We start from the raw sequence: 142,814 nt of genomic DNA, 5'->3' as shown, positions 1-142,814 counted from the left end.
TGGAGTCTGAAGATTATGTTTGCTCATTTTTAGAACCCTGGAGATTCCATGCTCCCTCTAGAAATCATGACTTTGATTGACATGACCTTTTTGTTCAAGATTGAAGTCGACAACAGAGCTAACTCCCGGTTCGAACCTTCATATCGTGTGAAGAAAATTTGTGTTGATCCTGAAATTATTTCCAATTTCCCCCTTCGAAGGTATGTCCTTACCTACTACTAACTACACCTACTTCGAATGAGAAGGCTGCAGCATCTTCTTCTGATTTGGTCTATGTTTTGAAGAAGCATGATCGGAACTCCAACTTTCAATATTAGTATGTGGTTTGGAATTCTCGAGCATTGAACATCGTTTAAAAACTCAGAGGTGAACCATTCTGCGTCAACCTCAGAATGTTCATCCTATCTACATGGGGTATATCATAACTCCAATACTCTCTCTCAACACTAGGAAGCTGTAGCCAAATCAGAAGAAGATGATGCAACATTTTCATTCGAAATAGGGGTAGTTAGTAGTAGGTAAGGACCTGCCGCCGCAGGGGGGTTGGCAGCAAGCAAATTGGAAATAATTTCATGATCAACACAAATTTTCTTCATACGATATGAAGGTTGGAACCGGGAGTTAGCTCTATTGTCGACTTCAATCTTGAACAAAAAGGTCCAGTCAATCAAAGTCATGATTTCTGGAGGGAGCATGGAATCTCCAGGGTTCTAAAACTGAGCAAACATAATCTTCAAACTCCATTCACATAGTCACAAAATAAAGTTTCCATGTATAAGAAATATGTAAATTATAAATGACCTTGCTTGAAGCATCAACTAAATCAGCACATGATGTATTGAGCACAGCAGAAGCTTCCTGATCAAAGATTACAAAGGTCGTTGTGTTCTTCTCATCCATAACATGGGCTTGCAGTTTGAACCTAGGAGTAGTGGATAACACATGGCGGTTACATGACTCGCAAAAATACATCCCATCAGCAGGGTAAACCTTCTTAGTACATTTGCAGGCAGGGTACCACCGTTCATAACCTTCTGTAAAAATCTTTATTGTGGTTAACACGATGCAAATTGTTTTCTATAAAAAAATAGTTCAAAGGGCATTATGATCACTGCATGTGTAGGACTCGCAAGGTAGGAATTAAAAACATGTAGGAGATAAATACCTCAGACAGATCCTTAATTTGCTCAATTGTCTGCCGCCAATTCCTTTTCAAGAAATCATCAAAAACTGATACCTTTCGAGAATTTGGAAGCTGCCTCAGGACCTGAGCAGCACGGTCATGAACCTCAAAAAACAAATAATTCATCTATGTTATAATTCAGATTTGTTTATTAAACTAATTGCATATAGTGAAAACATAAAAGAAAAAGAACCCACTTTTGTCGGAGCAAGTTGGCGCCCTCAACATCGTTTGTTGATCCATACGCGTTTTGTAAACTTATTTTCCCTAATCATAATAATTGCAGTAAAAAAATCAGACTTTAATCAACAGACAACAATAGAAAAGGAAACTTAAAAAGAAGGAAAATTTACCTTTGAATGACTTAATATTTGCGAACTGAATGACAACAACAACATTGGTCTTGTCTCAAACAGTTAAATGGCCCAACACCTCTGTGGCATAGTTGCCGAAAAAAACGCATTCCATTTTAACCCTGAACAATAATCATTAAACCAGAAACATTAAATCAATTGGGAATCTAGGTAAAAATTTTAAAACATACAGTGTCATACCCATCTTATTCAATCTCAATGGTCATCTTTTTTTTTACCATCCTTTTCAAATTCTAGTTCTTTGGTTTATCCAGTTAAAATACCAATCACATCTAGAATAAAAACAATTTTTAATTAAAATAAGTCAATAGTGGATTGCAAAACACGAATAACATAGATTAAAAAAAAAAAGTGACTACACATACCTATTAAATATGATGAATCATGGTTGTTGAATGCCACATCAGATAAAGGCATAAAAGAGTAAGGGCTCATGTTGATTGACAAGTTTATAACCAACCGCAAAGAAGTATCACACTGAAACGCGCTCCTTGTTAAGTAAAGGTTGGAACTTGTAAATTAGAGACTGTCTTACAAAAGCGTGGATCTTACAGCCTTGTTATTAATTTAACAAAATATTAAGATTTGAATGCTCAATGAAGGTAAAATAAAATAAACAGAAATCAAGAACTTATTGATACCTTAGCATCCATAAGCATAATTTCATGGAGTAGGGCAATTTCTTCCAAGAGAAGCTGGGGACTACCCACAACCGGATGGGCGTAGCAACAACTGACCATGTATCTTTGGAAGCGTTGATTTCTGAGATATCATCTTATTTGAAACTTAGTGCAAGAGAATTGGCCATCGCAAGTTTCAGGTTAAGGAACAACGTCAAAAAGCTAAAAGTGCAATTTGACAAAAGGAGAAGAGATGATTTAGGATGAGGGTTTGACAGGTATATATAGAGAAGATGACTGATGCAGTATTAGTAAAGAGTAATCTAGGTAAATCTTAGATTAATATAATAAATCTTTTAAAATTTTATTTAAAAGTTTCTCAGATTTAAAATTTTTAAGTTAGCAAAGATAGATTTGTTTTGGAAATAAATTTAAGGTGCAATACAATAATTCAACAAAAGCAAATTCAGTTACCTTATAAATTCCACCAGCACAAATTTGCCAAATCCCACCTTTATGCTCAAACAGCTAATCTACATTCATCATCAGAACAATAGACCCAGCCACCGGTTCTTCTTTCTGACGACAAAACTGGTCCTCAATATCTTAAAAAGCCAGAATCTGTTTATTTGGCTATGGTGTTTTCATGTCAAATTCAAAGTAACCAAAAATAGCTTCAGCCATAAATAATTTTAAAAAGCTAACCTCTCTAGGAGCTTGCAATCCAGAGTCCTCTAATTTATACGTTTCTCAAGAAGCAAGTGCAAGAAGAATAAGTTAGGACCTGAAAGTACCTTTGAGTCCGTTACTGAATAATAAGTCCTCCAAATCAATGTCCAAGCAAAACAGGAGGTGATCTAACTTGTTAATAATATATATTGATAGTGATGATAATATAGTATAGAATATGATATAGTTTCAAAAAAAAGAAAAAAGAAAGAATAGGATATGCAATCAATTTTTCAAAAAAGTATATCAATATATCATATAATAATATTATATATATATATCATGATTTCATATTTGTGATTCATTCCTCTTTTAATTTTTAAAGTGCGTAAAAGAAAAAAGAAAATAAAGAAAAATCGGAAAAAAATGTGGAATTTTCAATTACAACAACGTGACAACTTGTATGACTACCAGTCAAAGAGAAAGAGAATAGAGGTAGTAAATACAGCGCTGACCAAGTCAAATCACAACCTTTTCAACCCACACTCGCTAACCTCACGCACCTGTCATTCACCACCCCACATCCTTCTCCTCTCACCCGCGCGTCACTTTACCATTCCCTCATCACCGCCCCTTCTTCCTTTTCTTCCTTCTCACTCGTTAACTCTCTCTCTCTCTCTCTCTGTGATGAACCCTAAGTTATAGAACCGTTACCCAGCCATGTCGCTGAGGAACGTTTTCCGTTCTCGCAAATTCTCCAGATCCTTCCCGGAAGTCCGATCAATCGACACCGCCGACGAGGACCTCCACGGCGGCGGCGCCGCCGAGGAGGCCAATGCGTGGTCCACCATGTTGCCGGAGCTTCTCGGGGAAATCATTCGCCGCGTCGACGCCGCCGAGGACCACTGGCCGCACCGCCAAAACGTCGTCGCTTGCGCCTGCGTTTGCAAGCGCTGGAGAGACATGACTCGCGAGATCGTTCGGTCTCCTTCTCACAACGGCAAAATCACTTTCCCTTCTTGCCTTAAACAGGTGCTGCTTCTCAAAATCGATTTAGGCATTTTTTATTTCAGAATCGCGTTTTTGATTGATTATGTTTTGTTTTGATGGTAGTTGTGGTAATCTATCAATTTTGTTACTTCGAAATATTTGTGGGATTAAGATTTTGTTTGTTTAAGATGTGATTAGAAGATTGAATAAGTTTAGGTAGTAATTGGGTTTATTGGTGAGGGGTGAATTGCGTTTTGTTGTGAGGACCAGCAGTGATAGATTTGGGATCTTTGCATAAGCCGTCACCGCGATTTGATTATTTCTTAAATTCAGATTAGCGCGTTATTGGTTCGAAGTTGTTCCCCGGAAATTGATTTTTGTAGTGTAGAAACGTTGATTAAGACTTTTAGGTAAGGTATTATTGGTTTATTGAAGTTTTAATTGTGTGTGAAATAGAGAAGATGTGAGAATTGGTAATACTGATCCATTGTGGGTGTGCATGTGGGGGGTATCCGATTGGTAATTATGGTTGTTCGCAGTGCACAAACAATTGGATGGTTCATCAAGTGCATATTTGGATGTTTTGCGTACACACTTCAAAGCTCGTTAGTGTAGTAGCTTATCAGTTGACGTGATTTTGTGGTTTTATGTAGATTCCAAACGTGCAACCAAACATGGACTAATTTTTAGCATCAGAAGTTTACTTTTACGCACAGCTTATCTTAGCTCTACTAACATTGTCCAAGTCTTCCGCCATTAAATAAATAATTTTGTCTTTGTTATGTTTTAATCAATAACGGATATTGTCATGGGTTTTTTCTTCTCTTGTAATGGTTTCATTGTCATTGTTATTTTAACGAACATTTTGTTCCTTCGATTGCTATTAATTGACTAATTCGTGTTGAGCAAGGCATATTAAATTAGGACCAACATTTTGTTCCACTTATGGCTATTAATTGTCTAAAGTTTAGTGAATAAGGCAATATTGAATTTACCAGAATTGGGGTTTGACAATCTTTTCCGTCATGATTTAGTTTTTGATCGAGTTCAATGGCGTAGTGTGATCTATATAGCTGACCTCACTTAGTGGGATAAGGCTTCTGTCATTGTTGTTGTTCCTGTTGTTGTTGGGGTTTGACAATCTTTATGTTTTGATGACTTTCAGCCAGGGCCAAGTGATCCCCACCAATGTCTTATAAAGCGGAACAAGAAGACCTCAACGTTTTATCTCTATCTTGCTCTTACATCATGTACGTAAGTATTATTTTGGTAAAATGCTTGTTTTTACTGTTTTAGAGAGGATGAAAATGAATTATGGTCAGAGTTGAACAATCTCATGTATAGACTAGAGGCTAGAGCTCGGCTCCATCTTATTTGTCAAGTGCGTAACTCAAGCTTTACTTTTGCGTATCAAAAGCGCTAAGTTTGAAGGAGTTTGTAGTTTGACAACATGTGAAGTGACTGATATATATTTCTGAATGTAAAGTAAATATATTTGTCAATCAACATAATTCTTGCCACTTGGTTGACCGGAGAAAGTCCAATGTCAAACTTCTAAAACCTTCTTTGTTGACTCTACTCATCTCAACTAGTTTGATTTTCTATAATAGGAAAAGAGAAGCAAAATGATTTGAAATCTTTCAATAATATGTATGTTTATGAACACAAATCAAAGGATTGTTTTATGGATAGAAGTGGAAGGGCATATGACTTGTCGTATGCTTGTGGAAGTGGAATGTGGGAGATATGCATTCATTTCATTCTTTTTAATCTATTGAAAGAACAATTTCATTAACATGTTAGAGGGAGATCATGGGCGGCTAAGGACTCATCTTTGTCTTCCTTGGTGGAGTTTCATTTCTTTAAAAGGGACTTACAGTTATAGAAGAATAGGAGTTATTCAAAGCTGCTTGAATCCTGGCTTGTGAATAGCGCGCTGAAGCAGCGCTTTCATGGATGTGCAGGGAGGAATGGTGCTTCCCCGCGACGACGACTGCCATAGCGACGTAGATGGCCATGGCGGTGGTCGCGGGAGTGAATGGAGCCAGAATCACAGCCATGGCGGCGCTATATCTATGTTACACGAATTAGGGTTATTTGTTGGTTGTACTTGGGCGCTGCTATGCTCCCCTCTCTGGGATTGACAAGCCTGCTTGAATCCAGATTCTTGTGTTGGGAGTTATATTGATTATTTTGCGCAAAAGCATGGGCTCTGTAGTTGATTAGTTCTAGAACCCTGGTCTTTTATGAAGGTGTGAAAAACGACTAGAAGGGGGGGGTTGAATAGCGTTTTCAATATAAAAACTTTCCCCTTAAGATTTAAAGTAAATCTTTTCGGTTTCTCTAAGATAGATGGTGCAGCGGATAAAGATAGAGAGAAGAGAGAAGCACACAAGTATTTTATCCTGGTTCACTTGATAAATCCCTCAAGCTAATCCAGTCCACCCGTTAAGGTGATTTCTTCCTTCTTAGAATGAAGGCAATCCACTAATCAGATAATAGTTACAACTGCACTTGAAACCTACAAGTGACTAACAATACACTGACTTAGCTCAACTAAGATTCACTCTCTTAGTCTTCTCTAGGATCCGATCAACCTTGATCTTCTAAAGGAATCACCACTAAGATTCACTCTCTTAGTCTTCTTAAGGATACTGACCTACCCGGTCCCTTAAGGAAAATTAAACAACTGTTTGAGGTTGGTGTTTACAATGGTTTGCTTGTAAATAAGCTGAGTGTAAACTAAATAAGAACAGATGAAGAAAGTAGAGGCTTGAATCTTTTCTTGTATTGCAGCTCTTTGTTTTCTCTCACTTTTGCTTTCTTCTTTTCTTCAGCCTTTTATAGTCCAAGGTGCAAAGGATATTTCTGTTGAGAGAATATGACCGTTGGAGGGCATTTCTGGAACTTCCAGAACCTGCTGTGGCTGAACCTTGGTAGGTAGGCATTTCAGAATAGTACACTGCTCTTGTACTTCTTGATAGAGACATTTGCCTTTAACCAATGACTTCTGATCAGAGTTATGCTTCGTGTTGGAACTTGTGAAGCTTGGTGATCAGAGTTAGAGGGATGCTTGGATCCTCTGACCTTCGTAACTTCTGCTTCTGGACCTTCAGAGCTTCTGAACCTTCAGAGCCTCTGGTCCCTCAGAGCTTCTGGTCTTCAGATCTTCTGATCCTCAGATCTTCTGATCCTCTGATCTTCTGATCCTCTGATCCTCTGATCCTCAGATCCTCTGATCTTCAGATCCTCTGATCTTCAGATCCTCTGATCCTCAGATCTTCTGATCTTCAGAACTTCTGACGAATATATCTTCTGGTGTCAGAATCAGAACCTGTTTGTCAAAACACTCAAGACAAACATTAGAGTATCATAGTTGTTCATCCACAAATAAATACTTGTTATCATCAAAACATAGAGTTGTACCACATGACCAAATCTTGATCTTACAATCTCCCCCTTTTTGATGATGACAAAACCATGTATTTTGATGAACAACTCTAAACAAATAAACTGAATACACTCAGAGTATAAGGTATCAGAGCTAAAACTTATCCTGATGTGTATAGTTTTTCTTGCTCCTTCTGAATCCAAGACTCGTGCTTGATTCTAAGCTAAGCTCCCCCTGAATCTAGTACTTAATATCAACGTTAGTAATATCTAGATTCTGAGCTAAATAATATAGGAGTTGTCAAGATACTATAAGTTCTCCCCCTTTTTGTCATAAGCAAAAAGAATGAAGGTGGAAAATAAATAGTAAGAGCATAAGACGAAATACTCCCCCTCAGAAGGAATACCAAGGGATACTTGGCTTCTGATTAGTGTATCTTCTGATGAGAGCAGAAGTGTGGTTCTGGTGACATCTCCATTCTGGACAAAATTTCATCTTCAGATACTTCAGAATGAGAAGCTAGGAACCTACTCTTCTTCTGATGACGCAAGTCAGAAGTTGTAGTAGCATCTTCTGATGTTGTTGCTTCTGGTTTGACAAGTTCTGAGTCTTTGTTTCTATCTGAAACAGTCATGCTCATCTCTACAAGCTTTTTCAGCTAGCTTTGACTTGACCAAATCTTACTCTACTGATGCCTCCAAGATTAACTTCACCTTCAGGTTCAAGTTTTGGATCTTGGGACATATGCCTTTCTCCCGTCATGTGTTGCTTGCATCCACTGTCCAGGTTCCATGGTTGGAGTTTCGATGGACCTATTGAAGATACCTGCAACATATATAATCTTATCCCTAGGTACCCACTTTCTGGGTCCTTTCTTGTTAGTTAGCCCAGAAGTTCTGACAACTTTGGGTCTTTCAACAGGATAATATAAAGGAATTTGAGCATGATATTTTGACATAGAGAAAATTCCTTTCTTAAGAGATAATGGAGCAACTTCAGAAGGTTTAGAATAACCAATGCCATATATTCCATTTCTGCTTACGCCATAGATCATTGAAGCCATTAAGCTTCTGTCTACGCTTTTAGCCAGGAATCTTTGAAAAGACTTTTCATACTTAGATTCATTTCTACAATCAGAGGCATCACAAGCAACAATTTCTTCTAACTTAGCAATCTGGTTCTTAAGCACAGAGTTAGAATTGATCAAAGCATGATTATCATTTTTCAAATCAGAAATAATTTTCTCATGTTCGGAAGGAGTTTTGGAAACAGCAGATAAGTTCTTTTTCAGCTTCTTATGCTTAGACAATAAGGAGTTATACTTATCCATGATATCAGACAATGCATGTTTCAGTTCAGAGGTTGAGAAAGAAGCGAATACCTCATTTTCATCGTCTGAGTTAGGATCTCCTTCTGATGCTGAGTCATCAAAAGTCACCATCAGACTCTTCTTGATCTTGAAATGCTTCTTTGACTTTTTGTCCTTTGATGAGCCTTTGAATTTGCTCCTCCTGTGCTTCCAGATGCAGTTGAGCTTTCTGGATATCAGAGTCAGCTCATCTTCATCAGAATCTTCAGAGGCTTCTTCAGATTCTTCTGCTTCTGCTTGGAGAGCCTTAACCTTTTCAGATTTGGATTTCAAGGCTATAGACTTCTTCTTCTGATCCTGATGTTCAGCACGCTTTAGTTCATGACACTTCAGTATGCTTATGAGTTCTTCCAAACTCATCTGCTCAACATCTCTAGTTAGCTCCAAGGAAGTTATCAAAGGCATCCAGCTTTCAGGAAGACCTCTAAGGATCCTCATGACATGATCCGCAGTGGTGTAGCTATTGCTGAGGGGTCTTATTCCAGCAATAATCAACTGGAATCTGGAAAACATATCCTCAATGGATTCGTCAGGTTCCATTTGGAAGGATTCATATTTCTGGATCAAAGACAGTGCCTTTGATTCTTTCACTTTCTTGTTTCCTTCATGAGACATCTTCAAGGATTCAAAGATGCCCTTGGCGGAATCACGATCAGTAATTTTCTCATATTCTTCATATGAAATGGCACTTTGCATAATAGCTCTTGATCGGTGATGATCTCTGAACTCCTTCTTTTGATCTTCACTCATCTTCTCCCTTGGGATCTTTACACCATGTTCATCGACAGGAGGGGTGTAGCCATCAACAACAAAATCCCAAAGATCAGGATCAAAGCCAAGAAAGAAGCTTTTGATTCTGTCTTTCCAGAAATCAAATCTCTGACCATCAAAGATAGGTGGTCTTGCACTATATTGATATTTGCTTGTAGTAGTGGTGGAATCCATGAGTTTTTCACACTGGCCCGGATCTACTGAACACTGTTAAGTGTGGTAATCAGAACTTGCGCTCTGATACCAATTGAAGGTGTGAAAAACGACTAGAAGGGGGGGGTTGAATAGCGTTTTCAATATAAAAACTTTCCCCTTAAGATTTAAAGTAAATCTTTTCGGTTTCTCTAAGATAGATGGTGCAGCGGATAAAGATAGAGAGAAGAGAGAAGCACACAAGTATTTTATCCTGGTTCACTTGATAAATCCCTCAAGCTAATCCAGTCCACCCGTTAAGGTGATTTCTTCCTTCTTAGAATGAAGGCAATCCACTAATCAGATAATAGTTACAACTGCACTTGAAACCTACAAGTGACTAACAATACACTGACTTAGCTCACACTAAGATTCACTTTCTTAGTCTTCTCTAGGATCCGATCAACCTTGATCTCCTAAAGGAATCACCACTAAGATTCACTCTCTTAGTCTTCTTAAGGATACTGACCTACCCGATCCCTTAAGGAAAATCAAACAACTGTTTGAGGTTGGTGTTTACAAAGGTTTGCTTCTAAATAAGCTGAGTGTAAACTAAATAAGAACAGATGAAGAAAGTAGAGGCTTGAATCTTTTCTTGTATTGCAGCTCTTTGTTTTCTCTCACTTTTGCTTTCTTCTTTTCTTCAGCCTTTTATAGTCCAAGGTGCAAAGGATATTTCTGTTAAGAGAATATGACCGTTGGAGGGCATTTCTGGAACTTCCAGAACCTGCTGTGGCTGAACCTTGGTAGGTAGGCATTTCAGAATAGTACACTGCTCTTGTACTTCTTGATAGAGACATTTGCCTTTAACCAATGACTTCTGATCAGAGTTATGCTTCGTGTTGGAACTTGTGAAGCTTGGTGATCAGAGTTAGAGGGATGCTTGGATCCTCTGACCTTCGTAACTTCTGCTTCTGGACCTTCAGAGCTTCTGAACCTTCAGAGCCTCTGGTCCCTCAGAGCTTCTGGTCTTCAGATCTTCTGATCCTCTGATCTTCAGATCTTCAGATCCTCTGATCTTCAGATCCTCTGATCTTCAGATCCTCTGATCCTCAGATCTTCTGATCTTCAGAACTTCTGACGAATATATCTTCTGGTGTTAGAATCAGAACCTGTTTGTCAAAACACTCAAGACAAACATTAGAGTATCATAGTTGTTCATCCACAAATAAATACTTGTTATCATCAAAACATAGAGTTGTACCACATGACCAAATCTTGATCTTACATTTTACCATCTTAAATTTCATAGAACTTGTGTTCGAGTGTTTGTTTTTCTCCTAAGAAAGAACATCAAATGGTTCTTACTAGGTTAATCTGGTAAATAACTCATTTGGTATTATCTGTTTGACTTATGCGCGACATATCATTTTGTTTGACATATATGTAACATTGCATGAATGGTACGAAGGTATCTAGGATCTGGTTGATCGAGATACAGGTTAGCAATTGGTTTGTTCATTTGCCATTTCACTTTGCCTGTAGTACAATGGATACCCCTTCATAGGAGCAGTCATGTGGTTGTCACATGAGAAATCAAATAGAGCCATATAACTCTAATTCTTTACCAAAATATTGATTACAATGTTATTTATTGTAAATGTATGTTTGGTAGAGGCAAAATTTAATCTTCCTCTGGTTGAAAAGCAGCGAGACTTTTAAGATATTTAAATCAGAATATTTGGGGTTTTGTTATAAATCAATGTAATTATTATGGTAGTTAAATCAATTGAATGATGGTTGTTTGAGGTTTACTTTTCTCAATATTTCAAGTAATATGATCTTGATTGTGCACAACTTATGATTCTCGTTTACATTTTCTTTGATATGCTGATAATTTATGCCTCTTTTTCCGCTCTTTCCCCCACCAATTACCAGCATTGACAGATAAAGGGAAATTTCTGTTAGCAGCTAGAAGATATAGGTGTGGTACCCATACTGAGTATATAATATCACTTGATGCTGATGATTTATCCCAAGGAAGCAATGCTTATGTTGGAAAGTTAAGGTAAATTTTTATTACCACATAAAGTAAAATTATATCCTTTTAGAAAAGAAAGATAAATTCTTGTGTTTCTTCTTCCTTTTTTTTTTCTTTTCTTTTTGTTGAGTTGTGAGATCTTCTACTTTTGTTAGATATGTCTACTCTTCATCTTCATTGGAGATGGTTTGTGTTTTTGAAATACTTAAGCTTAGTGCTAGTACATTTGCTCGTTTGACTTAACCCTATTACTTTCTCTTTTTTTGGCTGCACTGTTGGGAAATTGAACGTTGCTTCCGCCCTATCACAAAACTGTCTGATGAGTTACAGTTTATTTATTTTGCATCAAAAATCCCTTCTTCAATAAAAAGGAAATAAAAAAAACTGAACCACCACAGTAAATCACACCTTTGCTTGTGGCAGTAAAGGAAAATAGTTCCTTTTGCTTGTGCTTCAAAGTCATTCAGTACTATTCATCATAGAAATAGGGTGCAGATAGGTTGCCTGATCTTGGTCTTCTTTTTTAAGATCAAAGCTGCACCAGAAAAGATATAGAAGTAGGTTGATTGATTTGAAAAAATCAGAAGTCAACCATAGCAGATGATCTTAATTTGCAGTTTGTTTGTTGGTCTTACATAAAACCACTGTGAATTGTGTGCCCTCTTCAGTACATCAAAAGCTGAATAATATTGTTGAAATCCTCATAATTTAAACTATGTAAGTCTTATCTATACTATACGAAACTCTTTGATGTCAATTTCTGTCAATTACTTTGTTGCTTGTATTAACACCCATGCTGAAATCTGTCATTGCTCAGTTCGTTTATCTCATGTATTCATGAATGAGGAACACCTATCTTATTGTATGTATAGTCAATCGTCTGCCTCTTCTCTCAAGTATTGACAACTCAGTCTATAAAATTTCGCTGCAGCTCGGATTTTCTTGGTACCAACTTCACAATTTTTGACAGCCAACCACCCCATAGTGGTGCCAAACCATCAAGTGGTAGGGCTAGCCGTCGTTTTGCCAGCAAACAGATAAGTCCTCAAGTTCCTGCAGGTAACTTTGAGGTGGGGCAGGTCTCCTACAAGTTCAACCTTTTGAAATCAAGAGGTCCAAGGAGGATGGTTTGCTCACTGAAGTGTCCTGTCTCCTCCGCGGGTGAGAGTCCAGATAGCATGTCTCCGGATGGCAATAAGATGCACAGTAAAGAACATGGCTACACAATCTTGAAGAATAAAGCTCCGAGGTGGCATGAGCATTTGCAGTGCTGGTGCTTGAATTTCCATGGTCGTGTGACAGTTGCATCAGTGAAGAACTTTCAGCTGGTTGCTACTGTGGACCAAAGCCAACCTGGAGGGAAAGGAGACGAGGAAACGGTTCTCCTTCAGTTTGGTAAAGTAGGGGATGATATTTTTACCATGGATTATAGGCAGCCCTTATCTGCCTTCCAGGCGTTTGCCATTTGCTTAACTAGCTTTGGCACTAAACTGGCTTGTGAGTAATATAATTTTGGTGTCACTATGCTTATTTATTCTGTGGATGTTGAAAGTGAATAGTTATTTTTTGTTTATTTTTTTTTTAAGTCTACAATTTGATCGCCGGAAGCTTGTTGTAAATGTTATTTTATTTATAGGACATTAAATCTTACATAATCAAATCTGTTGGTCTCTGGTGCAGCCTGTTAATATTTGTTCACATTCTTCTTAAGCCTGGTTTGTTTTGACTTGCTCTAGTTCACCCTTTTAGTTTGTGATTCAAGTTTTTTCATTAAACATTCCCCGATGTGCCCTATTTCGTTGGTTCGGGTCCCTTCTTTAATGTGGAGGTTGAAGTGTGTTTTGTTGACCAAAGACGAAAAAGTGTTTATATCATGTGGTTGGCTTGTTACCATAAAGAAATATTCAAATTTCTACTAGCTTGTGTAGGTTAAACTAATAATCAGTAAATTTTTCATTTTGAATAAAATTTTGTCCCCGTTATTATACATCTGTCATTGGATAAGTTTATACAAAGATTGCTAGTGAAGTCATTGGATAAGTTTATACAAAGATTGCTAGTGAAGTGAAGGTGAAGCTGCACCATATGCTCTGGATGAAAAATGAAAATTGATAGAGGTTATTTGTATTATGAATGAAGTGTTAATCGTTGATAGAGGTTATTTGTGCTATGAATGAAGTGTTAATCGTCCATATCCCGTATATTCTTTTCTGATAACCTTTTCTTTGAATTGGAGCCATTCACTTGAGGGTAAAGGGATTGAAAGATCAGGTCCCACCATTTTAATTTGATGGTGGTTCCATTGATGAAGCTAAGCCATTTAACAAAATATCTCATAAACGAGGGGGATCGAATGACATCCACAAGCACGGATTCCGCGGGGGTTCAATTTCTTAGCACTCAGAGATTTGTTGATTTTTTGTGAGTTTATATATAGCGTGAGAATAAGTCACACTGATATCGTAGAGGTATATAACCTACATCACATTAGACTCTTATCAGAGCATGTCAAACTAAGTTAATAAATAAAAGATTTAACTATGTTTGAAGTCCTTGACATAAATATGTTTGAAGTCTCCGGAAAAAGTATTGTCACCGACTCACCGCATGACCGCCGGTACACATAAGTGCCATATACTGAAGTTCAAAAAAAAAAAAAGTGCCATATACTTAACATTATCCTTAACCGAAGCTAATGAATATTTAGCCCACACGAAGTTGCATCAGCTTGACCGAATCAAAGTTCAAACGAGTTTTTTTATCTATTTGGGTCAGCTTTGCGTCGGTTAAACGAGGCAAATTAGTTGAATTTAGCATTGGTATCGTGGCTGACACTTTTTTTCGAAGCTAAATCGGCACATTCTTGTAGTGACTTTTTCACTTAATTAGGCACAATTGTACTTGATCGCGTAGACCTTCCTCTTTACAAAGAGGTGGCGGTCCGACCTAAAAGGGAGAAAGTAGCTTGGGCAGAAAGATAGAGAGCACACCAGTAGATTTGTGACATCTGAATATAATTCAAAATTTGTTCAAAATTTGTCTCTGCTCTATTTTTCTCCTAATTTCTTAAATAAAAACAATTTTATCTGCTCAAAAACTAAATTTAAAACTGACACCTCTTGATAAATTCCAAAATTTCCTAGGGTTCAAGATAATCTCTGAATTACATTTTCAAACATATGTTTTTGGAATTTTTAAATTATTTTAACAAAAACAGTTTTATCCTATTTTTTCTCTATATAAAATGAGAACAAACCTATTTAATTGAATCACTAAAATCCAAAATAATTCAAATAATTATTTTTCTCTTCATAATCTCGAAAATAACACTAATTAGAATTATTTTCATTTTATCAAACTACATTCATCTACTCATATTATGCTCATGAATTATTATTTCAAAATCAAAATAACACTCAGGTAAACCACCACAAGTCAAAGTTAACTAAACAAGTCAACAGAACACAAAAGTCAACAATCAAGGTCAACCCCTTGTAAAAAGTACCTTTCAAACATTTAATGAGAATATTCCTTTTGTGATATTTTTAGCACTCTGCTAGGGTTTACTTTCTGTCAGTTTCCGACGTCAGAACTCCCTAGTACGGAACATTGGCGCCGTCTGTGGGGAACGGCGACACAATTATCAGAAGAACGAAGTAAATGATAAAGGTAGGCGACGAAGCAACGTATAAAGACATTTCGACTCAACTTACTTAAGCCTCATGTCTTGGGGGCATGTGGACTGGGCGGGATATAAGTATCCCTTATTCCCGCCCAAATCAAGCATTTAGATGAACGAAAGCAGCCATGGCGGGATTATGGAACAACGTCGAAGCCCGCCCGTCTTCTGGATGGGTCCACGCGCCAGCTGGAAGATTCCTTTAGTTTTGTCTTATATGTATAGAGGCTTGGGCCCCGGTTGTCAGGCCCAAGTACAGTGACAGTCCATGTTATGATCATTCCCTCTATAAAAGGAAAGGTCAACCCCTTGTAAAAAGTACCTTTCAAACATTTAATGAGAATATTCCTTTTGTGATATTTTTAGCACTCTGCTAGGGTTTACTTTCTGTCAGTTTCCGACGTCAGAACTCCCTAGTACGGAACATTGTGGACTGGGCGGGATATAAGTATCTCTTATTCCCGCCCAAATCAAGCATTTAGATGAACGAAAGCAGCCATGGCGGGATTATGGAACAACGTCGAAGCCCGCTCGTCTTCTGGATGGGTCCACGCGCCAGCTGGAAGATTCCTTTAGTTTTGTCTTATATGTATAGAGGCTTGGGCCCCGGTTGTCAGGCCCAAGTACAGTGACAGTCCATGTTATGATCATTCCCTCTATAAAAGGAGAGGTCAACCCCTTGTAAAAAGTACCTTTCAAACATTTAATGAGAATATTCCTTTTGTGATATTTTTAGCACTCTGCTAGGGTTTACTTTCTGTCAGTTTCCGACGTCAGAACTCCCTAGTACGGAACATTGGCGCCGTCTGTGGGTCTTACTTCGATCTACTACTTGACATAGAGGGTGCGTTTTAAGATCCATGGAAACTCGTTCGTGTGGTGTGGGCCGCCGCGATCATCGCCGGAGGGGTGGTCGTCACGGCGGCCGCGGCGGTGGACGGTACAATAACCGCGAAGTACCTCAAGAGCCGGAGCAGGAGGCTTCTTCGGCGGGGGTTCACTCGGTGGCGCAGTCACCGGTCTCGTTGGTGAATGCATCTCCAGGAAGACCTTCAGATCTAATAGCTAGATCAGATCCAGGAGTCAGGCGACGATCAGCGCCGCCTGAGTATGTAAATCTGGATGACCTCAAAACCAGCGTTCCGAGAAAAGCGCCAGAGGTGGTGACGGGAATCACTCCGGCGGCCTTGCAACAAATGTTGGACACTTTGCAAAAAGTACAAAGCCAGAACGAGCAGTTGCAAGCCCAGGTGCAGTACTTAACTCAGCGACAAGACTATAAGCAAGAACAACGGCTCGAGGCCGAAGACGTTGTTGAATTCCAGCCTTTTGTTCCCGCCATCACACGGGTGGGCATACCAAAGCATCTGCAAACGATGGCGTTGGACGCCTTTTCAGGCGACTCAGACCCCATGGAACACTTGCGTTATTTTAACACGAAAATGGTTATTGGAGGAGCAACAGATGAGGTGAAGTGTAGGTTGTTACCATCAACATTCAAGGGGATGGCGATGCAATGGTTCATCCGTCAACCGCCCTTCTCCATTGACAATTTTACTGATTTGTTCACAAAGTTCTTAACTCAATTCTCCGCCAATAAAACTACCAAGGCAACCATGTTTGATCTTATCAGCATACATCAACAGCCAGGGGAGAAGCTCAAGAACTACATGGCGCGATTTAGTAAAATGGCGGTTCAACTGGAGGAGGGCAATCCGGATGTTTGCCTTGCGTCTTTCAAAAATGGTCTTCGGACGGGTGACTTGAATCGGGACTTGACGAGGCGACCAGCAAAAGACATGATGGACCTTCGTGCTCGTGTTCAGGAATTCATATTAATTGAGCAGGATGATCAGAAAAAACAAGAAAGAGAGGAAGGACGCAAGCAAGCCCATTCCGGCGGGGTTTCGCAGGATAAACCTAAGGCAGGGAAGGAAACCAGGGTAGCACAAACCCCCCGTGTACCAAGACCGGGACCATATCAAAACTCCAAACCAGGATTTCAAAATACATGGCACCGTAATTCTCAAGGTCCCGCTGCAGCCACAACTGGTCAGCATGGTACTGCGCCAGCTCCAGTTCCACTTACAAAGTTAAATGCGCCCTTAAGCACCATTTTAAGGACCGTTGGGCAAACGAATGTTGTGCAGTACCCGCCACCCCCGCGGCGACCGCCAGCTAATGTAGATACCAATAGGTGGTGCGAGTACCACAAAGCGTTGGGGCATACGACGGATAATTGTTGGAATTTGAGGCGGGAAATTGATCGATTGATTAAGGCTGGTCATCTGGCAAACTTCGTTAAAGACACAACAACGCCAGAAGTCGCTAGGATCACCCAAGGAAATAAAGGCAAAGGCAAGGAGATAATGGAAGAGTTGGGCGATCCTGTTGGGGAATGTTCATCTATTGCAGGAGGATTTGGCGGGGGTGCAATTTCAAGTAAGGCTAGAAAGCGCTATGTGGCGGCAGTACACTCAGTACATGAGGCAAGCGAAAGCGAGTGTTGGGTGAATCACTCCCCTATCATATTCACTCCTCAGGATTTTGCGCACGTGATTCCCGATGACAACGACCCAATTGTGGTAACAATCAGGGTTAACAATTATGTCACGAAGAAAGTATTTTTAGACTAGGGGTCTTCGGCGGATATCATTTATGGAGATGCCTTTGATCGCCTGGGGCTAAAAGAGTCAGACTTGAGGCCGTATAAAGGAACCTTGGTAGGGTTTACAGGGGACCGTGTCACTGTTCGAGGATATGTGGAAATACCAACTGCTTTTGGCGAAGGAGAGTTTGTAAAGAAATTTCAAGTGAAGTACATAGTCCTGGCGTGCAGAGCCAACTACAATGTACTCTTGGGACGAGACACCCTCAACAAGCTATGTGCGGTCGTTTCAACAGCTCATTTGACTGTTAAATATCCAGCCTGCAATGGAAAGGTTGGGGTATTACATGTGGACCAAAATGCAGCAAGAGAATGTTATCTAAGAAGTGTGGCGCTTTATGGGCGTAAGGCCGCCAAAGAAAGTCACAGAATCACAGAAATCTTTCCGCAAGAGGGATTCAGTTTGGATCCAAGAGACGATGCTGATGATTTCCGCCCACAACCTCTGGAAGAAACCAAGCAAGTGCAAATTAAGGATAAAATTTTAAAGATTGGCAGCAGTTTGACAAAGGAACAAGAGGAAAGGTTGATCACGCTGCTGGGTGATAATTTGGATCTCTTTACATGGACCATCAATGATGTACCAGGGATTGACCCCAATGTGATCACTCACAGATTGGCTATTCGACCAGGGGCGACCCCAGTCATCCAGCCAAGGCGGAGAATGAGTGATAAAAAGAATAAGGCAGTACAATTAGAGACTGAGAAACTAATCAAGGCTCGCTTCATCCGTGAGGTGCAGTACCCGACATGGCTCGCCAATGTTGTGATGGTAAAAAAATCCAATGGGAAGTGGCGAATGTGCACGGACTACACAAGCTTGAACAAAGTGTGTCCTAAAGATTCATATCCACTTCCCAATGTCGATAAGCTTGTGGATGGAGCGTCGGGGAATGAACTTTTAAGTCTCATGGATGCTTATTCGGGCTACAATCAAATCATGATGCATCCATCGGATGAAGAAAGTACAGCATTTATGACCAATCAGGCGAATTACTGTTACAAGACAATGCCTTTTGGATTGAAGAATGCAGGAGCTACGTACCAACGGCTCATGGATAAAATCTTTTCAAAACAAGTGGGCAGGAATATGAAGGTATATGTGGACGACATGATCGTAAAGTCCGCCAGGGCTAGTGATCATGGCGGCGATCTTAAGGAAGCGTTTACTCAATTAAGAACATATCAAATGAAGTTGAATCCTGAGAAGTGTTCTTTTGGGATCCAGGGAGGAAAGTTCTTGGGATTCATGTTGACATCGAGAGGAATAGAAGTGAATCCTGATAAGGGAAGGGCGATCTTAGAGATGAAAAGCCCAACAAGTGTCAAAGAAGTTCAGCGTTTGACAGGACGAATGGCCGCCTTGTCACGTTTCTTGCCAATGGCGGGTGACAAAGCGGCCCCATTCTTCACATGCTTAAAAAAGAATTCAAAGTTTCAGTGGACTGAGGAATGCGAACAAGCTTTTACCAAATTAAAGGAATCATTGGCCACATTGCCAGTACTTTCCAAACCAACACCAGGCTTTCCATTAGTGCTCTATCTAGCAGTTACTGACAAGGCGGTGAGTACAGTGTTGCTTCAGGAAGAGGGAAAAAAGCAGAAAGTTATATATTTCGTGAGCCATACTTTACAGGGGGCATAGTTGCGGTACCAAAAAATTGAAAAGGCTGCATTGGCGATTTTGAAAACTGCGAGGCGCCTTAGGCCTTATTTCCAAAGTTTCCAAGTTAAAGTTAAAACTGATGTCCCCTTAAGACAAGTACTTCAGAAGCCCGATTTGTCAGGGCGATTGGTTAGCTGGTCAGTAGAATTGTCAGAATATGATATACAATATGAGCCAAGGGGCCAAGTCACAGTTCAAAGTTTGATCGACTTCGTGGCGGAATTAACACCCACGGAAGGCGAGAAGACTCGAGGAGAATGGGTTCTATCTGTGGATGGATCCTCTAATAAGACTGGAAGTGGGGCTGGGATAACAATTGAAAGTCCAGACAAAATGATCATTGAACAGTCTCTAAAGTTCAAGTTCAAGGCGAGCAACAATCAATCTGAGTATGAGGCTTTGATTGCCGGCTTAATGCTAGCCATTGAGCTAGGGGTCCAAAAGTTATTTATCAAGGGAGATTCGCAGTTAGTGGTTAAACAGGTGAAAGGCGAGTACCAAGTAAAGGATCCGCAACTTTCCAAATACTTGGAAGTGGTACACAGATTGATGATGGAGGTCAAAGAAATTAAGATAGAACATGTCCCGAGGGGCCAAAATGAGAGGGCAGATGTGTTAGCAAAATTGGCGAGCACAGGGAGATTGGGCAATTACCAAACAGTCATTCAGGAAACCCTGCCTCGCCCGAGCATTGATTTGGTAGAAATAAAGTTGAAAGCAGTCAAGTCAGTAATTGAAGGCGAGCCTTCTTGGATGGAGTCAATCAAAATCTTCCTAGAAAACCCTCCAAAGGATGACGATGTGAACACAAGAGCGAAACGAAGGGAAGCCAGTTTTTACACAGTGGTGGATGGTGAGTTGTATCGGCGGGGAATTATGTCCCCTATGCTCAAATGCGTTGACACCAAGAACGCCCATGGAATAATGGCGGAAGTCCATGAAGGTGTTTGTTCAAGCCATATAGGCGGGAAATCCTTGGCGGTGAAAATCGTGAGAGCTGGATTTTATTGGCCGACAATGAAGAAGGACTGTCTTGAGTATGTTAAGAAATGTGAAAAATGCCAAGTCTTCTCTGACTTGCACAAGGCTCCGCCAGAAGAGTTAACAACCATGATGGCGCCTTGGCCATTTGCTATGTGGGGGGTAGACATTTTGGGACCATTCCCAGTAGCGAAGGCACAAATGAAGTATATCATCGTGGCGGTTGATTACTTCACTAAATGGATAGAAGCCGAGGCGGTGGCAACTATCACGGCTGCCAAGGTCAGGAGCTTCTTGTGGCGAAGGATTGTTTGTAGATTTGGGGTCCCCAGGGCGTTAGTAATGGATAATGGAACACAATTCACAAGTAATGTTACCCGGGAATTTTGTACAGAAATGGGAATCGAGATGCGATTCGCCTCTGTAGAACATCCACAAACCAATGGGCAGGCTGAATCGGCTAACAAGGTTATCCTGAAAGGTTTAAAGAAGAAACTGGATGAAGCAAAAGGGCTTTGGGCGGAGGAACTACCAGGCGTTCTTTGGGCATACAACACCACTGAACAGTCAAGCACAAAGGAAACCCCGTATCGTTTAACTTATGGGACTGACGCCATGCTCCCAGTTGAAATTGAAAATCAAAATTGGCGAGTGGTTCGGTTTAATGAGAATGACAACGGGGAAAATTTAATAGCAAATCTAATCATGCTGCCCGAGGAACAACGTGAGGCTCACATAAGGAATGAGGCGGGAAAAGTGAAGGTTGCAAGAAAATTCTCAACGAAAGTAGTGCCTAGAAAAATTAGGGTAGGAGACTTAGTGCTCCGAAGAAATACAATACCCGATAAACACAACAAACTTTCACCCAACTGGGGTGGGCCTTATAGGATTATAGGTGATGTTGGAGGAGGAGCTTATAAGTTGGAACAACTAAATGGTCAAAAGGTTCCACGAACATGGAACGCCTCTCATCTCAAGCAGTATTTTAGTTAATAGAAACAACCAAGGGTGAATGAAGTCGCACTCTTTTTTCCTTTCTTTGGAGAGGTTTTTAATGAGGCGGCATGTAAAAAGAATGGGACAATTGTTCTCATGTGAAAGAAAATTAATGAAAAGGTTATTTCAACAAAATCGCCTGTATTTTTTAATTCAATATAATTTATATTACGAGTTCATGCAATGCAAATCGTATCAAAGTAGGCAATACTGCGAGTAAATCTTTCGGAATAAGAAAGTGTCGCCATCAAATGTTAAAAGCCTTGGCAATTCTAGTGGCCACTAGAAACCAAGCCTCGTCGAAAAATCGACTAAGGTATGCAAACCAAAGTAACAACAAAAGTTAGTAACAACTCAAGGTAACAACGAATGAACTTAAATTGGTATTCATTAAAAGTAAGGCAAAGGGGGCGACGCCCGTACATGATTTGGAATGATGATAAAAGACAGGGCAATGCCCAAAGCAAAATTTTAACTTCATGAAATAAAAGAAGAAATTCAAGCCAGGTTCTCATTGTTGGCGTTGTTGCCCTGGCTTGTCCCAGCTTGAGGGTCTTCCTTCTCGTGATCCTCGTTCTTGTGCTGCTCATTCCCATCCTCGCCATCTTCTTCAGGCTCACTTTCATCATCGAATTGGGGAAGGAGGTCGAGGCTAATGTCATCATCACCAACTACTTGACCATCCTTGATCTCCTTCAGCCACCCAATACGGGAAAGATCAAAGCCCGGCTCAACCACACTAATATGCTCTTTGGCCGCTAGAAAGCCTTGAGCAAACTGGAGAGAAGCACGCCCCAAGATGGAAGCATTTAGACGTTCGTACTTCTTTTCCAGTTTTTGGCACTTGGCCTGAACAGCAGTGTGTTTGTCGTTGATAGTTTCTTTCAGAGATTTGGTTTTTTGGAGAAGCAAGTCAGAAGCCGCCAAGTCATCAGTTAACTTAGCACACCACTCCTCAGCAGCCTTCAGGTTTTTGTTGGCGGTCTCAGCATCGGCTTTTGCCAGATCATAGGCAGTCTTATAGTCAGCCGCCTTCTTTTCATAATGGTTCTTGGTTGCTATCAACTCCTTCACGAACTGAGCCATTCCCGCCACAGTACTGGCGGAAGAGAGCGCATGATGGATCGCCACAAAAGCAATGTTGGGAGGGCCTTGACCGGAAACATCCTTGTGAATCCGGTTGTCAAAGGTACGATTCATAAAATCCAATCCGTTGAAGCGAGGATCAGATAGGTTCAGCAAAGGGGGAAGAGCCTCGCCACCAATAGCTGAGCTAGGGCCAGCTTGGACGAATGGAGTTGAAGGGCGGTTGATCAGTGCGCCTGAATCCGGTTGATGTGGCGGGACATTGTCATGCCCCTTCTTTTTCTCAGTCGGACGACCTTTTGGATCAAGAGTTGATTGGTGAAGAGGTTTAACACCAGCAGCGCTCGAAGTTTTTTGGCGCTTTGAGTCCCTGACGTTATCAGAGCCCGAAGTACCTTCATTCTTTTTCTTTTGCTCAGTCTCGGTGGCCCTTTTCTTCGCCGCCGCAGCAGACTGGGCGAGGTATTCCTTCATCTTGAGGGGGTTGGCATCAACCTTGCTTTTTCCCATCGTGGCTGCATGGAAAACATCAATTAGGCGAGGTACATAAACAAAAAGAAAAACAAGTTGTGCAAAAATTATAAACTTACTAAAAAATTGATTTAAAGTGCCGGATTTCGACGCTTCAATCAAGTCATGACCAGAGATCACTGGTAATGTGCGGAGGTAATCGGCGATGGCTTGCTCGGATTCATCCAAGGCGTCGTATGAAACGGATATTTTTCGGCGAGGGTTTTTTGTCCAGTAAAAGGGGAAGAGAGGGTGGTTATTGGAATCTCGAAACAAGTTATTCATTTCAGGCGACTCCATGACTTTGAAATATTTTTTCTGCCACACTTTGTAATGGCTTTTAAGGGCGGTAAATCGGCTCATGTTCTTGCGAGCCAAAAGGGGAACCCACTTGACAGATGTAGGTTTTGTGGTGACAGTCTTATAAAAAAGGAAAAACAAGGGATAGGTGGGAGTGCAACTCAAATGTTCACAGAGAATTTCAAAGCAGCGTATGAAACCCCAGGCGTTGGGCTGGAGTTGACAAGGCGCCACGTTCAAAAAGGTACGAACGTGGCATATGAAGGGCGAGAAAGGGAGTTTGATATTCAAATCCAAGAAAAAATAACCATAAACAAAAAAGAAATCGGGCGATTCATCAGTGGGTTCCTTGCGAAAAAGAACGCAATCGTCCTCGCCACATGGAAGAACATTTAACAGGTGATCTTCGTTATTTGAGGTGGCGGGATTTATCTTTGTAAACCCTTGAGAAGATATTCGAAGCGAACTGATGCTCCCAAGGCTACCCCAGATGGAGCGCCAAAGACACTTATCTTCAACTAAATGCGCATTGGAACACCATTCGGGCGAAGACAAATCTCCATTAGAGGAGAGAATAGAATCAACGGAGCCGGCGGGACCGGAATCCTCGTGAGTGGAGGGCGAGGATTGTATTTCGATAACGGTGGGGGCAGAAACTTCCCCCTCCGTAGAAGGGGAAGTGAGCTCTAAGGAGGAAATGCTAAAATTTTGTGTCGACATGCTGGGTAATTTCATAAAAATAAAAAAGAAGATGAACAGGTCCAAACACAAAGAAAGAAGAAGACACAGTGTCAAGAAAAGAGAAAGGGGAAGGACTCACCGGAGGAAGAAGCGGAGGATTGAGTAAAGAGAACGTCGGCGATGGGGGAGCACCGCGCAATGACGACGGCCGGAGTGAGCAAGGTTCACCGGAGAACAAAGAAGAGAAGGAAAGCTGCGATGAAAAAGTTTTCAGAGCAAAGGTTTTCAGAAAAGTGAAAAGTGAAAGGTAAAAAGGGTATTTATAGAAGAAAAAGGAAGAGAGAGAATGAGTGGGAAAGACTGCGAAGGATCGTGGGATCGTGGGTTTGAAATTTGAAAAGGTATGAAACGAAAAGACGTAACTCCTCGAGACGCACAACTGCATTTATGGCAAATGATAGCAAAATCCCGAAAAAGAAGGATACGTGCGTCAGTTGAAAAGACGTGTTTGACAGGTGTGATAACGGCGAGATATCGACAAAGATAAAAAATGGCGACATATAAAGGAGCATGAAAATGGCGAGAATTCATAAGCAAGAATGTGACGACAGACCCATGACTACAAAGAATGGCGATATACTGTAAAGACGTCTCGACTCAAGGAACCTAAGTCTCATGTCTTGGGGGGCATGTGGACTGGGCGGGACACCTACACAAGTGAAAGAACGGCGACACAATTATCAGAAGAACGAAGTAAATGATAAAGGTAGGCGACGAAGCAACGTATAAAGACATTTCGACTCAACTTACTTAAGCCTCATGTCTTGGGGGCATGTGGACTGGGCGGGATATAAGTATCTCTTATTCCCGCCCAAATCAAGCATTTAGATGAACGAAAGCAGCCATGGCGGGATTATGGAACAACGTCGAAGCCCGCTCGTCTTCTGGATGGGTCCACGCGCCAGCTGGAAGATTCCTTTAGTTTTGTCTTATATGTATAGAGGCTTGGGCCCCGGTTGTCAGGCCCAAGTACAGTGACAGTCCATGTTATGATCATTCCCTCTATAAAAGGAGAGGTCAACCCCTTGTAAAAAGTACCTTTCAAACATTTAATGAGAATATTCCTTTTGTGATATTTTTAGCACTCTGCTAGGGTTTACTTTCTGTCAGTTTCCGACGTCAGAACTCCCTAGTACGGAACAACCGCCTATTATTATTATAATAATAACAACTTTACATAATAATTAACTACTAAAATATAGGGTTTTATGATAGTAAAGATTTAGATAAGTTATTTATTAGTTGTAACAATTTGTACGAATTCGGATCCTCTCAAACAGATGCATGTACAACAATGTTTTGATTTGGTCCCCAATAAATCATTTAAGTTATCTCTCAATTTCATTTAATCTAAGCCTTTGAATATAAAAATCAATGGCTAAAATGTGGTTGTAGGGGCTGGAGGGAAATAAGTGTCGGAGAGGATCCAAATTCCAAGTTGTACCATGATTTAAGGAAAATAATTTTGAATTTCATTAGTGTAAATAATATCTAAAAAATCAAAATTAATTATGAGGATCGATTTATGAAACTGTGATTTAATTAAGTACAGGGAGTCTTTCTTTATTCACTCTTGAAAGAGGTTTTGTTGCCGTCTTTTCTATGCTTCCAGTTAGCCTAGGTGTAGATGGTAAGTGTCTCTTAAGTAACCCTCCTTTCTTTAAGCCTATTTGTCTGATCACGTTAGTAATGTCAGTTTCTCACTTTAATGCATTTAAATATGACAACTAATAATAACTTAGAGCATCTCAAATGCTAGGTTCTTAATTTTTAGTTTTTAACATTATTCATGTGAACTCATATTGTTACATGTGTTTAAGCAACTCTTTGCAGATTTTGCTCCAACATAAATTCTTAGTTTTTAACACTATTCATCCGGTCCTACAATATCATTATATTAGTAATATTTTTTATTTTCATATAATTTTAATTGAAATTTAAATGCTAATTCAATACTTAATTAAATCATTTGATGCATAAAAGAACAAAAAATAATTTTTAAGCTAAGAACTCAAAAAGTAAAACTCCTTATATAAGAACTATTTCTTATTTTTAAGAACTAAAAACTTCACGTCAGCCCCCTCCGATGGTTAAGAACCCAGTTCTTAGTTCTTAACTCAGAAATAAGAATTAAGAACCTTGCATTGGAGATGCTCTTAGCAGTGAGTTAAATTCTAAAAGGTTCTCCCTTCGTTCCAGAAAGTTTGTAGTTTTGGGTATGATTTCAATATTCCAAATAGTTTGTTGTTTTAGGATGCCAATGCATTTTTCTCCATTTTTTTCCATCTATATCCTTATATATTAAATTACTCTATCCACTATTTTTATTGCAATTCTTGATATAGTTTTTTTTTTTAACGAGAAAGTATGATGTAAATAAATCAAAACCCAATGGTACTTCTCATATAATGATTTTACCACTATCCTTGGAAATATAACATCATAAATAAGGGCAATCTAGTCAAATTGCACTATCAATAATTGATTTCTTACTCTTTGTGCCACAACCTTAAACTACAAATTTTCTAGAACGGAGAGAGTAGAACTAGTAATCAATGGGTTTAGTAAGTGGATTGAAATCGGGGAGCGGATTTAACTACATTAGTAATCTTGAATCTAAATAACTACTACTCTCTCCATTCCTAATTATAAGACTCATTACAAAAAATTGCGATTATTAAGATAGCACTAAATGTGTCTAATTAGTGTGTTGGTTTTAAAAAAATGCATCCATTTTTTCATATTTACTCTTTGTAATTTTCTCTCACTAGTAATCATTGCATTAATGGTAGGTAGTAATTAAAATTTTGGAAATGAAAATACACAATTGATGTAAATGGTATATATGAAAGAGTAAAATACTTTTTGCTTGATTATTGTAGAATGTCTTATATTTAGGAACATGAAAAATGTAAAACTAGGTCTTATAAGTAGCAACAGAGAGAGTTTAACTGTTCACTTTGAAGAAAAAAACTTGTTCATATATACTCCTTAATATGTGTGTTTCAAGAAAGCATTAAATGATTTTTTCCAAAAAATTCCCTTACAAAAGCAATAAATGAGAAAAGAAAAATGCATTATAAATGGTGAAATAGAAAAATAAATAATAAATTCATGAAAATTAACAAAATTAATTACACTCCTTAATATGTGTTTATTTTCTCTCTCTAGACCGTAGACATCCCTAACCGTATACATCGGAACAAATGTAGTATATTTCTTCTTTTATTTATGACCCTTGATTTTGCAACGATTTTCTCTATCATTTAACTTTTGGTCCAGTTTCCTAAAGATAGTATTGCTCATTCTGGTCCATTCAAATTTGACAATTAGAACTTTTTTTTGAACGTGATAATTAGAACTTTTGTTCTATTACTTGAGTAATGGAGTGCACTTACTCCAAGTATGGATACTTTTAACACAACAATCACGCAAGGAAAAATGAATTACAATATCGTCAAGAATCTTATTTGAAAAGTCTTTAGGTTGCTAAGTATTCGAATCATATTTTCAGATTTATTTATATGAGTTTAATGGATATGCACTGACAGTGTAAAATAGTTTTACACAGTCATCCAATCAAAACATGCCACATAGGAGAGATAATTACATTTGACTTTAATTTTAATTAAAAGAATAAGATATTTTCTGATTTGGCGGAATTTAATTGGATGTCTGTGTAAAACTATTTTACACTGTCAGTGCATATCCATTAAACTCTATTTATATTGCCTAAGAATTATATATGACCCAACTCTAATTTTGAAATGCTAAATAAGTCGTCAGCCCAAACCCAAAGTACCTACTTAAGGACACTATCTAACCGCAACTATCAAAATAGACGTGATTGCTTGAATATAGATTAAGGTAGTGTTTGGCCTAACTTATTTACAGCTTAAAAATTTCTTAAAAGTAAAAGTTGGGCCAAACAAAGTTTTAAAGAAGCTCTTAAAATAAAAGTTACTTATTTTTAATGAAGGAAATTTTAATAAAAGCTTTAAAATTAAAAGTTAGTCTGAGTAACTTTTATCTTAAAAGTTATTTTTTTTTAGGCATCCTCTGTTCCTCTTCAACCCCCCTCCACCAGTTCTCCAAAAAGCCATCTTCCATCTTCGCATGATTCATTCTAATCAGGCCGGCCCTGGGCCTGTGCAAGCAGGCCCACAGCCCAGGGCCTCCAAAAAGGGAGGGGCCTCAAAAAAAAATTCGAATACTTTTTACAGCGTTTTTACTTAAAAAAGCGCTGTAAATAGTCAACCTTTTACAACGTTTCGTACCGCTGTATACTATTTAACAGCGGCGAGAGGTCCGAAGCGCTGTAAAAGGCATTTTTTTAGCTTAGTATTCTTATTAAACTTTCTCCAAAAAAAATTTAAGGATCCATTTTTATTATTAACTCAGAGCCTCCAAAATGTCGGGACCGGCCCTGATTCTAATTTATTGTCTTTCTTCATAAAACCTTTGCTCTAATTTGTTTTCTTATTTTCTACCTGTGATTTGTCGAACGTTTACTTCTATTGTGGGGATACAATGAATCGGGTCTGAGTACATTAATTGAGGATTTATTCTCCATTGATCCACTTCCTGCATCCTTGACACCAATCATTGATATGGGCGCGGCGTGAGTTTTTTTTTTTTGATAAGCCAAATAATGCATTAAAAGGGAGTACAAGGGGTACTCCAACGCTTAATACAAAAAAAATAAGACAGACCAAAGTAAATAAAAACATCTAAAACAGAATCTAAAAAGCAAAACCCCACCCAGCAGAAGAAAGGAAACTAAGACAGTATCTAAAATGATACCCCACCCAAATCAAAACAACGTAACCCTTCCCTACAACAACAAGTTAAACTTCAATCTTGAAGCCATTGCAAAACACGCAATCCACCAGCACCATGTGAAAAATACCAGCACTAAGACAAACTCCAAAGTAGACAAAGGCCTTTTCCAAAACGAAACAATCGTGCCAATCCTACAACAAATATGCCTGCAAGTAATTACAAGCCTTGCAAACACAACAGAGGGTGTGAAATCCATTCAAAAAGCGAATAACTGAACCCGCGCTCCTTAGATTTAAGCCACTGCCATGATCGCCATTGAATTAAATCCATAACAGTTGACAAATCAGCTTCACCATTTCGAAAAACCATAGAGTTTCTAGCCATCCAAATGGACCATACTGCTGCAAGCCAGATTGTGAGTGCGCCCTTCTGCTGATTCTTATTCCATCCAAAATGAAACTGCAAAAAATGCCCCCGGGTATCCTTTGGCAGAACCGTTTGAACACCAATCCACCTGTAGCAAGCGAGCCAAATCCCAACTGAAACCGGACAGGAGAAATCAAGATGTGCACTAGTTTCAAGTTGCACATTACACAACTTACAGGTCAGCTCCTGGGATTGTAACACCTTGCGCTTGAAAAGATTCTCCTTACTTGGTATTCTGTCCAACACAAGCCTCCAAGCAAATGCCTTGACATTTGAAGGAGCCACTGATGACCAGATCCGACTAAAGATTGGATCCGGATGTATCATCTCAGGTACCTGCAAAAAAGAGTAGAAGGAGTTAACTGAAAAAACACCATCCGGACTCAGTATCCAGCTCCATTTATCTGGCTCCCCCTCCACTAAATTAATTCTGCCAATATCCTCCACCAAGGATGTAAACCACATTTGCTCCCTTCCAACGAGAGGCCTCCTCCACTCAAACTTCCACCGCCACACTCCTAGGCTCCAATCACCACAATCCCTCACACAAGCATACTTCATTTTAGACAGATTGTAGAGTCTATGATATTTAAGAGACAAGATTTCGGTACCAACCCAGTTATCATGCCAGAACTTGGTCTCATTTCCTTCCCGCAATGACTTTTGTAAGCCTAACTGAAACCAATCCCCATCCTCATCACAGCACGACCGTTGGATATCCCTCCACCATGGCGATGCCTTCATAGGAGAACTACCCATGTACTTAGCCTTAATGATCCGACTCCAAAGATTATTTGGTTCAGTCATCAACCTCCACCTCCACTTACCAAGCAACGACTTATTAAATAATGACAAGTCTTTAATGCCAAGTCCGCCCACCTCCTTTGGTTTACAAACAGACTTCCAACTCACCCAAGCAATCTTTCTTGATTCTTGGTCTCCCCCCACAAGAAATCTCTCATGATGCTAGTGCAAGTCTTTTCCACACTACTCGGTAATCTGAGAAAAGATAAATAAAACAATGCCAACGCCGACAGGACACTTTGGACAAGGCAAATACGACCACCAAAAGAAATCGTTTTCAGTTTCCAAGAAGACAGCTTTGACTTAAACTTTTGAACAACTGGCTCCCAAGTTTTCTGCAAATCTGGCCTCCCTCCAATCGGTAGGCCCAAATAGATAAATGGGATACTCATCCTCTTACAATGCAGAAGCGAAGAAAAACTTTGAGACTCCCTCTCGCAAGTTGCAATCGCGGCGTGAGTATTAGTTGGGTTGCGGTGGAGATTGCTAATCAGGAATTTGATTAGGGTTTTTACTTGATATACTTCCTGCGTTCCTATTTATAAGAATCAAATGAAGGATGTAGCTTGGTCCTTTTTATAGGAACAAATTCAAATTTCAAGATGCATTAATTATTTTTTGGCAACAATACCCTCATTTAATAGAGATTTCTTTTTCTTTCTACTATGCAACTCATTAATGATAAATAGAAATTAAAAAAAAATAAGTTGGGGTAGTTTTTGAAAATTGAGATAAATTTGAACAAATTTAATACCACCAACCACTTTCTTAAAGAACATGAAATATTAATTTGGTTCTTATAAATAGGAAGAGATGAAGTATATAAATACAAGAAAGATTCGAGTTCCAATATCAATCGGCATATCACCCATTTTAAATTCAAATGGAAATAGGATGTTAAGTTGCAGACTTGCAATAGATCTACAAATATGTTGAGCAGCATATTTGCAGACGAACAAGTGAACAACGAAATGGGAGAAAGGAAATGAGAGTGGAGTCACGTGGGAGTTTACTGGGCATTAATCAGAGCCCTTGTTTCGGAATGAAATAATGAGTTAAAGATTTGGAGTTATTTTTGAAATTACCCACCGGAGTCAAAGGATCCCTCTTCATAACAAATTTGTCAAAGAAATTATGAATTTTTAAAAAAATTGTCAAACAGCTTTTTACTTTTTATTTTAGCTCTTATTTTCAACTTTTTCTTGTAAATAGCTTTTAAGTAAAAAAGAAGTTGGGTCGAACACTAAAACATAAAAACTATATACCTAGAAGAAATTTCACAATTCACAATATTTAAGCTAATTGAAAATATACTATTTTCGATTGGTTAACTCATATAGGTCCCGTCAAATTGGGATTAAAGCTCATATAATATTTTGGACCCTAAATCAATTTTGACCAATCAAATATATTAGAAAGAAAGTGTAGCTAGCCTTTCTCATTCTTAAATTTTAATGTTCTTTAAATTTTCACATAACATCCAAAAATTATTTTAAATTTTCTAATTTAAAATTATAAAATAACATAGTACTCATTAGATCATTTACAATGGTTGTTGAATGTTAATTTGTTGAAAATTTGTGTTGAGGATTGTTTAGACCTTGTAGTGTTTGTTGAAGAATGTTGAGGGTGATGTGGAGGAGAGAGGGAGGGGAGAAATGTTGAGAAAGCTCAACAATGTTGAGAGACCTGCCGGACGCCGCGTGGCGCGCTCGGGTTGGTCACCGACAGGCGCGTGGCCTGCACGCGGGGACAAGGCGCGTGACGCGCCTGGGATAAGGAGAGAGAATCTGACGGATTTCCTTGGACTGCCACGTGTTAGGATCTGATTGGGTCGCCGGATTTCTTTTACCCTTATCTTTTGAACTCAATTATTTCATTAAAAAAGAAATTTATGAAAAAAAAATGTATACCAAAATTCATGATTTTTTTTTCTCTATAAATAGAGACTTGGTTCGTTTGATTTGGACACAGAAAAAAAAATATATTAGTGTCTATATTAAAAAAAATTAAATTGTTAAGTGTTTATTTTTTTGGTTACAGTAGGAAAATTAAACACGCAAACGAAACTAGCGACTAGCGTCTAAATACAAGGACGCAGATAAATCAGGAGGTGGTTGACCCCAGATCCGGTGAGGCGATCCCTCTCTACAAGCCTTCTTAGCAAGGAAGTCAGCGGAGTTGTTCTTCTCCCGAGGCACATAATCCAGTCCTTAGTCATCCATTCCCTTACTTCCACAATCTTTTCCCTCTCCCAGAAGCTTGCAACATCAACTGGCGTTCCAATCACCCGAATGACCTCTAAGCAATCTGAAACACAGTCAAGTGATCGGATACCCGAGTCCCAAGCATAAGCAAGGCCCATCTCCAAAGCCCAGAGCTCCGATTTGAAAGCAGAACCGTGAGACCTGCTCTCTGACACAGCTGCGTGCCACCCTCCATCCGATGCAAGAAGAATCGCCGCTCCACCCATCCGCTGAGTAATGGGATCCCAACTTCCATCGATCGCTAATTTGTAACGGTTGGTCCGCACGGTATTGCTGCTTGGTCCATGAACTAGCTGTTGCTGCCCCAAGAATACCTCGCCACTGTGCCAAGCGTTAACATCTAGGAGAACCTTACGAAGAACAAGAGCCAGGTGCCACTCTTCCCCCTCAAAGACAGTGTTATTGCGCCACTTCCAGTTCCACCAAAGAACTGCTACCGCTAGCATTCCTTCCCGCGCAGACAGGAGACTAACGAACCAAGCATTGAAAGAGGTGTTCGCATCTATGCTGGGCAGAATTCCTACAAATTGGTTCCAAATGCTACGACCTTGTGGACATCTCCGGAACAAGTGGTCCAAATTCTCTATTTCCGCTTCACATCTCGGGCATCTCGCGGTGGAGCTCAGATGATTCCGCAAGCGTTTCTCATTTGTGGGCAAGGCATTTTTATGTATCAACCAAAGAAAGAAACGAATTTTCTCTGGGACAGGCATCCTCCAAATCCTCTTCCAGTCACCATTATTATGAGCATCAACTGCAGTAAGAGCTGAATATGTTGATTCTGTAGTGTACCAGCCATCATTAGTGAGGCTCCATCTAATACTATCCCCTCCATTAGGCACGTCAGGGATATGCACGGCAAGGATTTCCGCTCGGATATCATCAGGCAGAATAGTATTTAACTTGTCAAAATTCCATCTACCTGCAGTCCATACATCGGCTATGCTGAAGAGAGTATCTGAGATGTTGACAAAGGGGATTCTATTGCAAAGTTTTCCAGAACCGAGCCAATTATGGTACCAGAATGATGTTGAGCCGCCACCAATTTTTGGGAGAAACCAACACTTAACATGATCCTTTGCTTTGATGATGCCTCGCCAGATATAAGAATTTCCTTGTCTATATTCTCCATCTAACACAATATCATTCCCTAAATACTTCTGTGTTAGGGCCAGTACCCACGGCTTCCCTCTATCCTGTAAAAGATTTTCCACAAGTTTGCCTAGCATAGCAATGTTGTTAAGGCGTGTGCTACGTAGACCAAGGCCACCATTCTCCTTTGGACGAGTGATATCCCCCCACGGTACTAAGTTCCAACTTCGATTACCTTCCCCCTTGGCCCAAATGCAGTTTCGAATTCTCCTATCAATAGTCTCACATACTGATTCTGGGAGCCAAAGTGCCTGCATAGAATACACCGGTAGTGCGGTCAGCACAGATTTGGCTAAGCACATGCGCCCCGCTTTATTCAGAAGCTTGTTCTTCCATGATGCCAATCTAGAATTCACTTTATCAATGATTGGGGCAAAATCACGTTTTGTAACTCGGCCTTTCAGAAGGGGTAGTCCAAGATATTTTCCAAGATTTGCAGCTTGTCGGATTCCCAGAATTTCAGAAAATCTTTGTTGGTCTCGTCGAGCAATGTTGGTGGAGCAAAACATGCGAGACTTCTCCAAGTTGACCTTCATCCCGGAAGCTTCACAGAAACCTTTAAGGGTGTCAGCCACTATCTGCATCTGTGTCTGTGAAGCCTGGCAGAATAGTAGTACATCATCAGCAAAGAACAAATGTGAAATTCCAATACCTTCTTTTGTGATTCTGATTGGTTTCCATGCGCCTTCAGTCACGGACTTCTGAATCTGAATCGCCAGACGCTCCATGCAAAGGACAAAAAGGTAAGGAGAGAGTGGATCACCCTGGCGAAGACCACGTTGCGGGGTAAAATGGGGTAGCCTGGAGCCGTTCCAAAGAATGGAAATAGATGCTGATTGCACCCCCCACATGATCAAATCAACAATAGACGGGGGAAACCCAAAATCATAAAGAGTTGCTCGAAGGAAGTCCCAATTGACTCTATCGTAAGCCTTCTCCAAGTCTATCTTCAAAGCAACAAGACCACCCCCTCTCTTATGAGTATGGAGAGTATGCATGACCTCCTGTGCTAAAATAATATTATCCTTTGTGCCCCTCCCTGGAATAAAGCTTCCCTGCAAGGGTCCAACCAAATCAGCTAGAAGTGGACGGAATCTATTCACTAAGACCTTGGTGATTATCTTGTAAGCAACATTACAGAGACTGATAGGCCTTAGATCTTTGAAGCGCAACGGCTCGTCCACCTTTGGGATGAGAACAATCAGTGTCTCTAGAAGGTTGTCATCCAATCTTCCATTGGTGAAAGCTTGCTGCACCATATGATGGACATCAGCACCTAGGAAATGCCAGTATTGCTTGTAGAAAAAAGCTTGAAATCCATCAGTACCAGGCGCTTTAAAGGGGCTCATAGCCATGACCGCAAGACGAACCTCCTCCAACGAAACTGGCTCTACAAGATCTGTTCGGTTTTCCAAGGAAAGAGTAGGAGTTTGGTTCTCCATGATAAAGTTTCTCTGTACCTGCGAATCATTAGCAAACAAATTAGTAAAAAATTGTTGTGCTTCGCCCTGTAGCCTTTCCGCATCAGTGCACCACTCATTCTCCCCCACAAACATGCCATGGATTTTGTTGCGCTTCCTTCTTATGATTGTTTGTGTATGGAAGAATTTAGTGTTTCGATCACCAAACTTGACCCACTTCTCTCTTGACTTTTGGAACCATATCAATTCTTCCTGGAGAAGGATTTGTTCATACTCCTTGCGGAGCTCTTTCTCAAGACGCAGGGTTGATTCCATTTGCCGCACATCAAGTTCTGCTTGGAGTCCTTGTAAGCGCCTCTCCACCTTGTTCTTTCTCAGAGAAACGCTGCCAAAAGTTTCTTTATTGAAGGTTAGAGATGCCTCCCTCACCTTATGGAGTTTTCCCAGCAAGGAACTTGGTGGTTGCTCCCACACATCACGTACCAGAGGTTCATATAGAGGATGGGTTGCCCACGCTGCCTGGAAGCGGAATGGATGCGTTCCTCTATCACCGATAGTAGGCGAGCATCGTAACAGTACAGGATTATGATCCGAATATACACGCGATAAGTGTTCAATGTATGCTTCAGGGAACTGGTGCCTCCAAGATATATCACCTATCGCACGGTCCAAACGCTTGGCCATTGTTCGTCGACCATCCACTGTCCTTTGCCACGTGAATTTGGGTCCTGTGTAGCCTAAATCAATAAACTCGCAGTCCTCCATCATCCCCAGCATTCGCATAGCTCGAGCCTCTGAGAAATCGCCCCCTACAACTTCAGCGGGAGAGCAGATTTCATTGAAGTCCCCCATGGCAACCCATGGTTCCAAGAAACGGAGGCGGAGTGTACGTAGATGAGCCCAGAGGGAGTCTCTCCTAGTTGGAATGGGGCTGGCGTATACCATGGAGCATAGCCACCTTCCCCGACCTCTATGGATCGCCACCGTAACCACCTGGGGATTGATATCAACCACCTCGATAACCTGGGTTCCTGACACCGGGGTAAGTATCCAAATACCCCCACTGTGTCCCACTGCCTCAGAGGCACCAAGGAGACCATAACCAGCATCCCTCCAAAAGGATGCAACTCTATCAAACTGACAGTGTGTTTCAAACACTGCAAAAATAGAAGGACGAAAGGTTCGAATTAAATCCTTCACCCGTCGCTTCCCACGAGCCCCAACTGCTCCACGTATGTTCCAAGAAATTATGCTTAGGTTGTCACTATCCATAGAACAGTTGTTGCTGTGGTTTATCAGGCTCAAAGCCTCACGTTCTTTGTTGCCCTGGAGGCACTCCACTGTATTGCCCTTGAACAATAGTAGATTGTTGCCCTTGCTTCTCACTATCCAAGAGCCTGTAACGACTACCTCCCTGATGTTGTAAGGGTAGAATCGAGCGAGTACCATCTGCAAGGACGGTGATGGTATTCGTTCCATGCTTCTGTGTCACGGAGCTAGATCCTGGCAGTGGCGTGGAAATAGTTGACGTGGCTGATGTCACTTTCCCTGGAGGAATTCCTTTGACTCGTCCAGATTCTCCACTGGTTGATGGGTCCCTTCGCACTCTCTTTTTTCCATTTTTAATCATTGCTGCTTTATTGCCTTGTCCCGTATTAACGCCAGCATTGAAGACCAAAGAATTTGTCTCCACCAGTTTTGGAATAACGGCGTCTTTCATGGTTTCCTTGCTGTTACTAGACTTTCCACGCATTGAGGGCTCTTTATTCTGTTTTTTTGAATTTTTCCTTCTCTTATCCACTACCAGCCAATCACCATGCGCCGTTGGTGGACATGGTAACGGCTTAATTGAAGGCTGATGATTAGCTCCCGCATTCATTACCGTGTCCCCCGGTGCAATTATTCCACCCTGCGTTACTGGTTCTGCACTCGCCTGAGACTCTCCCTGTCCTTGCTCCGCCGCCGCTGAGGTCTCCTTCTCAGGCGTGGTGATCGGTGCTGGCATGTTGATTGGTGCCGGAGGTGCCCTCTGTTGTGGATTAGTACAGTTCCTTGCAAGGTGACCGTAGCACCCACAGTGGGAACACAGCAAGTGGAGCCCTTCATACTCCACGTTATACCAGGTGCCTCTCAGTCCCACCATGCCAATAACGGGCTGATCCAGGTCGATCTCGACACAAACTCTGGCGAATTTGCCCCGCTGCATATCCACTGTATTTGTATCAACTCTAATTGGCTCACCAACTCCGGAGGCTAGTGTCATTAGGATACTCTCATCATAGAATTGGAAACCTAGTCCTGGGATCCGAATCCACAGCATTGTTGTGTTGATCTTCGAGTTTGCTGCAACGAACTCTGGATTCCAAGGCTTGACGGACAAGTAATGATCAAATATCATCCATGGCGCTCTTGCCATTGCCTTCATCCTGTCATCATCTAAGTCAAATTTTACCAGGAAATATCCATGGTGTATATCCCTGACCACGAAGCCACCTGCCGGCTTCCACATCGCCTTCAGTTTCTCACATAGAATTCCATATCCAATACGCTTTCCCAGTAGCTTCACCACCAAGCAGTGCTCCCACGGCTTGCAGATCTGCTGGTAAATTGACTCATCAGCGGAATCAAAGTTTGGAAACAGCCGACTGCCACCATACTGCTCCCGTTTCATGACACCATCTTTAACAAGGTTACGAATCTCCTTGGGCCCCTTAGGCGGCGCTCCAAGTACTTTCTCCTTGAAAGTGGCTTTCCTTGGTGTCTCCTCCGGCGGCTTCTCAATCGGACGTGTGCCAGCCACTGTATTTTCCATGCCCTCACTGTCAACTTCCATGCCCTAGCAGAGCCTTTGTCTAATAATATAATAAATTGTATGATATAAATTGTTAAGTGTTTATTGCTTTAATTTAATTTAAAATAATAATTGTAATTTTATGTAAATAATAAAAAAAAATTAAATAAAAATATGAAATAAAAAAGTGGTGGGGTAGGGTGAGTGGTGGGGTAGTGTGTTGAATGAAAACCATTGGAGTGAGTAATTGTTGAGAGTTTGTTGAATTGTAGAGAGAAGATGATGTAGAGTGTTGAGAAGAGAAAAAGTGGTGTTGAGAGGGGTAAACTAAACAAACCATTGTAGATGGTCTTAGTGGACCGGTGTCATGCCCAACAGCAACACGCACATTGGTATTTGGTAATAAGTAACACATTTGACTTGACTCACTTGAGCATCAACGATGTTGTTTAAAAACCTCAATATTAGATACTGTACGTAAGAAAATACTTTTGGTGATTTTGGTGATAATGGATAACGATCGAGATCATAATATCATATAGTTAGAAGCTTTGCCGGATTGATAATTAACTTGTATGCATGTTACTTACCAACTGTCTCAATTTCTGTAAGCGGTTCAAATGCAAGGTCATCAGTGGCGCTGGCCGCTTGCAATATACATGCATTCACAGACCATCTGCATATATATTCCATGACGCGTGTGAACATTACTTCCAATGTGTCAAACTCACACACCTATTCTCCCTTTATGGGAATCTTTTCTCATTTTAATGTGAAAAAATCAATTTTTTGTAATTTAAAAAGTTTGAAAAGACAAAAAAGAAAAAAACTACCAGCCAAATCATATTTTAAATATTTGTTAAGTAACACAAAAAGTAATCAGTGTCTCAAACTTGAGTCTTGATTCTATAAAAAAAATTAAAATAGGAGTACATTTTTAGATTGTTGACTTGTTGTAATAGCCAGTTTTGTTAATGAATAAACAATTTTCAAAACAAAATTCTGATCGCATGAATATGTATAACTTTTTAAAAATATTTTGACACAGTTAATATATACTCCCTCCGGTCCTATTTATAAGCATGAAAGAGAAGAAAAATCTTGGTCCTTTTTATAAGAACCAAATGAAAGTTTGAGCTATATTAATTATTTTTTTTCAATGATGCCCTTATTAATTCTAACTTGTAAAATGTGTCTCATTAATTATTCTCTCTCTTTCTCACTTTCCAACATTAATAACAAAGGGTAATTTTGGAAGTTTATTTTGATTCAAGACATATTTAATGTATTTTACCTAGTTTAACTACATTTCTTAAACTATGTGAATTTTTTTTTTTTCTTATAAATAGGACCGGAGGGAGTACTAATACTAATTAATCAAAACCCTTTTCGGTGAGTTGTAGATATAACCATTTAACTCCATCGTTTACACTTCATAAGTGGTTAATGCTGAAGAAAAAGAAAGGAGAATAATCTGAATTAGCACAAGCACACAAGTCATAGCACAATGAGCCAGGAGCAACCACGAAGAGGTGAGCGTGAAGCGATCAAGTATGGTGACGTGTTTAACGTGTCTGGAGAGTTAGCATCAAAACCAGTAATGCCAAGAGACGCTGCCATGATGCAATCCGCGGAGGACCAAGTACTGGGTCAGATTCAAAAAGGTGGTCCTGCCGCAGTGATGGAATCCGCCGCTGCAAAAAACGAGAGAGCTGGTCATGTGAACCACCAGGCCGCAACAAAATTCGCAAGAAACCAAGGCGTTTATGTGTCGCAGACAGACAATGGGGTCACTGAGACCCTAGGTGGACAGGTGATTGATTGGTTTTTTTTATAGGCAAATGTTCATTGTTATGAGCGATCCAAATGATTAATTGGTAACTTTAAACATGCACTGCTTTGGCCTTTTGCTAGCTCGAGATTTAATTTCATGCTGCAATTAATCTCTACTTTATCATAATAATAATGATAAAAAAAGTATAGTTTCAAAACAAAAGGATAAAAAACTACAAATTAACCAAATCATAGCAGACATTTTCTGTTTGAGAAAATAGTTGATCCTTTAGAATTACAAGGAAGAACTAGTTGATCAAATTAGCTATTTTGAATAATTTATTTAGAAAAAAAATCACACAACTATTTCCTGATTCATTAGATATTAAATTAATTATAAATTTTAAATTGAGATATGAGCATATATTTACTGTGTCTCCTTATTTATTTAATTTTCTTATTGCTGAATTGCTATTTTGAATAATTTGATTTTAATTATTTTAAATAATAATTAATTAAAAATCTGAAACAAACATTTGAGGATATATATATATATATATTTATATATATATATATAAAATGTATCCAACAATTATGTATAATTAAAGTTGTTTTCGGTGTTGAATTCAACTCATCATATTCATTCATTTTGTTTTTCTACATTTTTTTTTACATGGAGGGCTACGCCCCTTTCTACATCTTTTAAATATGACAAATTGACACTTGGTAAAAAAAATTCACCCAATAACTCTAATACTAAAATTATTTTAATTTTTTCTAAATTTGTTAATAACTTTATACTAAAGTACCACTAAATTGTCCTAAAATGACAGCTCAAGTGGTAAGAGTTGATGAAAATATGAGTTAGGAGACGAGTGTCCAGGGATCAACCCTTGAAAATTGTACTCCCTCCGTTCCAAAATGATTGTTGTTTAAGGTAATGCACATAGTTTAAGAGCTCATTAATTGATATAATATTTGACTGAAACAACCCTATTTAAAGTTGAGTTATATAAAGAGAGAGAATCGTAATTATTGGTTAAGTGATTGGTGGGCATTGTGTTTGGTGAGAATTGAAGGTGGTAAATGAGAGATACAATATTAAATGAGGGTGTATATGGAAGAATATGTGACAAATAGTCTTGGATTTCTAAAACAACCACCATTTTGAAATATATGTGAAAAGTTAAAATAACAACCATTTTGAACGGAAGGAGTAGTTTATAATTCTGATGTTAAAAAATAGTACCACTAAATTAATAAAGAACATTTACTAGTTCATTTCTTGTTCTTAATCCAATAAATGTTCCTTTAGTAATTGTGAAACTTCCTTTCAGCAATATCTTTCTATTTTAATTCAAGATGTTTCTAGTCAATATTATCTTTCTATTTTAACATGTATAGGATTCTTTTTCTGTTTTGCTTGCACAGGTTCTAGGGCAGTTTGTGAAAGATGAAGACGTGGTCAAGGGGACCATGGGTGGCGAGGTCGTTGGATCTGGAGTGAATGAATTAGGTGCTGATTACTTTGCCTCTGTGCAAGCTCCTAAAGTTAGAGCAATCGAAGACTATGATTTCATAAGTAACCAACAGGATACTGCTCTAAACCCTCGGTTTTCCGACAATCAAGATAAGAACATCGACTTTAATGTTTCAAAGGTATGTAGTGTATTGATATTTATTGCTTCAATTTGTTAACTCGTACATGGGCTTATTAAGGATTTTATCGTTGTGGGCCAAAATAAAATATGAAAAAAATGATTGTAGCCTCTACCAGACCCTTTAATACCCCTTTGAGCTCATTCAACATATTATATAAATATGTATATATTGAACTTTTTTTATGACGAGTATATATTGAACTTGATATTGATGAGATTGACATTCGAATTTTTTGGAATAATGTTTCAATTTATGCAGGATGAAAACCCTAAAATTATAAATAGCGTACCTGGAGGCATGGGAGCATCCATGGCGACCGTAGATCAATTTAAGAAAAATAAATGAGTTCAAATCCTTTTGTTTTTTTGTATGTTTTTAATTTCACAGCAGTATCTTAGTAATACTTTTTTTATGCAAAAATATATGTGGTTAATAAAGTCTTCCTTTCTTTTTCTACGCACTTGGTGATGTAGTTTTACAAAAGCATAATGGAATAAGTCTTATTTTATGTTTCTTTATGTCATATGGTGATAACATAATGTGATTAGGTTTATGCTTACTTTCTTTAAAGAAAGAACTAATCTTATTCATGTATCATCCATGAACTGGGCGAGAATAGACTAATGCGTAAGGAGAATGAATTGGAATAGGCCAAGTAAGGTGTTTTTTTTTTATAAGATACACTTTACCTCGATACTCAAGGTAAGGTGTCTTGTGACCATATGAACTAAAATGGAGCGACCTAGATGGAAAAATTCTTGTTGGGTTTCAAAGTTGATGAGTGGAACCTGGATTATCAGTGTTGTCCCTCATCGTTGATAAATGGACCGAAGGATTTGGGCATGACGTGTACGAAGCGATGTGACCTTTGTGAGGCCTGTGGGCGATTTTACGTTTTAGGGCCTCTAGGAGACCTCAAGTGGGCGATTTTACGTTTTAGGGCCTCTGGGAGACCTCAAGTCTTTGGAGACTTCTAGTATTCACTGGTCAATGTATATTGGACATTTTGAATCTTGTAAATTGTTGGCATTTAGAATTTTTGCTAGTAATGTTGTTACCAAACGTCCCCTGAAGCTCGTCACATCTTAGCTTGGGGGCGATCGGATTAAGGTAAAGGTAACTCATCTTTATATATCGTTGAAGGCATTTTTTTAAGGGGCGATCGGTTTAAGGTAAAGATAACTCGTCTTTATATACCGTTGAAGGCCTTTTTTTAATTTCTCATGTTTATGATTAAATAGAATATCGACAAGGTTTTGAATTACGTTTGTTTTCTTAGCTGGGCCATTCGAGTTCATTGCTCGAGCATTAATGCTCACCGTAGGAAACTGGTAAAACTCTTCCCAGGTCCCAAGGACAACAATTCTACAACAAGACTACATATGCAAATACAATCCGTGTAGAAAAAATAATGCCAACAACAACAATATTACCCCTGGGTATTCAACACGAGATCTTGAACACGTTGGAAGGGATTCAATGACACGATGAGTCATTTCAAGCAGAAGGTACTACTCTCAACCAGAAGAAAGATAAGAGAAGCGAGCAACAAAGGTGGTGGTTGGTTTTCAACCATTCTTTGAAGAAGCGGCCAATGTGGCTGCACCAAAAAATTTGAAGACCTCAGCCGTTGATGCAATAATGAGTGATGAGTTGAAGCATATTGATTGAGATATTGTTTGATATTAAAGCATGTTGATTGAGATAGTGATTGATATTGAAGCGCATGTTCTTTGAGATGCTGGATGATGTTAAGGTATGATTGAATGAATAGTATGCATGTATGAAGTACTACCATAATTGTCTATTATGCTTTGAGAATTGACTGTATACGGACTATGAACACAGTGTTTATGAGTGTTAACAAGTAGGTTTTCGATGAGAGGTCTGAACCATTGTGGGTTGTCGTAGGATCGAGATTTTTCTTGAGAAGATTATCATTAGGGAAAGGGAAACTTTAGAAAGTTGATAATTTTTTGAGAAAAAGAAGAAAAGACTACGTTTTGAGAAAAAATCATCATAATTAAAGTAATCCAAGTGGTAACACTTTTACAATCTAAAGAAAATCACATCGAGAAGGAAAACTTAGAACTTTTCCTTGTTGAAATTACCCTTGGAAAAGGAGGGAGAACTTGAAGATTTGAGAATAACCTGTCATAATGAAAATAACTTAAGTGATAACACTTTCATAACTTAAGAGACTTGTTTTAACAAGAGAAATCCTTAGAGGATTGGAAAGGGTTGAAAAGGGGAAAAACGATGAGCCAAGTGTTGACAAGAAAGATGGAGTGGGAATTCCGGTCATCAAGAGGATGAACCGTCATGGTGTGAGAAGCCACTACGGTGCAGAAGACATTCCTTGTTGTGAAGAAGCTTGTTTGGGAAACCGACATTTACCTACGAGTAACTTAGAGAAGAGAACCATGAGCTAGAAATGTGAATCCTCGAGAGGATGTTCCATTGTTTGGCTAACCATAATATATTATGAGGTTGGGACAATCGGAAGATCAGACCTTTATGGGGTTGAGCTGGTCAAAGGACCGACCTTCAATTGGAGTGTACCAAGAGGGTATATCTCTCGGCATGTGCAAGTGAAACGATCGAACAAAGAGTGTGGACTGGCTTGGCGATGCTATGTTGTAAGTGATATCCCGATTCAGAGGTGATCTACACTAGGCATGTGTCAGATCGACGAGGAGGTGCCCTGCCTACCAAGTGGCGTTTATTAATGGCGTACTGACGTTGATTGTCTCGCCTTACGTACGAGGTTTGACGTATATCCTGATCATTTGAGAACATTAATTGCACTAGCATAAACATGCAACTAGCTATGAGACATTGATTATGTAAGTTCGATGACTATGTTGGAGTGATAACATGTTGGTTGGGTTATGAGAATATGAGATTATATCTTGTGTTGCCTGAGATTAGGGATATCTTATATTGTTGATTATGTTGTTTGTATAGTTGTACTTTTATACACTATATGTTTGAAGTTGACCCTCACATGCCATTGTTTGTGTGCTTGTATTTGGGCGGCCGACAACCACCAGACGATGACGGGTGATAGTGTGAGCCGATGCTACACTACTGGGAGAATTTCGTCGTGCTGACCAATGAGGAGAGTGCCTCAAGAGATTAGAACAATCATAAGAATTTAATGGAGGATCAGTGGAAGCCTCGTGAAAGTAGAGTTGGGGTGTAAGGCTAGACCCTCTTGGGTAGAGAGCTTACCGTTGTTGGTTGAAGCATGCAGGATGACTTTATGAGTCCGTATTTGAGAATCAGGGTAGGTTTTGGTGCATTACTTTCTTGCAGTTCACCTATGTGGGGATCGTAGTGTGTATATCAGATTTATGGAGTCATTGCATACTGAATTCATTTGTCGAATATAATTCCATTTTGTTATGTTGTATATGTTATAATTGTTACCGGGTACTTGCCTTGGTCGAGGTTGGATGTATATTTATTTATGGTTGGGAGTATGCATAACACACACACACACACACACACACACACACATATTTGCGAACTTATGATAGTTGTTATATTGAGAAATGTTACTATTCTGACCTCCGAAAGTTTAGGCGTTACATACCTCGTGTGGTGCAGTATTGGAGGATTTAAGCCATTTGTTCGTGATTACTAGAACGTGAAATACAATTGATACTCTAGCTCGTGATGCAACGATGACTAGGTCTTCTACCCGAATTTGGAGACTCTCACCTTCTAATGCGATAGCGTTGCTATGTCAAAATGTGTTAGGCTTTATTTCTTTTGTCTATTTTTCCACTTGTATAAAAAAAGACTATTAAAATAAACGAAGTTAATATTAATAACTAACATAATATCAACCATTTTTGTTTTCCGATGGAGAAAAAAAAAATCAACCAATTTCTTTTTGTCCTTGGCAGGTGTTATACAAGTTGGGATATGATGACAGTCCCTCCCAACAAATGACTATACCGAGACTTAAGTACATAACAAACATAAGCTTTTATGATGATATCTAGTAATTATTTTGCTTTTTTTTTAACGATGTATGGAATTAAACCCAAAGAGTTACCAAACGACACTTACAACATGCGAGAATAAATCTCTAAGAATGCTATAACAACGCACACATACATAAGAAAAAGATGAACAATCACACACTCAAACTGACAAAATCAGTAAATAGATATGATGTAAAACCCTGAAAACTGAAAAGTCATACTAAAATCTCTAAAACCCCAAAAACCCAGAGAAGCTAATTGGCTTCTGAGCGAATGGAACAAAAACAAATGGGTTTGCTCAAGTGGTAATAGGTATATGACATAAGGGTTGGGGAAAAAAAGCGTGAATGATCCAGAGTTCAAACTCTGAGGAGTAACTAATTTACTAACATTATTAACAACTAACATTGACCTATAGAAAAAAAAACTTTTAAAAGGAAAAAAATCATCATTTTGCTTTAAAAAAATACATAACAAACATAATTATCCCATTAAAAAATATGGTAAATTTAATTCCGACCAACAAAATTGGGGCCTTGTGCCGAAATGGAAAAGCCCACTAGCCCAAACATAAGAACCCAAGTTAAAAAACCACTCTGCAATGCATAGACAGTCCTAGCACTGAAGGCTTCAACGTCTCAAAACCCTAACACTCCATTTTAAACCCTTACCTTCTGTGGGGATGAAGCCAACCGAGACAGAGGTAATGTTGCTTCTCAATTCAGGTAAATTGTTGCAGTTTTTACCATTTCCAGAACCTGATTTGGTGTTGTTTTTACTTTTAAGGACAATGCTAATGGTGAAAAAGTTGTTTCCCTTAAAACCGATGATGACCCAGTTGTAACTGCAGATCATGCTGAAAGCTATCATCAGAATGTTAGTGAGGTTAGTCATTGTTGCATATGGGTTCATATATTTTTGCATGGCTCTAATCTTAACCCATTTTGCATTTTAGCTGCAGAGTTCTATGAAGGAAGGTGATACTCCAGATGAGAAAGTGTTGGTCCTGAGTTCAGAAAATGGAGGAGAAATAGTTGAGGTGAGATAATATCTGTCTATCTGCAATACAAGCAAGAAAGAAACTTCTGGGTCAAATATTTTTTTGCATGGCTATAATGTTAACACACTTTTGATTATTGTGGTCCTGAGTTCAGAAAATGGAGGAAAATTAGTTGAGGTGAGGCGATTGCGGTCTATCTGTATTTGTGAGCTGAAGAGACACATATGCTTTTAGTTTTTTTTTGTTCCTGTTATGAATTCCTGTTATGTTTATTTATTTAGGGAAATATTGCTGTCTTGCTATCTTTGCAACTGGTATGATTTTGGTAAAATGAAAGGTCATTCATCTTGTAGTTAGTTCTAAAACCAATATGTTTCATATACTAGTAGAGAAATAGTTACCTGATGTACGATTGGATTGGTATGCTACCGGTGTATTTAAAATCTATGAGATTTATGTCACAACTTGATCATATCATTACAACATTACTAGATTAAATACTGAGTTCTGTCATTTTTACTAAGTTCTATTCTTTTATTGGAATAACATAGGAATACTAGTATTTTGTGATACCGAATTGCAATTCCCTTTGATGTTAACTTTATGATAAAATTTAAATGTAGGTATCTCATGAATCCCCGGTTTCTGATGCTAAATGGGTTTGCAAAAGCCCCAGTGGTTGTGTCTCGTCTACAGATTCAGGATGGCCTTCCTTCGTAACTAAATCCTCTTCTCAGCCTTATTCTCTTTCAGAAGAAGAGCAAGCAAAGGTTGCGGCTCTGAATTTGCAGCATAAAGCATTAGAAGCTTGCCAAAAGTTTCTAGGCGGATGGGCTTGTTCTGACAGTGAAGATGATGGCAATGAGGATGAGGATGAGGATTTTGATTCGGAAGAATGTGAGGAGTATAAGTTCTTTGAAAGAGTGTTTGCGGAAGATGTTGAGTTAAGGAAATATTACGAGAACCATCATAAAGATGGGGATTTTTATTGTTTGGTTTGTGGTGGTGTTGGGAAGAAGGTGTGGAAGAGGTTTAAGGATTCTGCTGCGCTAATTCAACATTCCACTGCTGTACTAAGAACAAAAAGGATGCGTGCTCACAGGGCTTATGCACATGTCATCTGTAAAGTTGTTGGTTGGGACATTGATCAGGTGCCAGCTATTGTGTTGAAGGACTTGGATTCCTCCTTGGCTGCTTCAAGGAAGCTATTGGTAAAAAATCATAATTGTTATATCTGTTTTCCTCTTTTAAGTTTATAAATACCTCATTAATGCTTAATAGGGTTGGTTGATTTTTACAGGCTGAACCCCAGAAACCTGCTGTGAGTGGTATTGATGACAAATGTGTAAGTATCATTTTTGAGATATTTGGATTCCTTATTTACGTTCAGGTTATAGCTACTTTATGGATAAAACTTAGATACTGTACTCTAGGTATTGTTTGTGTTATTGCCCAGTGGCACGTTTAGCCATCTACTTAATGTTTTATTAATTTTATTAATGTGATAACTTTGTCCATTTTCACTTTTCTAACCCATGTGTCATTGAATTGAACAGTAAAAACTGTATGTTCAGAACTTCACTTTCCTCACCTTAAGGGTCTGTCATTATAACTATAGTTCTACCTTTATCATTGCTACATTTTGTACCAGATGTGGGTGTGAATTGGAAAAACATAAGAATACAAGTATTGGGTGCTGGTAATTTGCTATTCTCTCCGTTGTTAACTTTTCATTACTGATGAATGTAGGCATCTCGTGAATCTCCGGTTTCTGATGCTGAATGGGTTTGCCAAAGCCCCAGTGGTTGTTCAGGGTGGCCTGTCACTAAATCCTCTTCTCAGCCTTATTCTCTTTCAGCAGAAGAGCAAGCGAAGGTTGCAGCTCTGAATTTGCAGCATAGAGCATTAGAAGCTTGCCAAAAGTTCCTCGGCGGGTATGCTGGTTCTGACAGTGATGAAGATGACAATGAGGATGAGGATGAGGATGAGGATAAGGATTATGATTCTGAAGAATGTGAGGAGTATAAGTTCTTTGAAAGAGTGTTTGCGGAAGATGTTGAGTTAAGGAAATATTACGAGAACCATCATAAAGATGGGGATTTTTATTGTTTGGTTTGTGGTGGTGTTGGGAAGAAGGTGTGGAAGAGGTTTAAGGATTCTGCTGCGCTAATTCAACATTCCACTGCTGTACTAAGAACAAAAAGGATGCGTGCTCACAGGGCTTATGCACATGTCATCTGTAAAGTTGTTGGTTGGGACATTGATCAGTTGCCAGCTATTGTGTTGAAGGACTTGGATTCCTCCTTGGCAGCTTCAAAGAAGCTATTGGTAAAAATTCATAATTGTTATATCTGTTTTCCTCTTTTAAGTTTATAAATACCTCATTAATGCTGAATCGGTTTTGTTGATTTTTACAGGCTGAACCCCAGAAACCTGCTGTGAGTGTTATTGATGATTCATGTGTAAGTATCATTTCTGAGATATATTTGCATGTCTTATTTGGTTTCAGATTCTAGTTATTTTAAATATATGTTGACTAGATTAAGTTGTTTTGACAGGGTGTACCTGATGAAAATCCTGCTGATCATTAGGATGTTCTTCACAATATTGGGGAGCTTTGTTAATGATGACTTGAGAGTAGTCTGTCTTTGTCTCATGAACTTCCCTTGCACTAAGGAAAAATTTTGTAAATCCGAATTCTCAAAATCCATGCACAAAAAAACCCCTGAACTTGGAAGTAGTTATTATCATTTCCTTGTGTTCCTTAGACCAATGTGTATGTTTGGTAAAAGTTTCAATAGTACATCGAAACTAACTAATCATATGTAAATAAATTTTTGTTGTTTATTGTCACCTTGTCACCTAAACAAGTTTATGAAGTTATATAAGTCTTTATTTTGGATTAGCTCGTGTTTGCATAGCGGGTACTTAATAGAACTTTCAGCATAAATGAATGTTGGTTAAAAGTTCAAAATTAAGTGGAATCATTATTCGAGATGCACATCAACTCATTCCATTTTTTGTTCTATGTTCCTTTTCACATATCTGTTATGGATTTTTTGCTTATTAATTGATTGATAAAATGAGTGAATCTGTGAATGGACTTAACTTTATATAGGACTAGTTCACCTACCAGGGGACAAGTAATTCACCTTCTATAGGCAACTGGAGTCAGTATGTCGGTTAGAAATGATAAGTTCAGGATATTTTTTAAATAAAAATACATATAATTTTCTTGGGGCCGTGTCCTGGCTACCCCTTATACACTACCAGCATTTGACATTTCTTGCCTTATATATTATCTACTGATATGAAGGTTCCTCATCCCAGGCAAGGACTTGAATGTACCATATTGGACGTTGGACAACTTGACTTGTTGCTAGAATTATGGAAACAGGTCGTTAAAGCCTATTTGGAAAGTGCTACGGTTGGTTTACACGTTTCTATGTAAAGTCAAGTGTAGGAAAGATGCTGGAAACCTGAAGGAAACAGCAACAAAGCACCACCTTCAGATCAATCCAATCTAGTGGATATTATTAGGTATTGGGGACATTGGTTATATTGGTGATGAATTGGAATTTCTTGGGTGATAGTGCCAGTGAAGTGTGACAAATCATAAACCAACATATATAAATAAAAATTCCATGGTAAAGGAACTAGCTAGTGATTTCCTCAAGACACATGAACGGACAACTGTGTGATGCTGGAGAAAAGATACGTACGTATAGTGTAGTTTAGGATAATGGATCTGTCTCAGGCAGGGGTTAGTGGGCATTAGAATTCTTCACTTTCACTAAGTTTTTAATTAATTAATGATTACAAGGCTAGCTAGCTTAATATTTATATATTGTGAAAAATGCTTTTAGGGTCAACTATGTAATTGAAAATATTATTTTGGTATGTCCATATCTTCCATATATCCTGCAAGAGTCAAAATCAAATAATTTGATGTCGTGGCATTGATAAGACATTTTGAACTATATATAGGGCATTTTATTCCAACATGAACAAAAAAATCGCCTCAAATGTCACAAAGCATGAAATTTTAAAAGAGTTACAATTTCCAACATGAACAAAAAATCGCGTCTCAAGTGTCACAAAGCATGAAATTTTAAAAGAGAGTTACAAATAATTTTAGATATTTCGGTTATGGGTATTTTACAATTAATTTATGGTTTATTATTGAACTTTTTAGAATGTGATCAACCATTAACTATATTTTTACTTATTATAAAATGGTTAATTTATTTACCTAAAACCAATAAAAATGTGCTTCACTATTTTTTTTTTTGTCTGAATTGCCACATAAACTATAAGGTACCTTTTTTTGCCCATAAGTACCGACTACCGATTCACACTTTACTCTAATTGTGCTATCTTATTGCACTTTTAATGAGTCTCACAATACCTCATATCATCGGTCTATTGGCATTTTTTAGATGAAATTGTCTGTTAAATAGGTTTTTAAGTAGGCTTGTAGGCAAAAAAGTTTGGTCAGACCTTAAAATTCGGCTTGTTGACAAGCCATAGGCCAAGCTTAGGCCACGAAAACATAATGCAGATCAAGCTTGGGCCACACAAAGCCTAGCTTGGTTTGGCCTATTTCCATCCATATTCATAGCTGGTAGCGGTGTCTAATTCTTTCCGTGCAAGTGCTCGCACATAGTGTTAAACAAATGTTTGAGAAATGTGCTTCATTCTAATAGGGGTGAATCGAACCTCCAACCCATTCTTTCGAAATCTAAGCTTTGATTCTTTTGATCTTCTACGATGGTGAATGACCCTAATGGATATTTCAGCACAATGGTGAAGTGTTGGCACAGGAGGGGAAGGTTGCAAGTGCACTCCAATGCTCAAGCAAAGATGAGATCATTTGGAGAGAAATACAAAATCATAGAACAACAATAGTTAGTGAAACGAATAATCTTATGTAAATAAACTAACAAACATATATTTATAGGCGTAGTAAGAGTTATATTCAAAGCTTTGAACCTTAATGAAGTATTTATATTAGGCTTCCAAGATGATGATTGCCAATAGCAAACCTTGATATTGATTTTGAACATGACGACTTAAGTTTTCTTAGATATTAGTTGGACGAGATCAAACTCACTTATGGTCATTTTTTTTGGGTCAAATAGAGCGATTTGTCTACATAGAGTGTGTGTATTTAGTTGTGCATCATTAAGACGACCTTAGACGGTATTGGACCCAATAATCTTTTGAACCAACCAAAACACGATCTCACGATTAAGAGACACTATGAGCAACCACACTATGCAACAACTCATTAATTGTTATTCTTTTAGATAAAGCAGAATTAAAGAATTAATTAATTTTCAAATATACTCTAGTTGAATATATAAGAATAAATTAACCAATATAGCTTAGCACGCAAACACTTACAAAAAATCAATTCCTTGACCACAATGTTTTTTTTTTAACGTGACCACAATGTTAAATATTGGAATAATATTTATGCCAATTATATTTAACACTATAAGAAATATGTTTGGTTTTTTTTGAAACTACCTTAATCGGTTAAAAAATTAATTTGATGAAGAAGACATAAGATAACCGCCACTTAACTTCAACAAAAAATTAAAACATTATAAATATTGTGATTATACCACATTATTAAGGTCGGTTTGGTACACAAATGGGAAGAGAACAAAATATGACATATAAAATTCGTTATGCGTATGTTATGTTTTTAAGATGGAACAGAACAAAAGTTTCAACGAGATACTATAATTTCATGGAAAATTGTGCAATGGAGGGGAATGAAAAATAACACTCTCTTAAAAACTTTACACGGTAAAAAAACATCTAATTTATATTTAAAATATTTTATATCTAAACGGTTTTAAATCACTTATTAAGTGAAAACACTTACTATATCTGTATATAAACATAAAAGAAATTCTTCTTTTACAAAAAATTACATTTTGAAAAATAAAATTACTTTTTTAAAAAGTGACAAATGAGCCAATTAGAGTGCGTTTGTTTCATGTTATTTTAAGCGAAAAATCATTTCTATGTTTATTTTTAAAAATTTATTATTAAAAAAAACATCCGAAAACATATTATTTAGAAAAACTACTTTAGCTTATGAGGAAAATCTATGATAATAGATGAAAGAAGATAAAAAAAAAAGTGATTTTAATTAGTGTAGCTAAACACAACTCAACTTTTATTTTTCTCAAAATCTCTAAAAATTAATCTCTTTCTCTTAAAGAGGTAAGAATCACTATTTTTTAATTTGAAATGAACGCATTCTATGTATAATATTTAATTGAATTCAATTCTTTAATGTAATCAAATGTTATTATTGATTAAGTGTACATTGAAAGTTGTGATAGGTGGAAATTGAAGTGATAATTAAGTAATATAATATTAAATGATGGTATATAAAGAAAAAAGAGAAAAAAAAACTTTGAGTTTGCAAATAACTTATATTTTAAAACATAGTCCAAATACTAAAATAACTTATATTTTAAAATGGAGATTAAATGATGGTACATATTCAAGATTGTGTCTCACACACCTGTGTGTGCGGGGTTTTTCTTATTAAGAAACTTTGGGCAATTATGCAATTCATAACCATTTTTTACTTTATGTGAAAATTGAAATTCAGTTTTCCCCTCACAAATCTATAGGTTAGAGAAAAATTTAAGTTTTGCTCTTATTTAGAAACTCCCAACAAATGAAAAAAGAATAGAAGTCCTTTCTTCAATGCTTTGTCTTGAGTATAATTTTAGATCCATTTTGCCCTTCTCAATCATGTAGTTACTAACAAAATAGTTTTAGTTTGTTGTAACTGAAATTCGATCGACCAGAAATAAAGTAATATCCATCGTTGAGCTACCACTCTTGAATCATCGATCAGCTCCATTAATTAATTTTCCTTTTGTCAGTAAAATACACAAGGTAATTAATCTGATTTGAAAAAGTTATGTGGCTCGTGACTCTGTGAAAGAGATGTGATACCATACTATGTGAATGTTATAGAATAGGTTACGGAAGCAATTAATCACCAAAGTTTGCCATTGAGTGGCAAACAAGCCCCTAAGCATGTATAGATTGTCATTAAATAGTGACAAAGGCATTAACCGTAGTGCTAGATGTCACCCTATTTTACCCAATAATAATTGCTTTGATGATGAAAGCACAATAATTAATAAAAAAAATATTGGGAAAAAATAAAGTATGATTAATACTAATAGTACCATTAAAGCTAGAAATAATGTAGCCAAGGAAGAAAAAGAAGGGTAAAGCACTTTCATTGGTCCCATACCATGTCCCCTCAGTAGCCCATTGATGTGATCCCCCCAAATTTTTTAATTTTTATAAAATTAATTTCTTCCACTTCTATTCTATTGTCTTCTCTTCTCCCTCACCAAAAAAACATTCTCTTTCATAAAAATGAATTTTCAGTAGTAGATATGTCCACCAAAGGGAAAGACATGGCAGAAGGATCATCTAGATCCTCTGCTTCCGGTGCGGGTGCTGATGCTGATGCTCGTGTTCGTGCTGTTGATGATGATCAACAACAACAAAAACAGTTGCCACTAAGCAGATATGAGTCTCAGAAGAAGAGAGACTGGAACACTTTTGGACAGTACTTGAGGAATCAAAGGCCACCTGTGGCACTTTCACAGTGCAATTCAAATCATGTGCTTGAATTTCTAAGGTACTTGGATCAGTTTGGGAAAACCAAAGTGCACTCACAAGGGTGTCTCTTCTTTGGACAAACGGAGCCACCTGGACCCTGCACCTGCCCTCTCAAACAAGCGTGGGGAAGCCTCGACGCGCTCATCGGAAGGTTACGAGCTGCCTACGAAGAAAACGGAGGTTTGCCGGAGACTAATCCCTTCGCCAGCGGTTCCATTAGAGTCCATCTACATGAGGTGAGGGACTTCCAAGCCAAAGCTAGAGGAATCCCTTATAAGAAGAAAAAGAAGAAGAGGAATGTTATCAATCACAATGGAGACTCCTCATCAAACTTACCTATGCCGCCGTGACATTAGTTTACTGGTAAATTTTTCTTACTGTTATCAATATTTCTGCAGCTTATTATAAAGGACATAATTAATTGTTGTAAGTTTTCTGGAAACTATTCATACTCGATCTCTCAGTACGTAGTTGAATTTTCTACTCGTACAAGTAAAAGTTCATCAATCCTCTCAGCCTATAGTTCATTTTAAACCATATCAGACATTTCAGATCAAACCCTAATCCACGGGACTTCAATACTAACCCTATATTAATAATATGTGCTTGTCTAAATGACCAAATAATGAGTTAAACCACTTTAGTTTTAGGTGAACTAATGATATTTAAGATAATGAAATGTCTTGCTATTTATCTTAAATATTAAATATTGTTGATCCATCTAGAGTTAGGATAATTTAACCCAAATTTTAATGGTTAATTTGTATAGAGAAGTCCTAATCATCGTGTGTTATAAAATTACATTTAGTTAAAGATGCATGGGTATGGATTAAAAAAACATTGAGTAGTAGCTACTTGTTAGAAATTCTGCGGTTAAAGTAAATAATTTATTACCTAAGTAGATAATTGAAATTACATTAAATGAATTACATACAGTAATGGACCGTCTCATCTTTGTCGCTCTCACATGCAAGATGACAATGTAATCATGTTTCTACATCTCGAAACTATTCCTTTTCTGATGATTTTATTTGCTCATATATATATTTGCGTTTCCGCAAGATCTTACTTGTTTCGGTATTCACACTATCTATTGTGCCTTCCACAAACGATATAACTACTTCAATTTATATAAAATATAGAAGTTTTCAGATTTATTCATAAATAGATTTTTCTTGTTTGGAAAAATTATATATCTGATATGTTGGATACTTGGATTCATAAGGATTCAAGACATGTGAAATTTAAATGCTCATCTCTTTCAAGTTTCTTGTCTGTTGGTGTCGTGTTACAGAACCTAAATATCTCTTGTTTTCTCAAAGTTGTCTTACTTTAACATTTTTTTTATATCCCATTTCCAGTTGTTCTTTTTTCTTGAGTTTTTTTTCACTTTCATTTCATTTACATCTACACTTTTTATTTATCTCTCTGTTATCCCTTAATCGTATGGATAACTTATCTAGTTGAGTTAAGGATAATTGTTGTTGAAGGGTCAGTGTTCGAATCTCGAGGATCGATTATGTTGACTAATTTACTAACAACTAACATTTACCTATAAAAAAATCATTATCTCTTATTTTCTCTCTCTTTAGTTCCTAGTGAAATGTAAATGAAACATAATTATTTTTCCTTGATCTTATATGTATATCTGGCATCCGTGTATGAATTACAGACTTTCCACTACGTACGACACGAAAGGAAATTGCTTAATCTAACAGTGGGATGGCAACAATATACATATGTAGTGTTATCGCTTATAAAATAAATGTAGTGTTATCAACTTAATTATCTGCTATATATGCATTAATTTTAAATTTGGGCTCCTAGCTATTTCTGATTCATTTCAGATCCCGAAGTCCTAAGTTGCTAGGCCATTGGATTCAGCTGCAGTTCTGGAATTCTGAGTTATATCTAGTTTATCCTTGGGTCCATTTTGATCCTCCATTGTTTTTATGACTCAAAGGAGAGTATTTTGCTATTTGAATGAGTTAGAAGGAAGTTGCCGAAGGATGTGATTTAACATATTGGGTTAAGTCCTTGTACTGTATTCAGTCACCTTTATGAATTGAAGTGATTGAACTCATAAATAATATGGTTGAAATAACATTCATAAATATTCTCCTATGTAGGAGTATGTATTATATTGCATGGTATTCTTTGACCTTCACGAAAAGGAAATCAAAGTGATAGCAAGTAGAAACTAGGCTAAAAAACACTTTTGGCCCCTGATGTTTTAAGTTTGTGCAAATTCTGCCCCTACTCTATTTTTGTCGATGTTTCTACCCCTCATGTTTTCAAACAGTGCACCGTCTACCCCTCATGTTTTCAAACAGTGCACCGTCTACCCCTCCGTTTGAAAACATAAGGGGTAGAAACATCGACAAAAATAGATAGGGGCAGAATTTGCACAAACTTGAAACATCAGGGGCCAAAAATGCTTTTTAGCCTAGAAACTAAGATATCCAGTGTGTAAATTTGTATCTTTGTCAGCACATTTTTTAAGGCAGTTCTAATTAATCTGTATTTTGCCAATTCATATTTATTGTATGATTATAATGAATGTGTTTTGCTCAAATAGAACATAAATATACAGATCGTTTAAATGTAAATAAAAAAGCACTTATTGAAAATTATTTAGTACTTTTTTAAGGACAAAGTTAATATGTGAAGTTGATCAGAGTAGCACAAGAAATAGGGGTTTGAATTATGTCATTCAAAACTTGGTTTTCCAAACGGTTGAAAGATATATCATCTTTGTTGAAATTGTTTGATGCAGCGGAAATGTATAGCAGAGAAGTAGACGATGTACACCAACAATTTTACCTGGTTCACCCCAGAACGATAGGGCTACATCCAGTCTTTGGCATCGCTAAGATTTCACTAAGCTCAAGCATTAAGAACTTCTCCATTCAAGTATTATTTGGACCCTACATCTTCAGACAAACCAAGTATTCTTTGTCTCTGCCTCTTCAAGCAGACTAAGTATTCTTTGTCTCAGCTTCTTCATGCAGTTGAGTATTCTTTGGCCACTGCCTCTCCATGCATTGTTGAGTATTCTTTGGACCCTGCCTCTTCAGGCAAACCAAGTATTCTTTGTCTCTGCCTTTTTAGGCAAACTAAGTAATCTTTGTCCCCGCCTCTTCAGGCAGTTGAGTATTTTGTGGCCATTGCCTCTCCAAGCATTGTTGAGTATTCTTAATTTGGACCCCGCCTCTCCAAGCAAAATGAGTATTCGTAGGACCCATCCTTACTACGTATTATTAGGACTCCTCCTTTACAACAAGTTTAAAAGACTTCTCCTCAAACGTTCTTCCTCAAGATCATTTCATCTATAAATAGTCTCTTCTAATAAGAGTGATGGTAGATACATTTAAGTTCATGAATCATAAAGTATTTTAGATGAGGTTTGACTCTGAGTGTATATTTTATGTTCTGTTCCATGAGAGAGTTGCAAAGGATTTGACTCTTAAGAAAATCTACTCTCCATATTGAAGCAGACGATGTTGATGTTCATCTCTGAGTGATGAGCATTGAGGCTTCTTTTCACGCTTAATTGATTTGAGCATGAAAGCTCAATCTTTGTGAGCATAAGTGCTTGTTCTTCAAGTCTCCACTACTTCCATTTATACTTCTGAGTCTTTTGTGAGAAGGATTAGAGACGTTAGAGCTTGGTCTTCATGAAGATTCTAGTCGTTGGATCAAACGATACAAAATGTACTTGCGTCAGAGCGTGATACTGTTTGATAGAGACCATTTATGTATTCTATTAGCCAGCAGGTAGCATAGGTCTGAACTCCTATCCCTTGGTGTACAAATATGACAATTTGATAGTGACATCACGGTTCTATCATTGCATTGTGTCAGGTCTTGAGATTTCATCTTAAATCTTCTACAGAAAGCTTTCTTGGCAAACTTTATGGCATAAAGTAAATAACCTACAACATTATGACTATATTAAAAATTTAAAATATAATATTATAACGTTCTCATTTATTCATTCTAAAAAGGCTTAAATGTTCTTTTGGTCCTTGAAATTGTAAATGAAATCAAATATGGTCCCTGTAAAATTTTCGCATCAAATTGAGTCCCTAAATTTGTATTTTTAATCTAATTAAGTCATTTTTCTCGATTTTGACCAGTCAACGGTCCAGTGGCAGACTTAGTCAGTTAAGGACGATCACGTGGACTTTTTCACATCAATTTTAGTCCCTTGAAAAATATTTTAGTCAATTGTAATCTTCGTTCTTCCACCTTCCTCTTCCACCTTCTTTCTCTTTGTCCATGACTCAAATCCTTAAACCTAAAAATTCAAAACCCTAAAAAAAATATGTGTTCACTGTTCATCATATTCACCTTGTTCTTCCTTTTGAATTTATGAGATTTGAGTTATGGAGGAAGAGGAAGAAGATGGAGGAAGAAGATGAAGGTGGAAGAACAATGACTAAAATTGATTAAAATATTTTTCAAGAGACTAAAATTGAAGTGAAAAAGTCTACGTGGCCGTCCTTAGCTGACTAGGCTTGCCACTGGACCGTTGACCGGTCAAAATTGAGCAAAATGACTTAATTATATTAAAAAACAATTGTAGGGACCCAATTTGATGTGAAAATTTTACAGGGACTAGATTTGATTTCATTTACAATTTCAAGGACTAAAAGGTTATTTAATCCTTCTAAAAATATTATGTTTAGTTTCAATGATTTTACTTGTTAAATATTTAGGTGATCTTTTGTGTTTTTATCTATATTTTTTATTTCATAAATCTTGTTGAATTTTTTTTCTCTTTATTGAAATTAAAATGAAAATAGTGAAAGCTATATTTTGGTGGATTAAATTGCATGTAATATGCACATATACGACATATAAATATCTAGAGGATACATGAGTGACATTTATGTTACTACCTAGAGGTGTACAAGGCCCGACCCTATCCATTGACCCGGCTTGGCCCATGTCCCTTAGACCTGCATCTCGTCGGGTTTTTTCGAGTCTAAGGATGAGTTTCAGTTTAAAAATTGGACCTTATCAATATTTAGGGTCGGGTAAAAGTCTAGTCAAATTCGCCCCAATCTGTCTCACGAACACCTCTCTAATCTATCCACATAAGTATGCGAACGGATACGAGTAATTTTCTAAAAGGAGGGTATAAATATCGGCACGTACCCAAAGTCTATTCTAAGGACAGATGGCATTGTGTCACTTACGATTCTTCTCATTGCCATCACTAAGCACAGATGGCATTGTGTCACTTACGAGTCTCCCCTAACACTACTCTCCTCACAAACTTCACTCCCAAACCCAAACTCCACCATAACCGCTTAGCCTCATTCTCCCTTCCACACTCTTCCTCTTCAACCACCACAACTGCAATGGCTTCCACCGCTCAAAAGGTCCTGGTTCCGATCGCCGATGGGACCGAGCCCATGGAAGCTGTCATCACCATCGACGTCCTCCGCCGTTCCGGAGCTGACGTCACCGTCGCTTCCGCCTCCAACCGCCTCTCCGTTCAAGCCCTCCACGGCGTCAAGATCCTCGCCGACGCTTCCGTTTCTGACATTGCCGCCACCGCCTTCGACCTCGTCGCTCTCCCTGTATATCTCTCTTTCACTATATGCTCGTTGTGTCGTACTCGATCTCTTGTATATAATGCTATCATCAAATTATTATACTTGTTTTCAATTTTATGATTTTATTCATCGCTCTTTGATTTAGTGGATAAGAGCCTTTGAGAATTTTTTCCTGTTTGTTTTTACCCTAAGCGCTTATTCATGAGCTATTTTAAAAAAATTGTTGAAATAAATTTAAAATAAGCTATATAAGCATAAACTTTTTTTCATAACTTATCCTGTGTAGTTTATGAAAATAAGCAACTTATGGTAGACTATAAGCTGTTTGCTTAAGCTCTCCCAAACACTTGCACAAGTGCTTATGCTATCAGATAAGCTCAAATAAGTTCTCCCAAACGGGCCAAAATTGATTATAGTGATTTCACAGTTATAAATATTGATTACAGTGATTTCACAATTTTTCTTTATTTCTTTTCTGGGGGGTTTAGGGAGGGGTTCCGGGTGTTGACAATCTTAGAGACTGCGGAGATTTGGAAGGGTTGGTGAAGAAGCATGTTGAGGATGGACGGCTCTATGCTGCAGTTTGTGCTGCTCCTGCAGTCGTGCTTGGGCCGTGGGGTTTGCTGAATGGATTGAAGGTAAAGTTAGCCTCTGATCTTTATTTTGTTTTAATTTTCTCTCGTTTTACAATCCACTTTTTGTGTTTGTGTTGCTGGTGGTGATAGTTGGGTGACTCTGTGATTATTGGCAGGCAACTTGTTATCCGTCGTTTATGGAACAATTGGCTTCTTACACCACTTCTGTTGAGTCAAGGGTACAGCTTGATGGCAGAGTTGTGACCAGTCGAGCACCCGGCACCACAATGGAGTTCGGTGTTGCGCTAGTTGAGCAATTGTATGGAAAGGAGAAAGCTGATGAAGTTGCGGGTCCACTGGTGATGATCTCTTTTGTGATAATTCTTTTTGTTTTTTGAAGAGCAAAGAAATCCAAAATATAAATACAATGGTGGTTGAACTAAAATGTTATGGAGAAGTAGTTTTTTTGTTTACCTGCTTTTTGAGAGATCTTTTGAAAACAAGTAAAGCAATTATTTTTCCTTAATTATAATCCCATCCTAACATGCACTCTAATATACTGTAAGAGTGCATAGGCAATTGAGCATGAAAGAAGCTAATCTTGACCATACAATCATAGGACAATAAGATTAGAGTCAAATAAAATCAATTTTCACCATCCATGTAACATTGTACTAATTCTTCCAATACTCTCCCTATATTTATCATTCACGATGTTGCCTACATGTAACTTGAAATATGCTTTCTGGCTTTCTGCATCTGGGATTAATCTGGGATATGGTTGGTGATTGGTAATATGGTTTCTTGAGCAATTGGTCAAGTATTGTCAATATTTACATCTCTACAGCTAGCCCTCTCTGACATGTTACGTGATATCCGGAAATTGCAAGTGGTTATGTTCTAGGCTTTGGGACTTGATAATGATTCCAGGATGGGATTTCCTTAAGAACATCCTCAGATTTTATCAGTATCTCGAAATGAATTTGTTGCTGAAAAGAGGCTGAGAAAAGTATGCTCTTATCAGGAGGCTGTTCTGGTTAAAGACTGATACGACACTTCTTTTTTATTATTTGTATTAATTGTGAAAAGTGGATAACTGTGATACTGGATGTCTACACTCAAACAAAACTTGATGTGTGCTAGACTGATAGGCAATAATGAAAAAGTTTCAAGGTTTTTCCAAGAAATGCTCATTCTTCTTAGTTCAAGTCTAATAGTTAAGGTGTTACTTGTTTTGAAAGAGGTTTTGGTATTTTACCTCTGTTTTAGACCCTTACAGCTGTTTTCCTTCCTCCCTGTCTCTCCTCTTTGGAACCAAATAAGTAAAGCAAATTTTATTTTAATTCATACTTAGAATTGAGTGGATAAGCTTATTGGTATTGTATGAGTGCACTGCTGCACATGCATGTAGTGAGCTTTCTGTTCTGAGTTTTGTCATACAACGCAAATGCTATTAAGATATTTGTGTTCTCAATGATGTCAGATACCCTCTATGATGCTTATTACTTTCCTTTTTCTCATTTGATTCTCATGAAATTCAACAATTAGGTCATGCGTTCCAATCATGGTGATGAATATACTTTTTTGGAGCTAAACCCAGTGCAATGGACATTTGACAGTCCACCAAAGGTAAGGTTTGGGCCTGGCTATTGTCTTAGTAAATTTTCTCTGTTCTGACAAATGACACGAATATCCGGGAAACAAAGGACATCTTTATTTAAATTTCTTTGATAGGCATGTCTATAAAAAGATAAAATTCGTTGCTTTGACTTGTATTGAGAATTTGAGATCTCCACTTGCTCTCTTTTCAGATTCTTGTACCAATTGCTGATGGCACTGAGGAAATGGAAGCTGTGATTATAATTGATATTCTGCGAAGAGCAAAGGCAAATGTTGTGGTTGCGTCTGTTGAGGACAAACTGGAGATTGTGGCATCACGTAAAGTTAAACTGGAGGCAGACATTCTCCTTGACGAAGCAGCTAAACTTTCATATGACCTTATTGTGTTGCCAGTATGGGGGCTTTTTGATCATTAATCAGTGTATTATGAATAATATTTGGTGTGTAAATTAATACATTTCAATTGTTCTCAGGGTGGACTAGGTGGTGCCCAAGCTTTTGCAAAGTCAGAAACCTTGGTGAGTTTGCTGAAAAATCAAAGAGAATCAAACAGATATTATGGAGCAATTTGTGCATCCCCAGCTTTAGTCTTGGAGCCCCATGGCTTGTTAAAGGTATCTGTTTTCTGGATCCATCTATCATAGGTGTAAAGATAACTTTTGATGAAATGGTGTTCATGTAAATTCATTTCCCTCAGTTGCATAACCTGATTTAAGCTTATGTGGTTAAGGCCCAGTTTGGAAGAGCTTATTTGAGCTTATCTGACAACATAAGCTCTTATGCCAGTGTTTGGGAGAGCTTATTCAAACAGCTTATGACCTGCCATAAGCTATTTTCAGCTTATTTTCATAAGCTACTCAGGACAGCTTATGAAAAACAGCTTATGCTTATATACAGCTTATTTTTAATTTATTTCAATAAATTTTTAAAAATAGCTTATGAATAAGCGCTTATGACATAAGCGCTTATGACCATAAGCGCTTAATTAAGCTGTTTATCCAAACGGGGCCTAAGTCAGTGTTTTAGTTTTATTAATACTGACTTGCCAATATAGCTTGTAATTCAGATTTCAGCAGAATTCTGAAAATCAGGCATGCAATCTGTACAGTAGTGTTCAAGCTCATTATTACTGAAGACGCTTCCTGATGTTGCTGAATCTCCAGTCCACTATTCATCCTAATTATTTTATGTTCTTATAAAGTGCTTCCTGGGCCTAAATATTTTCATGCACCTGATTTCCAAGCTGTGCTTCATTATTTATGACTTTATTTTGCTTCATGATAGTTTGAGACATGATTGTATATTTTCTTCAATGCAGGGTAAAAAGGCCACTGCTTTTCCTGCCATGTGCAATAAATTATCAGATCAGAGTGAAGTTGAAAACCGAGTTGTAGTTGATGGCAACCTTATTACCAGCAGAGGTCCAGGAACTTCCATCGAGTTTGCTTTAGTTATTGTGGAGAAGCTCTTTGGACGCAAGTTAGCACTAGAACTTGCAAAGACAATAGTGTTCACAAGTCCATAAATTGAGGATGTTGAACCTTGAATGAGTTGTATATTTAAATGACTAGTTCTTTATTATGCGAATGTATTAGAGGTCTGTGTATGAATAATTGCGGATATTGAACCTTGAATGAGTTGTATAGAACAAAGAGAAGTGGTTGTTGATCTCACATTGATCTAGTTGCTTCTCATATGCCGTGGAGAACATGGTGGATAACTTAGGGGCCATTTGTTTCCACCTAGAAAAATAATGGATTTTAAATTTGAACAAAAATTGGGATTTTAAAACAAATGTAAAACAACTTATGTTTTTCTTAAAAATCTCCAAAACAACCACAAAATTCAGGTGGACAACTTAAATCTAACTAGGATTGCCCCGTGGCCAGGGACTAAGTAAAAAGTTTGCCACATAAGCATTATAACACATTTTCTTATTTAAAACAACAAAAATTGTTAGAGACTAAAACCTAAAAAAAAATATTCAAGGATAAAATACCTGACCAATTTTTATAAGAATTTAATTTGTATGTATCGAATTTTCAAAAAAAAAAATTGTATGTATCGATAGTGTAAAATTTCTTCATATGAACATTAAATGAGTCGTCATATCAGAAAATAAACATTTAATTTAATTAAAATAAGAATAAATGTTCATGCATCATTTGTGCAAACAAAGTCATCTAATTGAACTTCGCTAAATCAGAAAATATATATTTTTTTTAATTAAAATGTAAAATGAAAGTAATTGTTTCTTTGTGATGATTGATTGCTAGTGTAAAATTATATTATACATTACGTATTCATTAACCTCATTAAAATAATGTATGAAGTGATTGGATGTAAAAAGTTTTTTTCTCCTAAAACTAACAAAAGAAAAAAACACTAAATTAAACTCTTTTATTGATATGCACAATCAGTACTGACAACCAATCACAACATGCCATATAGGTGAAGTAATAAATTTCACCTTAAATTTTAATTAAAACAAGAATATATTTACTCATATAGGGGAACTCAATTGGATGATTGTGTAAACAAAGTTTACATTGACATTGACATTGACAGTGTACCCACATTAAATTCCTCTTTTTATATCTAAAAAGTTGAAGTACAAATTAATTCACATTCCATCTCTTAACTCCAAAGAAGAGAAGAAAAATGAGAGATACCATACAAATACAGATTTCATTCGTTTTAATCTGCTCTTACCATACGTCTGTCCGTGGATCTCCCCTCATGGATTCATATGCCAGCAAATGCTTGAATTCAGGAGATTTAAAAGTGAGCTTCTTCTCCTTTCTTTTTTGTCACTACAATGTTGTAAGTTTAGATGCACTGTTTTTATCAAACTGATTAGCCAAGTTGTGCAAAAGCGTATATCCCAAATAAGTTTTGTCTTTTCACCTAATAAGGGGATATTAAGTTTGACCTTGATTTTGCGTACTGGTTACATTCACTGACTTGTTAAATAATTGCAATTTGTTTGAAAAAAAAAAAAGAATTTCTAGTGGCCGAAGTTCCTCGCTTGCTGGGGCAGCTTTTGCTGATGACTAGCTAGATTAGGGTTTTAATATATGTCATGTCATATACATGTGGTCTCCACTTAACGAAAGAATAAGCTCTTTAGTACATCGGAAAGATAAATTACACTATTCAGGGATTGATTCCTGAACCTTCTTATTCAACCCACATGTCCCGAGCTCTTACCACTTGAGTTATCATTAATGTCTGATACTATATTAAAATTTAAGAGATCTAACTCAACCATAAAACTAACTCATAATATCTTGACTATATGTCTAGTCAATGGCAGAGTTCTCAGTAATCAGCATTCTAAAATGTACTGTATTATTTTCTTTTTCCATTTTTCTGCACATGGTCACAGTTACGTTTGGCTTTAAACTGGGATATTCAGCTGTTGAGTGCTATATCAGGTGACTACAAGTTGAAGATGCTGTGGTTGGTTTGATGTGATCCATTAGAGCACCAGGGTTTCTCAGATGAATTGTTTATCTCTTCTTTTCCGAAAAAGGGGCTCTACCTCCACCACACAACCAACTGATGTTGATATAGGTACATACAAGGATGACAAAACAAAATTGTTTATCTCTTCTTTCAAACACTGTTCCACATATGATCTGCTGTTTTTATGAAATTATTCTATGATTAGAGTTGCAATTTATATCTTGTGGTTTCTGTTTATAATTAGTAATTCAATTTTTTTTTTCAGTTAGGTAGGTTTTATTTCCCACTTATCTAGGACAACATGTCATATTCTGGAGAACACACCCAATTTTCATTTTTGTGATTCTATCAGAAAATTTTCAATATTTTGACATGATCCAAATATTTCTGTTTAATTCAAATTAACGCGGCATGTACCTACAGCAGATATTTCAAACATTAAGAATGTCAACCTTTACACTTACAAGGAACTGCAAATTGCCACTGAAAATTTCAGTCGAGCAAACAAGATTGGGGTGGGAGGTTTTGGTTCAGTCTATAAGGTGAGTGTAGTTTTCTAGTGTCCAAAATTCAGAACTCCATAACTTATTTAGAAAGACACGCTTATGCTTCTTACTACATTTCATTTTCTGTGACTCATAGTGATAACTTTTTACACTGAGCAGGGAAAGCTTAGAAATGGTACCCTGGCTGCTATAAAGGTTTTGTCAGCTGAATCGAAACAAGGTGTTCGTGAGTTCTTGACAGAAATTGAGGTGATATCTAGTGTCAAGCATGAAAATTTAGTTCAGTTGTATGGATGCTGTGTGGAACAAGACCACAGGATTTTGGTATATGTATATCTCGAGAATAACAGCCTAGCACAATCACTTCTTGGTAAGTAATCACACTTGATATAAATGTATTAGTACGATTTTTGGATTGGCTTCCTGCACAAACTCCAATGTAGCTTATAGTTTTATGCAATTCTGAGGTTTCATTACATGGATGCAAACACACTAAAACTATTCTAGTAATGAATTGGTACTCATGATTTCATAGGTGGAGGCCATAGTAGCATCCAATTAAGTTGGCAAGTACGGAGGGACATCTGCATTGGTGTTGCGCGCGGCCTAGCATTCCTTCATGATGAAGTCAGGCCACATATTATTCACAGAGACATTAAAGCAAGCAATATATTACTTGACAAAGACCTCCAGCCAAAAATTTCCGATTTTGGCCTTGCAAAACTTATTCCACCAGGCGAGACCCATGTTAGTACACTTGTTTCTGGTACAATGTAAGTTCGTAACTCTGTCTTCAATTGTTAAGGAATTATAATTCCTTCATACTAGGAAATTCTGCAAGAAAACGTAATTTGGTTTTTGCCTAGCATCCTGATGTTTAATATTTTAATTTTATTAACAATGTAAGTTCGTAACTCTGCCTTCAATTGTTTGGTTTCTATAGTGGCTATCTGGCCCCAGAATATGCAATGCGAAATCAGGTTACCAGAAAATCAGATGTCTATAGTTTCGGAATTCTACTACTAGAAATTGTTAGTGGAAGATGTAACACAAACAGACGTTTGCCTATTGAAGAACGGTTTCTTCATACAAGGGTATGGGCCTTTCTTTTTCCACATATATAAATTTTTTGGTGAATCTATTTTGTTTTGGTGAATTTTCCACATATATAACAAGTTTTAGCACTTAGATGTAATTGAGAATATAACATATGGCTTGCAACTGAGTTTTCATATAGAATTTTATCAGTTGTTTATGAAAGTTTATTTTCTAATATACAATGAGCTTCACCTCACCTTACTCTCGATTCATATTATTATTAGTTGATATTTTAAACTACATATCCTCTCTAACCACACCCGGTGGAAATCAATCATGTGAAAGTGTATCATTAAAGATAAATGCAAATGCAAGAGCCATATATAGACCTTTTATTCAACTTGCTCATTTTATTTCCTTTTTTCTCCTGCTTGTTCTTCAAGCATCATGTTCGCTATCTGTAACCTTTTATATGGACTAGGGTTGTTTGAATTGCTGAACTTCCAAGTTGTAACTCAAAGACTTAGGGAGTATGGGGTGAGCGCCTAGGTCTGGTCTTGAGCTGTCCTATCCTCAAAACCAATTGTATTTGTTCAAATGACATGGATGATTCTGTCTTTTTAGTTGCATTCTTAATCTTTACTGCTAGCAAGAGAGAAAACTGCATGTGATTGGTCCCATGTGATTTATGACTATGACTGTCACAGAAATGAAAATAATCACTAGAATGTAATCATACTAAGAGAAACTCTTGCATAAAATTCGTGACTTGACCTCAGATACAAAGTCTTTTTCTTTTTTGTGAAGGAGTGAACTCCTCTTTCCCCATACCTGATTCCTCTCAAACTTTGGATTTTAATATGGTTTCATACTTTCATAGTTTTGCACCTGCATAAAATACCCTTTTTCATAATCATAACTGTCTCGGTTTCAAATTGCACATAAGTTAAAGGATATTCATGTCCATTACAGTTCCGTGGATGGGGACTCCACTGTTGATGAATGAGTAACAAGATTACATCATATGTCTTGCAGGCATGGAATTTGCATGAGAGGGGAGAGCTGGAGAGTTTGGTTGATATCTCACTAGATGGAGACTTCAATGTTGAGGAGGCACTGCGGTTTTGTAAGATTGGTCTTCTTTGCATTCAGGATTCTCTTCACCTTCGACCTTCAATGTCTACTGTGCTTGACATGCTGGTAGGTGAAACACATGTGAATGAGGAGAGGATGACAAAACCAGGTTTAATATTTGAGTTTGTGGAAGCCAATCAACAAGGGAAACAGAAAGGCAAGGCTGAAGTTGAAAATACCTCATCTTTTGCTGGTTCAGGGAATCAGGATGATTCATCTTTGTCAGGAAGCACGTATTCTTTGGCTACTATGACCTTCACTTCACTCTATGACCGAAGCAATTAAGTTGCATATTGTCTGTAAAGTGTAAACTGCACACCTGGATGATGATGATAAGTTTCTCCGTTTCCCCTTCTATCTGTCTTTACTCTTTATTGCCTTTTCGCTCTACACACTACATGGTAAATTTTTTAACTATACCCTAGTCAACCAATCATAATTGATGGTAAAATTTAGGAATCCTTCAGTCCCAAGATTTGTGCAAAATAGCACTGTAATTGTAATTGGTTAGGCCATGTATGATGTAACACAGAATTTTGAATCAGGAAGTTGTGTATCTGCCTTGCTGTTTATGAATCTTGTGCCTCAGTTTAAGAATAATATATAGTGCTATTTCCATGAAATCACTGATTTTATCCTTGGACGGTCCACCAAAGAAGGTGGAGTTGCCTTTTGGGTGACTTGTGTGCGGTAAGAAAATCCATTATTGCTCTCTTCTCCCCTGCCAAGGTGAGTTTGTGACTTTATATTTTCGTGTCATTTGACGTTGAATTTTCTGCTTAAAATTGTCGGCAAATACATTTCTGCAATGCATCTGTTATTTGTTATGTTTTGGTTTGGTTGAGTGAACCCATTTCTGTATTGCTAGGGGGAAAGAAACTGAATAATTCATTACCAGTTAGTTTCTACCATCATCATTCCTCAGTTAGTGAGTTTAACAGTAAGGGAATTAATTTTCGCACCACCCCTTTAAATTTTCATGCCGTCCCCTTCTGACGTATTTCCGCACTTATAATTAATGCTCGGAATGTATAATTTGTATTCCGCACTTATATTTGTGGTGTGTAATTTGTCCCGCAAACATAAGTGCGGTAAACTTAGGTGGTGAGAAAATGTGACGATGGTACAAAAATCAATACCCTAACAGTAAATGCATATATATTTTGACTTGGAATAAATAGCAAAGTATTCATTTCGTGAAGATACACATGATGAAGCCAAAATCCATGAAGGAGATAATAGCAATTAGAGATAGGAAATTCAGAAGAATCAGATTTCAGAATAATTATACTGATAGATTGTCTTCTCTGTTGGTACTAAACAATATTGATAGATTATTTTTCTGCGTGGAAACATGAACTATGCTTTATCATTAGTGAAAAAATAAATGAAAATTAGTATAAAGAGTGTAACGAGCACCTAATACTTTTGTAAACCTAATTTATTTTCTGGTTCTGTAGCATCTGAACCAAAGAATGAAAAAGTTCAGCACACGATACCCTATTATAAAGCCTCCCATCACAGCCAAGTTGGTCCATTTTTGTGTTTCTTTCAGATCCTGTTGTCTTAAGAACTCAACTCCATGTAATATGCATTCTCCATTGCTAATTTCTATGCATCTCATTTTCCCTTGCTCTCCTCCATACTCATTTATCATAAGGCACTCAAATGGATATTTGAACATGCTCAAATAGTGCATAAAAATCCAGTACCGGGGCATTTTTTCTTCTGATATGAAATACCCTGAGAACAGAAAGAAAGACCCCATTAGACCTGAAATCACCGAGCTTCCGAGGATGAAATTCGGCACTAGAGTGCTGAAACAAGCCACCAGAGAATTCGACATCAGCAGGACCAACCAAACCACTAAAGAGAAGTAAAGAAAACCATCCATGTCTTTTCTCAATCCTACAAGCCAATAAACTGGAGTAGTGTAGAGAAGACCAACCATGAGAAGGAAAGGAAGGAACACAAGGGTATTTGCTAGAACATAGGAAGAAACTCTATAAGCTCCTCCTGAGGTCTCTCTCATGAAAGTTCTTCTCTCCTCCAAGAAAATAGGTAAGCCTTCTGTTGTTGATGACAGCAAAAAGGTAAGGCTGAAAGCAAAGAAACCGCTTCGTGTTTGCAATGCTAGTTGGCTTTGTTTGCTGCCAACATTCAAAAATATGGTCCCCATTACAAATCCTGCTACTAAGGCTTGTATGACCCTGGTAATAAAGAGTTGCTTGGTTCTGACTATGTTTCTGCAGAATCTCTGTCCCAGGATTAAAATCTCCTCCATTGGAGAATTTGAGTACAAAAGAGCCTTTTCTTTGACAATCTTAGCATACTGCATCCTCATTTTGCGATCTATGCGCTCTCTGTCACTGAGAAGAAATTGGTTGTTCCCAGATTCTGAAGTAGCATGTATGACCAAGCTTTCCATGACATCAAGCGCGAATTCAAGGACATTGACATGGTTCGGAATGTGATGCCCTGCTAACTTGAGCCTCGCCTCGAGAAGATTCAATGACCCGTTATGCATGACGAATCCATCAGACAGCAAAATGAGACCGTCAAATAGCTCTAAGATGCGAAAACCAGGTTGGTGGATTGTTAAAACAATTGTCTTGCCTTGATTAAATGCCATCAATCTCAGCAATGAGACTACATTAAGAGCTGATGCTGAATCCAGCCCTGAAGTTGGTTCATCAATCAAAATAACTACAGGGTCATGAACCAAGTCTACACCAATGGAAACTCTTCGCCTTTCGCCACCGGATATGCCATGATCTGATTCCAATCCTCCACCAATTCTTGAGTCTGCAATGTGGTCCAACCCAAGCTCCTTCATCAACTCTGTAACTCTGGTGACAGCAACTTTTCTTCCGCCGGGAAGCCTCAGCAAAGCGCTATACATGAGTGTCTCTCGAACAGTAAGTGATGGGAACAAAGCATCTTCCTGTGTGACATACCCAGATGCTCTTCTGAATCTGTTCACATCCATAAGCCTGTGATTGACAAGTACTTGCCCTGACACTTTAGATGATGGGGGTATTCTCCCAGCAAGAATTTCAAGCAGTGTGGTTTTTCCAGCTCCACTAGGACCAGCAATAGCAGTAAGCTCCCCCGGCCTTGCCTCACAATTTACATCCTTCAGAATGAACTTTCCAACTCTCCTAGGATTTGCACCAAAGCAAAGAGTTCTGTATTCATCAAGTTGGCTGCACAATTGGTATGATAAATTCTTGGTTTCTAATCTGTATGGGGTTTTCCTGGTGCATGAGATGGGCTTGAATGGTGATCCCATTGTGTGTCTGTGTTCATGCAAAGGGAGAGAAGAAAGGCATGTATTGCCTGAGTTATGTGAAGAAGAGGAGATAAGAGAGCAAGAGAAGGAGATGAGCTAACATACCAAACTCTACGCTAGTTATTAAGCTAAAGGAGCTAGCCAACATAGATTTTTGTAATGAATGGGCTTTGACTGCTTGGATTAGGAACTTGACTCCGATCCACTTTTCTGTTGGTTGTCTGCATATGTACAAATCATTTTCCTTTTCTATTTTATAAATATTGGTGTGTGGTACTTGGAAAGTGTTTGGCAAGTTCAAGTGTTTCAAGAAAACCAAAAACCAAAAACCAAATAAAGAAGTAATGAACATTAGTATACTTAGGAACCTTTATTTCTGGTGAGCTGAATATTGACTGTGCAGTGTTAGTGTTTGGTTTCCCCGCTATCTTCCCCATGCATTTACACAGGCTTTGACAGCTCAGAATATGGTTGATAGAAGATAAAAATGATCAAATAATGCTTTACAAGTTAACTGTAATCCTTTTCAATTGTGATGAATCATTTTCTGTTTACATTATATTCAATTCACCTGTAATTTACATTGCTTATTTCAATATACAATAGATTGATAATTCTATAAAGTCATTAAATAGGTAAGCTCCTAAAGAAATATGTTTAGCCAAAATGACTAAACTTTTGTCTTGATGAGCATCATGGACGGACTCAAATGAATGCATCTTTGTTGTCCTTTTCAGAAACATGTTTGTTTGCCCAACCTCTAAAATTCTAAATTTATTCCGTGTGACCAAAGTATTAGAAAAAAAATCAACAGGGATAAATTTCCATCACTCCATTATTTATTTGATTTTGTTTATATTAGGTGAAAAGGAAGCTCATCCCTAGCTCAGTGTCTGCTATGTGGTTTATTGTTGATTTCCACAGCCACATTTATATGTTTATTATATATAAGGGGCCGTACTTACTAGGTAAAGCTAGGACCTTACCAAACATCCAACCACAAATTATCCTTCTTTTGCCTTAATATTGTATCTTTTTTTAATCAATTCTGCTACCAAATTTACCAGCATTGGTGGCCTATATGGTGTGTTTGTTCGAACTCAATTGCTAACCGGAGATGCTACCAGATTTAAAGTGAATCATCTACTTTTCCTAATATTTTTAACTTTTAAGAGAGTTGTATACTATTTGTAATTTCTAACGATCTATTATTTTAAGAGTCTAATAGAACAAATCTTAAGAGTCCTCACATTGTCTAACATAACAAATCTTAAAGAGTCAAACCTCTACTTACTCTCTCTAGATTCAGAATTAAAAGTATTTCATAGAGTCAAAGCAACATCAATACTTTGTAGTTCCGGAGCTCATCAACTTTCTACTATCACTCTTGTGAGAAGAGAACTTGTAGAAGCAAACGATCTTAAAAAAGATTGTAGGAGAAGTCATTGATAATATTGTGGTTAGGAGAAGTCCTACTTATTTAAGGAGAAGTCCTTGATAATAATTGGTTTATGAGAAGTCCTTGATAATAATTGTAAAGGAGAAGTCCTTGATAATTGGTGGTTAGTGAAATCTTGGTAAAACCCAAGAGTGGACGTAGACAACACAAAATGTTAGCAAGAAGGTAGTACATCAAACTTATGTTTTACAAAAGGTAATCAATTTCTCTCTTAAAAATATGAAAATGAATTTTATAAATAAGCTATAACATGTTTTTTTAAGAAGTTAAGAGAATTAGAAATAAGTTGATAATTGATTCTACGTTTTAGAGAGCCACAAGCTAGATAAAAAGTTTTCTTAATTTTTTTATAGGCAAATGTTAGTTGTACTTCCTCCGTCCTCATATATAAGTCATATTTTAAAGAGTTTTTTTTTCCCTAAATATTAGTCATTTTATAACATCAATGAAGCATTTAATGTATTTTCCCCAAAACTATGCTCATATTTTATATGAAAGAGGTAGTTTGAATTTGAAAAGTTTTTAAATTGGTGAGAGAAATTCATGGGTAATTTAGGAAAGTTGATAATTTTTTTTACAAATTTATTGCCACTAACAACTTTTCTTAATTCTAGAGAATTAGGTAAATATGACTTATATATGAGGACGGAGGAAGTAGTAAATTAGTACAAATAATCTCTCCTCATGGTTCGAACATACCTGACACTTCACCTTCAATTAGCTACTCAGTAGTGGGTAATATATTACCACAATTTTTTTTAAAGAAAACAACAAGTATATTAAGCAATGATATGCATAAAAGTTATTACATCAGAGCTCACGAAACGTATAGCTTCACTTAGCACCTCTTCCAACCAAACCATTTCTGTATAATTGGAAGCGTTACCAGCAAGGAAATCAGCCACAGAATTGCCACAACGGCGAACAAAAGACAAGTCTTCAAAGTCAAAAAAACGAGATAACATAAAACAATCACGAAGAACAGTAGCTAAATAAAATCTACCATCCGGCGATTTCTTCCAACGCTGGAACACCTGCATACAACCCGTCTCAAATTGAACCCGCCTGAACCCCATCTGTATAGCGAGATTCATAGACCATCGGAAAGCCATTGCCTCACAAAAAAACCGCCGAGGAAGCATGAAGAGTGTGCTCCACCTCCAAAGCTAGCACCTCCCCCGTTCACGTCCCGTACCACCATACCAAAACCTGCCACACCCGAGGAGGCCACAACAACGTCAAAATTGAGCTTAAAAACCCCCTCACCAGCCTCACCCACCGGAGAAGAAGAGAGCATCGCACAACGTTGTACAATTGCGGGCACCGAGAGCAAGCCATCCTGAAAAATGTAAGACCCGGATAATTTATGCGATTAATTAACTAGTTATTTATCGGTTTAATAGTGATAAACGCTATTAAGCTTAAGTTGATGTGTTAATTGTGCCTTGTGTGTTTATATAAATGAGTGTATTATTAATAATATTATTTTTCTAAACAAATAAATAATAGAAAAGAAAAATTGAAAGTTTAGAAGAAAAGAGAGAAAAAAAAAGAGAAGAATAAGAGTCACGTAAGTGACTTAAAATAGAAAAAGAAAGAAGAATGCTGCCAGAAAGTTTAATATATATATCTTATATAACTTGTTAACACTTCTACACTTGATCACTTAAACTTGCTCAAAGTAATCATAGATTATATCATAGAGTCCCTAATAATTTTTTGGATGATGATTCATCTTCCTAATATTTTTTTTCTATAGCTCTATGAGTTAAATCCTACACTATCCAGTTAACACTAACACTTTACTTTATCCTATAAGTCTAACCATTCTGATTCCAACTTTGTTTTAGTATTCATTTACCATTCTTTTGTCAGAATTCTCGTGGCCTTTGGGGGAGTACCACGTGCCCAACTCCCCACTCAAATCTTGACACAACACACACTACAACCCATGACTACTCGACACCTAGACCAAGGACAGCCGTTCACCCTCTCATAAACCTCTAATTCAGAAAAAGAAACTGGACAGATCCTGCTTATTTGCATGTTTCTAACATGGCACCTCATGCTTGTTTGCATGGTGGATTTCTTCCAAACACACCACCTCCTCCTTACATAGGCTTTTTACCTGTTACTCTCCAAAGCATTGCACCTCATGCTTGTTCCATTATGCCTATCCTCCAAGCCTCCACGTGATGATTGTTTGCTGCATGCACTACAACAAACAGTGCATTTTGCGGCGGTTGCAGAAGTCCTTTTGCGGCGGTTTTAACCGCCGCTAAATTCATCTTGCAGCGGTTTCCAAACCGCCTGGTTTACAGCCATCGCTACGCTTTCTGCGGCGGTTAGTTACAAACGCTGGAATAACCGCCGCAAAATACTCATTTGAATTTTGCGGCGGTTGGAACCGCCGCTGGTAACGAGTTCAAGGTAAAAAAAATAGTGTCACTCTGCGGCGGTTTCAACCGCCGCAAATATTAAATTTAAATAAAAAGTGAAAATTTTCACACCTCCTGTAAGTTGTTTGGATTTTGATCAAATAGTAAGTTAAAGACAAATGTACACCTCACAAAAATATGTTAATTACAAATCAACTAAAGTTTCAGGATAATGCATACTTCAAAAGAAAGACAACCATATAAGTAAACTTGGTAGTAAGGCTGGATATCCAAGTCAGTCTAATACACAATCTCTTCAAATTTAGAGCAGACAATCTAAAATGGTGAAGGGGTGAAGAAACCAGAATAGATGAAGATCGAAGACTGGCATGAATTCAAATGATATCATATCCCTTCATTCTACTATGTATGGAAAGTTCTAGAAAATAAAAGAACAAAGACAAAAATAAGGAAGCCTTACCCCAACTTTCACTTAACAAGGTGGTCTTACAACTTCATTTGATATAACTCTTGAAGCCACCTTTCAAATTATTGAAGATGATGCCCTCACCTACAGAATAAAGAAAACAAACAACAATAATTTCCAGTTTTTTCTCCATGCACTGAGAAAGAGTATGAAGAATAAGTGCTTGAATAGGTGCTTTTGCCAAATGCCATGCAATGACGCAAATTTCTCCCTACTGTAGTACCCATGGAAGTTTACTAACTTCAAGCTGAATTAAGTAGGTGAAGTTGATCACAATTAGGTAAATTCTTAAATGTGGAATACTCGAATGGTACCTGGTCTCATATCTCTGTTCCCATGCACTGTGCCATTTCCTAACATGTAACAACATAGCAAAGAAGATGAGAATTCGAGAACTAATGCATGCCATCATATCACACGACTTAAATATATAAAAAAGAAAATAAAAGCCAACAAGGATAGAACAAACCAGATTGTAATAAAAAACTGGTCATGAAAGACTAGAAGTATGCTTAGTGTTTCAAAGGAAAGATATTACTAGTTAAGAGAGAAAGATATGGTGGTAGCGAGAATTTACCGGCTAGCTTGCAGTGCTTTGTCTTCACTGCCTACTATTAGAAGAGATATAATCATATAATGCAACTTGTAACAAGGATTTATGTAAGCAAATGGAAGTCACAACTTAGATTATTCCTGTAAGAAAATGAGAAACGTGTTAAATTAAACCAGTTTGTGTTCAAAAAGTAAAAGGGAGGACGAAAAAACTAGTGGAAAATCCAACTCGTTAAACAAAACAGTGGCTGGGCAAAATGATGTTGAACCATATTATGATACTTTACATTAGTACTCTCTTTTAAAAGGTCTAATTTTTTTCTTTTTTTCTTGCATATGGACATATCACAACTTAGATGAAGACAAATTATAACACAATGAAGTTTAACATAGTTTGTACAGAGAATAAAGTACTAAGTACTAATCAAGAATCTCCATGTGGTCATACCCAAAAGAGTCATGCCACATACAGTAGGTGCCTTCACCTGATGCTGTGTTTTTTTGCCATTTTAGGTTATCACTGAAGAGTAAGTTAAGAAGAAGAAAATGCCATAACCATCATAATAAAAAGTAAAGTAATGATCCTTCTATATCATACACTAACCTGTCAGCCATTTGTTTTGCATATGTAATATCATCTTGCCAATCATAAGTATCCCCTGCACATGTAATAGATAGATAGATAAAGAATAAAAGAGAGATATAAACCATCAAAAATGTAGTTTTGATCATTTTAAATGATTGGATTCAACTATTTTCTTCCACTTTCTCTCTTTTATTGGATTGCTAAAACGTCTAAATGTATGATTAACATAAGAATTTTCAATTGGATATCATGATTGCTCTTTGTTTTTCCTATACAAATGGTACTTAATAAGAATACACATAACAATAGCAATTGAATCCAAATATGACACATACAACACACAAGCATAGCAAAAGCAATAAGAGCTCGTTTGGATGCAAATTAAAGAAAACTTATTCAAGTTTATGTAGCGCTTCTTTTAGTGAAAAAGCTCCAATAAGTGCTCTTTGGTGCATATCAAAGCGTTATCTAAGACAATAAGCAACCAAAATAGGTGAGGGTGATTAGAAGAGTGACTCACAACATTCCTCCTCTGCTCAACAATGACAATGAGACGAAGCCATAAGTAAATATCCATCAGTTAAATCTAAGTATCTATATCCACACAAAATGAAACCAAATGATAAATAAAACCACGGAGAGAATCATTAGATTAAGCTTTGAGATCAAATGCATGATAAATTAAACCACAGTTAGACTTATATGTCCAAAAATGAAGGTAATGTAAATATACTAAAGATGGAACTATTCGAAATGCTTTTATCACCAGAGCGAGGCAAAGGAGAAGGTTAAGAGTGGGTGCCAAAACCTTGCCATGAAAAAAGAAACCCTAAAAGGATGGATTCTTGGGAAAATGCAGAAAGAAACTATATCATCTACAAGCATGGGAAAAAGCAGAAAGAAACTATACTATATTTTCATATCAGCAGCCAGCATGAGAATGATTGCACAAAGGAGAAAAAAGGGAAAGCATAAATTAGGGAATCAAGACAAATGGAATTTACCAAGAACAGAACTTGACAGCACAAGTGAAATATCATAATACCAGACCAATAAATTTACCAAGAATAGATCTTAAAAATTCACAAGCAATGCAGTCCAAACAGAAAAAGCCATGAAATCAGAGAAGAGAGGGATGTACCTGGCTTCCAAACAACGATTGTTGAGTGCAAGAGGGAAAAACCCAAATCAATGAAGGAAAGAGAAGGGAAAAGAAGAGAAGAGAAGAGGAAGAGCAAGAGAAAGAGAGGGACGAACCTGAACCTGGCCGAGGAAGCGAAGATCTGTGCGAGAGGGATACAAACACCAACACCAAATCTGAAAGAGCAAAACCCAAATCAAAGAAGAGAAGAGAAGAGAAGAGAAAGATAAGGACCAACCTGAGCCTGGCCGAGGAAAAATGACTGTGCGAGAGGGATACCAACACTGAAGAGAAGGGAAGAGGAGAGAAAAAGATGGACGAACCTAAGCCAGGATGAGTGAATGGAGATGAAGAAACCGTGAGTGAGTTCAGAGGCGGCAGAAATTAGGGCTTTGAGGTTTTTGAGGATTCAATTAAGACTAAGAGGGAAGCGAAAACGAGTTAGAGGGAAAGAAAAACGAGCGAGAGGGAAAGTGAATTGCGAGTGGGAAGCCAAAATTAGGACAAGCTGCGGCGGTTGCTTCCTTAAACCGCCGCAAACTACACAAAATAAAATAAAACAAAATAAAACACTCCTAAACCGCCGCTGAACGTTTAAAAACCGCCGCAAAAACTTTATAACAGCGACGGCTACCTAAACCGCCACATCAACCGCCGCAGATGGTAATATTGCGGCGGTTGCAGGAAAACCGCCGCAAAACGACCGCCGCAAAGTACCAGTTTTCTTGTAGTGATGTTCCACACCTCCTGCTTGGTGCATGCTCCGTTGCCACCTCCTGCTTGGCTGAAGCCTATATATATCAACGTGAATTGCTTTGGAAGAGATACATAGAAGCAATTGAAAATACACACGAGAGGATACAAACACACTTGTTATGTGTGATTTTTTTTTAGTGAAAATTCTTGAGTGGTTGTCTTGAGTGTGAGGAGATTCTTGAGTTTTGGAAAACTAGGATCTTGAAGTATAGCATTTACAAAAGCGATTAATTTTCTAAGATCTAAAGGGCCACGAGGTTCGCAATTTCTATGCACTACTACTACTCGCGAAGGTAAGGGTAACTCAGTTTTAGCGCGTCTTTGAGTCTTGCATGTTTTATCGCACTGCCTGCGTTTGAGATGAAGATGTTTATATTGATTGGCATTGGATTATGATTATTATGCTAAAATGAGAAAATGTTTCTAAAGGCTTCGGCCGAGTAAACTTATTGAGACGTGTGTCTCCGTTTTCTGAGAGGCTTCGGCCGTTTACTGGTTTCCGTCATTACTGCTTTCAAGTTTATAAGACGTGATTATTGTTGATCGATTTTGGCATATAGGGCTGAACTAAGTGACATTCAGTGGTTGTCGTTCCACATGTCTGTCCCGTCCTTCGTGGCGTTATTAAGTGGCATCCAGTGGTTGTCGTTCCACATGGTTGTCCCGTCTTGTGAGGCGATATTAAGTGGCATTCAGTGGTTGTCGTTCCACATGTCTGTCCCGTCTTGAGAGACGTTATTGATCGATCCATTTTGGTAGCAACATATAGTTGCATTATAGGAAACTAACACCTGACCCTATGTTGTTGGATTCTAGTTATCGGTTTATTGATATCTGATTTGATGATACATTGTTGAGGTTATTATTATCTGAGTTAATCTATGTTTAAGTTGTTGATATATGAGTTGAGTTATGTTGCTAGTTATTTACCATGCTAAGTAATTAGAGTTGAATAGCATGATTTTCTCTTTTATACATGGTAATTGCATGGAGTTAACCCTTTCTATTTGCTACTTGTTGTTTAGGCGCTTAACGCTGTTAGGCGATGGAGATCCTTCCGCCGAGGCTTCGCTGCTCGAGTTGGAGATCGAGTTGTAAGCGGTGGAGTAGAGGTGTGAGAAGCAGCTTTGCTTCTCTTCTTGTGGACTATGTTTGAGTCTCCTTTTTTATATGAGAACTCTGTTATTAAAGCCTTGCTTCCGCCACTGTTAAAGTGCGCATGTTTATTCTGAACCTTACTTATGGTGTTGTAAACTATTATTACTATATATCGGGAAACAGGTTATTTAAATAAAGTTATGATATGTTTCCAACCCTATGGGATTCATTCTCATTTTAAAAAAAAAAAAACCCTTGGATTTTAGGGATTGCAGAATAGTCCTTAGACTTTGTTAGGTTACTAATGTGATTCCTCAGTTGAGAAATTGGGGCGTTACAAAAAACCACCCGGTTTCGTGCCTCCCACAAAGCATACACCCCAGCCTGCCAAACCGCAACAACCTCATCATCATCAGCATGAGCAAGAAACTCGTCAAGGAATATTACCACAAATTGAATTGCTTTTAAATACATTTTTAATAAAGATCCATCCAAAAACTTTTGGTCATAAATTACTATAGGTGGGTTATATATCATCACCAGGCGAATTTCAATGTAAGTGTCGAGAAAAGTTTGGATAATTGATTACTAGGCTCAAGTAATCGATTACCACATACACGCGCAGTTTAAAATTATATTTTTCTTGTCCACACGGGGACATCAGATAAAATTATATTTTTCTTAATTCAAACTAATACCCAAACCCTTAAACCTTGAAACTCATTACCTATGATCTTTAAGAGTTAATAATATATTTACTTATTTATACAACCGTTTCAAAAATCCCTAACTGAACACACTCATACTCTATTATGATTTGGGATTTCTTTTCTACTAGGCTTAATTCTCTTCTCCACATAAATTAGTTTATTTGTGGTTAATTTTTTTGTTGTTGAATGGAGGACCAAGCCCATATTTGTGGTTGATTGTATGAAGCAAGAGAGTGTTCTAGCTTGGTTATTTTCTTCAAGTGCGTCTTGTAGGTTTCGTGATTTGACTATGGAGATTATAGTGAAGAAAATATTGATAGCGTGTTAAGGACTATGTAGCCTTTAATGTTGAAGGTGAACCAAATAAATATTGTTCTAATCTCCTTAAACTTCGCTCTCTTTATATTTCAACTTTTCATTATTATTCTTAATTGGAAATTCATGAAATTAGAGTTTGATGAAGACAAGAGCACCATACAAAAAGAAGAAAGGAATGAAGATCAAGCTTGAAGATACAAAGACTTGTAATATCTTTTAATACTTTCTAGCTTAGATCTCATCAGAGAGTTCATACTTAGTGCTTAAGTAGTCTTTGCTCTCACAAAATGTGTTCTAAATAATATGAGAATATTTTCATAATTAAAAGACTTAGAAACCTTAGGCAAAATGGTCTTAAAAGGTTTTCATAGTTGCGACAACAACTTATGGTAAAGATTACCAGTTCTAGACTTACTCATACCAGAGAGAGAAAACAACTACTAGAAGTCGATTACCATCATGTATTAATCGATTATTAGTGGTAGTTAGAATATTTAAACACTTTGGGTTTCAAAATCACGAGTATAAGAGTTTTCAGACTCGTTTCTCTCATCTTAAAATCTCTATTTTGATTTCTAAAGGGTTTCTATCACATATAAAAGGGTTTCCCATCATTGAATCACATCAACACACATACTTTGAAATTCTGATTTGTGAGGGCAAGATTCACTTGAGTTCTTTGCGTATCCTTCATTTTAGGGTTTATGTTTTATTGGGGATAGTTGTAGGTCTCAGGCTTGACGTATGAGTCGGTCGAGAAACCAATAGAATGATTCCCCTAACAAGTAATTACTCGAGGAAGAGATTATGTTCCTCAATATAGATTCCTAAGATACTCCAAAAAACTTTTAATTATTGTTATTGAGAGGTAAGGTTGAAGGTAATTAAATGTTAACCGAATAAATAAAGGATGAAATGAGTAAGAGTAATTGGAAAATAACGAAGAGTACACAAATTTTATATTTTGATTGATGGTTATGATTTTTTTTTTGCAAAATTAACTATTTCCTTATTTATATCAAGAGTTTCAGCTGACTACAACAGTTACCACATATAAAACCGACCTACGTCCTATTTTGTGAAATCCACTACAAATCATGGGGTGTTCATGGTTCTTACTCCTAGTCAATTTGGAAGGTCATTCTTCCTTGTATCGGCTGATCCCAAGTTCGTAACTGCTATCCCTAATTTTAAGGATTAGTCATATTTTCAATTTTCACGTGTTTAAACCTATATTTTGTATCCATACTTTGGAAATATCTTTATCTCCAGACATGCACATATGATTTTTTCTATAAATCTCGTTTATGTGTAGAGAGTACTTTTACCTCAACTAATCATCATATTTTAGCTACGCTTACTTATCGGGCTATCGGCTGATGTTCTCTGACAGCTCACACGTTTCTAGTCATTATGAAAATGAATAAATACTTTATGTCCCAAGAATATCTAAGGCTCAAATATCAATTATTTAACTAAGAAAAATCAATTACAAGCCCATTGATCCAAATGCTTGATTAAATTAATTTATTTTTAGTCTAATTCATAAAAATGATCAAGTGAAAGATTTAATCAATTTATAAGAGGCCCGAATACACCACCTTGTGGAGTGCATTCTAGAAGCACAAGCACCACTTATAAGAAAACCCTAAACCCCTAATCCTCACTCCTTCATCTTTCTCTCATTTCTCATCTCCTCAAAGATGGCTACACAGATCTTCTCTCGCGTCCTTCCCAAAACCCGAACCCTAAACCTAGCTCCCTTCTTCACTCGCTCCCTCTCCACTTCAACCACCACCACCACTCCCTCCCTCTCCGCCCTCTCTTTCCTCCGCCGCTACCGTCCCCTCTCCGCCGTATCCATCCCCACCTGCCGCCACCTCTTCCCCTCCGCCCGCTCCCTCTCCACCCGCGCCACCACCTCCTCCCTCAACGATCCTAACCCTAACTGGTCCAACCGTCCCCCGAAGGAAACCATTTTGCTCGATGGCTGCGACTTCGAGCACTGGCTCGTTGTCATGGAGAAGCCCGAAGGTGACCCAACTAGGGATGATATCATCGATGGATATATCAAAACATTGGCTCAGGTTGTCGGAAGGTAATCACCGCCGTAACTACTGCGTTTTGAATCTTAATGTTTGTTTTTACGAATGTTTTATCCAATTCGATGAGTTATTAGATGTCTATAGGTTTCTGTGATTTCTTTGAATTTGTTTGGTTATCTGATTTAGAATAATGGATTGAAATGAATTTAAATTTGTTAATATTTTAATTGTTGAATGGAAAATTATTCATGTTCTATCTCGTTTCTCCCAAATTGGTGGGAAGAAAATGTAAGGGATTGAATGGAATGGGACAGAATGTGATTCATTTTGTTTCATTACTTTTTGTTATAACATAATTCCTAATCAATCCAACGAGCTCAACTAATTATCATTCCATTCTATTTTATACACTGCTTTCGGTATTTTGTGCTCTAGACTATAGAAAAAGGCTACTCACTATTAGCAAATGATTGCGTGTTCTGGGCTTATCGTCTACTGTGTGGTTGTCGTTCTGTAGTGAGCAAGAAGCGAGGATGAAGATATATTCTGTTTCGACTAAGCACTACTTTGCATTTGGGGCGCTTGTGTCTGAAGAACTTTCTTATAAGTTAAAAGGTATACATGGTTCCACGCCTTTTTTTTTCTTTTGGCTTTTGTTTGTCTTTTTATAAATAGTAAGGGTTTCAAATTTTTATCTTTGAAATTGCAGAACTGCCCAAAGTTCGGTGGGTACTTCCTGATTCGTATTTGAATGTTAGGGAGAAAGATTATGGAGGTAATCTCTATTCTGTGGTCTGGTTTTTATTTATATCCATTCAGTATGCTACACTTAGTGTGTAGCATGTAGTATTTCGCCCTCTGGAAGGGCCACAACTGCATGCTTCGTGAACTCTTTTTTTATTTTGTTTACCAGGTGAGCCGTTTATAAACGGGGAAGCAGTTCCTTATGATCCCAAGTATCATGAAGAATGGGTTAGAAACAATGCTCGAGCAAATGAAAGGAACAGGCGCAATGACAGGCCTCGGAATAATGACAGGTCAAGAAACTTTGACAGGAGGAGGGAGAATGTGGTGAACAGGGATTATCAGAATAGGCCTCCACCAAATGCTGGTGGACCTCCAAGCAATCAAGGTGGGTTTCCTCCCAACAATGCTGGTGGACCTCCAAGCAATCAAGGTGGATTCCCTCCCAACAATGCAGGTGGATACCCTGCTTCTCCCCGTCCAGGCAACATGCCTGGCCCCCCTCCCAGCAACCCTGGCGGATACCCTCCTAACAATCAAGCAGGTGGTTACCATCCTCAAAATCAAGCAGGTGGATACCCTCCTAACAGCCAAGCAGGTGGATACCCTCCTAACAGCCAAGCAGGTGGATACCCTCCTAACAGCCAAGCAGGTGTTTACCCTCCTAACAACCAAGGAGTGTATCCTCCAAACCAGAATAACTATGCTGGCAGAACTCCTCCTAACGTGGGTGGTGCACCTCCTAACAGTGCTTATGGTCCAAATGCAGGGTATCCTTCAAACCAGAATAACTATGCTGGCAACATGGAAGGGGTGCCACCAAACCAGAACGTGGGAGGGTATTCCCCAAATGCAGGTTGGTCAAACAATGCTCCGACTAGGGACACTCCAAGCAGGGATTTCGGAGCAGCAGTTGGTGGTAACACATATAATGGGTAAGATGATCTGCAGAGATTCTTGTGGCCAATGTAGATAATGAAGAATTATGTCAGACATTAATCTTAAGGAATTAGTATTTATTAATTTTGTTACTCTACTTCCTATTGAACCTGCGTGTCATGTATCTGAAGTTCAGAATTTTTGAAGGCTAGTTGTTTGTCAAACTTAGCCGGTCTAATATGCTATTTGATTGATGTTGCCTTGAAATCGTACTTAATTGCTTATAATAAACTTCCAAATTTCATAGTATTAAAAACATAAATTTGGCAGAGGTATGATGTGTCATCATCATTAACTTCCTAGAACATTCACAGCTCATTAGTTGTCAACTTTTCTTTTATGATTCTCGTTCCTTATTATTCTTAAGTTAGGTATTTTAAATCTTTCCACTTTCAGTTCTCAACGTATTCGTGTATTATTCAACATTTAGAGCCATCTATGCAATCATATTCTATTAGCCATTAGTAGCCCGTGCAATGCACGGGTTATTGATTTAATTTAGTGTTTATTGTGAGAGATAAAAGTATTAAGTCGGGACTCTACAATTATATTTATTATACATGGTTGAGATTAAATGTCATTTAAAGTCATATTTAAAAATATCAGTTAAAAGGCTTAATAGACTGTTCCAACAATTTGTAGAATTGCAGCAGGGAGATGTCCCAAATAAATGGCACTGTTCAAAATATGAGACAGGTTAGGAGAACAACAGAAACAATCACACGAATTAGTGTTAGGTTTTGTTAGACATCACCCAAATCCAATCCTCAAGAAGAAGAAAAACAATAGTCAGAATTTTGAATTTAAAACACGGTTGCGATCAAGGACTAAGGATCAAGGATAGAATTATGGTTGTGAGAGGATAAAGATATCACTCAAATCTAATCCTCAAGAAGAAGAAAAACAATAGTCCGAATTTTGAATTTAAAACACGGTTGCGATCAAGGACTAAGGATCAAGGATAGAATTATGGTTGCGAGAGGATAAAGATCTGGGATGGGATTTGGGAGATTTTTCTAGAGGGCTAGATCAAGGGTTTGAGAGATGAGAATATGACGGCAAGAAGAATTCCAAGCAGTGGAGAGCGCATGTAAACGGTGAAACAAATAAGAGGATGAATTTCTAAAAAAAACTATGACACAGGGGACTGTGATGTTTGAGTGACACTGGCCAGAGTGAGGACTCAAATATTAAGAGCATCACCATTTTGTAAACTTGTATTCCTCGCTGTCCCTAACTCCTTATTGCTCCATATGTGAAATTATTTAGCACAGTAGTAATTTCCAACCATAACTTTTTCAAAAGGCACACTTGGGGGGCGTTTGTTACAAGTTATCAAAAATCATGCCCGGGTAAGTGGATTTCCATGGATATTATGATGTGAATGTTATTCCCAGGCATCTTTTAAAAAAGTGTATGGTTGATAAATTCAATTCCCAGGTATGTTTTTAAAATTTATTTAATTAAAATAATTAAAAATATAAAATTTGAAGTAAAAATAAAAGTTAGTGGGAAATAACTTCCATTCCCATGGGAATGCAAGATACCCATCCTTGAACATGGGAATGAAGTTTGGAGAAAATCAATGTAAATTGTATGCCTGGGAATCCACAATACCCGGGAATATTTTTTCTGAAACTTGTACCAAACATGGGAATGTTACATTCCCAACCTAACTTACCCGGGAATCTTTAATGATCCCTTGTACCAAACGCCCCCTGAGTTGTTGAGCAAAGGGAACTGCACGTCCCATATGTACTGGAGTCCAGAAAATAAGCACGCAGCGTTAAAACCGTTTATGTATTCAACTAATTAATCTCTCCTCCTATTTCTGCCCTGTTTAAGCAAATGGTGATTTATCCATCAAGAAACATGCCATTCATTTTTGTAATTCCAATTGGAGTTTAAGCATCAAAACTGGTACTTGGTTGTTTTGTTTTAAAAATTATCCTTTAAATATCTAAGGTTGTGTTTCCATGGGGGAATATTTAAGGGGAATGTAATTTTAGAGGATATTTCAAATCCCTTCAATTAAAATACCCTGTTTGGATATCTAATGTGGAGAATTCTCAAATTACTAGTAATTAAATGATGTATTTTACTCAATAGGATTTAGGGTAATTGAAATCACCTTAAAATAGGAAGAAATTTCAAATTCTTCATCTCTCCCTTAACCCTATCTAAATTCAGTCAAAAAAATTAGTCTCGGCTTAAAACCCTAAAATCGGCCATAAACTCGAAAGTCCGCCAAAAACTCAAAAATTGGCCCGACACTTAAAAATCGGCCGAAAAACTGAAGGCTTAATTGCAACTTTGGTCCCTAACGTTTACAAAAGCCACAATTTTGGTCCCTCACCTAATTTAATTACATAAATCGTCCCTCACCTAACACTCCGTGAGCAACGTTAGTCATTCTGTCAATTTGCTAACGGAAGGAGGCTGAGGTGGATTAATAATTTGACGTGGACAACACTGAGGAGTGAGAGAGAGTCACATGGGGACCCTTGTACAATCCACAGCCATAAAACACCCTTCCATGACTGTATGGTGTCCCTGATGCTACAAGGAGAGCTTCAACTCCGCAATCTCAAAGAATCTTCAGTGGCTTGGACTTGTGGAATCGCCTTCCAGATCCTGAACAGGCAGATGAACCTTCGCTAAATCCCCCCATAACCGTCAAACCCAAGGACCTGCAGCAGTTGGAGAAGCTTCTTCGTCTTTCACGCGAGTTGCAGTAGTTGGAGAAGGACCCTTACCCTTACACGCGAGCTGCTTCTGTTTTATAGGAGAAAAGGGGAAGAAGGTGACCGTTGGAGGTCACATGCTCCCCCACGTGACTCTCTCTCACTCCCTAGTGTCGTCCACGTCATATTATTAATCCACCTCAGCCTCCTTCCGTTAGCAAATTGACAAAATGACTAACGTTGCTCACAGAGTGTTAGGTGAGGAACGATTTATGTAATTAAATTAGGTGAGGGACCAAAATCGTGGCTTTTGTAAACGTCAGGGACCAAAGTTGCAATTAAGCCAAAACTGAAAGTTGGTCCAAAACCCTAAAAATCAGCACAAAAATTGGCCGATAACCCTAAGAATCGGTCGAAAACGTGAAAGTCGGCCAAAAACTCAAAAATCGACCAAAAACTCAAAAATCGGCAGAAAAGTCGAAAGTCTGCCGAAAACTAAAAAATCGGCCCAAAACCCTAAAAATCGGCCCGACACTGAAAAATCGGTCGAAAACCAGAAAGTCGGCCCAAAACACAAAAAATTTGCCCGACTCTCAAAAATCGGCCGAAAACTCAAAAATCGACACCAAACCCTAAAAATTGGCCGATAATCCTAAAAATCGAACGAAAACGTGAAAGTAGGCCCGAAACTCAAAAATCGACCTAAAACCCTAAAATCGGCAGAAAACCTGAAAGTCGGCCCAAAACCCTAAAAATGGGCCCGACTCTCAAAAATCGGCTGAAAACTCGAAACTCGGCACAAAACCTTGAAAATCGGCACCGAACTCAAAAATCGACCCAAAATCCTAAAATTAGCCAAAAACTAAAAAATCAGCCGAAAACTCGAAATTCGGCTGAAAACTCAAAATCGGCCCAAAACCTTAAAAATCAACCGTCGGCTTTTAGGTTTTTCGGTCAATTTTTGAGTGTTGGGCCGATTTTTGAGTTTCGAGCCGACTTTCACGTTTTCGGCCTATTTTTAGGGTATTCTGGCCATTTTAGGGTTTTGGGCCGCTTTTTAGGGTTTTGTGTCGACTTTTGAGTTTTCGGCCGACTTTCGATTTTTCGACCACTTTTTAGGGTTTTGTGTCGACTTTTAAGTTTTCGGTCGATTTTTGAGAGTCGGGCTGATTTTTAGGGTTTTCGACCGATTATATTAAGATAAAAAAATTAAATGAAGGAAATTCAATTATATTACCCAAACAAAGAATTTTACAATTGAGGGAATTTCACCATTTTATCCAAACAATAAAATTTGAAATTCAAGGGAATTCAATTGAATTCCCTAACATTTAAAATCCCTTAAATTTCTACAATCCCTCATCCAAACACAACCTAAGACAATATTTAGAAATGTCAATTCGGACTTGCCCCGATATAACTCACATCCCTCTTATTTCATTTGCAATTATGACATCAATAATCAATAATATAAGGACTTCAATCTCATAATCTTCAAGCAAAGGCTACTTAACTGAATTGTTATGACAAAATGTCGTTTTATCACTTCTTCAGTTGTATTGATGGATGCTGGTCATCCAAGTGATGTGTGAATTAAAAAAGGCCAAAACTAACCTTTCGTTGCAAAATATGAGTTGTATTGACAACGCATTAGAGAAATAACATTTACATGTGTGGAAAGGAACACCCCATCAGTGGACTCGCTCATTGCAGGAATGAAAGTAATTCATTGAACATATGCTAGCTAAGATAAAAAAACAGAGGAATGCAATTGTACGAACAATAAATCACCTCTCGACACAAGAAGATCCAAGTTAAATTTGTAACATACTCTAGCTAAACTTGAAATTGCACATATAAGATCAATCAGGTTTATAATTTATAGGGAAAAGGTACTGGAACACAATGAGGGATTTGGCTCATCTCATTTTAGAGGGTAAAGTAAGTAATCATAATCATAAATAGTGATTACCAACTGTGAAAACTAAATAAAGAAATTTAATCTATGATTGTGATGATTTATTTTACCCTTTAAACTGATTCTCTCACATCAAAAGGAGACAAACCCTACAATAAGCGACAGAGAAATAAAGCAAGATGAAAAAAATGAGGGATGTAAACAAAATCAAAGAGTGATAGGGACTAAAATAAAAAAAAACTATTCAAATGTTGGGACTAAAATTGTATATAAGCATATAAGCTAATACCTGAAACAAAATGAAATGATTTAACGCTTCTCTAAAGAAAAATATGTAAATTGATGAGGAAAATATGAAGGAAATACAACCCACCTCAAAAGCGCCTTAAAACCCAGTAGAACTAGTGACAAGTGACAACCCAACCCGAAAAGAGAAACAACCCACCCAACGAAGTACCAAAGATGAAATAGAATCCCCTAAAGCCAAGAGACAGAACCGAAAGCACCAAGAAAATAAAGCTCTCAATGGCCCTTAAAACCAAACAACACCAAAACATCTACCTCTGCTGCCCTAAGAAGACCCATGCACATTAATTTTGGATGTAACTTGGTAGAAAGCAATATTAATAGTGCAAGCATACATCAAGCCTAAGTGGTTCCCCATCAAGAACACTTTGCACCCTTGTAATACCCCAATTTTAAGAGAATTACTTTAGTGACCAGAAGCGGGAATTAAACATGCTAAACCAAGCATTTACTTTGGTAAAAACACGAGTATTTTTTTTAAAACATAAAGATGATTAATCATGCATAAACATGTCAAATGCAATTGTATTATATAATAATGAGACCACATAATTTAAAAGGACATGTGCCCCACAGGCTCAAACATAAGGTGAGTATTAGCTCTACACAAAATGAAGAGCACACCACGCAAGGAAAGACTTCGTACATGTCGCACTTTCCGTCACCTAGCGAATGAGATTCCACAGTGAAGCACAATATCGCACTCCACCCAGCAAGCCCGCAAAATATAAATAAGAGAGAAGACTCATAAATACTACGTTGCCCTCGACAACCCACCTAGGTTAGAAGACTATTGTGAAGACTCCTCTAGATCCTCCTCTTCCATGTCGCTAGAAAGTCCTGCTCCAACATCTATAGCGCGGACGAAATTGTCCAGAGGACCCTCTAGGTCCATCCACCAACAAGACCGTGAGATATACATGCTACCGATGAATCACCTTCTCCTCCACAAACGACCGGATGAAGAACGCGATACTAAATAGGTGAAGGAGGGGGGAATCGTCACCTTCATCTCAAGGGGGTGATGAGACAGCTTCCTCAGAAGCCGAAAAGTTACTAGAGGTCGTGGTGGAACAAGTAATAGTCAGAGTCACCTCAAGATCCACAAGAGCCATTGACGGAGGAATAAGCCAACGCAAGGATCTCCACATAGACTCAGTAGATATGGGAATACCATAGTCATCAAAATGAGTCTCCTCAATCTGTCTGAAGTATGAAAAATGTTGGGTATGATAGTAGCAGTCCCAAGTGTCTCTCGAACCAGCGTTAATCAGCTCGAACTCGATCGACCCCGAGGGCCAGAACAGTCCACCGATCGCTTAGCGAGCTCAACATTGTCTAGAAGAAACATCCAAGAGAACATACACGACCAAGAAGAGAATGCAAGGGCCAACTTCTTTTTCCACAAAGTTAACGTAGAACGTGCACAAACACAAACATAGCATACAAGTACATAGGGATACAACAACACAAATCAATTAGTCTCTATTGTTAGCGTACGCCATATACTCAAGGCAATCTCATTGATCCAAATAAAATCGTCAACTCCATACACAACAGGCGGGACATACACACGAATGCAGCTAACCTAAAGCTAGCGACCTTCCGTTGTTGCCACTTTTGATCGACCCTCATAATCTTCAGAGATCAAATCTCAAATGGAAACACGCGGAATCCTCGATCCACCAAGAGCTAGACTCTTTGTCCACTAGCAACTCCAGGATTTTTCTCCAATACAATGATATGCTCCATGATTAGTCAAATAGACGATGCGACGTTTACAACGTACAAGCTCAATCTCAAAATAAGACACACTTTTCTCATGAGTGGTCGCAACGACATCTTTCTCAGAGAACTTCCACATTCGATCATCCGTGCAACTTCTGAGGACTAGATTAACAATACCAATGACACTGCTAAGAATGGATATGGGAATAACAACAACAAGAAGAATAATAGCAAAAAACAAGAAAATATTAGGAATTGAGATTTAATGTTTTTCATTTAGGGATTTAGAAAATTTAGAAAACTGAGTTTTTTAATTAATTTATTTTCCTGATGTGTAAGATTTTTTTTTTTTTAAAAAAAAACTTAACGTATGCTTCGGAGCTCCAAGGCAAGATAGTAGCACGATTGCTAGCACTAATTCCTTCTCGTGTGCCAGACAGGGGATAGAGTCTTGTCTTATTCCTTATACGATTCCGAAGCCTCCAGTGAAGACATACTATTAATGTTGTGCAAACGTGATGATATTTTACTAAATTGTTTTGAGGGAGGGACCTATCTCAGACCGTGAGACAAACAGAGGGACCAATTTGAGAATTAAGCCATATTTTATATTTATATTTATCCTTTTTTTTTCGAAATTTATATTTATATTTATCCTATTTTGAACTTAAAGGAACGCTGCCTTGGGCTTGCCTGAAAACGCCGAAGATGATTAACAATGGAGTATGCAGCCTCCGCACATGCCTCCGTCTCCCGGAGAGACCCCTATTCCGAGCATCTCCGCTCTCATTCAGTCGGCGGCTGCGGTTTATCGCCACCGCAGCCGAAACGAAGAAGAAAGAGAAGGTGATAGTCATTTCTGGACCTACCGGTTCCGGCAAGAGCCGCCTCGCAATGGAGCTCGCAAAGCGCCTCAATGGCGAAATCGTCAGTGCCGACTCTGTCCAGGTACGTGCACATTCTAACAAACAAAGCTCTATTCGTAGCGCTGCTTCTTCTTCTTCTCGCGTTGCTGCTCTGCGTATGAAGTGTTAGTAGCAGGCTTGTTAATAGCGCGCTATAGCGGCGCAATAGCCTATAGCCTAGCGCCCTAGGGTTCACCGCTACTCAACTATTCACCGCTATTTCCCGCTATAGCGCTCGAAATAGCGTTTTTTGGGCTTGCCGCGACACCACGCTATATCCGCATTTAACAAGTTCGTGTAGGGTTTTAGGCTCCAAGGGTATTGAAAAACACTGTTCAGCCAAATTATGGATACTGAAGTTTGTTGAGATGTTTGCTAATTTTTATTTTTTCTCTGGAAATGGTATTCTTGTTTTAAATTGTTGCATGATAGTAATTGGTAAGTGAAAAATCAGTTGTTAGAAGTCTTGCATTGGCTAGAGATATGACATAGTAACACACTGACATAGATATAGTTTATAAAGGGTATAACAAGTCTCGACTCTTGAGCTAGCTTTTAGGTTGAGTCAGGTCTCCCACTTTCTAATATCAGTAATGGGGATGCTACAAGGTTTCATGAAAGTTTTTTGGATATGGAATGATATTTTTCTTGTAATTGTAAATTAAAGTTGCATAGCAGCATAGCGCTTATCCATGAATTTATTTGGAAGCTTATTTACATAAGCTCAAGAGTTTATAGCTATGTCATAAGTTATTTCTTATGAGTTTAATTAAGTGCTTATAAGATAAGTCCGAAAAGGATTAACAAAAACTCTTCCAAACCCGATAATGGAGCAAGTATTTTCTTTTATTGATTCAATTGGATTCTTTGGCTTGTATTGCAGGTTTATCAGGGTCTTGATATTGGATCTGCGAAGCCTTCCTTAGATGATAGAAAGGTGTGTGTAATTGTGAAGAGATGTTTTATTTTACATTGGCCTCTGTTTGAGATGTATGGACTTTATTGCTTGCAATGTGACTTGGGTTATAAGTATTAGGATTTCCTATTTTGCTTGATTAATCACGTTGGCATCCTTGTATCTAGTTTTTCACTATTGTTTTGTTTGTTGTTCTTGTTAGGAGGTACCGCATCATCTTGTTGATATACTGCACCCATCTGAAGGTGTGTTTTGCCGATGGACTGAAATTTAATTGTTGAAGCATAAATTTGAATATGGTTTTCTTGAGATTGATTTTTCTGTTGTTGAATTTTTGAATGACATTTATTTTCTCCAATTAAAACTAATTATTATTTATCAGACTATTCTGTTGGGCAGTTTTTTGAAGATGCAAGGCAAGCTACAAAATGTATTTTTGACAAAGGCCGTGTTCCCATAGTTGTTGGGGGCACTGGATTGTATTTAAGATGGTATGTGTTTTACTGTTACCTGTTCTAAGTTTGTTGACTAGTTTTTCTTTCAAATGGAACTCCTTAATTATTGCATAGTGGTTGTGTGATGTTTCTGTAACATTAGTAAGAGAACATAAATAGGAAATGAAATCTGTTTTTCATATTTCTGCAACCTGCTGATGGAATCATTCATTTAAATAGCAATCTCACGGATATTTATGTACTTAATAATAGGGAGAAAATTAACAGGGGTGGAAGTAGCATGGTTAGACACTAATATAGTTGGAAAATGTGAGGAAAAAGTAATGCTGACTTAGTTCTGAGTATTTCATAACTTGTGTTCTCGAAGGATATGTACACACTTGTAGTCTATTATGGTAGTTCACTAATCTTCTTAATGTTCGGTTACCAGTAGGATATACAGGTAAAGGTCTTAATTAGCTTGACTTTTCTAGAATATAAATAAACTTCTGTCAAATGCTGCTGAGTGAGCATCCACTTTATTAGTGAATTTTTACTGTTTTATTTTAAACCATAATTAAGTTTCTTTTCTGTAAGTTCTTATTGACCATGTTACATGGAACATATACATCAGAGTTCTTTTGTTTGTTCTTTGAAATGAAAGGTTCATATATGGAAAGCCAGATGTGCCTAAAGCCTCTGCAGAGGTTTCATCTCAAGTACATCTGGAATTAGCCAAACTGCAGAGAAATGAAGACTGGGATGCTGCTGTGCAGTTGGTGGTAAAAGCAGGTGATCCAAAGGCCCAATTTGTGGCATCGAATGATTGGTACCGATTACGTCGTAGCCTAGAGATTATTAGGGTAAGCTTGAAATGTTGTAAGTAAGTTACACTTAGTCAGTCATGAAACACTAATTCAGAGCTGGCTACTAACCTTTACTGAAACATTAAAAAAAACTCACTTACTATCTTTTCTTTCCTGTCTTTATCTGTCTCAATTGTTGCACATAGGTTCAGATATGAGATTTGAATACAAGCACCATTACATTACCAAACGTTCACGAGAATATCCAATTTTTTTTTTCCAATGTGGTGCTATCTCTTTCACATGTGCTTAATTGTAACCAACTACTGAGTGAACTAGCTCTTTTTACCTGAACTTTTCTGTGGATGTATGCTTGAAATGTATGATTTCTTTTGATTACTAAGTTGTCTGAAGTATTTATATATAAATTTACCATTTATTTATATTCTTTTTGAATGGCAGTCTAGTGGATCACCTCCTTCTGCTTTTCGGGTACCATATGAATCTTTCACGGAACAGGATGGTTGTAGTGTTGCTGATGGTTCTGAGCCGTCTCATATGACCACTTATGGTGATGCAATGGAAACCGACTCATCAAAGTTAGACTACGACTTTTTGTGTTTTTTCCTTTCTAGCAACAGACTTGACCTCTATAAGTCACTTGATTATCGGTGTGAAGATATGCTATTAGGTATATCATGAACTGGAAACACCCATAATTTGCATGTGAATCTCATGCAATACATTTTGTAGAAAAATCTTCTGTATGCGTATGCATGTGCAAGTTCATTTGTTTTTTCTGTTATAACAATACATGACATGCTCTTCAATGAGTATTTTACTGCAACTAAAGTCTTCGTTCTCTTTCTGCAGGAAGGCATGGGATTTTGTTGGAGGCTCAGTGGCTTCTTGATATTGGTCTTCATCCAAACTCCAATTCTGCAACTCGAGCAATTGGTTACAGACAGGTATACCATTATATTTTTCACATTTACATTTCAATGTTACTACTTGCTTATTTCAAATAATAAAATAGATTTGGTTGAAAGTGATTAAATTATAAAGTTTAATCTTTAAGGTATAGAAAGTGGAAAAAGAAATAAAGAAATACAGTGAATCAAATTGTATTGATATAGTGTGTTGGGTTACAAAAGACAACACTTGCCCTTATTTATGCTAATGGTAGTCTCATAATCCTCATCAATAGAGAAACTAATTAAAATTCCTAGTCTAAATTAAACTAAACCAAAAAACAAATTAATATAAATAGGGAAAGAAAGAAACTAAAGAACAATCTAGATTGCCCAAAGTTACTCTAAGATGTGATCAATATATTATAATATATTCTCTTATATTACGGAGAGATCTGCGTGTTGTGTACCACAGTTTGAAGTTCTTTATGATTTAGGAACAAGAAATATTTTGGGCTGAAGATTCTCCAATTTGTTAACGTTATGTTGATATTAGCAATTGTTGATAGCCTATATGATTATGTATGTATTAATTTCATTGTTGTATCTGCTTTATAAATAGTTGGAGTCATTTTACTTATAATTTTCATTTGCGATTCACTAATTTCAGGGCATGGAGTACTTGCTAACATGCAGAGAGCAAAGGGGTCAGAGTTCAGCTCGAGAATTTTACAAATTCTTGGCTGAATTTCAAAAAGCTTCACGGTAATGCTTTTCTTTTCCCATAAGATTATGGTAGCAGAGCATTTTTTTTTCTTCACTTAAATTTTCTGTATTGATCAACATTGCATATTATTTGAAATGAATTTCATTTGAATAAATCTTTGTTCAGTTGGTGTTTCTAGTTTCTACTGTGTAAAATATTATCCAGGAAAGTAGATGTTCCGTTTTCTTCTTTATTCCCTGGTGAATGATGTCCAGTGTAGTTGGTTTGGATACAACATTGTGTTATTGGGGAGGACTTTCTGATCCACATTTATGGTGCTATAAGAGTTGTTCTTGATCTGGATTTTTCCTTTGCTACCCTTGTTTTAAGGAGCCTTTCCTGGTTCGATGGACTTTTTTTCTTCAGCTTGCTTCTGGCTTTGGCTCTTGTGAGCGTGGGTTTTTTCAGCAGAGGAGAGATGTCCCGTTGGTGTTGTTGGGGGTTCCTTGTCTGCTCTCTGTTTCAATGCAGATTCGTATGGTTTTGGCATCCCTTCCTTATCTCCAGGGAGTTGCCTTGGCTCAGATTGCATGGAAGATGTTGCTGTAGTTGCAGCAAGTGTTTGCGGATCAGGTGAAGCAAGCAATGTTGTCTCAGTTTCTTGCGGGCTGCAGCAGTTTGTTACTTCTCCTGGTGCCTGCATCATTGAGAGGGGTTTGTCTGGAGTTGTGGAGGGGTATACCATTTCGCCTTCAGAGGTTGCTTCTCCTGCTGGTGGCTGCATATTTAAGAAGGGGGAATCTTCATCGTCTGAGGCACCTTTTGCTTCTCTTCCTTGTCGGAGAGGGCGTCCTTAAAAGGTCAAGAGAGGGTGTAAGCCCCGCCAGGTGCCCGCGGCCATCTGTGTGGATTTGGTTGTGGTTGATGGTGGTGAGTTTGTCCCTGGTGCAATTACGCCATCGGTTCCTTTTGCATCTTTGGATCCGGGGAGTGCTCTGGGTGGTGGTTACTGAGTGCGGGCCATTAAAATTCAAATAACAGTCTGACAAGTACTGGCTAAGGAAGATTTTAGATGATGAGTCCAGTGAGATTTTTTTTTTGATAAAACTCTCTGATTCTCTAGAATTAGAAAAAATAGGGGAAAACAAAGGTTACCAAGAATATATTGCCCCGTAGAAAAATAGGGGGAAAAATGGCTGATGTATTCCACTTCCTCCCTGATCCCACTGCTCTTCTTAATTGCTCACATTAATAGTCAACTCCATAGATTCAGCAAAAGCATGGAAGTCTCCCAATCTCTTTCCACAGCAGTTGCAAAATCCTGTGATTCTATGGAGTGATTTCTGGTTCCCTGCTGCCTCATGTAAATGGGTAAATGGAGTTTGAGCCCAAAATATGATAAAATGGCCTAACATACATGGATGATACAGTTGTTCTTAAATACAAAACTGTGTAATAGATTGGCTCCACTATTTTGCAAGGCCCAACCTTCCCCTTTAGTGCCATGGGCTTGACCCATTCGGTTAGGAGAGGTTCAGCTCTTGTTGTCACCTCTATTGCCGTTACCGAAGTGCCGAACTTTGCAGGAGAACTGTGCTCCGGTGGATTGATAGAACTCTCATATATAGGCTCTTCGGGCCAATTGTCCACACCGACCCAATTATTGAAGTAACTAATCGGAGGCCCAGGATTTGGCAAGTTTACTCTAGAAGAAAAATAGTGAGGTAAAGTGGAGAGAACGAGAGTTAGTTAGAGAACTTAGAGTGCTGGCATGATGCCCATTATTAGGGGGATTCGGGTATATTTGCAGGGAGAGATAAATGATACGGAGGCATGCTTGTGAGTACTTGGTAAGGAGAGAATATCTCTCTGGTAGGAGTCTTAGACTCTAGTATTTACCCCCATTGTAAGAGCTCTTAGCTCACTGATTTCGATATAATCAATATATTTCTGTTTCTGAAATTACCTGGTTATATCACGGATTCTACGATGGAGGCAGGTCCTACAACATTGGACAAAACCCTTCTTCATTTCATCCTCCTCTCTCTTCCCCGTTGTTACACGACCTGTGACGAACAATTCTGCTGTCATCGTCGCCATAGAGCTCGTTGTTAGGTGGTTTGTCCGGTGGATATTTGGCGATTTCTGGCTTGCAAAGGGGCGTGTTTGGCAGTTTCCGTGGTGACTGCTTGGTCATCTCATTCGATGCCTCCACCGAACATGCTTGAGTAACCGTGCAAACTGCCCCGCTGCTTTGGAATCGCAGGGTACTTAGGTAGACTCACAGTATGACGGTGGCCAGTGCTTGACGCGCAATTTCGGCCGCCTTGTTCCGTTGAACCCTAAATCGATGTTTTGCAGCCAAATGGTGAATTCATTCTTCTTTTCTCTTTGAAGGTTGCAATTCTGGATTTCCTCCATTGACTAGCCTTCTTGCAATAGTTGGATGAAAACGACTACCTCTGTTGTTCTTCTCACACTTTTCTGATGATGACGTGCGATCCATGACAAATATTGCAGCTGGTTGACTCTGTGACACCACCGCCGCTGCTCACTCTTCTTCCGCTGTGATCTCTGATTCTCTCTGCGGCCTCTCTGCCGCTGCTCGGTCTGCCTCGGTTGCAGCCTCCAATTCTCTTCTTTCTTGTTTCTCCTTTTGCTTTCTTTCATAAAATTCTCTTAACCAGACTGGAAGCAACCTTGAATCCCTCCTTGCTTCCTCTTCCTTCCTTCTTCTCTCATCTTCCTTTCTCCAATCTGCGATTTCTTTCTGCCACTCTCCCAAAAGTGCATGAATTTCCTCCTTCACTTGTGGTGCCAGTATTTTTCTTGCTAGCCATCTGCTTCATATGCTGTTTGTTGTAGGATCTTCACGGTCAGGGCACCTGCATTGGTGCTCTGATACCAATGTAAGACCCAGCCAAGAACAAGAGCAGAAACGGAATTTATTTTTATAACAGAGAACTACAACAGTGCTGAGTTTAGCAAGAGTCACGGCTCCTCTCCCTAACCCAATTCCAAAATGATCCAAAAGATGATAATACTCTCTTACTATCCATTTATAGTCTCACTCTCTCACTAACTCACCAACTAAGTGAAACTCCCTCAACTAACTAACTAACCTATGGGATAACTCCCTCAACTAACTAAACCGTGTTATATATGGGTACGTATCAGTTTCACTCTCTAATTAACTCACCAACTAAGTGAAACTCCCTCAATTAACCAAACCATGTTATATGCTGGTACCTATCAATATCACACATAAATGATATTATATTTTGACAGGGTTATATAGCATTGCTCTGACATGAGACTTTTCTGCAGGAATTTTGCAAAAAGACAGTTGACATGGTTTCGCAATGAACGTATATACCACTGGCTTGATGCTTCTAAACCTCTGGTATAATTGAATCTTTTGCCTTTGGTATAAATGAACATACAACTCTAGCTTTTTCTTACTTTCAAGTAGGGATAAAAATTGGTCAGCCTCATCGTAAGGTCTCTGGCATAGCCTCCATTAGGCTCACACCATAACATAAATAGGGTCAATTTAAAAAAAAAACCTATTTGCTAAAAATGCTACCAGACAGACATTGGATGTAATACCCAGTGTCTATTATGTTGAGGGGTTTTTAAGAAGCTGTTTATTAAACGTAAGTAGTTGTTTCCATCAGTATATAGTTTTTTTGATATATATATTTTCTTTAGAGGAAAATGTTTGCTATTCTGTTGATCAATCCATTATTAATGTTTACGTTATGCTGATTTTGAGATGAACAACTCATGCCAGGAAACCGTTCTTAACTTCATTCACGATGCATACAATTATGGAAATGGAAGTCTTCTTGTGCCTGAACACCTAAGCATGCCGAGAGATATTTCAGATCGCCGGGTAGCTGCTAAACTTAAGTCTTACCGCTCCAAAAATAGGTACTTCTTTTCCTATACAGAATGAGTAATTTACTGATAAAGACGCAATATTGATTACTTTCCTTGTTGTTTTCTTATGAAGGCATTTTGTGAACGGGGAAGATTGTTCTCATATACTCAACTGGATAAGAGAGACTCAAAGGTGAAGGGATGGAAATTTTCGTTTTGCATTCCCTTGAGCTGGCCGGGCATTCATTGGGCTCAATTTTTGTATTATGAAGCTGAATTTTTATTTTTTTTTTATAAATTTGCTTTCTTGTTTTATCTTTTCTTCAATATTTGTTTTTTGTGGTTCAGCTATATTTAAAAATGATTGCTTCTCCCTTTTTGGGTAGCATGCACGACTTATGTAACCGACCAATAAGAAGTAGAGGAAATGTTTTAGGCCTTGCTTTCTCTTTTACCTTCAAGTGTTAAATTTGGCAACCCATGACCCAATTTGGCAACCCACTTTTAATGCAGTAATTTTATTTTTTTATAACACCCTTGTTGGCTTTACTTTCCGGGATTTGTAATATCAGAATACCGTACGAGTAACTCTCCGAGATTTAAATCTCGGAACACATGCATGGCTAAGCCTCTGAGGTTTTAACACTTGGAATATATGAAAGTCTGTAATGTTTCGAGAACTACATCCCGGAAGACATAGAGAAAATTACCTTCCGAGATTTGTATTCTCGAAACACATACAATGTGTTACGGGATGTGGAATTCTCGGAATGCATGGTAACATTCAAGGGTTTAAATCCTGGGATGTACCAAAACAGATAAATAATTTTTTCTGAGATTAAATTCTGGAATACTTTTTTGTGATGGGTTTTAAAACCTGGAATTTGTTAGTGAATCTATGTTTCGAGTTTTAAATCCTGGAACCTTAAATTGTAGAACATGCCAACACCCACAAAAGCAACATGCATAAAAAAATGAGATTATCTTAACATTTCATGTCAACATTCATTATTGATCATACAGAAATTAACCCATATCTACGCTTTGGGTTTGTCAGGTTTAGGCAGAATTGATTTTGATCATAATTGATTGGAACTTAATTGATTTTACTAAATTTGTGTATGAGAACGTGAAACCCTACAAATATAATTGGTATTAGCATAATTGATTTGGACCAAAATTGATTTGAACATAATTGATTTTACTATAATTGTGTATGAGAACGTGATGCCCTACAAATAAAATTGGTATTAGTAGAATTGATTTTGATCAAAATTGGTTTGAACAGAATTGATTTTATGCAAATAAACGACGACATGATTCACATTTACATTTGATAACTTTTTTCATACAAAAGTGTGTTTTGTAGGTAACGTTATGAAATTCAGTTGTAAAGTAGAATTGGTTCTGTTTTACACGTGCACCCAAACTTCATTTACATTGGTTAATATTGGTTCTGACGAAGTAGAATTTATTTTATGGAATTGATTGTGGTTTCTAAACCTTTATTTAATTCTTTGAAAGCTTTTTATTTGTATTTGCAATTGTTGTTGAGTCTATTAAATTCAAGAAATGAAGATGATACGAGGAGCAATAAAAGCCATCCCGAAATGAAAAAAGCAAATAAATCTAGAAATTCAAATAAAATGCAAATAACATGGTTAATGGCCACCCACTATAACATAACAAGCGAATGAGCCAAGACCATAAACTAACCTCATCGGAACTCCATACATGACGAAGCCCAATAAGATTCAAGACACCCCATCATCCACATAATCAATTCAAACAAAGAGTTCTGAAAACACCTTTACCTTAACCCAAGAGCATGTTTGACTTAAGTCCACAATAAGAGCATTGTCCAGTTCCCCATCCCTAAATATGATAGCATTGAATCCATAATGACCCAACAACAACCATCCACACCACCAGATCCCCCAATCTATGAGATTTATTCTTACCTTAATTCCATAAAGATCAAACAACAGCCATCCACACCACCAAATCCCCTAATCTCTAAGATTTATTCTTACCTTAATCCAATGCCAAGAGCGTGTCTGAATTAAGTCCACAACATTGTCCAGTTCTCCATCCTTAAATATGATAACATTGCTTAGAATCCATAAAGATCAAACAGTAGCCATCCACACTACCAGATCCCTAATCTATGAGATTTATTCTTACCTTAATCCCCTCAGATTTATTCTTACTTTAATCCGAGGCCAAGAGCATGTCTGAATTAAGTCCTCATGGACAATGAGAGTCATCAAAGCTCAGGATCACACCACGCCTCCGCAAATTATCCTTGTTTTGGATACAATTCCACAACAAAGAGATTCTTTTTGTTTGTGAAATTGTTTTGCACTACGATTGTGAGGATTTTTTGAGCGAAATATGTAAAATAACTTATTTATCTATTTATATTATTTGCAACATTTTGGTTGGTTAAGTTACCGTCCTATTTTTCTGTAAACTGTTAAGGGCCAATATAAACCGTTGGAATTGACATGAAATATTTTCACAATGGTGTGTTTCGATAAACAGTTGGAATATAGTAGAATCTCATCATTTTATCAGCTACAACAAACATCATCTTCATAAACTCAAACGCTTGATATGAAATTCTAAGTAGTTTTTCTTATCTTAGTTAACAACCTTGTACTCTATACCTTCCCCAAACGTCCAGTTATATATTTAGGACATCCCTAAAAATAACGACATAACAACAAGCAAACAATTCGCTACTCAACTTTATGCAATCTGGTTGTTAGTAAACTATAAATTATTAAATTAAATACCAAGACAATAAATAATGGCTTGTTTGTATGCACTTTGAAAGTACCGATCTATAAGGACCAATTTCACATTATCCCTGTAATCCCTCATCAGACATCCTATTAAACACCCGTTTGGTAATTACAGGAGGCATTCTCATCCTCTCACTTCCATCAATGACATTCTCATTCACAAAATAAAATTTAAATTATAATGTTCAATCTCTTGTAAGAACACACATTTATTAGACCCTATGCTAGTTTGTTGTGAGAGATAATCCAAAATTGTAGGTGTTGCAAATATGAATACTCCCAGTATTTGGCTTTTGGAGTACAATAATAACGCCATTGCAGGGCAATTGGAGGCATATGACGTTCATCTTTGAATAAACCTACATATGTATGACAAGTAATTATTATTGATAAGTAAGTGAAAGCATAACATAAATGTAGATATTCAAACATTATATACCTGCACATTGCAAATTTGTATTCAGTTTACCATTTAATAACTCATAATAAAATCTCATCAATAAAGAAGTACGTGGTTGAAGTGATGAATTCCACAGAAATCGCATAGATTTCAATGAGGCATTTCATTGAAAACATAAGGTATGATAAAAACTAGTTTGTACAAAGATAGAACCGCAACACCACACATGCATAAACATAGTCTTGAAGTTCGATCACCACATTCGAGTTCTGAGATAAATATAGAAAAAATTGAACACTTGAAAGTTGAAAACTATGGTAAAACGACCCAATTGAAGAAAACCGAACCAATATATTTTGATAAGTGAAAACCGAACCAATTGAATAAGGAAAGAAGAAGAAGAGGCCAATGACATCGACAGAACCGACCTACCAGAGATCTACCACCACACCACACTCATCTACTTTGCCTATGAGGCTGTTGCTGGAGAAGAGAAGAACGTGTGGATGAAAATGGGGATTGCGGATCTGTTGTTGTTTTTATTTTATTTTATTCTAGAAAAGGAGTTCCATGCTATTATCTAAATTGATAGGGTTATTCTATAATTAAATTATTTAATAATTTAAATATTATAAAAATGTAAAATAGAAGAGTTAAATTAAGTGAGGTTGATATAATGTAAGAACACATGTTATAATATAACCGTAGGTAATGAGTAATTTAACCCAACTTTCTCCATGGGTTATATATTTAAACAACCCCTTAATCGTAAGGATGTCGGAAAATTTAATTATATGAATTTTTTTTATGTTGCTTACACTTACGGGGAATATTTTATATGAGAAACAAAATAACTAACAATAATCTTATTCTGACATAACACAACATAAAGAGAAATATCACTTAATTCAGTCAAAATTTCCCTTAAAGGATTGTCTAAATGACTCTAAGTAATTTAGACTTTTTCTACCATCATTTAGACAATTCCACATTACATTGACCATGGTAACATTAGTGATGTTGAGGATCTGGCCCAGCAGGTGAGACTCTATCCAATTTCCCCGCCAGCATTGACCTCTCATGGTGGCTATTTCGTGCATTGTTGATAATGTCACGTAGAAGTAGTTCACTGCTAACCTTTTTACTATTCATGGTTGACAACTTAGGGAAAAGTCTTGCCTCTGAACTCATGATTAGTAGTGAGACAATAATTAAGAAGAGAATCAAGGGTCTTGACATCATTGAAGTAGCCATGGTGACGACCTTACACAAAAAAAACTCAAGTAGCTAGCAAGAAATTAAAACTAGTAGCTCAAATGCTAAGAGTGTGTGTGAAGTAGCTAAGAAGATACAAGGGTTATATATACACATCCTAGATTGAATGCAATATAGTAAGAGGAACTAAAACAAGTTTAATTTTCAACCGTTTTGTTGGAAGTTTGTGTAAGCTAAATAACTATATTATCAGATCAACACTTGTCTTCATCTCAAGCTTCGGGTTCCTTTCTGCATCTCCATCACGTTCAATTTGTTTCTATAAATCACAAATGAACTATTTTTAGCATCATTAATTGGATAAAGCTAGTTATTTGGTCGGTTCTTCCTCTCATTGAATGAATGTGTAAACCGACCAAACCCAGTCATCTTAGACTGTCCTTTCCACAATGACCTTATAATATTGAGTCGATTTGGATTAGAGGGAACTCTCTTTAATGACAAAATTCCCTCTTGTCCACCTGAAATGATACTTTTGCATAAACGTGTGTGTGTGTATGCAGGCCATTATAAGTCATTAACGCATTTATGCTCCACAATATCACATGGCTTCAACTGTTTTGCAAAGGAAAAACGAAAAGAAAATCACATGGCCACGCCAGAAGTGACTCGAACCTACAATGTTTGTCTTTCGGCTCATTTTCTATGGTTTTGTTTAAGGGAAAATCCAAAAAAAAAAAAAAATCGTTTGTTTGGTTCTGGCATACAACGTCCCTTAGGATTCTAAGTGGACAATCATGAAAAAATATCATGATTGGTTTTTCAAAAAAGAAATCATGAAAAATATTACACTTTCTTTTAAATAATGAAATATATTTCATGCTTAGTTTAATTTGTTTTTCCTTTTAAAATATGAAATAAGAAATTTAAAAGTTAGTAAATCGTAAGAGAAGAAATACGGCCCAAGGAAAAAAAAAAGCTTGGAAATTGAGCTTTATTCAAGATGTTCCAATGGGTCATGATAGGTTGTAAGTGCACCTATGTCTTGCACTGATACACTATCCACAAGTGTACGGTACAATCAAAGTAATACAAAGAATGTTGAATACACACGGATTGTGGGATAAATCAATATGCAAGATGAAATAGTTGTTGAGAGCACTGGAATATAAAAGACAATATGTATTTAGTTTTGAAGTGAACTAGATTAAGAAGCAAAGAGATGATTATGATAAAAAGACTAGCACTTGGGTTCAGTTTTATCAATTTAATTAAGTTATGTTCAAGACAACTAAGAGTGTATGAAGCTCATCTAATTCATTCTATGGTTGATTTAATTAGCATAAGTCTTTACATGTTAATTCCTTAAGTCATGCATTACTTTCAATTTAATTAATCTCATTAGTCTAATTCCGTAGTACCTATGGATGACTCTATTGAAGATGAGAGTTCTTTATCAGACCACCAACTATTAGTCCATGCCCTTTTTCCTAAGGCGCAAGAAACAAATCAATTTAATCCCATTTTTGTGAAGATCACAATAAGCTAAATAACTTGCATGCATTCAAGCTAACATTATCAAAGGAAAATAGATTCATAGAAGGAAAACCTTGTTCATACAAACTAAGAACTAAAACATGACAAAGAAAATGATTCACATCCCAAATGCTAAAAATGAAATTTAGCCAGGCACGACTAAGAAAGACATAATCAAACCTGGAATAAAGCTTCAAGAAAGGTCTAAAAACCCTTATCCAATCCTTTGTTCAGAAAAATCTAAGATATCAGATAAAATTTTAAAGTGTCATATTTATAGCAAAATTAACTCTAGAGCCACGCATATGTGTAGCATACTTGCACGCACATGTGTAGCAAGTTGTCATGCCACTGCCCCTCCACGCATGTGTATGGCCTTCACATTTGGAAAAGCCAAGCCACTAATCACCCACACATGTGTGTGGCCGGGGTGCACGCATATGCGCGGGAACCTCGACTAGCAACATCTTTTGCTCTTATTAATTACAGGTCACTTTGCTCCAAATAATGCAGTTCATGGCCTTCTGTTGAAGATGAACCAAACTCAGAGAGAGAGAGAGAGAGAAACTAGAGAGAGAAACTATTGTAACTGAATTCTGTTATATCAAAGGTAAAGATTACAGTGAGTAGTATAGGTATATATAGTCTCTCATAAAGACTATTGCAATGGCTAACCATTAGTCAACTAACAGGATAGTTGACTAACTAACTAGTCTAACACCAATGGCTAACCATTAGTCAACTAACAGGATAGTTGACTAACTAACTAGTCTAACACTATATCCCTAATACACCCCCTCAATCTCAAGGTGGGTGATGAAGTGTGAACTTATCAACAACTCTGAGATTGGAAGCCAAAGCAGAAAATCTTGTTGGAGACAAGGCCTTAGTGAAGATGTCAGCAACTTGATCAAGTGAGGGAACATGAGTAACAATCAGACTTTTATTAAGAACTTTCTCCCGGACAAAAAAGATGTCAAGTTCCATGTGTTTGGTCCTAGCATGGAGTACAGGGTTGTGAGTAAGTGCCACAGCACTCATGTTGTCACAGTAGACATGAGGAGTGTGATAGGGAACATTCAGCTCAGTTAGTAGAGATTGAATCCATAAAAGTTCTGAAGTTGTATTAGCCAAACTACGATATTCAGCCTCCGTGCTAGAGCGAGCAACTAATGTTTGCTTCTTTGAACTCCAGCTGACCAAATTTGGACCAAAGAAAATGCCAAAACCAGAAGTAGATCTTCTGTCATCAGGGTCAGATGCCCAGTCAGCATCACAGTAGGCCTTTAGAGGCATAGGTTTGTGCCTAAACCCCTTCTGCAACAGCAGACCATGATGGGCAGTGCCCTTTAGATAGCGAAGGATCCTCTTTACGGCAGTCCAATGCTCTTCAAGAGGCTGAGAAAGGAACTGACAGACTTTGTTCACAGAGAAACTAATTTCAGGACGAGTGAGAGTTGCATACTGTAAGGCTCCAACAATGGACCTATACAGTGTTGGATCTTGCAAGTAATTTGCCCCATATTTAGTTAATCTAGAGGAGCTGATCATGGGGGTAGAGATTCCCTTTACTTCTGCCATATTGGCCCTCTCAAGGAGATCATGGATGTACTTTGTTTGAGAAAGAATTAAAGATCCATCCTGAAGTCTCTGAACTTGAATACCAAGAAAATAATCAAGATCACCCAATTGTTTCAATGCAAAATCCGTGTGAAGCTTCTGAACTAACTGTTGAATCAAGACAATAGAAGACCCGGTGACAATGATGTCATCCACATAGACAAGGAGATACACTCTATCATGGCCAAATGAGAAAGTGAATAAGGATGGATCACACTTGCTGGACTGGAATCCATATTTGAGTAAGGCAGCCTTGAGTCTTTCAAACCAGGCCCGAGGGGCCTGTTTAAGACCATATAGGGACCTTTGCAATTTGCAGACTAGAGTTTTATCCTTATGTTCAAAACCAGGAGGTTGGTGCATATATACTTCCTCCTCCAAAAAACCATTTAGAAAAGCATTGTTGACATCCAATTGTTGGATGTGCCAACCATAAGTGACTGCCAAGGTAAGAATTACCCTAATAGTTGTAGGCTTAACCACCGGGGAGAATGTTTCTGTATAGTCAATGCCAGGTCTTTGATGAAAACCTTTGGCCACTAATCTGGCCTTGTATCTGTCAATAGTCCCATCAGCATTTTCTTTGATTCGAAAAACCCACTTGCAACCTATGGGTTTTCTCCCAGAAGGGATAGGAACTAGAGACCATGTGTGATTAGAAAGAAGAGCATTATATTCTTGCTGCATAGCTTGCACCCATTTAGGATCCTTCAAAGCTTGTTTAGCAGTTGTAGGTTCTGCCTGAGCCAGTAAAAGAGTAGGAAACAACCGGGGTTTCACAATTCCAGATTTGGATCTTGTTGTCATACTATGAGTGTTAGCAGGATTCAATGGAGTTGCTGCTGGCTCAGGGATAGAAGGAACTGCAGCAGGTTGTTGAGAAGAAGGAGCAACAGTGGATGGTGAAGGGTCTGTTGGTGAAGGGTCTGTTGGTGAAGGTAAAGGTGGAGATGACTGAGTGGCAGTTGCACCAAAGGCAGAACTTTCAACACCAAAACCAGGAGGTGGTGAAGAAGTGATACTGTTTTGTTGTACTGGGGCAGGGAAAATAGGAATGTGAGCCATAATAGGAGGCTGGACAGGTGTTGTAGCAGATGTTGAGGGGAACAACTCAGAATATGGAAACTTTCCCTCATTAAACACCACATCTTTGGAGATAAAGAGTCTCCCTGTATTATCCATACACTTGTAGCCTCTATGACTAGAAGAATAGCCCAGAAAAAGACACTCCTTGGATCTGAAAGCTAATTTGATATTGGTATAAGGTCTGAGGAAAGGATAGCAAGCACATCCAAAAACCTTGAGAAACTTACAATCAAAAGACTGATTGTATAGCTTTGTGTACGGACTGAGGTTGCTTAGAGCTGAAGAAGGAGTCCGGTTAATGAGATAGGTGGCTGTCAAGAAGGCATGATCCCAGTATTGCAAGGGAAGCTTGGCATGAGCAAGCAAAGTCAAGCCAATCTCAACAACCTGCCTATGCTTCCGCTCCACACTACCATTCTGGTGATGTGTGTGTGGACAAGTAACTCGATGAACTATTCCATTATCAGCAAAGAACTTGGCAAGGGGTCTGAACTCACCTCCCCCATCACTCTGTACAGCCTTGAGTTTGTGGCTAAGCTGCAATTCTGCCATAGACTTGAACTGAGTGAATACAGTGTAAGCTTCTGATTTAGCCTTAAGAGGATAGATCCAAGTATACCTTGAGAATGCATCAACACATGTGAGGAAGTAATGGTAACCACAGAAGGACTGTACAGAAGCTGGTCCCCATAAATCCACAAATACAAGTTGCAAAGGGGAGGAGTAAACTGTAGTTGAAGTATGGGAAGGAAGTCTGTGAGACTTTCCAAGGCAACATGCAGCACATACAGTAGTAGGAGACTTAGTAGGAACAACTAGACTACATTGTCTAAGGGCATGCTTGAGAGCCTCATGATGAGGGTGCCCAAATCTATTGTGCCATAGATCATAAGAGGAAGGAGCAAGTGCTGAACTAGCTGGTTGCACATGCACTTTATTAGAATGTAAAGCAGAAACAGAAACTAAAGAAGTGGTTGTAGAAGTAGACTTATCAGTAGTAGAAGGAGCTTGAGCAGGTTGAAAATCTTCAAAGCTGTATAGTCCATCACTGCCAAGCTTTCCTTGAACAAGCAAATCAAAATTGTCCTGAGATTTCACAAAACAGTCAGTTGGCCAGAACTCAAAAAACACTCCATTATCTTTGGCAAACTTGCTCACACTAACAAGGTTTTTTGTAATTGAGGGAACCAAAAGCAGTTTGCTAAGTGTTAATGTAGTGTGAGGTTGAATAGGTGAATTGAGCTTAGCTGTGCCAATAGACTGAATAGACACACCTTGACCATTGCCCATGAGGACATGGTCACTGCTGGCAACAGAATTGGCGTCTGAGAACAATGTAGAGTCATTTGTGATGTGATGAGTGGCCCCGGAATCAGGATACCAGCTCCCTGCACCTTGATGATTGTTAGACCCTGCAAGGAGTCCTTGAGGTGCTGGTCCTAGGATTGAGCTAGTATCTGAAGTAGTAAGATAGGACTGTGGTGGTCTGTGAGGAGGTTGTGAAGGTGAATGTTGAGCAGGGGGCAGTGCTCGCTGGGAATTCCAGGTAGGTTGAGAGTTGTGATGTGGTTGCTGACTAAGAGATGCATATCCTCCAGGATAGAACTGCTGTGAATACCAGGAAGGTGCAGTAGGCCTTCCAAGAAGACCAAAACCAGGCATAGAGGGAAAACCAGCCATAGGAGGAAAACCAGGCATAGCACCATACCCTGGAAATCCAAACTGAGAAGGTATGGTTCCAGGAAACCCATACTGTGGAGCAAAACCTCCAAATTGTGAAGTGCCAGATGATGCAGAGGATCCATAAGTGTTTCTGTGATAACAGATAGATGCATCATGACCGTATTTAGAGCAAATCTGGCACTGTACAGAGTAATCCCTACCATTGCGACCGCGACCACGCCGTCCGCCACGGCCACCACTGCGTCCACCACGATAATCGCCACCACCACGATAATCACTGTGGTAATCACCATTAGAATCATCAGCAGATAGCGAATTTGGCATTCCATACGAGCTTGCAGAAGATTGCACAGTAGAGTGATTCGAGGAAGCAACATTTGCCTGCGCAACATTCGCAGTAATCAAGGAATCACTCGTCTGCTTCTTCTTGACGCGATCCATTCGTGCTTCATGACTAATGATCATGGATTCAACTTCGTTGATGGAGCAAGGAGTTCCGCGATTGAAGACAAGAGTCGTTAGAGGATTGAATTCCTCGGGAAGTCCATCGAAGATGAAATCCAGATGATCACGAAAGGAAACCGGATCTCCAATCGAGATTAGCGTGTTGATAATCGACTTAATCTTACGCAAGTATTCAGATGCAGATAACGAACTTTTGGTGATGGATTTGAGCTCAGATCTGAGTTGCGTTGACTGAGCCTGTGCTTTCGATTCATGAAATTCGATAATCTCATCCCAAACTTGATACGAAAGACTGCAATTGACCACAATCGGAAGAAGAGATTCAGATAGCGATGACAGCAACCAAGTGAACAACGCTGAATCTTGTTGTTCCCAAGTAGAATACGCTGGATTGACACTTTCAGATGCACGATCTTCATCAGAGAGAAAGCGATCTGGAATTACTGGATTTGCAACAAATCGTTGAAGCTTGTGCGTTCGAATCACACCTTCAATCTGCTGCTTCCAGGAGAGAAAATTTTTCTCATCAAGCTTAATGCTTATGCAGTGAGAAAGAGACTTAGAAAGAGAATTCTCAGTGGAAGAAAGAGAATTTGCAGTAGAAGAATCACTGGCAGCCATGGCTATGGACCGAAACTTGCTCTGGATACCATGTTGAAGATGAACCAAACTCAGAGAGAGAGAGAGAGAGAGAGAAACTATTGTAATTGAATTCTGTTATATCAAAGGTAAAGATTACAGTGAGTAGTATAGGTATATATAGTCTCTCATAAAGACTATTGCAATGGCTAACCATTAGTCAACTAACAGGATAGTTGACTAACTAACTAGTCTAACACTATATCCCTAATACCTTCAAAAAAATCTTATTCTCTTTATTACTCAGTAATAAAATCACTAAAGCCTTTACCTTCTTCAATTTCTTGCTGTTCTTCATCATGAAAGATTCCAAGACAACCTATGATGAGTATTTATGACTTGGTTGCACACTAAATGAACATCAAACCTTTATTTGTGTAACAACAAACATCAAATAATGCCTCTTAATCCATGGAAGTTTAGAAGGTATTCCAACATATGTTCATAAAAGCAATTCTCATTTTACTCTGAAATGCTCTAACATGCTTAGCCAAGGACCAGAATGCAAAAAAATTCAATCCTATGGACTAAAAGTGCAAATAAAGATTCTAAGAAGGACTAAAATGCAAATGATTACTCTAAAACATAAAAGACTCAATTAACACTAAAGGAAATAAATAAGTCTATTAGGAGCGATATTTCAAATCGTGAGGCCTCTTATTAGGAGCGAATATTCCAATCTTCCAATCGTTCTATGTTTTTTCCCTTTTATTATTCCATAATTAATTCCCCTGATTAAGACCAAATTAACTATTACAAATATGGTTGACATAGAATTAAGCACGTAAAAAGTAAGCACATAAATTAATTATAAACAAAATTCAAAGATATAACATAAATAATAAACGAGAGTTCGAATCATATCCAATATTACAACCTCGAGAGAGAGGATTTAGCTACTTATGATAGAAAATAACATGACCAAAATATTAATAGCTATGATAATCTTAAAGAAACAGTGAAATGAGTGAATTAATTTGATGCTTCTGCGTTCTTCTCCTCCTTTAGGATTGTCATGTCCTGTCTCTCACTCTCACTCACTGCGAAGTAACAAATGTTATCATTGTTCTTTGTACATATTGTTACCTCAAAATATATATACCTCTTTTGTGGCGGCTCTCAATCGCACTCTCCGTGTGTTTGGCCTCTTTATATAGGAATATTTAGGGTTAACTGAGGCTCTGGCTAAGTTGGCTGGAACGACCATTGTTTAAGCAACACGACCATGTTGGCATTAAACACGCTTCCTTATGGTGTCACTGGATGGCACAGTTGTGGCTCAGGTAGCATGGTCGTGTTGGCTTAACACACGTCAACATGGGCGTGTTAGACTTATGCATGACTGTGGTATTCTACTAATTGTTTGGCACGACCGAAGCTAACACGACCGTGTTCCTTCGTCAATCCCTCTAAGTCCACGTAGGGCGTCTATTCCTTTTTCACTATTTTTCACTTTTTTATTCTGTCCTCTTTCTTTATGCAAATACAATTGAATGAACATAGGTTTTATATACCAAGTGCATAAACGGATGTATAATGATAGAGAATTAGAGGTATTTATCATACATTCAGTGGCGGATCCAGGACCCCGAGGTCAGGGGGTTCAAAATTTTCAAAAGAACACATCAATTAAAATACTGAACTGCTGAAGAACTGGACAGAGAAATACACGAAATGCACAAATCCTATGTTGGGAAAGCTTAAAAAATGAAAAGAATTCAGTTGAATGAAAATGATTTACAAATCCATTAAAAGTAACAAATTATGAGATATTACAATTTACAAACACGATGATTGGTAAATGAATTAAAGTCTTAAACCATGACAATTTAAAACCAGATTCATACGAGAATTCATTCCAATTCCATGATGATTTTAAGGATTCCAAACACAGCGAAAGGGAAAAGACTTTCATATACCTTTGTAACCTGAACTAAACAGATAACCGAAATAAACTGTACCCCAAGGTTTCAATATGCGTTAAACACCAAAGCTTCTGATAACTCTCTCCAAAAAGCCCTACCTTGGCAATGGAAGTTCCCACATTAATCACCTACAATTTTGTAAACAAGAAATTTATTGATTTTGCATGCCAAAAAAACAGCAGTTCAAAATACAAAAGACACAAAGAAACCTTCTATTTTTTAAAATGTGAAGCTTGAGCTCTGCATAAATAAGCATCCTAGCAACAGATAGGATCAGTAATATCAATTTCACCATTAATTTGCATAGCTACGGAAGTAAAATAAAAAGTAACTAAAAGAAACAAAAAAGAGAAGAAACTCAAAGAGACCATTTTGAAACTTTCTTCATGAAAACAATACATACATAAATACAAAGAACATTTTTATTTAAACAAAGAAGGAAAAAATACCGCTAAAGAAGATATGAAATCCATTCAAAATGAAGAGCATGATACATCAAGTGAAATGGAATTAAAAATGTAGCAACTAGCAAGACTGCTGAATCCCTAAATACCCAATAGCATATAACCAGAGAGACCAAGAACACAATTTTTCATATGATTGCTTAGCTCTTTGATATCTTTGGTCATTTAAGAAGGTTGCAAGGTGCAAGAATTACACACAGATTGCAATTCAATTTGAAGTCCTGGACTTACTGACTCTAGATGATCATCATCATTGATATCTCCCGTGGTATCAAATGTGCAGATCAAACCATCTTCTGAAGCAGAAATAAGCTAGCCTCGTTCATCAGGGACAAAATGAACCTAGCACCAATCACACACTTTCAACATATCAGACATGAATACACACCTCCCATTAAATAAATAAATAATTAAAGCCATTTTATTCATCAATTCTCATATTCCCACATCAAATTTTACCCAATAAAGCAACTTTCAAGCAAATCAATTTTATACTACATAGCTGCAAATTGAATCAAGAAACAATGTCAAATGCAAATTGAAGATTACCTTTGCATCCTGTTGCGCAGGACCATTCTCTTGCTGATTCTGGGCTTGCCTTCTAAGAAGGAACATGTTGACTCCAAAACCTGTGCAAGAAATCTTCAAATAAAATTAGTGTTCCTCTTCAAACCTAATTTACAATATCACAGAAATCCCAGAAGGCGAAACAAAAGTAGAAAATAATCAAAAAATCAGAAATATCTAATATTCCAGCCAACAATTGACAAATTGATTTCAGCAAATTCAACAATTGACAACATACGCTACTTTCAAACTCAGCAAAAGGGAAAGCAAATCAAAATAATAGCAGTTAGGGTTTTCAATTTGGGGTTTAGGTTTTCAATTTGGGGTTTTTCAATTTGGGGGTTTTCAATTCCAACCAACCTTCAAGCTTCAACAGAGAGAGAGAGAGTGGGTGGTGGCGTTGTGCAGTGTGCGCCGGCCGCCGGTGGTGGTGGACTGGTGGCGTGGCCGCGTGGTGTCACTGGTGTGTGTTGTGCTTGAGAGTTGAGAAGTAGAAGTGTAGAACCAGAGTCGTGAGAGAGAGAGAAGGTAGTGAGCAGAGAAGGATTGTGGTGGGCTGGTGGCCGGTGGCGGTGGTGCGTCGGCTGGTGGTGGTGGACTGGATCGGTGGTGGTCAAGAGAAGGAGAAGAGGTGTGACCGTGTGAATGACAGAATCGTGATTCGTGAGTGTGGTGAGAGAGAGACTGAGAGTGAGAATGAGTGCGTGAGAGAGAGTGAGGCTGTCTGGGACCTGGGTGCAATTTTTTAATTTCAGGGGGTTCAAAAAAAATTTACTACAGGGGGTATGTAGGAATTTTTTTTTTCCAGGGGGTTCAACTGAACCCCCTGAACTGAACGTGGGTCCGCCCCTGCATACATTTTAGACGCGCTTCAATCTCCCGACACTTAAACTCTGCTTATCCTCAAGCAGATGACTCTATATTTAGATATCAAGTGTGCATCTCCATATAACAACAAGAAAGGAATACTATTCATAAGGAGAAATAATAAAAAGTATGTATATAAGTTTCTATCCTCCCTTATCAAAGCATGCAATTCATGTGAATAATTTTTGGAGACTTTAGTCAAAACTAGTGGCACCAACATTGCAATTAACTCTATTTACATTGCTTGATCTGAAAATGAAAAGTACAACAAAATAACACTATAATAGATGTCATCATTTTAAGAAGAGACCTGGATTTTCTTTGATCTCCTACAAACAAATGGCGGCCGCCTCGCAACCAATGAAACCATTGAATGATCATGACTGTAAGATATCAGCAACTTAAGAAAGATTATGATTTTTTAAAGTTTTACATGCGGTCGAGGAATCCTACTGTAAAATTTTGATAACGGCCATAATGCCATTATTATTTTTACTTAAGCCGCCATGGAATAGAAAAAACTTTCTTTTTCTCTTAAACCAGCGGAATGGACATGTAGTTGAACTATGAAGTTTGATGTATTATATAGTGTATAAAAGATTATCTATAGTATATAAGATAGAGTAGTTAATTAACCTAGCAGTAATGGTTTGGATCATTATTCATAGGACTGTTCTTCTTTTTAAATTTTTAATCTGAGGGTAAGGAAAAAGTGTCATTTATTTTAGGCAGAAACAGAAAGTAGTCTGATGATGAAGCAAAAAAAAAGAAAGTAGTCTGATGACCGACCCACAACTATGCCACTTATATCCTTTAAGAGTTACAAAACATATTAGGATTATGTCTTTTATGTTTTCCGTGTAATGTTTTCAATTTTAACATGAGTGAATAATAATTTTTTCCTCAAACCTCTTTCTATTTTCTCTCTCACGTTACTTTTTCTATCAAACCCTAATAATGTGAACTCGATCTCAAAATTAAATTTATTTTATTTGGTAAGCCTCTAAATTATTAATTAGCTCACATTGTCATGCTATATTGGTCAAGCACGTATGAACACCATTTATTTAGTCAATATTATCCTTAGTCAAAGTTACCATTGTACAAAAGGCTGATGCATTTATCAATGTATGGAATGAAGTAGAGGACAAGGATTAAAACAATATAAGTGTCCTTTTGTTAATTTCATGTGACCTATAAGGTATCTCCACCCATTTTAACTTCATTCTATAAAGAAAGAATTAAAAATGTGTTGACCTTCGGAAAAATTAATGATGGCAACCGATGTCTCAATGGCCATAACGTTTTTTCTTTCTCGTAATGCCGTAAAGTTGAATATATCCAGTAAACACCACACTAAAGAAAAAGTGCTGTAAGCATAATATAGTTTATTGATTTACAAACCAATTTCAATCCCATACATTATCTCCTAAGCTTTTATTGATATTAAGATCAACTGCTTCTCAGACCCCACGAGGCACTCACTAATCTGAATTTTAGTGAGGGAAATCGCACTCAGAAGAATTCTCAATTCTTCATAAAGTTCTCTCACCTAAAGACAAATGTTTTCATGGGTTTCAACTCAGATTAAGAAAAGGACATAAATGTCACATACCATTGCCTTATTTATTTAATAAAATATAAAAAAGTCTTGTCATGGAGCATCTTAATTTCGGACACTCGTTAAATAATCAGAAAATTAAAAATATTGATTGTTGAAAAGTATAATATTTAGTAAAGATATGATATGTGATTTAATTGATAAAGAAGAGAGAAATAAATAGAATGAAAGTGGAAAAGAAGTGGAGAGGTGTGTATATATCATAACTCTATTTAGTGTATTTGATAATTTAGTAGTTATTTCAAGAATGCTCATTTTCGTTTACATTAAGGGTACCCTTACATTAATGTCTCAAAAGAGCAATTCGTGCTAAAATTACTATTTATATATATGAATTCCCGCGAATGTTTTTGTAAATTTTTCATTCATGACCCCGGTCAAACTCAGAGAACCTTAACAAAATTAAAGGGGCCACTGCCATATACGAGATTAAAAATATTTCTCATTGGGGCAGAACCATGTGAATTTTTCCCCATCATAGGAATATCAACTAGTTTCATGTTATAAAATATAAATGAACAAATTGAAGTCGTCCAATTTCCCTTCTTCCTTGAATAATCATGATAGAAGATTTCCTCCTTTTCCTTAATGTCCCTTACGACATTGTAATCCCCAACGAAGTACCACAATGGAGTAGAGAAATTGCACTTCCAAACCTCCAACTTAACCCATAATCTTCTCTTCTCTTACAAGTTGGAGCATGCATAAACGTTCACAATCACACAATGATGGTCCCGAGTTCCCCAAAATCATCTTACCAATGAAACGTGACCCGGGCACACTCTTGAATTTTGAAAACTTCCTTATTCCAGATACACAACATGACACCAAACCCTCGTAGATATTAATCACTGGTTCAATCTCTAATATAATGTCATTTCACCTCAGTCCCCTTCCCCCTCACATTAACATTGAATGAAAAAAGCAATTGCATTATTACTCCCATTAATTAGTATTCTCAATCGCCTCCCTAGAGATATCATCATTACTCTCTTTCAAATTTTCAAAGAGGTAGGAGTAGTAGAAAATAACGCACTTTTTTCCTTGGATTCTTTTTCTCTTTACCATTATTTCATTGTCCACCATACTTAGCATATCTACATTCTTCAAAGAGGAATTTTCGAATGAAACTAGTTCATTTGTTCACATGATCAATAATGAAGCAAAAGTTTACTAATAATTTATTTTTGAGTTAATTTCTGTTAAAATAATCCTTCACTTTTGAAATGATGATAATGTATTAATAACATATACAACAATTTAAAAGGTTACATATACAGATATACTAACACAGCCAAATGACATATATCAATTAGGGAATTGTTATTCAGACCCCCACCCCTATTTAGACTGAAGGAAAATTTTGAAACCCGAAATTACCCCTTTCGAACGCACCTTGTAGTGCGTTTCTCTCGCACCTACCCAAGGAGCGACGTAGACGCTCCTTAAACATGCGTTGCAGGCGCATGTTTAAGGTGTGATTAATTAGGTCGCACTCTGTAACTGTGCGACTAACGCACTTCAGAGTCTCGGCTGGCTGATGGTTGTGGTCGTCACGTACTACAGTCAACCTCCACAAACCATCTTCTGATGTGTATCTCGCCTTGAGCCTGAACGGACAATCACATTTCTTGGTTCCTGTTCCCTTCCGCACCAACACAGGCTTGTATGGTTTGTACTTTCCGCTCATCTCGCACACCAAAGTAACCACCTGTCTGCCTTTACTCCCACGGCCCTTGCTCACACAATCAGACCTTCTAATTATGATCACAAACCCATGATACTTTCCTACATTCTTAGCCCAATCCAAAAGCTCCTCCCGAGTAGAAAAAACCTACAAAATATTAACACATATACGCATCACATATAAATTCAACTTATTTGACATAAACTCACTCATTGGTTATGAAAATACCCTGTATGTGGTAAATTGTTCTGTGTAGCCCGCTGCAATTGGCACATCATGTATATCTTCTACATTGGCTAATTGCCTTTCTTGTGGCATGTTCACTTCATATGACTCAGGGAGACTCATCCTGAAATGCAAAAGAAAATATGCAAATTGTTTACTGTTTCTGTTACAGGCCAGAAATGTATTAATCGCACGTTGAAAGCGCGTCACACACGCATCTTATAAGTGCGACAACGACGCGGTTAAACAATGCGTCTGGATAAATATAACAGATAAACGCACTATCAGTGTGCGTCCCTGTCGCACTCTCAGGGTGCGAACCTGACGCACACAAAGAGTACGGTGCTCACGCTTAATGAGAGTGTGATAGATCTAGATCGGGATTAGAGTGCAGTACCTTCACAGATGACGACGGCAACGAGGTAGGAGAAGTCGGGTGACAACGACAACTGCGGTGGCGACGTTGGTGATGGTGTTGGGTGAGGACGACGGCGGCGATGGCGTAGGTGGTGTAGGCGGTGACCGGCAACAATGTGGGAAGTTGAGAGTGGGTTTGGAAGAAGAAAGAGTATGTGGTGAGAGGGGGGTGGGTTTCAACAAAGCATTAGGAAGAAGGTGAGGATGGATGGAGGGGTATTTTTCAAAAAAAAAATTCATTAAGGGTATTTTAGACATTTCCCATATTTTGAGGGTCTAAATAGGAGTGAGGGTCTGAATAATAATTCCCTATCAATTATAGAATTATGGATGTGTAGCATGGAAATTTACATGCAATATGATCGTCTAATTCTAATTGGTTCTCATTTACTTTAGTGAGATCATTACTTTAGTACACTGAATCGAGTGAATCACAAAATCTTAATGCTGAATAACTTTAATATATATATTTGATCAGAAAAATACCATATACACAAGTTTAATCTATTAAACACAATACATGCTCGCACTATACTTATATATCTCGAACATAATAACATCGATATGATTAGTACACTTATGAAAGATCAATGATAAAAATCCTTTTCTAAATGGATCTTCTACATTAGTATCAATTCCAATGTGTTCAATTGACATCTTTTCATTATGCGCTGTTTCTTTTAAAGTTGCTTATTTCTTGTTACAATATAACTTTGGTGATCTTTATATATTTTCCAATATTTGCAGCCTAATGATGTCTTTAGTGAATCTTTAAATTCCTTTACTTTCAAGGTTACATTTAGAGATCTAACCGAGACTAAATTTATCATCTTTAGCATTAAGAGTGTGAGAGTGATAATTACACCCACTTAACTTTTGGCACACACAATTGTCAACAATGTTTACCCAAAAAGTAGATTATGTTTTGCCTCTTCCTTGGAGAAAGACGATCAAACATTTCTCAATCATGATCCTTGGGGATCAAATCATCCAAATAATATACAAAAGAAAATTCTAGATATTTGATATCCAATAATTCTTTCTCTAAAAAAAGTCAATGATAAGCTTGAAATCTAGGCAGCTCCGCGCCTCCTTCATTTCTTTTTATAGGCAAATATTAGCTGTTAGTAATATTAATAAATTAGTCATCCTCAGGGTTCGAACTCTGGATCATTCACCCTTCATCTCACCCAACTCTTTTGTCTCTAACTCTTACACTTGAGTTATCTTGTGTACTCTCACAAACTCCGTAAGTAGTCGTAAAATTCAAAACATGCAGTCTATCCAAGAGTAGACTAAAGAGTATATATGTTTACATGACTCGTTTCCCACTCGCATGAAAATTTGAAAATACATCTACTTTTGAAGAATTTCTGGAATTGCTCAACATTATGGTTCAATTCATCTAATGTGAATTTGCATAAAAAAAGAATAGTACATACACCAATCACACAAAAGTTGGGATTTTAGTGAGGATTTATGAATTTCTCAGTTTTCTTAACACTCTGTCTCTGCATTTTCCTTTTTCTCCTCTTGGAATGTTAATTTGCTAATGTATGTGTATGATCATTATAAGTAACCTGAAATAATAATTAAAGATACACATTGCATAAATCTATAATTTCCCTTTGGATTAAATTAACTTAATAATCTTTATAGAAATTTTGCTTGAGAAAAAAATAATTGAAGACACAAAAACATGATATTATTGAGATGAAAGAATTGTACAACGTTTTCAAAATGTACATATTGCCTATATTGCCTCCAAGAGCGATAATTTCAGAATCTGTCCCTGCCTCTAATTGTGGAAAATTAATGATGGTGAGGGTCTGGCCCACCTGGACTAAGTCGATTGGGCTCAAATTGTGTTCCCAACAGCTGCTTCCTTCTTATGATTTCCTTCAACACATGTTTGGCACTCTGCACAAATGTGTGATTTTCATTACTGCTTGAGCGTGTGAAAGGAAGAGGACGGGCTTCATGGCAGATCAAAATTGATGTGAAGAGAAGCACAAAGCATAACATTCTCCACCTAATTGCCATAGGAATCAGCATTTTCTTAACTTATCAAAACTAGCCAAGATGGTGCAGAGACTCCAACTAGTGATAGATGAGTATATATAGGAGCACATTCATGCACTTTTAGTTGACACGTGTATGAAATAATGTATGGTCAAATATTATTCATTTGATTGGAAGTTGCTTCCATGTCATGTAGATCAGTGCATCTGCATTCAATAATAAACATATTGTAAAGTCAATAACTAATGAGTGCTTAATTTTTTAATTAAAACCAAAGTCATAAACATATTACATTCATTTATGTAAAACAAGAACATGGCCGTCTCCCTTTGCTTAGATATCCATTTGTGACATTTCTGCCGCCCCATTTTGACTTCAATAGCTAAGTCTCACCGGCCATTCATTGTATAACAGAAGTAAGGGATCAATCCTCAATTTAATGTGAAGAAAATAATTATCCGTTTTTTTCAAGGGTTGGGTCTATAATTTAAGAAATGTTGCACTTAATTTAGAGGGCAAACATGTAAAATTAATGGCTTAATTGCACTTTTGGTCCCCCAACTTTGGCCTTCTTGCGAAAATCGTCCCAAAACTTCAAAATTAGCAAAACACGTCCCTAACGTCTACACCCGGTTGCAAAAATGATCTTCCGTCCAATTACATCCAATATTTTATGAATTCTGGGATAAAAATTAATAAAAAATAAAACAAAAACCTAGAAATTGATGAATGTTCATCTTCTTCAAAGAACCTTCATCATCTTCATATTCTTCTCTAGAAATTCCAGAAGCAAACCAAAAAAATCATCAACCCCACCCCAAACATCAATTTCAGATCTCAAATCAACCATCAATTGAGGATACACCCATCTTGCCCAATCAATTTGAAAGTCTGAACATTTTTTACTTCTCCCTCTAAGTTGTGCTCCTCATGTGGATGAGAACGAAGCATATCAAAGAGTAGGAAATGATGAAATCCAACTCTGTCGCTCACCTCCACCGACCCACCAGCAACCGCCGCGGCAACCACCGCGCGGACAACACCATCAAGCTCGAAAACGCACCTCTTGAAGAACTCAGATCTTGCATATCCTCCGTGGAACCCAAAAAAAATAACAAAGAGAGTTTTAGATGGGGTTGGGTTTCGGTGGTGGGAGTTAGGTTTCGGTGGTGGGGGTTTGTGACGGTGGTGGTGCAGAGCGGCACAAAAGTGAGGTTGGGTTTCAGATCTGGGGTGGGGTGAGGTTGGGTGTGGGTGGGTTATGGGGTCGGGTGGGTTGAAGGTGTTTCTGAGCTTCATCTTCAACTCCGCGTGCATGGTGATGGAGTTGTCTTCACCCAATTATTCCCACATGGAATTCGCTGCATTCTGTCAAACTACCCACCAAGCCAAACTCTTCAGGTTTCTTCGTAGCTGAAGATTCAATTTTGATTTTGTTTCCTTGGGTTTCACTTGATGGGTGTTTATAAGCTATTTTTGGTAAATTGTGAATATCTGGGAAGGAAAGTTCCTGCAATGTTTGCAATAATGGGGTGTTTTTCCATCTAGATCTACCTTCTGGAGTTATGTGTGAAGAATTAAATTTGTTGAATTTGATGGCTTTAATAATTTTTTATTGGTATATAGGATAGTGATTTTTGGATGAGAAAGCTTAATTTTGATTTACTCATTTATATGAAGATGAAGGAAAAATGGGATGAAGATGATGAATTTATGGGTTTTTAATATGAAGATAATGAATGTTTCAGAGACTAAATTTTTTAATTAATTTTTTGAGGAATATTCCGTTAGTTTTTTTATGGAATTGGACGGAAGATCATTTTTGCAACCGGGTGTAAACATTAGGAACGTTTTTTGCTAATTTTAAAGTTTGGGGACGATTTTCACAAGAAGGCTAAAGTTGGGGGACCAAAAGTGCAATTAAGCCAAAATTAATAGAAATAAGCAGGTAACTGATATTGTGTTTTAAGCAGTGTTTTTAAACTTGGACCGGACCGGCTGGTTGAACCGATCAGACCGTGAACCGGTGACTTAGTCGGTTGGAGTTGACAATCAAATCGGTCGTGCATTCAAACCAGGATGAACTGAAAGGACCCGACCGATTTGGATGAAAAACCGGTGTCAATCGATCGGTTTTCGACGAGTCACCTATTTTGTGTTTTTTAATTCTTTTATTGATATGTTGATAATGGGTCGTACATGGGAGCCCATTTTAGAGTTGTGCAGTTAATATTTAATATATTTGGGTCTTTCAAATTGTTTTGTTTACTTTTTTTTCGAAAAAGATAAATACTATAGATAAAATCATGAGAGAAAGCTTCTCATGGAAATAAGAAAGTTTAAAGTCCAAAAACAACTAAAACTTACAACGAAATATAATAAAGGAACAATGAAAAACAGCAATACAGTAAAGAAACAGAACCAATAAAACAGACAAGGTACAATAGAAAGACAACAGGCTACACTACACTACTAGTGGAGGGCCGAAAAAGTAGGAGGAGCATGAAAAATCCACGACATCAGTAAAGACTATAGCATAATGCAACATTCATCAAAGCACAGTAGATAAAAAATTATCAGTCAGTCGGCATTATGATTTTCAGGCTTCTAGCAATAGAAAATGCAGCAGCAATACAACAAAAGAGAATTTTCCAGCAACAAAAAAAATTTAAAATCCAGCAGCAAAAACAGCAGCAGCAGCAGAAAAACACATCAAAGCGCACCTTGAGGCAATGTGAAGAAATGTTAACCACTACACCATTATGCTATTTAATGTTTTGAAACCTCTTTTATTATTTATATATTAACTTCATATTGTATGGAACAATTTTAAATTTTTTTAATATACACCGAGTCAAGCATTTGAATCAGTGACCTGGTGGTCAGACCAGTGACTCATTGACCTAGTGCCCTGAACAAGTCGATCACCGAGCCGAGTTTAATAACACTGGTTTTAAGGAGGACAACAAGTTTCGTTAATCCATTGCCTCAAACAGATATCCGAGTACCACAGGATGATTATTGCTTCTAGAATCTATTTAATTATTATAATATTTTTTAAACAATTATTATAATCAATTATACCAAGCTCCAGTAATCAATTCAAATATGCAGGGTGATGACTTCCTCGTACGAGGTGGATTCTTCGGATGCTTACATGTCGTTGCATTCCCCGGCTTATCCCTATTACATGTCAAGCTCTCATTATCCCGTTGTTGCGGAGTCAGATGTTGTAGCTCCTGTTGTTGATGTTGCTGACGCACAAGTGGAGGACGACACTGACCACTTCATCTGATTGTTTACACATCTATTCACACAGCTTTAGGACAAACGGAAGCGGTTGATGAGTACTCGTGTCCTGCGGGCCATGGAGGAGGACATGGCAGCCAGAAGACTCTGATTTTGAAGAAATATTATTTATGTTGGACTTATTATGTTTGTTAGACTTACTATATTTATTATTTGGATTAATCATCAAATTGGTTCCAGTCTGATAGGCCCAAAAGAACCACCAGTAAGCCCATTAAGCTGAAGGATTATATCATCTAGTCAAGCCCATGAGTAATTGTTATTGATATTTCTTTTATTTCATATTTTTCCCCACCTAGGATCCTGTTTAGGTCTTATCCAATTAAATGAACCTAGAAGGTTCTGGCACCGTTGTAGGACAGCTGTAATTGCTTATTTAAAGCAAGATTCCTCACTGAATGAATCAATCAATGAAAATTCTCAAAAGTTGTTTTTAGTTTTATCCCTTTATTTCTGAGTCTGACCTCGATTGGATCAAGGATCTATCATTGGTGCTTTCATTCTCCATCATGCCTCCTGCAGAAGATGACGAAATTCCACCAGCCTTGTTGACTGCTATTGACGCTCGCTTTGCCACCATGGCTCAACACTTCACATCTTCCATGGAGTCCACCGTATCAACCTTACTGGATCAGCTGGCGAATCTATCTACACAGGCTCAACCCCGTGTACCACCACAACCACACCAGGTTTCGAAGATCTCCAACCTGGGTTCCTTTCACAAACTACCTCCACTGGCCCACCAAACCCAACGCCACCCCCATTCAGAGTGCCATGAAGCTACTCCTAAACCCCTTCGATGGATCTGAACCAAACGACTGGTTATTCCACGCAGATCAGTTTTTCCGCTTTCACAAAACCCCCTATGACCAACGCTTGAGCATCATCTCCTTCTACATGAGAGGTGAGGCGTTGAGCTGGTTCAAATGGCTATACAACAACAAGCAACTCATCACTTGGGAAGAGTTCACCAGAGCACTGGTTCAGCGATTTGGGCCTTCTAGCTACGAAAACCCCCAACAAGAGCTCTTCAAGTTACACCAAACCTCCACCGTGCAAGATTACCATACCAGATTCGAGAAGCTTTGTAACCAGGTGGTTGGGTTACCTCCTGAAATCATCTTGGATTGCTTCCTTTCTGGCCTTAAACCTGCCATCCTCCAAGAACTCAAAGTTTTCAGACCATACTCGGTCCACCACGCAATTGGCCTTGCCAAACTCATTGAGTCCAAACACTCACCACCCCCACAATACAAACCCTTCAAACCTGCATCATCTTCCAGCAACCCTTCCCCCGCCACAGTACTTCATAACCCACCCCGCTCAACCACTACCACACCCCCAGCCAAACCTGCCACACACACACCTCCCACTTCATCCTCAATACAACCACCGCCAACCCACTAACGTACATCCAACCTTCCGGTTAAGCGCCTCACCACTGCCCAAATGCAAGAGCGGCGTACGCTAGGTCTTTGTTTCAACTGTGATGAGCGTTATACCCAAGGCCACCGATGTCAACCACGAAGGTTTTTCCTGCTCCTCGCCGACGAACCCGAAGACACAGCCGAAGAGACTTATATTCCGGTGGAAGATCTTGATAGCACAGTGGCACTGCACTTCCATCTATCAGCTCAAGCCCTCACCGGAAAACCTTCCCCCAAGGCAATCCGATTCAACGGATTCATCTCCGGCAAACCAATACGGGTTCTCGTCGACACCGGCAGTACCCATAACGTGATGCCACCGCGCATGGCGCGCTATCTCCACCTAACCACGATTCCCATCACATAGTTTCCAGTAATGGTGGGTAACGGAGCTTATATACACTGTTCTGGCTTTTGTCCAGTTACAGTGCTTCTCTTGGAAGGCCTCAGTTTCACCGTTCCCTTCCATATCCTCGACGTCCATGGCGCGGACGTGGTGCTCGGCATGGAGTGGCTAGGGACATTAGGCTCCACCATTACGGATTTCTCAGTGCCTTCCATAACCTTCCAACGCGACGGCATCTCCTGCACCCTCACTGGCCTTCCACCACAAACTCCTGCTGCCTCAGCATCCTTGCACCACCTATCCAGATTCATTGATTTAGATGCTATATCCGAATGCCACACAGTCTCCTTAATTCCTACAAACCACCTTGACTGCCACACCCCCACTTTCCTCCATCTGGACAACTTATCACAAGTTCCACCAGATTTTAATAGCCAGCTTTGGGATCTCTTGCAATCCTACGCCGTTGTTTTTTCTCTTCCCCAAGGCCTACCCCCCTCCAGACCACATGACCACCACATAACCCTAATTCCCAATTCAAGACCAGTCAACGTCAAACCTTATAGATACCCACATACACAAAAGGAGGCCATGGCGACTATTTTGGCAGACATGCTTCAAGAGGGCATAGTGGTGCCAAGCACTAGTCCCTTCTCTTCTCCCGTGCTACTAATCAAGAAAAATGATGGAACATGGAGGTTTTGTGTTGATTATCGGAGTCTCAACGCCATTACGGTGCGCGACCGCTTTCCCATTCCCACCATTGATGAACTTCTTGATGAGTTAGGAGGTGCTTCTATGTTCACCAAGATTGATTTGCGATCCGGGTTCCACCAAATCAGAGTTGCACCGGAGGACACGCACAAAACAGCCTTTCGAACGGTGGATGGCCATTATGAGTTCTTGGTAATGCCATTTGGACTCACCAACGCTCCATCCACTTTTCAATCCGCAATGAATGACTTGCTCCGCCCATATTTGCGTAGGTTTGTGCTTGTCTTCTTTGATGACATACTCATTTATAGTGCCTCTTTTGAATTACATCTGTAGCATTTGAAAATTATTTTAGAAACATTGCTCTCTAATTCCTTCTATGCTAAGCTTCCCAAATGTGAATTTGGAGTTTCTAAGGTTAATTACCTAGGGCATGTTATCTCTTCTGCTGGAGTTGAGCCGGATCAGACTAAGGTACAAGCCATTCACGACTGGCCACCACCTCGTACACTCACAGCGCTTAGAGGTTTCCTTGGACTCACCGGGTTCTACCGCAGGTTCCTCAGGCACTACGCCACTCTAGCCGCACCACTCACAGACCTCCTCAAACAGGGCCCCAAATCTGCGTTCACATGGTCTCCCGAAGCCCAAGAAGCTTTCGACAATTTGAAACGGCTAAAAACTGAGGGCCCAGTTCTGGTTCTGCCAGATTTCAAAAGTCCCTTTGACGTGGAAACGAATGCATCCGGGGTCGCTATTGGTGCTGTCCTCTCACAATAGGAGCACCCTGTGGCATTTTTCAGTAAAAAAATGAATCTACGCATGCAGTCCGAATCTACATACATCAGGGAAATGTTTGCAATCACAGAAGCCGTGAAGAAATGGCGCCAATACCTGTTAGGGACCAAGTTCAAGATATATACAGACCAACAGAGTTTGCGCCACCTTCTTACTCAGTCTATACAAACACCAGCCCAACAGAAGTGGCTCACCAAATTAATAGGCTTTGATTTCGAAATCTTCTACAAGCCAGGCCCATCCAACCGTGTTGCTGACGCTCTTTCACGACTCCATTCACAAGAGACGTCCATCTATGCATCTCTAACATCCCCTGTCCCATCCATTATCCTCACTCTACAGAAATTTTATGAATCAAGTGAAGGGCAAGAACTCTGCAACGAGTTGCTCAATGACCCGTTATTTGGCCAACGACAGGGATTGATGATGTACAAGGGAGTTTTGTTCATACCTGAAATTTTGGAATTGCGCAAGGACATCCTCCAGGAGTATCACGCATCACCCACAGCAGGGCATTCTGGACTTAGGCCAACATTGGCACGCATTCAAGCTTCTTTCAACTGGCCCGGGCTGCATACAGAGGTAAAAGCCTTCATTAGTAATTGCGTGATATGTCAGAAAAACAAATACTTACCGGCTAAGCAATCTGGGCTGCTTCAACCCATTGACAGTCCACAACAAGTTTGGGAAGATTTGTCAATGGATTTCATCACTTCACTCCCTCCCTCTCACGGACACACAGTAGTATGGGTGATCATTGACAGACTCACCAAATATGGGCATTTCATTGCTTTACCATCCCATTTCACTGCTTCCTCATTAGCAGCACGATTCTCCTCAGAGATCTGTAAACTACACGGTCTTCCCCGCTCAATCATCTCTGATCGAGACAAGCTTTTCCTGAGCCATTTCTGGCGTGATCTTTTCAGGGTCATGGGCACCAAGCTCCGCTTTAGCACCGCTTATCACCCACAGACCGATGGCCAAACGGAGGTTGTCAACCGGAGCCTGGAAACATACCTTCGTTGCTTCTGCAGCGAGCAACCTCGCAGCTGGTTCAAATACTTACACCTGGCAGAGTTGTGGTATAACACTTGCTTCCACTCAGCTACCGGAATGACCCCTTTCCAAGCTCTATACGGTCGCAAGCCTCCTTCCCTATTGGACTATGTTCCAGGTAGCTCGGCGGTGCCGGCGGTTGATCAATCCCTGCAAAACAGGAACGCAATCATTCAGACCCTGAAAGGGAATTTGGCACGAGCTCATCAACGGATGAAACAGCAAGGAGATAAGCATCGCCGTGAAGTTACCTTCTCCGAAGGGGACTGGGTATGGTTGCGTCTTCAACCTTACCGACAACACTCTCTGGCCCGTAGAATTTTCCACAAGCTCTCCAATAGGTACTTTGGTCCTTACCAGGTCTCTCGACGCATTGGAGCGGTAGCTTATGAACTTTCTCTTCCACCCTCGTCCAAGCTCCATCCTGTGTTTCACATTTCTCTCTTGAAGCGTTTCAAAGGGGATCCAACGGCATCTTTCGTTCCTCTGCCGGAGCTGGCAACGGATCTCCTAAGCTCCACACCGGCCGCCGCCTACATTCCACCAGAAGAGGAGCAACATGCACCCCCACCAGCAGTTCCCTTCTCGTCGGGGCACGTGAAAGAAGAAGAAGAGCCTGATTACTCTAATGGAGAAGGCCAAGAAAACACTGGTTTCTCCGATGAAGAAGATAACTTGACTGAGGCACAAGAGCCAATCCTCACCGACCCTCTCTTAAGGGCAGCTGAACTCAATGAATCGGGGGACCCACTTAACATGAATTCTACACCAACACAGGACCCAACAACTCAATTGTCACTTCCCACGTCAGACCTTTCCAGCCAAGCAACCAGTGACAAGGACTTTTCCCAAGCTGCTCAGACTTTAGACCCGTTGAACGCAGTATCCAACACTGCAGCTTTACACGACACACCGGGTGAACAAGCTACCAACACTAGACTTGAGGACTGATAAGTGCCAATTTTACCTAATTTCGATGAGTAACTTAGGCATTTATCCTTATGAATTCATGATAAATCTTGATCAAATCCTACTTATTTTGATTAGAACGTATTGATAGGTGAACTTTAGGCTAAGATGTGCTTAAGTTTGATTTTAATCTCAACTTGTATTGTAGGATTGAAGATTCAAGGAAGATGGCATGTTTTGGCAAGAAAAATGGATTTTGAAGATGTACTGGGCGCCCAGCGGCCTGCAGAGGCCGCCCAGCGCCCAAGGCGGTGACAGAAACCTTCCCCTTAAGTTATCTGGCCGCCCAGCGCCCAAAACAGGCCGCCCAGCGCCCTGTACTGCGTTTTTTCAATATAAAAAGTTTCTCTTAAGAATCTGGTGAAGAGAACTGGAGGAGAATATAACCCTAACAGAGGGAAACACTTGAGAGACAGGGAGAGAGGCTTAGGAGGCTAGAGAAGAGGCTTGGGTATCGGATTCGGCGGCGAGACATCGCGACGGTTTCGGTTCTTCTAATTCTTCTTCTTTATTTGTAAAGCTATCCATTTTCCCATGAAAATGGATAGCTAATCTCTCTTTTGTTGGGATTTGATGTAGTTGTATGATACTTATGCTCTCTATGTGATTCTCTTCAATATAAAGCATGTTTCTAGTTGTTGATTTAATGGTTTTCTCTTGATCTTCATGCTATATCTTAGATTGATCACCTATGGTATTTTGTTTGATTCGACTTGTGAGCAGAAGCTACAACGTTTGAGTCCGAACTAGAGTTAATCACCTAACAATCTTAATTGCTAGACATAGAGTTAGGTTTGTTAGTCACTAAACACCCAAACTTCATGATAACTTTCTTTCTTAATCATGTGAGACATCAATGTTTAGGATTAGAGAGTTATTGATATCCACTCATGCGAGACATCGATGACGTAGGGTTGAATTGGTGTAGATGAATCATATGCTTGAACATGTTATGTATTTGAATCACTAGAATGCAAAAAGGTCAAACAATGAAGTCTAATCCCAACAATTCCTCATATATGTTGTTTCTCTGTTAGTTTATTTGCTTTTCATTTAGTTTCATGTATAAACAATCAATCTCTTATGAATCCATCATTTAAGTTTGTCAACTATTGAACGACATAGTGTTACACCTCCCTGTGGATACGACAAAACCCTTTACTATACTACAATTGAGTCTTGAGAGATTCAAACGTAGAGTGGTAAAAAATCTTTCAACAAATTTGGCGCCGTTGCCGGGGAGGTGTGCCAATACTAATTGCATTGCGATAGTTTTCATTCTTGAATGATTGTGAATATAGTGTATAGTTTTTGTTTTCAGTTTAATTTTCCTTGTTGTTACTAATCTCTTGTGTTAGCTTGTGCTTTCGTTTTCATTTAGTCGGCTACTCAAAGAGAAAAGAGCAACAAGAAGCTTCTGAGTCACTAACCTCCAAAAATGCAACAACCATCAGTAAGAGATCAGGTAATGTGGTGTGATATTTGTTTTAACACTCACTGTGTGGGTTATTGTCCTTTTTAGGAAGTACATGTATCACCACCACCATATCAGTCATATTATTCCCCAGAACAGGATAGGATTGCTAAGCTTGAGGATACCTTGGTACAATTCATGCAGATTTCAATAGTTAACCAAAAGAATGCCGAGGCTTCCATCAAGAACCTAGAAAAACAAGTGGGGCAGCTTGCAACACAACTAGCTGAATATGATAAGGTGGTTGTGGAAACAAAAGAAATTGAGAAAGAAAATGAGGAAGAAAGTGAGGAAGAAGAGAAAAAATCAAAAAAAGAAGAAAAAGATCCGACCCTGCACCACTTACCGACTCCTTCAAGCCCTCCAAAGGTAAAACATGAAGTGGATGAGGTAAGCTTTAAAGATTTTGATAGTGTATCACATCACCAATGCAATGATGAAATCCTTAATGTTGAGCATATAGGCTTTGTGTTCGGTGATAGGTTTGATGAGCATATTGCATCAAATTCTTCAAAGAATTGTAAATTTGCAGTCATTCATATGCATGTAAATAGCTTGGCATGTGATTTGAATGTAGGTGAATTGAGTTGGACCGTTAAAAGAAAGAAAAAGAATGAATTTTTGATGGCTTGGAAGGTTTTTGGTAGAAAATTAGATGAAGTCCAAGTCAAACGACCTAAGAAGCGGAAGGAGTTATATTATAACCCTTGTTTGTGGTCACCTTAATTGTGTTTGAGTCAAGCTAATGACGTTAAACGAGCGCTTCATGGGAGGCAACCCAGTGTTTTTATTGTTTTTGTTATACTTATGTGTTTTGTGTGTTTTTAGAACTAGGTTAGTGATTTTGTGAAGCCTTGTTTAACTGTGTGTTTTAATGTGCTTCACAAGCTTTGATAGATATATTGAGTGTGTTCATAGGCTTCGGAAGCAATGAAAATGTTAAACTTGAAAATTGAGGGTGTGACTTGTGAAAATGCATGAAAATTGAGTGAAAAATTGGACCTCGTGATATTTCTTTGAAAAACCTGAGTTTAAGAGTTGCTACAGGTCCAATTTGATGTTTAGCACGCATATGGATGATTGGTTTGAGTGTTTTTCAAAATTTGGGGTATGTTGTTGTGAGTTTCGGATGAAAAACTAGTCTCTCTTAGCCATTTTCTGCATAAACTGTGAAAACATGCTTCCAATTACTTATGAACCATCTCATGTGTGAATCAATGTTGTTTTTCAAGTTTAAGAATAGTTTTGTAGTGAACCCTTTGATGATGTGATGAAATTTCAAAAGTGAAGGTCAATTTGCTCTTGTGTGGTCTATGGAGTGTATCATGAGAAAATGTGCTTCAATTGTGTGTTCTAAGGCTCTCCACAAGTTTTAAATGACATGAATGAGTGATTATGAGGCCTAGAATGCAAGGAATTTGAGCAATGAAAAAGATGAGGTGTTGAGTTGTGAAATCATTAAATTTGACCCTTAATGGAACCTAGAATGACTTTTGTGCTTCAATTGCTGATTTTTAGGTATGTACAAGTTTCATAGGGTATTTGAATGTGTTTGGACCAAGCGGCATGTGCTATAAGTGAATACATCAAAATATGGCTTATTAAGTTCCGAAAAAGCATAAAAACTTGTATTTGGAAGCCTTGCATTGTGAATCTTTGATAAACTGTGTTTGATTGTTAAATTTTAGGGCTCGGACAAGTTTTAAATGACATATGAATGTGAATAAATCAGTTGGCATGATCGGGAAGTGTAAAGCTCAAAATTTGACCTATCTGGTTGTGGTTTTTAAGTTTTCTTGAGATTTTACACTGCCCAGAGCGCCCAGCGCCCATCTGATAGGGCTCAGCGGCCTCAAACTCTGATGCTGACCGCTCAGCGGTATGCAGAGGCCGCTCCGCGCCACCCTTTTCTCAGCAATCCACTCTTTTATTCAAATGAGCATAACTTCTTCATTTCTTATCGGATTTGTGAAAATGACCACTCTATAGAAAGCTCTTGAGGTCTATTTTCATATGGAATAGGGTTTGAGTTGTTTCAATGCTTTGATATTCTCATTTATCTCTTGTACTCTAACATGTTTTTAGTGACTGTAAGGTAGATTAACAGGTGAATCATGCAATTTGGCCTGAGGACAGTCCAATTCCCATGGAGGGAGAAAGAGATCAAAGATTTAAGTAGAGAGCTTGGTTCAAAGCATTCACATCATGAGGGAGTCCCTTTTTTCACCGTTTTTAGTTTCCTTTTAATCATGTAGTTTATATATAGCACTCGTGTTCTGGTTTCCATGATTTTTCTGACTGTTTCAATACTTGTATGACTATTATAAGAATTGCTTGATATATGCTACAAAAATGAATGATTCCATGATTGAAATTGTGCTTGCACTCATTGATTCCATGACTTGATATGATTGCATGATTTACTTGGAATTCTTGAAGCATACATGAAAATTACTCGAAAATCAGGGAAATTTGAAACTTTTTAGTCTGTGAGGGAGTGTTCCTATACACTGTGAGTTGAGAGAACATCACTGAATTATATGGTTAACTTTGTTTGAGTCTCTTACGAACATTGGTTGCATGGAATTTCTGGGAAATGATCAAGGCATGTTTTGTTCTGTATATATAGCTACTTAGCCAAACAGCCTATCTATGTCAATTAAAATCCATTTGTTACCCCTTTGAGCCATAAAGTTGAAGATTTGTGTTTTGTTCATGATTATAACCCTAAGCCTAAAAGAAAAACAATGACTTTCCTAAGCTCGATAGGCTAAGAGAGCATTCACTAGTGTGAGTTGCATGCAAGTTGGGGGGAGAAGGCTCTTGAGCTGAAGTTTTTGTACAATTTCAGATTCAATGTATTTGTAAATATTTTCAAATGTGAGTATGCTTGAAAAGAAAAAGAAAAAGGCAAAAATAGAAAGAAAGAAAAAAGAAAAAAAAATGCAAAAAGAACAAAAAGAGAATAAAGAAGAGATTGATGAGAAAACAAAGGGTTGAGTTGAATTGAACATGGTGAATGGGAGTTGGTTTAAAGCAAGTTGAGAGGAGTGAATATGATGAAAGTGAAGTGTGATTGCTCTCTTACCTTGTTGAGTTTCTTTGCATATCTTGAAAAACCAAGTTCTTTGTAGCCAAGCCTCATTACAACCTTTAAAAGTCCTTAGTGATCCTTGATTGCACATGTGACTTTGATGATTGAGGAGACAAGTAACAATCTTGACTTTTGTGATTCAGTGATGTACATGAGCGAAACACAGACCTTGCCTGATTTACATGCTATATCCTGACTTGATTGAGTGGTTCCCTGATCAAGAGTAATTGACTGCATGCCTATTGAGTTTCAGGTTGAATAAGTAGTTGTATCACTGTTATGCATTCTCTTGTGGGCATCATGTTTCTGTTTTGGATCATTGATTCAATCTTTGTGAGATCTTGCAAATTTAGCTTTGAAAAAGTTTAAGTCATGCTTGTTTGATTTCAGTCATTACCTTTTGTTTGAGGACAAACAAAGTGCTAAGTTGGGGGGAGTTGATAAGTGCCAATTTTACCTAATTTCGATGAGTAACTTAAGCATTTATCCTTATGAATTCATGATAAATCTTGATCAAATCCTACTTATTTTGATTAGAACTTATTGATAGGTGAACTTTAGGCTAAGATGTGCTTAAGTTTGATTTTAATCTCAACTTGTATTGTAGGATTGAAGATTCAAGGAAAATGGCATGTTTTGGCAAGAAAAATGGATTTTGAAGATGTACTGGGCGCCCAGCGGCCTGCAGAGGCCGCCCAGCGCCCAAGGCGGTGCCAGAAACCTTCCCCTTAAGTTATCTGGCCGCCCAGCGCCCAAAACAGGCCGCCCAGCGCCCTGTACTGCGTTTTTTCAATATAAAAAGTTTCTCTTAAGAATCTGGTGAAGAGAACTGGAGGAGAATATAACCCTAACAGAGGGAAACACTTGAGAGACAAGGAGAGAGGCTTAGGAGGCTAGAGAAGAGGCTTGGGTATCGGATTCGGCGGCGAGACATCGCGACGGTTTCGGTTCTTCTAATTCTTCTTCTTTATTTGTAAAGCTATCCATTTTCCCATGCTATCCATTTTCCCATGAAAATGGATAGTTAATCTCTCTTTTGTTGGGATTTGATGTAGTTGTATGATACTTATGCTCTCTATGTGATTCTCTTCAATATAAAGCATGTTTCTAGTTGTTGATTTAATGGTTTTCTCTTGATCTTCATGCTATATCTTAGATTGATCACCTATGGTATTTTGTTTGATTCGACTTGTGAGCGGAAGCTACAACGTTTGAGTCCGAACTAGAGTTAATCACCTAACAATCTTAATTTCTAGACATAGAGTTAGGTTTGTTAGTCACTAAACACCCAAACTTCATGATAACTTTCTTTCTTAATCATGTGAGACATCAATGTTTAGGATTAGAGAGTTATTGATATCCACTCATGCGAGACATCGATGACGTAGGGTTGAATTGGTGTAGATGAATCATATGCTTGAACATGTTATGTATTTGAATCACTAGAATGCAAAAAGGTCAAACAATGAAGTCTAATCCCAACAATTCCTCATATATGTTGTTTCTCTGTTAGTTTATTTGCTTTTCATTTAGTTTCATGTATAAACAATCAATCTCTTATGAATCCATCATTTAAGTTTGTCAACTATTGAACGACATAGTGTTACACCTCCCTGTGGATACGACAAAACCCTTTACTATACTACAATTGAGTCTTGAGAGATTCAAACATAGAGTGGTAAAAAATCTTTCAACAAGGACAAGTCTAATTTTCAAGGGGAAAGTAATGATAGGCCCAAAAGAACCACCAGTAAGCCCATTAAGCTGAAGGATTATATCATCTAGTTAAGCCCATGAGTAATTGTTATTGATATTTCTTTTATTTCATATTTTTCCCCACCTAGGATCCTGTTTAGGTCTTATTCAATTAAATGAACCTAGAAGGTTCTGGCACCGTTGTAGGACAGATGTAATTGCTTATTTAAAGCAAGATTCCTCACTGAATGAATCAATCAATGAAAATTCTCAAAAGTTGTTTTTAGTTTTATCCCTTTATTTCTGAGTCTGACCTCGATTGGATCAAGGATCTATCACAGTCTTTGTAAGAACATTTGAGATTGGTCCCTCCTAGAAAAATATTGTGTTAATCATCCCTACGATTGCAGCATGTTTGTGTCTAGTCCTCGCCGGAGCTCCAAGAGTGGCATCCCGGAGCTGACTTGGACTAGTGGCTGGATTAATGCAAAATTAAGTGGCATTAATTTTTTTTAAGGCTTAATAGCTCTTTTGATCCCTCATTTATCACGATTTTGCACTTTATTCTAATTAAACCCAACTAATTCCCTTAATCATATTTCACACCCCAAATCAAATTAAAACCCCAAAATCAAAATCAAAACCCCAATTGAATGTTCAACAGCAAGAACAATCTTCATCTAAATATTTCTCAAACCCCAAGTGCAAGGAAAACTAATTAAACTTCCTCGTTCTAACAAAGTACCCAAAGAAAATTAATGCCACATAATCTTTTATTAATCCAATCACCGGTTCAAGTCAGCTCCGGGATGCCACTCATTAACCTCGCCGGAGCTCCAAGCTCTGGCAAGGAGTAGACACAAACATATTGCAATCGTATGATGATTAACTCAATATTTCTGGGGAAGAATTAATCTCAAACATGCTTACAAAGACATGGATTAATTTGATGACTAACCGCCTTATGTTTTCTATTATTAATTGTAATGGTATTAATAGTAAACACTGCTTTAAGCATTCTACATTGTTAAGGTGTTGATTATGAATTTGTGATTAAACTATTATTAAGTGCGTTATTGATTTGCAAATTTACAAAGCTATATGTATTGTATATACCTGTTTATTAATATATATTTAAAGTTGTCTAAAAAAAAATAGTGAGATCAATAAACTGAACCAATTCAAACCATTCATCATAGGTTTAGTATAGTCGATTTTAGAATTCTTTTTGCTAATAATTGAACTAAACTAAATCAATAAATTTTGATTAAATTGGTTTCTAGTTTTACTTCAAACCAGTCCAAACCGAAATATACGTAGTTATGTACCAATGAGCAGATGGATACGAGCTGCTAAAAGTTTTAGGATAACCACAATTGTTTTGCATTTGTGTTAGATTACTAATCATGATTGGCTGAATTTTTTTTGGCAGGAGGAATACACTTCTACACTATCAATTGAACTAGGATTGTAGCCCGTCTCCGTGCAATGCACGGACGAACTGTTCTACGATTTATCATATTTATTCCATCAATTTATTAAACCCCATTTAATTAACTCTCATGCCAAAAATTGTAATTTTTAATCATAATAACTCAAATATGGCTTAACCAAAACATTGGGGACAATGAAGTAATTATATATGTATAACAAAGGTGTTTGCGGTGTTTTCTTTGTGAAAATAACTTGAACACAATTACAATGTTACTATCAAGATACTTGATAACTCCTTATAAGAAACATCAAGTAAACTACCCAAAGTATGCAACACAAACAAACCTACATCATGACAGATATCATCCAATATTTAAACACAAAAGCTACATTATAGTGCACCATTTTTTTCCGATGAAGCATTATAGTGCACCTTAGATCCACATACAAATATTTCAAACCAAATATCAACACACAGTAAACCACACCACGTTAGGGCCAATACCACTTCCCTTGAAAAACTGATTAAAGCTTATATCCAAAAGAACAAACATAAAAATCATATAATTCTTCAACGAATTTAAAAAACTTAGCGAACATTGGTGTTATCACATTTTAAATCTTCAAGGAAAATATCAACTCACATGAAGTACAACAATCAAAGGAAAAGTCTCAGTAACATAGTAAAAAACGATAGATAAAGGTAACACCTTCTTCATGCTAGACTACAGTGTGAAAATATCTAACCTTAAAACTATTAGGTTGCATCATCCTCCACATCTCCATCTGGTGTCTTGCAACCGTATTTCTAAGCCTCTCAAATGTACCCCTATAGAACTGATACCACAAGCAACAGACCTCACCATTCATACCAGTTTTACCCCTTCTATGACCAAATGAGAACCAGACAATTTCCCACCTTGTCCATGATCCATCTAGAAGCAAAACATTGATTTCCTAAATCAGATCAGGGAAAAATTCTAGCTAGACATCACGAGGAATCAACTGCAAATTTGAAACTCACACCGTAAGTAATAAAATCAAAATTAATACTACCATAAACAAATAACAAACTAAAGCAAAGCATCAAACAAACCAAAGGTCCACGACCATCGATAAGATCAGTAGTAAGATCAACAGTCCACATCAACTGCTCTTAACCAACATCTCTAACTTCAGCATCAGAACCATCATCACTAACTAAATCAATAATCATATCATTATTGTCACACTCAACAAATATATAATTATTCCAATTACTTGGACCTGCAACATGAAATGCAGCCTCAGCGGTCCTCATCCTATACTGAATCTCTTCAAGATTCACATCAAAAAGTTAGATCTTAAACCTAGCTCCACCCTCATAAGAAAAATGAATAAACATATTCTCCTGAATCTCCCACTCAAGTTTTTAACGGCAGAATCTGAATTTTGCAGATTCACATTATAGATAGTGCATATCATACACAACCACAGAGTAAACAAGATGACTAAGTTGTCCATTTTCAGGAGGAGTGAGCAAAGAAGAATTAATGGAAGGGAAGCCCTTCAATAAGAGAGAATGTTTGGTAGACTTTTTTTTATTGGAGGAAATTAAGAAGAGAAAAAGGCTATGCAGGTTCTATTCTATTTGTCAGCTTTCATGATTCCTCTAGCGTGAACATGAATTGGTGATAATAAGATGTTGGGAAGTGATTATTCAACATGACCACATTGGTCGGGAAGGCTTCAGCATAAACTTTACTATCCCCTCCCCTGTTTTTATCTATTGATATCTTCTTTTGTCAAAAAAAAAAAAATTCCAGTGGCCACACACCACAAAAGTTGTCTTAAGTGACAATTTTGTTCCTCCTCGTAGAAGTTCACAATTTATAGAAAATGACCATAACAAAGATAACAAATAGACATAAGAAATAGTACTTGACAGAATAAACATTATATGATAAAACATCAGTAATGTAACATGACTATTTCCCGAGAACACTTTCACTCAAATACCTCATTTTTCTCTTTTATTTTCTTCATTTTCACTTCAAATCTTTGACAGATAGTAGAGCGAAGAATTAGGATAAAAACTCTATTAAATTCTTTCACGCAACAACTTAATGATTTACAAAGTACTGGCATGTTACAGAACCATGCAACCTATGTCCCATTGATAAAGCTATAATGATTTGCACGACATACATTTCTATCTAACCTTAGAATATTAAAAAGATACCGCATGCGTACAGAAAATCTCCACATGATCTAGGTGCTACCAAGTGCAGGTTATCTTGATACCCCTCTAAGAATCACTCAAAAACCTCTCTTGTCTATTTGTTCATTATGCAATTAGCTCTATTGACAAAGTCCATGAAATAGAGGAAAAAATAACAAAGAAAGAACCAAATATCACCTATAAAAGACTACTATTAGACATGGGCATATTTGAATACCAGCTTATTGGAGCTTATCTACTTAAAAAGCACTAAATAAGCTCTGATAAGTGCTTTTTTGTTTGCATCCAAACGGGCTCATGATTACTGAGCTCAAAGGTGTAAGCAAAATCACAACCCTCAAATAGCTATTACACCACTCAGTTCCTAGTCAATTATAGAATATATATATTATTTATGTGAATTTGAACCACTTTTTCGGCTCAGTGTAGATTAATTACTTCAAATACTCATAAAAGCTTAAAATAAATATTGGTTATGCTTATTATAAAGTACTTGTAAATCAAATACTAAAGACAGACTCAGGTGAATACAGACAATATTTTTACCTGCCTAAGATTTATGTACACAAGTCACTTGATTGGCACCATACCAAATGCCCATCCAACAAACCAATAAAGCAAAACCATCAAATAGTCCACAAGTGTCATTAACAAAATTCCAAAGCCAATAATCCACCTCACGTTCGCCTAACTGCATGATGAACATTACCCCGCCCACCTCCCTCCCTACATGACAATCCAAGACACACAAGAAAATGTACAACATGCAGCACTACTTGCGTCAAGAAACATGCTGGGGAAAAGCATAAAATTAAACTACTGCTTAGCAAAAATTCACCTCAAAGCCTTCTATGACCAAAGCCCTGCATCTGCACACTACATCCGAAAACAATTAGTCTAGAAATAAATAGATTAATGAGTGGTCTGGGATGTGCAAGACAAGAAAACAATGAGACTGCTAAGAATATGTGATTTCTGCAAACTAATCACCTCCCACTTGAACACAAAAAATTCTGCAGGAAATATTTTGCAAGTTCGAATTAGCAAGCTTGCCATCCATTCTTCTGGTATTTTTACTTCAATTCAGCATTATTCATTAGAAATATAAAGTATGTTATTTTTTTTTCGGAATCAGAAGAAATTGGCAAATACCAATATGAGCACAAACTATGAATATGAAAGTTCAGTGGGTTCCGTTCCTTTCTGATAAAGCAAATAAGGAAAAACAAACTATGTGTAATCACTATGAATATACAATATACATGCATCTTTTAAGGTAAATGTCAGTTTATAAAGCATCACAGACTTGTCTATAGTTTAAGTTTGTTTAGATACAAAGATTATGTGCATCTCTCAACTTCCTCACCTCTGCACTATTCATAGCTGAACTGCAGTGCAGGAAAACACTAAACAGGTACATGATTTTGTTGGAGGGCTTCCTTACAAAATCCGTTATATACTATCAACAAAGAAAATCAAACACCATTGTAAGAGTAAACATTAGTCATCTAAAATCAAATAACATGCTAAGATGTATCTATCCATCCACCCAATCCACTTACCAATAAAACAACATCAAAAGCTTCTCGATAGCAACTAAGTGAGTTTTCAATGTTGTGATTTCTGCAAAAAATAATTTTATGAGGTTGAGAAGCTACATTATAAGTTTCTGATACCAGCTAATTTATGCAGAAGTAAAAGAATTAGAGCTCAAATCATTAACTCGCGAACCTTATTACTCATACAAGCAAACATGGAAACTGAACATGAAGAATTTGAAGGTTTGAAAATCGAGGAGGGTTGTGGGAATATTTATAGCCAACTTGATTTGAAGAAACACACAGAAGATAAATCAAAAGTAAGAAAAAATCAAAGAAAATCAGTATCATTTAAAGCAATTTAGATTGCTTACTGACCCAAGGATTGCTCACCCACGATTTGCTCCTTGGGAATGCACTCAGATCTGGAATTTAGAGAGAAGGACGAACAAACAACCGTGAATAACTCAAAAATAAACAATAGCAAGGCTAAACCTATCAACAAAAAACCCAAATGAGGAATTGAAGGTGATATTACAGCCGTAAACACCAGCAGTAAGATTGGTGGAAAGGCCAATTTGAGAAATAGCAACAGGAACAATGAAAAGCAGGGACGCATATACAACAAACTAAGGCAGTATTTATAGACAATTGGAAAGGGAAAACCAGTGACAATTGAATGGAACAAACAAACAGGCTGGAAATACCAACCCCTTGTACTGACCTGACATCAGGAAAAGCTTCCGCTGACCAAGAAAAGGACGTCTTTAGCTTCTGATTTTGCTCTACTCCTGACAACAAACAGTGATCACTTCCATAATCTCTTTCAACAATCTACTCTACTCCTTCTCATTGTCACCTAACCAAAGAGGGATTGAAGAAACATATGTCACAGTGACGAAATTTTGCATCAATCCTGATCAAAACAAACAGTAAAACCTGAATTCTTGTCCTTCTCCTTCCTCGGAACTTCCACAACTGCTCTCTTCTCCAACTACTCCTAAACCTAACCCACGCAACAGTGAGGGGACCTGCAAGAATGACGATGGTTCGCGGACGAAAACCTTGGAAACACTCTTCTCCTTCAATGCAAGGTGTGAGTTCATCAACAGACAGAAACGTCGAGAAGAAACCCCACGCTACAGGGACACGACAGGGATGACGATAAGTCATGAACGCATACCATGGAAACACAGGAGAAAAAGTCTCACAGATGAAGGGCCAGGATTAAAGAGTGAAAATGGAGAGAGAGTCAAATAAACAGCCCAGATTAAAAGTTCTCTTATGAATAGTGATTTCTTGTCTCTCTTTTAAGATGTAGTAGATGCGTAAGTTTTTTTTTTTGTAAGCAATATGAATTATATTGAAGCGAAGCACAAGGGGTACTTCAACCCAATACAAAAAGGAAGAAGAGAGGAGAAAAAATTAAAGTAGTAACTATACATAACAGCAGCAAAGAACCTCTTAATATTAAAACCCACCACCCACCACCTCCTTAGAGACAGATTAAAGAAACATGTCTCATTAAAACCTTACCAGGGAAAACCCCCTTGGGAAAACCTGGTGAAGGAAAAAGAGTACATGAATTCAGTAATCGAAATGAAATCTCCAAGGAAGACTATAAAAAACACATAGGATAAAATATCCAAATTCCTGCCCTCCAAAAGAGGTGCCTTCAAGCCATTGTAGCATTCAAATGATGATGCCTTCAACCCCTTCGCAAAGAACACGTGCAGCGCATCCAAATGCTGCAAAATTAAATGGAACCCACTATCTCACAAAAACCAGTTGCAGACATTCCTATTACAAACCAATTCTGCCAACAAAGGAAAACTCCAGAGCCATCACCAACATGAATCCAAACCACATGAATTGCACATGGGAATAAATCAAAACTAAATGTGGAATCACAATGAAGAAGCAGTCCTGTCCCACAACTTCCAACGAGAATTAATAGCCAAAGGAAC

The 142,814-nt window shown here is 37.9% G+C and overlaps 11 protein-coding genes and 1 long non-coding RNA gene across 20 annotated transcripts; 8 read left to right on the top strand and 4 right to left on the bottom strand.

Annotated features, from left to right (window-relative positions):
* Positions 1-446: 446 nt before the first annotated feature.
* Positions 447-1,309, bottom strand: LOC130743756 (uncharacterized). Its single transcript, XM_057595986.1, has 3 exons — positions 1,166-1,309; positions 802-1,077; positions 447-710 (listed from the first exon to the last, which is right to left on the bottom strand). The coding sequence occupies exons 1-3, from the start codon at positions 1,307-1,309 to the stop codon at positions 447-449; spliced, it is 684 nt and encodes a 227-aa protein (XP_057451969.1).
* A 2,174-nt stretch (positions 1,310-3,483) lies between these two features.
* LOC130745850 (tubby-like F-box protein 7) lies at positions 3,484-13,238 on the top strand. The gene is made up of 4 exons (XM_057598254.1): positions 3,484-3,878; positions 5,002-5,086; positions 11,438-11,567; positions 12,472-13,238. Exons 1-4 carry the CDS (start codon positions 3,567-3,569, stop codon positions 13,043-13,045), a joined length of 1,101 nt encoding a protein of 366 aa, XP_057454237.1. The 5' UTR covers positions 3,484-3,566; the 3' UTR covers positions 13,046-13,238.
* A 23,090-nt stretch (positions 13,239-36,328) lies between these two features.
* LOC130743755 (uncharacterized) lies at positions 36,329-37,852 on the bottom strand. The gene has a single exon (XM_057595984.1). The coding sequence runs from the start codon at positions 37,850-37,852 to the stop codon at positions 36,329-36,331; it is 1,524 nt and encodes a 507-aa protein (XP_057451967.1).
* Positions 37,853-39,317: 1,465 nt separating this feature from the next.
* Positions 39,318-41,590, top strand: LOC130743754 (late embryogenesis abundant protein D-34-like). Its single transcript, XM_057595983.1, has 3 exons — positions 39,318-39,623; positions 41,015-41,242; positions 41,504-41,590. Exons 1-3 carry the CDS (start codon positions 39,318-39,320, stop codon positions 41,588-41,590), a joined length of 621 nt encoding a protein of 206 aa, XP_057451966.1.
* A 4,221-nt stretch (positions 41,591-45,811) lies between these two features.
* On the top strand, positions 45,812-49,087 carry LOC130748887 (uncharacterized). Of its 4 annotated transcripts, none has more exons than XM_057602141.1 (8): positions 45,812-45,943; positions 46,027-46,116; positions 46,202-46,279; positions 46,864-47,451; positions 47,541-47,585; positions 47,990-48,568; positions 48,658-48,702; positions 48,799-49,087. In XM_057602141.1, the coding sequence occupies exons 1-8, from the start codon at positions 45,923-45,925 to the stop codon at positions 48,829-48,831; spliced, it is 1,479 nt and encodes a 492-aa protein (XP_057458124.1). In that variant the 5' UTR covers positions 45,812-45,922; the 3' UTR covers positions 48,832-49,087. The 4 variants fall into 4 exon arrangements, with proteins under 4 accessions (XP_057458124.1, XP_057458123.1, XP_057458122.1 ...); XM_057602140.1 differs by having other exon boundaries at positions 46,196-46,279; XM_057602139.1 differs by having other exon boundaries at positions 46,027-46,125.
* A 4,526-nt stretch (positions 49,088-53,613) lies between these two features.
* Positions 53,614-56,055, top strand: LOC130749077 (protein LIGHT-DEPENDENT SHORT HYPOCOTYLS 10-like). Of its 2 annotated transcripts, none has more exons than XM_057602366.1 (2): positions 53,614-54,277; positions 55,742-56,055. In XM_057602366.1, the coding sequence occupies exon 1, from the start codon at positions 53,686-53,688 to the stop codon at positions 54,262-54,264; it is 579 nt and encodes a 192-aa protein (XP_057458349.1). In that variant the 5' UTR covers positions 53,614-53,685; the 3' UTR covers positions 54,265-54,277; positions 55,742-56,055. The 2 variants fall into 2 exon arrangements, with proteins under 2 accessions (XP_057458349.1, XP_057458348.1); XM_057602365.1 differs by having other exon boundaries at positions 53,617-54,277; positions 55,762-56,055.
* Positions 56,056-59,085: 3,030 nt separating this feature from the next.
* Positions 59,086-63,349, top strand: LOC130745788 (protein DJ-1 homolog B). Its single transcript, XM_057598170.1, has 7 exons — positions 59,086-59,505; positions 59,970-60,119; positions 60,233-60,415; positions 61,605-61,685; positions 61,868-62,068; positions 62,150-62,290; positions 62,995-63,349. The coding sequence occupies exons 1-7, from the start codon at positions 59,149-59,151 to the stop codon at positions 63,199-63,201; spliced, it is 1,320 nt and encodes a 439-aa protein (XP_057454153.1). The 5' UTR covers positions 59,086-59,148; the 3' UTR covers positions 63,202-63,349.
* Positions 63,350-64,441: 1,092 nt separating this feature from the next.
* On the top strand, positions 64,442-68,394 carry LOC130745790 (cold-responsive protein kinase 1-like). 3 transcript variants are annotated; one of them, XM_057598172.1, is made up of 7 exons: positions 64,442-64,460; positions 65,114-65,252; positions 65,568-65,686; positions 65,810-66,020; positions 66,186-66,423; positions 66,594-66,744; positions 67,724-68,394. In XM_057598172.1, the coding sequence occupies exons 2-7, from the start codon at positions 65,180-65,182 to the stop codon at positions 68,105-68,107; spliced, it is 1,176 nt and encodes a 391-aa protein (XP_057454155.1). In that variant the 5' UTR covers positions 64,442-64,460; positions 65,114-65,179; the 3' UTR covers positions 68,108-68,394. The 3 variants fall into 3 exon arrangements, with proteins under 3 accessions (XP_057454155.1, XP_057454156.1, XP_057454154.1); XM_057598173.1 differs by lacking the exon at positions 64,442-64,460 and having other exon boundaries at positions 65,011-65,252; positions 65,571-65,686; XM_057598171.1 differs by lacking the exon at positions 64,442-64,460 and having other exon boundaries at positions 65,011-65,252.
* Positions 68,395-68,646: 252 nt separating this feature from the next.
* On the bottom strand, positions 68,647-71,328 carry LOC130745787 (ABC transporter G family member 10). The gene is made up of 2 exons (XM_057598169.1): positions 71,220-71,328; positions 68,647-71,121 (listed from the first exon to the last, which is right to left on the bottom strand). Exon 2 carries the CDS (start codon positions 71,112-71,114, stop codon positions 69,264-69,266), a length of 1,851 nt encoding a protein of 616 aa, XP_057454152.1. The 5' UTR covers positions 71,115-71,121; positions 71,220-71,328; the 3' UTR covers positions 68,647-69,263.
* A 10,895-nt stretch (positions 71,329-82,223) lies between these two features.
* On the top strand, positions 82,224-84,534 carry LOC130747045 (multiple organellar RNA editing factor 8, chloroplastic/mitochondrial-like). Of its 2 annotated transcripts, XM_057599864.1 has the most exons (5): positions 82,224-82,697; positions 83,162-83,259; positions 83,354-83,419; positions 83,558-84,040; positions 84,158-84,534. In XM_057599864.1, exons 1-5 carry the CDS (start codon positions 82,303-82,305, stop codon positions 84,325-84,327), a joined length of 1,212 nt encoding a protein of 403 aa, XP_057455847.1. In that variant the 5' UTR covers positions 82,224-82,302; the 3' UTR covers positions 84,328-84,534. The 2 variants fall into 2 exon arrangements, with proteins under 2 accessions (XP_057455847.1, XP_057455846.1); XM_057599863.1 differs by having other exon boundaries at positions 82,226-82,697; positions 83,558-84,534.
* Positions 84,535-91,630: 7,096 nt separating this feature from the next.
* On the top strand, positions 91,631-100,055 carry LOC130749095 (tRNA dimethylallyltransferase 9). Of its 2 annotated transcripts, none has more exons than XM_057602382.1 (11): positions 91,631-91,911; positions 92,752-92,805; positions 92,987-93,029; positions 93,167-93,275; positions 93,883-94,081; positions 94,487-94,715; positions 94,898-94,992; positions 95,606-95,700; positions 98,969-99,044; positions 99,435-99,574; positions 99,657-100,055. In XM_057602382.1, the coding sequence occupies exons 1-11, from the start codon at positions 91,672-91,674 to the stop codon at positions 99,718-99,720; spliced, it is 1,344 nt and encodes a 447-aa protein (XP_057458365.1). In that variant the 5' UTR covers positions 91,631-91,671; the 3' UTR covers positions 99,721-100,055. The 2 variants fall into 2 exon arrangements, with proteins under 2 accessions (XP_057458365.1, XP_057458366.1); XM_057602383.1 differs by having other exon boundaries at positions 91,818-91,911; positions 93,184-93,275.
* Positions 100,056-112,549: 12,494 nt separating this feature from the next.
* LOC130748494 (uncharacterized) lies at positions 112,550-114,653 on the bottom strand. Its single transcript, XR_009022712.1, has 4 exons — positions 114,291-114,653; positions 113,913-113,992; positions 113,595-113,705; positions 112,550-113,027 (listed from the first exon to the last, which is right to left on the bottom strand). It is a non-coding gene; the product is annotated as an uncharacterized LOC130748494 (long non-coding RNA).
* Between the last annotated feature and the right edge of the window lie 28,161 nt (positions 114,654-142,814).

Source organism: Lotus japonicus, chromosome 3 (genome assembly GCF_012489685.1).
Source record: "Lotus japonicus ecotype B-129 chromosome 3, LjGifu_v1.2".
Taxonomy (NCBI): Eukaryota; Viridiplantae; Streptophyta; class Magnoliopsida; order Fabales; family Fabaceae; genus Lotus; species Lotus japonicus.
This window is presented reverse-complemented; position numbering and strand designations above follow the sequence as displayed.

Coding starts and splice junctions, on each gene's coding strand:
- LOC130743756 (XM_057595986.1), bottom strand. CDS start 1,309: ATGAATTATTTGTTTTTTGAGGTTCATGACCGTGCTGCTCAGGTCCTG. Junction 1,078..1,165: donor AAATTAAGGATCTGTCTGAG/GTATTTATCTCC, acceptor ATTTTTTTATAG/AAAACAATTTGCATCGTGTT. Junction 711..801: donor TAGTTGATGCTTCAAGCAAG/GTCATTTATAAT, acceptor GCTCAGTTTTAG/AACCCTGGAGATTCCATGCT.
- LOC130745850 (XM_057598254.1), top strand. CDS start 3,567: ATGTCGCTGAGGAACGTTTTCCGTTCTCGCAAATTCTCCAGATCCTTC. Junction 5,087..11,437: donor CTATCTTGCTCTTACATCAT/GTACGTAAGTAT, acceptor ACCAATTACCAG/CATTGACAGATAAAGGGAAA. Junction 11,568..12,471: donor GCTTATGTTGGAAAGTTAAG/GTAAATTTTTAT, acceptor ATTTCGCTGCAG/CTCGGATTTTCTTGGTACCA.
- LOC130743755 (XM_057595984.1), bottom strand. CDS start 37,852: ATGGAAGTTGACAGTGAGGGCATGGAAAATACAGTGGCTGGCACACGT.
- LOC130743754 (XM_057595983.1), top strand. CDS start 39,318: ATGAGCCAGGAGCAACCACGAAGAGGTGAGCGTGAAGCGATCAAGTAT. Junction 39,624..41,014: donor CTGAGACCCTAGGTGGACAG/GTGATTGATTGG, acceptor TTGCTTGCACAG/GTTCTAGGGCAGTTTGTGAA. Junction 41,243..41,503: donor TCGACTTTAATGTTTCAAAG/GTATGTAGTGTA, acceptor CAATTTATGCAG/GATGAAAACCCTAAAATTAT.
- LOC130748887 (XM_057602138.1), top strand. CDS start 45,923: ATGAAGCCAACCGAGACAGAG. Junction 45,944..46,026: donor TGAAGCCAACCGAGACAGAG/GTAATGTTGCTT, acceptor TTTACTTTTAAG/GACAATGCTAATGGTGAAAA. Junction 46,280..46,863: donor ATGGAGGAGAAATAGTTGAG/GTGAGATAATAT, acceptor ATTTAAATGTAG/GTATCTCATGAATCCCCGGT.
- LOC130749077 (XM_057602366.1), top strand. CDS start 53,686: ATGTCCACCAAAGGGAAAGACATGGCAGAAGGATCATCTAGATCCTCT.
- LOC130745788 (XM_057598170.1), top strand. CDS start 59,149: ATGGCATTGTGTCACTTACGAGTCTCCCCTAACACTACTCTCCTCACA. Junction 60,120..60,232: donor GTTTGCTGAATGGATTGAAG/GTAAAGTTAGCC, acceptor GATTATTGGCAG/GCAACTTGTTATCCGTCGTT. Junction 62,069..62,149: donor ATGACCTTATTGTGTTGCCA/GTATGGGGGCTT, acceptor AATTGTTCTCAG/GGTGGACTAGGTGGTGCCCA.
- LOC130745790 (XM_057598172.1), top strand. CDS start 65,180: ATGAATTGTTTATCTCTTCTTTTCCGAAAAAGGGGCTCTACCTCCACC. Junction 66,424..66,593: donor ACACTTGTTTCTGGTACAAT/GTAAGTTCGTAA, acceptor TGGTTTCTATAG/TGGCTATCTGGCCCCAGAAT. Junction 66,745..67,723: donor AACGGTTTCTTCATACAAGG/GTATGGGCCTTT, acceptor TATGTCTTGCAG/GCATGGAATTTGCATGAGAG.
- LOC130745787 (XM_057598169.1), bottom strand. CDS start 71,114: ATGGGATCACCATTCAAGCCCATCTCATGCACCAGGAAAACCCCATAC.
- LOC130747045 (XM_057599863.1), top strand. CDS start 82,303: ATGGCTACACAGATCTTCTCTCGCGTCCTTCCCAAAACCCGAACCCTA. Junction 82,698..83,161: donor TTGGCTCAGGTTGTCGGAAG/GTAATCACCGCC, acceptor GTCGTTCTGTAG/TGAGCAAGAAGCGAGGATGA. Junction 83,260..83,353: donor ACTTTCTTATAAGTTAAAAG/GTATACATGGTT, acceptor TTGAAATTGCAG/AACTGCCCAAAGTTCGGTGG.
- LOC130749095 (XM_057602382.1), top strand. CDS start 91,672: ATGATTAACAATGGAGTATGCAGCCTCCGCACATGCCTCCGTCTCCCG. Junction 94,082..94,486: donor GTAGCCTAGAGATTATTAGG/GTAAGCTTGAAA, acceptor TTTGAATGGCAG/TCTAGTGGATCACCTCCTTC. Junction 99,045..99,434: donor TTGATGCTTCTAAACCTCTG/GTATAATTGAAT, acceptor AACTCATGCCAG/GAAACCGTTCTTAACTTCAT.